This window comes from Triticum aestivum, chromosome 7D, assembly GCF_018294505.1.
Source record: "Triticum aestivum cultivar Chinese Spring chromosome 7D, IWGSC CS RefSeq v2.1, whole genome shotgun sequence".
In the NCBI taxonomy this organism is placed as follows: Eukaryota; Viridiplantae; Streptophyta; class Magnoliopsida; order Poales; family Poaceae; genus Triticum; species Triticum aestivum.
In genome coordinates, this window is record NC_057814.1 from 615,299,274 (window position 1) to 615,443,452 (window position 144,179).

Consider the following 144,179-nt stretch of genomic DNA (forward strand, 5'->3'; position numbering starts at 1 on the left):
TCTGCAGTCCTTTATCTTTATATGCACGGGATCAGCTTTCCGGTGTGTTCACCTTCTGAACTTGAGAGTTGCTTTCGGTCCCCTGTTTTCTCAGCTACTGCAATCTATCTGATGGATGGTAAGAGTTCCGTCACAAGTTTCAGTCATATTGTTTGCTGGCATTTCATATATGTCTACGAAATCAAACATGTGGATGTACGCAAATAAAAGCATCAATGGTGTGCATGCCTCTCTCCTCGCGACCGCGTCGCCCCCGCGGGCAACCGGCCGGGCCCCCGGTGCCTCCTCCTCGAGCCCTCCCCCTTCCCTCCCTCCTTGCCGCCGTCGTTGGCGTCCGACGTGGGGCTTGGCCCGGCCGGCGCTGGCGCTGACGCAAGGCGGTGCGGCCTCCTAGGCGGCGGCGGTCCGGTGTGGCGGAGGGGCTCTCAGGCGTGCTGGGCGGCGGGGTGACGCGGCGGCGCCCGCTTGGCCCAGATCTAGGCCCTTTGGGCCCCATCTGGGTCTGGGCGGGCCAGCAGCTGGGAGGGTCATCAGCGTGGCTTCCGGGAGGCGGGGGGGGGGGGGGGGGTGGGCGGTGATGGGCGGGTGGATGCTGGAGGCGCTGGTACTGCCCTGGTATAACGTGGCCAGGGGGCCCGATTTCGGTTTGGCCGGGCCAGGGGTGGCCTGGTATGCCCTGCTGCCGCGTCCGGATGGCGACCACAACGGTGCTGGAGGCACGAGCCTCCCGCACGAGTGGTGGAGGTAGTTCCCTCCCGCGCAGCTCCGGTGTTGCTACTCCTGTCGCCTACTTCATCTCTCTACTTCCTCTTGGCCTCATGGTGGTGATCTCAGTGAGGTGGTGTGGGTGGTGTCAAGACCGTGGTGGCGCATGCTAGTCGGGGTCGAGGTGGTTGGTTGGCTCCGGCTCGATTGGGCAGTGGGGTTTGGAGTGCGGGAAAAAATCCCTTGCCGGCTCTTCTGGCTCCAATGCGGTGACACCTACGGGTGCCGCCATCCCTTCTTGGAGGGTGTCAGAGGTATCTATCCCCCACTATCTTCCGTGTGCTGGGGGAAACTCTAGGACACGTCCGAGCAGCAGCGTCGGCGGCGTCGCATCCCTTCTTGGAGGTGCTGCTTGGTACGCGGCAGATCAGAGCCTTGGTCTGTGGTGGGTTGATCCCGGAGGGCACAACTGTGGCGGGTGATGTCTACTACGCAACTTTATTCTTGTAGACTCGTGTTGGCCTTCAAGCGCAGAGTTTTGTAGGACAGTAGCAATTTTCCCTCAAGTGGATGACCTAAGGCTTATCAATTCGTGGGAGGCGTAGGATGAAGATGGTCTCTCTCAAGCAACCATGCAACCAAATACAAGAAATATCTTGTGTCCCCAACACACCCATACAATGGCAAATTGTATAGGTGCACTAGTTTGGCGAAGAGATTGTAATAAAAGTGTAATATGGATGGTAGAAATATATTTTTATAATCTGAAAATAAAAAAACAGCAAAGTAGCAATTGGTAAAACGGAGCACAAACGGTATTGCAATGCTTGAAAACAAGGCCTAGTGTCCATACTTTCGCTAGTGCAATCTCTCAACAATGATAATATAATTGGATCAAATAACCATCCTCAACGTGCGATGAAGAATCACTCCAAAGTTCCTATCTAGCGGAGAACATAATAAGAAATTGTTGGTAGGGTACGAAACCACCTCGAAACTATTCTTTTCGATCGATCTATCCAAGAGTTTGTACTAAAATAACATCAAGTTATCCTTTCCGATCGCTCTATCCAGAGTTCGTACTAAAATAACACCAAGTTATCCTTTCCGATCGATCTATCCAGAGTTCGTACTAAAATAACACCAAGCTATCCTTTCCGATCGATCGATGAAGAGTTCGTACTAAGATAACACCAAATAATTTCAGATTCATAATACTCAATCCAACACAAAGAACCTCAAAGAGTGCCACAAGATTTCTACCGGAGAAACAAAGACAAGAACGTGCATCAACCCCTATGCATAGATTACCCCAATGTCACCTCAGGATTCGTGAGTTGAGTGCCAAAACATATAATGAAGTGAATCAATATGATACCCCATTGTCACCACGTGTAGTCATAGCAAGATATACATAAAGTGTTCTCAAATCCATAAAAGTATTCAATCAGATAAGAACGAAATCTCAAAGGGAAAACTCAGTTCAAAACAAGATAGAGAGGGGAAAACACAATATGATCCAACTATATTAACAAAGCCCACGGTACATCAAGATCATGACATCTCAAGAACACGAGAGACAAAGAGAGATTAAACACATAGCTGCTGCTGCAAACCCTCAACCCCGAGGATGGAGTACTCCCTCCTCATCATGGTGGGCACCGGGGTGATGAAGATGGCCACCAGTGATGATTTCCCCCTCCGGCAGGGTGCCGGAACAGGTTCTAGATTGGTTTTTCATGGCTACAAAGGCTTGCGGTGGCGGAACTTCCGATCTAGGGTTATTTATGGGGGTTTCTGTATTTATAGGATTTTTTGGCGTTGGTTTCACGTGAAGATGGGCCTCGAGGTGAGCACGATACACCTGCACACGGGTTGGGCCCCCGACGTGCTCTGGTGGGATAGTGCCTCTTTTGTTCCAAAAAAACGTCAAAAAGTTTCAGCTCATTCGGGGAACTTCCGTTTCTGCACAAAAAACACCACCACGATAGTTCTGCTGGAAAAAAAGCGTCAGTCCGGGTTACTTCCATGCAAATCATACCAAAACCATATAAAATTGTTGTAAACATGGCATAAATACTTCATAAATTATAGATACTTTGGAGATGTATCAGCATCCCCAAGCTTAATTCCTACTCGTCCTCGAGTAGGTAAATGATAAAAGAAATAATTTATGTTGTATGGATGCTAGCATAGTGCATAAGTTTGATCAATGATAATTTCAATCACTTTTCCTAGCATCATAACAACAACTTTTTCTCATAAAACTCATCATGATCAAGTAGCAATTGAAAGCGGAATTTTTGTTGTGGAATTCTACCTATCATATCCATCATATACTCTTTCTTTTGTAGCATGGACATTTGGACTTGAATGATTCAAAGCAATAGTCTATAATTTGACATGAAGACATCAATACTCAAGCATACTAACAAGCAACGATGTCTTTCAAAATATCAACGATAAAGAAAGCTATCCCTAGCCCATTATGCTCAATCATTGATCCATTCATGAAACACACTTGAATATTAGCTACATCCAATGCACAGGTATGATCATAGTGCTCCCTAGTTGGTGCTTTATAAGAGAAGATGGAGACTCAAATAAAAAATGCATAAAGTAAATAGATAGGCCCTTTGAAGAGGGAAGCGCAGATTTGTAGAGGTGCCAGAGCTCAAAGCTTGAATTGAGAGATAAAATATTTTGAGAGGCATGCTTTTGCCGTCAAAGAAAACGACCGAGTAGTTCCCAATACTTTCCATGCTAGATACATCATAGGCGGTTCCCAAACATAAAATAAAGTTTATTCCTTTTTCCACCATTATTTCACAATCCATGGCTAGCCGTATCCACGGGTGCCTTCCATACCAACACTTTCCAAGGAATTTATTATTTGACAAAATATTTTTTTTGCATTTCGGGACTGGGCATCCCTATTACTGATACGTCTCCAACGTATCTATAATTTTTAATTGTTCCATGCTGTTATATTATCAATCTTGGATGTTTTATAATCATTTTATATCATTTTTTGGTACTAACCTATTGACATAGTGCCAAGTGCTAGTTCCTGTTTTTTCGTGTTTTTTACATCGCAGAAAATCCATATCAGACGGAGTCCAAATGCCACGAAACTTTACGGAGATTTTTTATGGACTAGAAGGAACATGTTGGGCCCTGGTTGCACCTGGGGGGAGTCCCGAGGAGGGGACACCCACCAGGGCGCGCTAGGAGGCCCAGGCGCGCCCTGGTGGGTTGTGCCCACCTCGGGTGCCCCCCGGACCGCCTCTTTGCTCTATAAATACCCCAAAAATACCATAACCCTAGAAGCGTCGACGAAATATTCATCCAGCCGCCGCAGAGTCCAGAACCACCAGATCCAATCTACACACCATCTCGGATGGGGTTCACCACCTCCATTGGTGCCTCTCCTGAAGGAAATATGCCCTAGAGGCAATAATAAAGTTATTATTTATTTCCTTATATCATGATAAATGTTTATTATTCATGCTAGAATTGTATTAACTGGAAACTTGATACATGTGTGAATACATAGACAAACAGAGTGTCACTAGTATGCCTCTACTTGACTAGCTCGTTGATCAAAGATGGTTATGTTTCCTAGCCATAGACATGAGTTGTCATTTGATTAACGGGATCACATCATTAGGAGAATGATGTGATTGACTTGACCCATTCCGTTAGCTTAGCACTCGATCGTTTAGTATGTTGCTATTGCTTTCTTCATGACTTATACATGTTCCTATGACTATGAGATTATGCAACTCCCGTTTACCGGAGGAACACTTTGTGTGCTACCAAACGTCACAACGTAACTGGGTGATTATAAAGGTGCTCTATAGGTTCTTCCAAAGGTACTTGTTGGGTTGGCGTATTTCGAGATTAGGATTTGTCACTCCGATTGTCGGAGAGGTATCTCTGGGCCCACTCAGTAATACACATCACTATAAGCCTTGCAAGCATTGTAACTAATGAGTTAGTTGCGGGATGATGTATTACGGAACGAGTAAAGAGACTTGCCGGTAACGAGATTGAACTAGGTATCGAGATACCGACGATCGAATCTCGGGCAAGTAACATACCGATGACAAAGGGAACAATGTATGTTGTTATGCGGTCTGACCGATAAAGATCTTCGTAGAATATGTGGGAGCCAATATGAGCATCCAGGTTCCGCTATTGGTTATTGACCGGAGAGGTGTCTCAGTCATGTCTACATAGTTCTCGAACCCGTAGGGTCCGCACGCTTAACGTTACGATGACGGTTATATTATGAGTTTATGTGTGTTGATGTACCGAAGGAGTTCGGAGTCCCGGATGAGATCAGGGACATGACGAGGAGTCTCGAAATGGCCGAGACGTAAAGATCGATATATTGGACGACTATATTCGGACTTCGGAAAGGTTCCGAGTGATTCGGGTATTTTTCGGAGTACCGGAGAGTTACGGGAATTCGTATTGGGCCTTAATGGGCCATACGGGAAAGGAGAGAAAGGCCCCAAAGGGTGGCCGCACCCCTCCCCATGGACTAGTCCGAATTGGACTAGGGAGGGGGGGGGGCGCCCCCTTCCTTCTTTCTCCTTCTCCCTTCCCTTCTCCTATTCCAACAAGGAAAGGAGGAGTCCTACTCCCGGTGGGAGTAGGACTCCCCCCCTTGGCGCGCCCTCCTCCTTGGCCGGCGGCCTCCCCCTTGCTCCTTTATATACGGGGGCAAGGGGGCACCCCAAAGACACACAATTGATCATTGATCTCTTAGCCGTGTGCGGTGCCCCCCTCCACCATATTACACCTCGATAATATCGTAGCGGTGCTTAGGCGAAGCCCTGCGTCGGTAGAACATCATCATTGTCACCATGCCGTCGTGCTGACGAAACTCTCCCTCAACACTCGGCTGGATCGGAGTTCAAGGGACGTCATCGAGCTGAACGTGTGCTGAACTCGGAGGTGTCGTGCGTTCGGTACTTGATCGGTCGGATCGTGAAGACGTACGACTACATCAACCGTGTTGTGTTAACGCTTCCGCTTTCGGTCTACGAGGGTACGTGGACAACACTCTCCCCTCTCGTTGCTATGCATCACCATGATCTTGCGTGTGTGTAGGAAATTTTTGAAATTACTACGTTCCCCAACATCTCCGAGGATGCGTGAGTAGTTCTTTGTAGACCTTCGGGTCCGTAGTTAGTAGCTAGATGGCTTTCTCTCTCTCTCGCTGAATTATCAATACAATGGTCTCCTGCAGATCCATATGATGTAACTCTTTTTGCTGTGTGTTTGTTGGGATCTGATGAACTTTGAGTTTATGATCAGTCATACTCCCTCCTTCCATCTATATAGGGCCTAATGCGTTTTTCGAGGCTAACTTTGACCAAATATTAGAGCAATAATATATGACATGCAACTTACACAAAGCACACCGTTAAATTCGTGTGTGATAGGAGCTTTCAATGATATAATTTTCACATTGTGCATGTCATGTACTATTAATCTTGTCAATAGTCAAAGGTGGTCTTAAAAAACGCATTAGGCCCTATATAGATGGAAGGAGGGAGTACCTTTTTATATCCATGAAAGTTATTTGAGTTTCTTTGATCTCTTATATGCATGATCTCTTATAGCCTCGTATTTCTTCTCCGATATTTGGGTTTTTTTGGCCAACTTGATCTATTTATCTTGCAATGGGAAGAGGTGCCCGGTAGTGGGTTCGATCTTACGGTGCTTGATCCCAGTGACAGAAAGCGAACTGACGCGTATGTATCGTTGCTACTAAGGATAAAAAGATGGGATCTATATCTAACGCAATAGATATACAGATCTTGTCTACATCATGTCATCGTTCTTATTGCATTACTCCGTTTCTCCATGAACTTAATACACTAGATGCATGCTGGATAGCGGTCGATGTGTGGAGTAATAGTAGTAGATGCAAGCAGGAGTCGGTCTACTAATCTTGGACGTGATGCCTATGTAATGATCATTGCCTGGATATCGTCATAATTATTTGATATTTTATCAATTGCCCAACAGTAATTTGTTCACCCACCGTTTGCTATCTTTCTCGAGCGAAGCCACTAGTGAAAACTACAACCCCCGGGTCTTCTTTCTCATATATTTGCTTGCGATCTACTTTTCCTTTGCATTTTTATTCAGATCTATTAAACCAAAAATACAAAAAATACTTTGCTGCACTTTATTTTATTTGCGATCTATTATTTTAATCTATTACCAATTTCTGGCATCGTTACCCGAAAGGGATTGACAATCCCTTTAACATGTCGGGTTGCGAGGTGTTATTATTTGTGTGCAGGTGCTGTTTACGTTGTGTTGCTTGGTTCTCCTACTGGTTCGATAACCTTGGTTTCTTCACTGAGGGAAATACCTACCGTCGTTGTGCTGCATCATCCCTTCCTCTTTGGGGGAAATGCCGACGTAGTCCTAGCAGACAGGAGCTTTTCTGGCGCTATAGCCAGAGAGCGATCAGTTACCTTTGCCACACTCTCGTGCAATGACAAGTGAATACACACTCATCTGGAGAATAACGCATCTAGCATGGAAAATATTGGCCACCCCCTGCCGCTTCATGAGCGGTAGAGGCACACAAAAAGGAATTTTATTTTGAAAATTAGAGTTGGCACATACAACTTTACTTGGAACAACACGGAAACACCGCATATATGTAGGTATGGTGGACTCATATGGCAAAACTGGGTTTAACGATTTTGGATGCACAAGTAGTATTTCTACTTAGTACACGGAAAGGCTAGCAAATAGATTGAGAAGCAACCAACCAAGAAACAAAAATTCACATAAACGAGCATTAAGCATAACTAACACCAAAATAATGCACCACAAGTAGGATGTAATTTGATTGCACAACTATTGACTTTCGTGCTTGCATAGGGAATCACAAACCTTAACACCAATATTTCCTACTAAAGCACAATTACTCACCAACATGACTCACATATTACTATCTCCATATCGCAAAACTTTTGCAAGGAATCAAACTTATCATATCCAACGATCTATATGAAAGTTTTTATTATATCGTCCTTCTTGGATATTCATCATATTAGGAAAGTCGTAATTTTCCCTCAAGTGGATGACCTAAGGTTTATCATCCGTGGGAGGTGTAGGATGAAGATGGTCTCTCTCAAGCAACCCTGCAACCAAATACAAGAAATCTCTTATGTCCCCAACACACCCAATACAATGGCAAATTGTATAGGTGCACTAGTTCGCTGAAGAGATGGTGATAAAAGAGTAATATGGATGGTAGAAATATATTTTTATAATCTAGAAATAAAAAACAACAAGGTAGCAATTGGTAAAACGGAGCACAAACGGTATTGCAATGCTTGAAAACAAGGCCTAGGGTCCATACTTCCGCTAGTGCAATCTCCCAACAATGCTAATATAATTGGATCATATAACCATCCCTCAATGTGCGATGAAGAATCACTCCAAAGTTTCTATCTAGCGGAGAACATGAGAAGAAATTGTTGGTAGGGTACGAAACCACCTCGAAGCTATTCTTTCCGATCGATCTATCCAAGTGTTCGTACTAACATAACACCAAGTTATCCTTTTCGATCGATCTATCCAGAGTTCGTACTAAAATTACACCAAGTTATCCTTTCTGATCGATCTATCCAGAGTTCGTACTAAAATAACACCAAGTTATCCTCTCCGATCAATTTATCAAGAGTTCGTACTAAGATAACACCAAATGATTTCAGATTCATAATACTCAATGCAACACAAAGAACCTCAAAGAGTGCCACAAGATTTCCACCGGAGAAACAAAGACAAGAACGTGCATAAACCCCTATGCATAGATTACCCCAATGTCACCTCGGGAATCCGCGAGTTGAGTGCCAAAACATATATCACGTGAATCAATATGATACCCCATTGTCACCACGGGTATTCATAGCAAGACATACATTAAGTGTTCTCAAATCCTTAAAAGTATTCAATCCGATAAGAACAAAATCTCAAAGGGAAAACTCAATTCACAACAAGACAGAGAGGGGAAAACACCATATGATCCAACTATATTAACAAAGCCCGTGATACATCAAGATCATGACATCTCAAGAACGCGCGCGCGCGCGAGAGAGAGAGAGAGAGAGAGAGAGAGAGAGAGAGAGAGAGAGATTAAACACATAGCTACTGGTACAAACCCTCGGCCCCGAGGGTGGACTACTCCCGCCTCATCATGGTGGCCGCCGGGATGATGAAGATGGCCACCGGTGATGATTTCCCCCTTCGGCAGGGTGCAGGAACAAGGTCTAGATTGGGTTTTCATGGCTACAAAGGCTTGCGGTGGCGAAACTTGCGATCTAGGGTTATTTCTGGGGGTTTTTGTATTTATAGGATTTTTTGACGCCGGTTTCACGCGAAGATGGGCCTCGAGGTGAGCACGATACACCTACACACAGGTTGGGCTCCCGGCGCGCCCTGGTGGGTTGTGCTCACCTCCTTCAGCTTCTGCCCCCCCCCCATGAAGCTTCTAGTGCCTCTTTTGTTCCAAAAAAATTGTCAAAAAGTTTCAGCTCATTTGGAGAACTTTCATTTCTGCACAAAAAACAACACCACGGTAGTTCTGCTGAAAACAACCTCAGCCCGGGTTAGTTCCATGCAAATTATACCAAAACCATATAAAATTGTTGTTAACATGGCATTAATACTTCATAAATTATAGATACGTTGGAGACGTATCAGCGGGTCATCCGTGCTTTGTCGAGTTGTTGCCAGTTGTTTCTTCTTCTTTGTTCTTTCTCTTTTCTTTTAGGCTTGTTATGCTACTCGCTCCAGTAATTTATATGTGATCGGTGTTGGTTGTTTTGTAATACAAAGTGGGGAAAACCCTTTTTCGATAATGGTGTGCATGATCCTACTTATGTTGATCTGAGGCGTATACTCCTTCTCTGATCTGATAAAAAATTGACTAGTTGTACCCAAAACGACAACGATCACCACCTCTCCGTGGTTCCTTGCTGCTCCAGCCCTAAGTCTTCCTCAACCTAAGCACCCGCTGGGTTTGGGTGCTGGTAAACCGGTAATGGTCGTCCAAACCCGTAGCCATCCCAATATTTTTTGTCCAAACTCGGACACCTACCCGCACCTCAGATTTTAAACTGTTACCCATATCTGGCCGGGTGCGGAAAATACCCATGGGTAAAAATACTTATCTCGGTCACCTTATCCAATTCACACATCATAATGTATTTTTTAGCATTTCCGTATATATACACTGCATTTTAGCATATATACATCAACATTTTAGATGGAATAAGAAAATGGTAGGAGTATTAATTTTCCAAAGTGGATAGCAATAATCATGAACTAGATGACACTAAACAATGTCCAGTTAAATTCATGGATGAGTAGTGTGTAACTGAAGTAAACATTCACATCAGTTCTTTCTTATTTTCCCCAATTACAAGACAAAGCAGAGGGCACGATTTTCTCTATTTTTCTTATTGAAGATACTTCTGCAGCCCCTACTTCGAAATGATAGAGGGTGTGTTTTGATATCCTTCGCGAAGCTATGGTCGATCCTAGTGGAAAAATCCGGAGCGAGGAAGGCCCAGCTCCACGGATTGGAAAAGTTGGAGTTCACCCTATTTACAACATCCTGCCACCGCTAAAGATACAGGTTCGTTGAGTACGCTTGAGAAATAGAACCTATCGCTATAGGAGCGATCTCCCTCGCCTCGCTGTGCACCTATAGGCCCTAATTGGGCTGCCTCCAGCTGGCCCAGTCTGCACCGTACAAGGCCACAACTCTCCTAGCCGGGCCGCAGCACCGGAGAAGCTGCTGATGCAGCCGAACACATCTGAGATCGCTGCCTGGAGTTAGAAGTCGCGAAGAGAAGTTGGATATGTGAAGTTTTGTGAAGCTAGAGGACATCCGAACACGCCCGAAGTAGACTATATAGTAAGATCAACAAAATTAGGGACAAAATCATGGGTTCAAAAAATAAAAGCAACACATTTAAACAAGATAATGCACATGGGTAAGGGGAGGGGATTTTGGGCTGCCTAGGGTAAAACGGCTAGTTTTCTTTCCTTTAATGAATGACACATGGGACCTACCTCTTGGAAGGAACTAGTATATGGTATGCGGGTACGCGGGTATGTGTCACACACAGTGTTTTGTACCACATCACTATAATAATAAAAGCTCAAGAAATTGGACCCAAAAAAACTTCTGTGTTGATTGGATCTTTGATTTGATTTGAATTTGTTGTTGTTTGACTGTGCTCATCATTCATATGAATCCGCCTACTCTCATACATCCACCCCTTGAGATGAAGTTCTTCCTAATCATCATGACATGTATATAGGTCATAAAATGTCACAAAGTATTTCTTTAATTTAGGTTTTCCAAAACCCCTGAAATAAGCCTTGAACTACATGTACTTAATTTACGCTCACGAAAAAATTCAACAATTATATTTGAATTCCATTAGTTATAATATTTCCCAAAACCAGGAAATAGTATTTTAAAACTATTGTAGTATTTTATTTAAAGGCTTTTTTGTTAAGGCCAGAAATGGTCTTTAATAGGTTAAAAATATTTTTCTGTTTCAAAACTGTTTGAGAGACTTTAAGGAAGCTCATAGGATATATGTTGTCCATACATGTGAGATTCACCACATGGTCATGTTCATTATATTGAGCAAATCATCCAAAAACAATATCTGTCCGAACCTAGGGTTTGAATATTTTCTATATGCAAACTCTTCAGAAAATTCCACAAAATGCCTATAGCTTCATTTCCCCTCCCTCTTCATGCATGTGAAATTTCTCTAAGGAGAGATTAGTTCAAATAGGTCTACAACCGTTCCTACAACATTCTTAACATCACTGTTTTGAACTCAAAAACAATTCCGTCTTGCCCAAATTTTTACCACAGCTTCCTCACCTATCTAGTTTACTCTAGTAATTTTTCCCAGCTCTAGCTCAATGATTGCAAGGGATAAAACCCTCCAATTTTCTCCCTGTTCAGCAATGGCAAGCCTCCCTTTCTCTTTCATTTTCATTTTCTGCAAGGCTCCCATAGCTCCTCTACCTCATAGACATTGTTCAAACCTTTTGTGATCAAGTACAGATAGGCTTCCATCCTTTTAAAAATCCCTATGTCGGCCATTTGCATGGTACTGTAGCAGGACCCATTCCGAGCTCCCGACCACCTCGACCCTCTCCCGCGCACCCGCCGATGCCTCTCGATGTCTGGAACATGCCAGATGGTCGGTCCCCTCCCCCTGCCTCCTTAGGTTTGTCACAATGGGAGTATCATACTCCTTGTATCCATCTATGTAGAGTTTAATGCATTTTTCGAGGCTAACTTTGGTACTAACATATGACTGAAAGGATCGAGATGGACCTAGAGGGGGGTGAATAGGTACAATTACAAATTTTAATTATTACTTAGCAATTTTAGGCAATAGTGCGGAATATGAAAGTGAGCCTAACAATTGCAAGTGATGCAAAGAGCTAAGCAAGATAACCAAGTAACACAAATATGTAAGTAAGCAAGCACAATATGATATAAGTCGTGCTAAGAGACACGTAACCACAAGTAGAGAGTTAGGGTTAGGAATAACTGCAACTCCGGGAGACGAGGATATATGCTGATGTTCACTTCCTTGGAGGGAAGCTACATCACCGTTAGAGAGGTGGATGTTACCACGAAGGCACACCAACGCCACGAAGGCTCACCCTATTCTCCCTTTGAGACAACACCACGAAGGCGTTTCTCAACCACTAGTGGTAGACCTTGGGGTGGTCTCCAAACCCTCACAAACTTTTCGAGGGGTAATCACAATGGTCGATTCCTCTCCGAAAGACTCCTACCGCCTAGGAGTCTCCAACCTCCAAGAGTAACAAGAATCGATGGGGAAAAGCTCAAGACTTGCTCAAATCACAATTCCTTTGGTGCAAAGAAGGGGAAGGAGTGGATCTATCACTTGATTGGAGAACTTCTCTCAAATGTTCCCAAATCCTTGGGATCTAGGATTTGGTGTAGGAAGAGAGAGAGGAGTGAAATGTGTTCTTAGCAAGCTCAAAGTGAATGGTCAACCTTATCCCGTGGGGGGAGAAGGCTATATATAGTGGAGTGGAAAAGTAACCGTTTGAGCAACTCAAGTGCATAGGAGACGTCGGACGTCCGGACAGGACCGGACGTCCGGTGGCACAGATAGGTCCGGACGTCCGACAGACATCGGTCATCCGGACGCTGGAGATCACAAGCCACGAATCAGCACACAGCCAACGGACGTCCGGACGTTTCGGTCGTCCGGTGACCGGACGTCCGTAGATGACCGGAAATCCGTAAAACAATGTTCTGTTGAGAAAGTGTCGGACCTCCGGAGGAAAACGGACATCCGGCGACCGGACGTCCGGAGAAGCTCGGACATCCGTGAATATCGTTCTGTGAAGAAACACTGGACGACCGTGGAGAGCCGGACGTCCGGACAGCTGAGAGGGATCGGACGTCCGTAGAGTACCGGACGTCCGATGAAAAATGGAGTTGGTGGGTTTTGAGCAAATCTTTCACTAGATCCAACGATCCCCTCTTAATAGTGCGGGATCCCTATACTCAAGAACAAACCGTAAACAAAGTCAACGCTATTGTCTTGTATCTCCGATCTTGAGTTATATGCATTTGTCCCTAGTCATGATCCACACATGGCCTTTGAGACATAATCCTGAGATATACTTGATAAACATGATTAGTCCCATATATGCATGTTGTCATCAACATCAAAATAAGATTAAGGGCATGATTGCACTTTCAGTCTCCCCCTTTTTGGTAGTTGATGACAACATACATGCACTTCTCAAATATATAAAAAAAACTTTGAATATCGAAAAGGATTTGTTGCGGAGCTCCCCCTAACTATGTGCACTATTACAAGTAGGCATGAGAGGATCTCCCCCTCAGTATGATACCAAAACACCCAAATCTCAAGTAACACATGATACCATAATACCATAAATAGGTGCATCACTCACATCATAGAATCATAAAGCAACAATAGCCATAACAAGGTTCATAGTACGATACATAACATAGTTCGATACAAGCTAATATCACATATTACAGTACTAAGAGGATAAGTGCTTACTCCCCCTTGGCATCAAGTACCCAAAAGGGTGCCAAGAGGAGCAACCAGAACCGCATCATCATCATCAGAGCCCAGCATCATCATGGTCATCATGTGCACCACTACCACCGGCCTCGTCAAAGAAATCAGACCACTCAGGACCCGAAGGAAATCCAAAGTCAGAAGAGGGAGCATCAAGAAGATGGTCATCATCACTCACATCGTAAGCCCCGGAGTCTCTCAGACGATCCTTCAGAGCATTCTTGGAGGTGATCAGGCGAGTGACAACATCGTGATTTTGGGAGCAGTTAAAGGTAACAGCCTTCATCAAGGCAGAGTGAGCCTTCCCAAGAAAGCGAGCAATGCGACCAAATGGTGCAGATCTGGAGGGAGCAGCAGGAGCAGAACGAGGAATGCTAGCAGTAGTGCGGCATGGATGAGCAGAAGAGGAAGAGTCCTTGGGAACATAATCATCTGCCATGTGAATAGGAATGACCCATCGCTCATGCAGATGAGTGCGGGCAATAGGAAATGGAGCCACAATCTCGATGAATGCCTGAAGAAAGTGAGCATGAGGAAAGGCTCGCTTGTGCTGGAGAGAAGTGAGGCGAATTTCATGCCACAGAAAATGAGGGACATTGATCTTCCCTTTCGGAGCCGCATAAAGGTGATGCATGAGATCAATGCAGTAGCTATTGCAAGAGCCCTTGTCACCCATCTTAGGATAAATGGTGCGAATGACACATTGATAGATAATGAAGAAAGGAGAGCGCCAAATGGAGAGTTGGTTAAAGCCCTTATGTTTCTCCTCATCAGTCAGTTCTGCTATGGGTTTGATAACATCAGCACATGCATCAGTGCCCTTGGGTCTATGTTCGGGGTCATCATTGTGAATTTTGAACCCGGTGTCAGGAAAACCAAGGGCAGCAACAAATTGAGAATAGGAAGCCGAGAGTTTTGTGTCGGAGGTCATCCAAGTAACAGTGTTATTTGGACCGAAGAAACATGTGGCATGGAATTGATGAATGGCGGCTTGGTTAAAGTCATGTTGAAATGCAAATGGAGCAGCAAGATTGGACGACTCAATGAGCTCAATAGCCCCGGAATATTTCTCCGGATGAGTACGAATATGCTCTAAATCAATGCACAAATGCAGAGAAAGACCCTTAGGAATGATGACAGTGGTAAAAATGTCAGCTTGGACATTAGTGCGAAAATGATTGTCCCGAGAGTCACGAGCAACCGTAAATTGATCAATATCACGATGCAACTTAAGATAGGAAGCAATGGGAACCTCGTTGAACCGCTTAGCGTGGCGGCCGAGTGATAAAGGAGGTTCAAGAGAGATATGACGAGCATCACCGTGAGGTTGCACCGGAGGAGGAGGAGGCTTGAAGGTGGGACGGCGAGTACCCGGCTTGGGTGCGGAGGTGCGAACAGCGACAAACTCGGGCTGCTCCAAATCATCCAACTCATCCTCATAGTCGGAGTCCTCCGAAGAGGAGTTGCTAGTAGAGCTATGAGGGCGGGCGGCACGCTTCCGAGGACGAGCCCGCTCCTGTGAGTCATCGGAGCCACCACGACGAGACATACGAGATGGCCCACCGGTGACCTGCTTGCGCGCAAAGTGCTTGGTCTTGGGCATCTCGACCTAGAGGAGGAGGAAGACCCAAATCAGCAACCCCCACCATAGATCGAAAAATCGATGGACGAGGGGAGAAGAGATGGGTGCTACCTCGGAGTGAAGAACGCGGAGGAAGACGGCGACCGGAGCGAATCAGGCAAGGGGCCGCCCAGGGGACTGGGGCGACCTGAGCGATGTGGCATCGGCGAGGGGCACGAGCGGCGAGTGGCCACAGCGAGGAGCCGGGAGACAGGGGCGGCGGCGGTGGGGAGCGAAAGTATTAGGGTAAAATGACCCGAACCGCACCCCACGCTATATATATGTGCCCGAGAAAGTCCCAGACGATCGGAGTCCTACGGACGTCCGGTGCCTGAGCCAGGGGAAGAACTAACGGACGACCGGATAGACCGGACGTCTGGACTGAGTGTAACAGAAAGCTTTTTACGGACGACCGAAGTTCTACGGACGTCCGTTTCCTGGGCCAGGGGAAAAATTATCGGAAGACCGGATAGGCCGGACGACCGGCCTGAGGGCACCAGAAGGCTTTTGACGGACGTCCGGACAGTACCGGACGACCGGCACACATAAATTTTTCTGTAAAAGACAATGGAGATGATGACAAGGGTAGGAGATGATGATGACAATGATGAATTAGTATAATGTCAAGTAGTGAGTATCCTATGTCAATACAACAACAGCACCAAACATAGATCACACCGATCTAACCCATGTTTGAGTATATGTGACATGGCACCGCAAGAATTTGAACTTTGGGTGCATAATCACTGCTCCATCATTGTAAAGCACCGTAGTTAGAATAACATGGTAGCTTTGAGAGTGTTTGTTCTATTTATGCATTGTATAGGGTGAGAGTACCCATGAGTTGAGTGTCTCCCCCTAAATATATGCCTACATCAACACACGACATTAAGTTCATGCATGAATGGGTACTAGATTTCACATAATATTGTCAAGCTCCAAGATACCAAGTTCACGCCTAAGTTGACAAAAGCTTGCTTCGTACAATGGCTTGGTGAAAATATCTGCAAGTTGCATATCTGTGCCAACATGAGAAATGTCAATATCACCCTTCTCCACATGATCTCTCAAGAAGTGATACCTAATATCAATATGCTTGGTGCGGGTATGATCTTTGGGGTTCTCGGCAATATTGAATGCACTTTCATTATCACATAGAAGAGGCACATGTCTATAGGTGATACTGTAATCCTTCAAAGTTTGCCTCATCCATAGTAATTGAGTGGCACAACTGGCGGTTGCAATGTATTCAGCTTCTGCGGTGGAGAGGGCAACACAATTTTGTTTCTTCGAGGACCAACTTACCAAGGAGCGTCCAAGAAACTGACATGCGCCGGAGGTGGACTTACGATCCACTTTGTCTCCAGCCCAATCCGCATCCGTGTACCCAATGAGATCAAACTTAGCATCCTTGGGGTACCATAGACCCAACTTTGGGGTGTGAACAAGGTATCTAAGAATATGCTTAACCGCCTTATGATGACTTTCCCTAGGGGAAGCTTGAAATCTAGCACACATGCATACACTAAACATGATGTCTGGTCTAGATGCACAAAGATAAAGCAATGAACCAATCATAGAGCGGTAAATAGATGGGTCGAAAGGAATACCATTTGTGTCTTCAGTGAGTACAATTTTGGTTGGCATGGGTGTCTTACATGGACTAGCATCAGACATGCCAAACTTCTCTAGATATCCTTGAGGTATTTTGCTTGAGACAAGAAAATTCCTTCTTGAAATTGTTGAATTTGAAATCCGAGGAAGAACTTCAAATCCGCATTGAGTGACATTTCAAAATTCTTGGTCATGGAAGCCGCAAACTTCTTGCACAAATGAATGTTAGGAGAACCAAAAATGATATCATCTACATAGATTTGGCATAAGATCAAATCACCCTTGTCCCTCTTAGTAAAAAGAGTGGGATCGATCACCCCTCTCACAAAACCATCATCGAGTAAAAACTTCTTAAGATGATCATACCAAGCACGAGGTGCTTGTTTGAGGCCATACAAAGCCTTATGAAGTTTATACACATAGTCTTTGTGATCGGGATCAACGAACCCAGGTGGTTGTGATACATATACTTCTTCTTGTAGAGGACCGTTAAGGAAAGCACTCTTCACATCCATTTGATGTAATGTAAAACCATTGAAAGCAGCATAAGCAAGTAAGATGCGAATGGATTCAAGACGGGCAACGGGGGCAAAGGTCTCACCAAAGTCCAAACCTTCAACTTGTGAGTACCCTTGTGCCACTAACCTTGCCTTGTTACGGATGATTACACCATTCTCATCTTGCTTGTTCTTGAAAATCCACTTTGTTCCAATGACGTTGTGCTCGGTAGTTGGCCTCTTGACTAATGACCACACTTGGTTGCGTTCAAAACTGTTCAACTCTTCTTGCATAGCAACGAGCCAATCGTTGTCCATCAATGCATCTTGTAACTTGAGAGGCTTAACACTAGACACAAACGAGAAGTGAGCACAAAATTTTGTCAAATGTTTACGAGTGACTCTACCTTCCGATATGCCAGTGAGAATTTTGTCAACATCAACACGACCGGCCACTCGAGGCATGATGGAGGTAAGAGTTTCACGAGGTTCAACTTCATGTCCATCATCCACGTCCTCAACATATGGATCATTAATGTGTGGTGGAAGATATTCTTCTTCATATTGCATTTGTTGAGGTTCATCATCAATGATTGCACTTTCTTGTTCTTGCCCTTGAGGATGATCTTGTTCTTGATGATTATCATGAAGAGGAACTTGATCATCATCTTGTACTTGGTCTACGGGCATTGGTTGAGCAATAGGAGCTTGTGGTGGTATGGGTGTTGAAGTAGTTTGATGATGCGTGAAGCTTCCATCTTCTTCTTCATCATCATGAGGTTCTTGTTCCATTGGAAGAAGTGCACCAACACCCATGGTCAAATATCTTGAGAGGAATCTTCTTCACCTACATCACTTAGATCAACTTGCTCCCCATGGGAGCCATTAAATTCATCAAACACCACGTCACAAGTTTCTACAACACATCCATTGGATTTGTTGTAGACTCTATAGGCGTGAGAGTTTGATCCATAGCCAACAAATATGCCCTCAATGGTTTTGGATTGAAATTTTCCTAACCGTTCTGTTTTGCTGAGGATGAAACATTTGCACCCAAATACACGAAAGTACTTGACATTTGGCTTGTTCCCAGTTAGGAGCTCATATGGAGTCTTTTCCAATATAGTGCGGAGGAAGAGCCGGTTTGATGCATGGCATGCGGTGTTGACAGCCTCGGCCCAAAAACTATGTGGCGACTTGTATTCATCCAACATGGACCTTGCCATCTCCACAAGTGTGCGGTTCTTCCTTTCTGCTACACCATTTTGTTGGGGAGTGTATGGAGCTGAATATTGATGCTCAATCCCTTCATCACTAAGAAACTATTCCAAGGTGTAGTTCTTGAACTCAGATCCATTATCACTTCTTATTGCCAAGATTTCTTTGTCAAACTTGCGTTGTGCTTGCTTGGCAAAATCAATGAAGGTGATCTTCATCTCGTCCTTGGATTTGAGGAAGAAGACCCATGTATATCTTGAGTAATCATCAACAATGACAAGCCCATACTTTTTCCCACCAAGACTATCCCATGAAGGAGGCCCAAAAAGATCCACATGAAGGAGCTCCAAAGGCCTTGAAGTAGACACTATATTATTGGGTGGGTGCTTTGATTGATGTTGCTTCCCTGCTATGCATGCACTACACACACGATCTTTCTCAAAAGAGACATTGTTAGTCCAAGGATGTGGTTACCCTTTAAGAGATCTTGAAGATTTCTCATGCCGACATGGGCTAGCCGGCGATGCCATAGCCACCCCTTGTCGGCCTTGGCCATTAGACAAGTTGCATGGAATGTGCTCTCTTTCGAGAAATCAACCGTGTAAAGGTTGCCATCCAACTCTCCAACAAAGGCCACTTCGAGAGTATCTCTCTTAAAGACTTTCACATCCGTTAGTCCAAAGAGTGTATCATAACCAACAGAAGCCAATTGGCGAACAGAAAGCAAATGGTATTTAAGGGATTGGACAAGCATGACATTTGCAAGAGACATGTCATTTGTGATAGCCACCTTGCCCAACCCGAGTACCTGTCCTTTTGATCCTCCACCAAACATAATGCTCATAAATGGTTGAATAGCTTCCATGAAATCGTAGAGCAATTTGCTATCTCCGGTCATATGATTGGTACATCCACTATCAATCACCCATTTTACTCCACCGGAGAAGGCAACCTACACACAATTATGACTTGGTTAGAGGCACCCATTTTGCAATGGGACCTCTCAAGTTAGTCACAAGGGTCTTAGGGACCCAAATAGCATAAAACGGAATGCATTTCGAGGACCAACAAACTTTGCATAAACTTCTCCATCCTTAGTCTTACGAAGTACATAGGATGGAGGCATGAACTCTTTTGGCTTGTTGAGAGTGGGCATGCCCCTTGTGGCCTTCCCACTAACAACCTTACCTTTCTCCTTGTGCCCTTCTCGTACAAAAGTTTCTTTTAGAGGGGTGGTGCACTTTTGAGAGGACGTCTTCTTCTTGCTTGTGCTTGGGTCAAACCCGAGTCCCTCTTTGGCAAACACCTCATTGTGTTGGCTCAATACCTCATTAAGGTTCTTTTGCCCTTGAGCACATGTCATGAGACCTTTCTCGATTTGAGCCTTGAGAAAGCGATTCTCCTCAAGAATAGATGCTAGATCACTACTAGAGTTAGTAGTACAAGCATCAACATTGATAATAGGAGAAGAGTAAGCCTTGGCTAGAGTTTCAAGATAAGTAAGCTTGAGTGTCTCAAAACTCTTTGTAAGAAGGGTGAGCTCTTCTTCCTTAGTCTTGAGGGACACGGATAGGAGCTCACAATCCTTAGAGAGAGAAGCATTAGACTTCACAAGCTTACTTTTATCATTCATCAACTCTTCGCAAGAGTCAATAGCCTTTTTCAAGGAGGCAAGATCTTTAGTATGAACATCAATGTTTGCACCAATTTTCAAGCATAGTTCATCATTTCGTGCTTCCTCATATTGGACTTTCCGCTCAAGGATTTCATATTTTTCCTTTTCCTCGGTGACGAGGGTTTCGAGTTCCTTAATGGTGATGGTGTGCTTACTCACCATCTCCATAAGCATACGAAACATAGTGAGCTTCTTTCCTTTGAGGGAGCACATGAACTTATTTAGTTTAGCAAGCATAGGATCATCTATATCATCATCCTCATAACTATCCTCCGCATCAAGATACTCATCACTAGGAGTAGGAGGAGTGAAAAGAGGAGGATTTGATTGTGGAGTTACCTTGACCTTGTCAAGAGAGCTTTGGTCCTTTCCATCTTCTACCACGGCCTTTGCCATTACGCACTTGTGAGTGTTGCCCTTGTAGTCCTTCATATAGTTGTAGGTGACAACATCACCACTCTTGTTGACTAGCCTCAACGTGTTTTGAGAATCTTGAGCAACTCCGGCAACACCACTAACATCATCCGGATCAGATTCTTCTTGAGCAACCATTGCTTTCCCATCTCTCTTCTTGAGCTTGGAGTTCAAAGGATTTGCCAACTTCTTCTTGGGAAAGGTCTTGGGAAACCTTGGTTTATCTTCTCTCTTCTCATAAGGACACTCGTTGGAGAAGTGATTGGTTTCTTCACAGTTATAGCATTTTCTCACTTTCTTCTTCTGGAATCTCTTCCTTCGAATTTTCCTGCGCTAAACTTCTTGACAAAGAGAGCCATGTCTTCATATGAAGGGCCCTCATCAGATTCAATCTCATCACCATCATCATCATCTTCTTCTTCTTCACTTTGCTCTTCTTCACATACATGCTTTGCCTTCAATGCAAGATTGATTTTTGATGTTGAGGTACCATGCATGGCAAGATGTTTTGTAGCATTTTCCTTTGACTCTTCAAATAGTTGGAAGGTGGATATGATGTCATCCGGAGTCATTTCCTTGAATCCATGGTGTTGTCTTATGTCCCACACCATTTGATGATGATACAGAGCAAGAGCGTAAAGCAACTTATCCACAAGAAATCTCTTAGTCAAGTTGAATCCATCTTGTGTCTTGTCACATTCACATGACTCGATGTCGGCGGTGAGAGTCATGAGATGCTCAAGAAGTTGCTTGGGAGTTTCACCTTTCTCCATACAAAAGTTTTGCAATTGCCCCTTGGAAATTTCATATTGAGCAAGCCGGAGAGTGGAAGTACCGGTCTTGGTTCTCACAATGGTATCCCATAATTCCTTGGCACTTGTGATATGTATGTATGGTCTCCTTTGCTTGTCGGTCATACCTCTTCTTATGCACATGGTTGCTGTGTCGTTGCAATTCTTGTCATACACCTCTCTTGGTGTAAGATTCTTCGGGTCAACAGCTTGGTATCCATACTCCAAGATCTCCAACATCTCATCATTTCCATATCGAAGATGGTCCTGCATAGCAACTCTCCACAAAGCAAAATCGGTAGTTTCATCAAGTAAAGGAGGTTTGCCTTGAGGATTATACTTAGGTTTCTCTATTTGAGGTCTTGCATAAAGCCAAGGAACACTGGAGTGTTCATTGCTAGGAGGTTGTTGGCCAAGTGAAGGAATAGGCACAGCTGGCCTCGAGGCCGCATCACCAGAGGATGGTGCAAGCGTCGAGGTTAGTGAGGCTATCCTCATTTGGACCAAGGCCTCAAGAGAGGCATCATGCTCCTCCTTTTGCTTAGCAAGATCTCGTTCCAGATCCTCTGAAGTGAAGGTCTTGACTTCCGTGGAAGCCGCACCCGCATTCTTCAGATCTGCAACAAGGGGGTCCCATCGGGGTTCATCTCGCTCTAGGGCGGTTAAGCCACAAGAATAGAGCACAAGGCTCTGATACCAATTGAAAGGATCGAGATGGACCTAGAGGGGGGTGAATAGGTACAATTACAAATTTTAATTATTACTTAGCAATTTTAGGCAATAGTGCGGAATATGAAAGTGAGCCTAACAATTGCAAGTGATGCTAAGAGCTAAGCAAGATAACCAAGTAACACAAGTATGTAAGTAAGCAAGCACAATATGATATAAGTAAGTGCTAAGAGACAAGTAACCACAAGTAGAGAGTTAGGGTTAGGAATAACCGCAACTCCGGGAGACGAGGATATATGCCGATGTTCACTTCCTTGGAGGGAAGCTACGTCACCGTTAGAGAGGTGGATGTTACCACGAAGGCTCATCCTATTCTCCCTTTGAGACAACACCACGAAGGCGTTTCTCAACCACTAGTGGTAGACCTTGGGGTGGTCTCCGAACCCTCACAAACTTTCCGGGGGTAATCACAATGGTTGATTCCTCTCCGAATGACTCCTACCGCCTAGGAGTCTCCAACCTCCAAGAGTAACAAGAACGATGGAGAAAAGCTCAAGATTTGCTCAAATCACAAATTCCTTTGGTGCAAAGAGGGGAAGGAGTGGATCTATCACCTGATTGGAGAACTTCTCTCAAATGTTCCCAAATCCCTTGAGGATCTAGGATTTGGTGTAGGGAGGCAAGAGAGGGAGTGAGATGTGTTCTTAGAAAGCTTCAAAGTGAATGGTCAACCTTATCCCGTGGAAGGAAGAAGGCTATATATAGTGGAAGTGGAAAAGTAACCATTTGAGCCACTTCAGTGCACTATAGAGATCGGACGTCCGGACAGGACCGGATGTCCGGTGGCACAAATATGTCTGGACGTCCGACAACCATCGGTCGTCCGGTCGCTGGGAATCCACATGCCACGACACAGTACACAGCCATCGGACGTCCGAGACATGCCGGTCGTCCGGAGACCGGACGTCCGGAGAAACCGGAAATCTGTAAATCATGTTCTGTTGAGAAGGTGTATATTTCCGGAGAAAAACAGACATCCGGCAACCGGACGTCCAGAGAGGCCTGGATATCCGTAAATATCGTTCTGTGAAGAAACACCGGACGACCGTGGAGAACCGGACGTCCGGTCAGCTGTGAGGGACCGGACGTCCGTAGAGTATCGGACGTCCGGTGAAAATAGAGTTTGTGGGTTTTGAGCAAATCTTTCACTAGATCCAACGATCCCCTCTTAATAGTGCGGGATCCCTATACTCAAGAAACAAAGCTGTAAACGAGAGCTATTTTCTTGTATCTTCGATATTTGAATGATATGCATTTGACCCTAGTTGTGATCCACACACGCCCTTGAGACTTAATCCTGAGATATACTTGAGAAACATGATTAGTCCCATATATGTATGTTGTCATCAACATCAAAACAAGATTAAGGGCATGATTGCACTTTCAGATTACACATCTCATATACTATTAATCTTATTAATAGTTAAAGTCACTCTCAAAATTCATACTAAAGGAGCTTCCATTGACCAGCCTTAGCCCACACCACCCGTGCTCTCCCGCCGGCCACGCTGGCTAATGGCTGCGCCCAGTGCCCACTCCCCCTAGCCTATCTTGGTTACCCAGCACGCGTGTGAAGCAAAGAAGACTTCTCGCTCCCTCTCTTCCTTCTCTTCACTACTAGGGAAAAGCCTGGCAGTAGCGCGGGTCTGAGGGCTATCAGTAGTGCGGGGTACCGCGCTACTGATACGGCGCTACACCTAACACTTAGTAGTAGCGCGTTCCTACCCTCGCTACTGTTATAGCTACTTAGCAGTAGCACTTTCCATACAAGCGCTACTGTTAATCTAACTAGTAGTAGCGTTTTTCGTGCCCCGCACTACCACTATTCTGTTTTTCTTTTTTTTTCCTTTTTAGTGTATTTATTCGCCGTTATACAAATTTTGATACAGTACCAATTAAGAGGTAGTTATATCATTATATCCATGATGAATTAATATATCATTGTGAGGAAGAAACATGGATTAGATTCATTTGGATGAATCAAAAGTTGAATTAGGATGACAATCCTACTAATTCAACTTTTGGTCACTTTTGATCCATCCACATGAATCTAATCCGTGTTCCTTCCAACTATGATATAATAACTAATCATGATCATCATAACAAATCATCATGATAATCATGATCAACATCAACATCATGTTAATATAAAAACTCTTGCATCATATCATCACCAACAACACTAGCTAATAATCATCATACTCATTACCACCAACACTATTTAATCATGATAGTCATAGTGTAGCTATCTAATCACCGCCAACACTAGGTAATAATAATCATCATAGTCATTACCACCAACTAGCTATTTAATCATCATAATCATAGTGTAGCACATTATCATCTTCAAACTCATTCTAGCTAGCTAATCACTCATGCTGCTCTCTCTCAGGTAAAATAGCATAGAACATGTGTAGCACTCCTGCTTCATCATATTGCAGCATGCAGATGAACCTGTCTCCTAATTGTGGGTTGTGCTTCTGATTGCCGCCCCTAGTACTTCTCTGCGATCCTTCACAATTTTGCTCCAGTCTTTGACTATTAAGACTTGCTCGCTTTGAGAAATCCTGAATGCACTCATGTGCAATGTAGGATGTCTTGGCCATAAGCTAACCATTTTCATGTGACCTTTAGCCTTGCTACCTCTTGAGCATGCGTTGGTTTTTCCCTTGAAGAGGAAAGGGTGATGCAGGAAAGTAGCGTAAGTATTTCCCTCCGTTTTTGAGAACCAGGGTATCAATCCAGTAGGAGGCCACACGCAAGTCCCTCCTACCTACACAAACAAATAAGAACCTTGCAACCAACGCGATAAAGGGGTTGTCAATCCCTTCACGGCCACTTGCAAAAGTGAGATCTGATAGAGATGATAATATTTTTGGTATTTTGATGATAAAGATTGAAAGTAAAGATTGCAAAGTAAAAATAGATTGGAAACTTATATGATGGAAAATAGACCCGGGGTTATAGGTTTCACTAGTGGCTTCTCTCAAGATAGCATAAGTATTACGGTGGGCGAACAAATACTGTCGAGCAATTGATAGAAAAGTGCATAATTATGAGAATATCTAGGCATGATCATGTATATAGGCATCACGTCCGCAACAAGTAGACCGACTCCTGCCTGCATCTACTACTATTACTCCACACATCGACCGCTATCCAGCATGCATCTAGAGTATTAAGTTCATAAGAACAGAGTAACGCATTAGGCAAGATGACATGATGTAGAGGGATAAACTCAAGCAATATGATATAAACCCCATCTTTTTATCCTCGATGGCAACAATACAATACGTGTCGTTTCCCTTTCTGTCACTGGGATCGAGCAACACAAGATTGAACCCAAAGCTAAGCACTTCTCCCATGGCAAGAAAGATCAATCTAGTAGGCCAAACCAAACTAATAATTCTAAGAGACTTACAAATATAACCAATCATACATAAACGAATTCAGAAAAGATTCAAATATTGTTCATAGATAATCTTGATCATAAACCCACAATTCTCGGATCTCGATAAACACACCGCAAAAAGAGTTACATCGAATAGATCTCCAAGAAGATCGAGGAGAACTTTGTATTGAGATCCAAAGAGAGAGAAGAAGCCATCTAGCTAATAACTATGGACCCGAAGGTCTGTGGTAAACTACTCACACATCATCGGAGAGGCTATGGTGTAGATGAAGAAGCCCTCCGTGATCGATTCCCCCTCCGGCGGAGCGCCAGAAAAGGCCCCAAGATGGGATCTCACGAGTACAGAAGGTTGCGGCGGTGGAAATAGGGTTTCATGGTGCTCCTGGTTGGTTTCGGGGTACATGGGTATATATAGGAGGAAGAAGTAGGTCGGTGGAGCCACGAGGGGGCCACGAGGGTGCGGGGCGCGCCCAGGGGGGCAGGCGCGCTTCCCTACCTCGTGGCCTCCTCGGTTGTTTCTTGACGTCCACTCCAAGTCCTTTGGATCACGTTTGTTCCAAATATCACGTTCCCGAAGGTTTCATTCGGTTTGGACTCCGTTTGATATTCCTTTTTTGCGAAACGCTGAAACAGGCAAAAAAACAGCAATTTGCACTGGGCCTTGGGTTAGTTGGTTAGTCCCAAAAATAATATAAAAGTTTATAGTAAAGCCCATTAAACATCCAAAACGGGTAATATAATATCATGGAACAATCAAAAATTATAGATACGTTGGAGACGTATCAAGCATCCCCAAGCTTAATTCCTGCTCGTCCTCAAGTAGGTAAATGATAAAAACAGAATTTTTGATGTGGAATGCTACCTAGCATATTTCTCAATGTAATTTTCTTTATTGTGGCATGAATGTTCAGATCTGAAAGTTTCAAGATAAAAGTTTAATATTGACATAAAAATAATAATACTTCAAGCATACTAATCAAGCAATTATGTCTTCTCAAAATAACATAGCCAAAGCAAGCTCATCCCTACAAAATCATATAGTTTGGCCATGCTTCATTTTCGTCACACAAGATGCTCTCATTTTGCACAGCCCCGATGACAAGCCAAGCAATTGTTTCATACTTTAGTAATCTCAAACTTTTTTCAACTTTCACGCAATACATGAGCGTGAGCCATGGATATAGAACTATGGGTGGAATAGAATAATGATGATGGGGGTTGTGTGGAGAAGACAAAAAAGGAGAAAGTCTCACATTGACATGTCTAATCAACGGGCTAGGGAGATGCCCATTAATTGATGTCAATGCAAGGAGTAGGGATTGCCATGCAACGGATGCACTAGAGCTATATATAAATGTATGAAAGCTCAACAAAAGAAACTAAGTGGGTGTGCATCCAACTTGCTTGCTCACGAAGACCTAGGGCATTTGAGGAAGCCCATTGTTGGGATATACAAGCCAAGTTCTATAATGAAAATTTTCCACTACTGTATGAAAGTGACAAAACAAGAGGCTCTCCATCATAAAGATCATGGTGCTACTTTGAAGCACAAGTGTGGAAAAAGGATAGTAGCATTGTCCCTTTTTATTTCTTTTTTTTCTTTTTTTGGCCTTTTTTGCCTTTCTCTTTTTTTGGGCCTTTCCTTTTTTATGTGGCCTTTCTCTTTTTTGGGACAATGCTCTATTCATGATGATCATCACACTTCTATTTATTTACAACTCGATACTAGAACAAAATATGACTCTATATGAATGCCTCCAGCGGTGTACCGGGATGGGCAATGAATCAAGAGTGACATGTATGAAATAATATACATGGTGGCTTTGCCACAAATACGATGTCAACTACATGATCATGCAAGGCAATATGACAATGATGAAGTGTGTCATAATAAATGGAACGGTGGAAAGTTGCATGGCAATATATCTCGGAATGGCTATGGAAATGCCATAATAGGTAGGTATGGTGGCTGTTTTGAGGAAGATATAAGGAGGTTTATGTGTGATAGAGCGTATCGTATCACGGGGTTTGGATGCACCGGCAAAGTTTGCACCAACTCTCAAGGTGAGAAAGGGCAATGCACGGTACCGAAGAGGCTAGAAATGATGGAAGATTGAGAGTGCGTATAATCCATGGACTCAACATTAGTCATAAAGAACTCACATACTTATTGCAAAAATCTACAAGTCATCAAAAACCAAGCACTACGCGCATGCTCCTAGGGGGATAGATTGGTAGGAAAAGACCATCGCTCGCCCCCGACCACCACTCATAAGGATAACAATCAAAGAACACCTCATGTTTCAAATTTGTTACACAACGTTTACCATACGTGCATGCTACGGGACTTGCAAACTTCAACACAAGTATTTCTCAAATTCACAACTACTCAACTAGCACAACTTTAATATCACTATATCCATATCTCAAAACAATCATCAAGTATCAAACTTCTCCTAGTATTCAATGCACTTATATGGAAGTTTTTATTATATCCATCTTGGATGCCTATCATATTGGGACTAATTTTATAGCCAAAGCAAATTACCATGTTGTTCTAAAGGACTCTCAAAATAATATTAGTGAAGCATGAGAGATCAATAATTTCTGTAAAATAAAACCACCACCGTGCTCTAAAAGATATAAGTGAAGCACTAGAGCAAAATTATTTAGCCCAAAAGATAGAAGTGAAGCACATAGAGTATTCTAATAAATTCCGATTAATGTGCGTCTCTCCCAAAAGGTGTGTACAGAAAGGATGATTGTGGTGAACTAAAAAGCAAAGACTCAAATCATACAAGACGCTCCAAGCAAAACACATATCATGTGGTGAATAAAAATATAGCTCCAAGTAAAGTTACCGATGGACGAAGACAAAAGAGGGGATGCCTTCCGGGGCATCCCCAAGCTTAGGCTTTTTGGTTGTCCTTGGATTTTACCTTGGGGTGCCTTGGGCATCCCCAAGCTTAGGATCTTTCCACTCCTTGTTCCATAATCCATCAAATCTTTACCCAAAACTTGAAAACTTCACAACACAAAACTTAACAGAAAATCTCGTGAGCTCCGTTAGCGAAAGAAAACAAAACATCACTTCAAGGTACTGTAATGAACTCATTCTTTATTTATATTGGTGTTAAACCTACTGTATTCCAACTTCTCTAAAGTTCATAACCTCCGATACTAGCCATAGATTCATCAAAATAAGCAAACAACACACAAAAAACAGAATATGTCAAAAACAGAACAGTCTGTAGTAATCTGTATCAAACGCGTACTTATGGAACTCAAAAAATTCTAAAATAAATTTCTGGACGTGAGGAATGTATCTATTAATCATCTGCAAAAATAATCAACTAAATATCACTCTCCAGTAAAAAGTTGTACCTAATCTCGTGAGCGCTAAAGTTTCTGTTTTTTACAGCAAGATCAAAAAGACTTCACCCAAGTCTTCCCAAAGGTTCTACTTGGCACTAACACTAATTAAAACATAAAACCACATCTAAACAGAATCTAGATGTATTATTTATTCCTAAACAGGACCAAAAAGAAAGAAACAAAAATAAAATTGGGTTGCCTCCCAACAAGCGCTATCGTTTAACGCCCCTAGCTAGGCATAAAGGCAAGGATAGATCTAGGTATTGCCATCTTTGGTGTTGGGAAAGAAAAGATAAAATTTCTTATCTATAGCATTTATCTTTCTATTTTGAGAAAGCACATGCCCATTAATGGTAGAGGAAAGATTAAGCACGCTACAGAAATTTGCATCTAAGCCAGCCTTCATCTCTTTGATAATTTCGTTTTGGTAAAAGCACAAAAGAGAGGTGGATTCAACTTTCTCACTCATGGGGTGCCCAAATATAGTTTTCATATTTTCATAGGTATCTATGGGATCCCCTTCAAGAAAACCCTCTTCAAAAATAGAATCTAAAACTTGCTTGAACAAAGCGGGCAACCCAACATAAAAGCTTTTTAAGTATATCTCAATTTGATATTGGGGCACATAGCTAGCTCGGATCCTTAAAAGCCTATCCCAAGCATCTTTTAAATTTTCTCCTTGTCTTTGTTTGAAGTGAAGAACTTCAAACTCGGGAGACAAGGGAGCAGATAAGGGACTGGCCATGACGGCACACAGGACACAAGAGGCAAGTGAAAAAGAGGCGAACGAAAAGAGAGGGCGAATAAAACGGCAAGGGTGAAGTGGGAGAGAGGCAAATGAGAGGCAAATGACAAATAATGTAACGCGAGGGATAAGAGTTTGTGATGGGTACTTGGTATGTCTTGACTTGTGCGTAGACTCCTTGGCAACGGCACCAGAAATCCTTATTGCTACCTCTTGAGCATGCGTTGGTTTTTCCCTTGAAGAAGAAAGGGTGATGCAACAAAGTAGCGTAAGTATTTCCCTCAGTTTTTGAGAACCAAGGTATCAATCCAGTAGGAGGCCACACGCAAGTCCCTCGTACCTACACAAACAAATAAGAACCTTGCAACCAACGCGATAAAGGGTTTGTCAATCATTTCACGGCCACTTGCAAAAGTGAGATCTGATAGAGATGATAATATTTTTGGTATTTTGATGATAAAGATTGAAAGTAAAGATTGCAAAGTAAAAATAGATTGGAAACTTATATGATGGAAAATAGACCCAGGGGCCATAGGTTTCACTAGTGGCTTCTCTCAAGATAGCATAAGTATTACGGTGGGTGAACAAATTACTGTCGAGCAATTGATAGAAAAGTGCATAATTATGAGAATATCTAGGCATGATCATGTATATAGGCATCATGTCCGCAACAAGTAGACCGACTCCTGCCTGCATCTACTACTATTACTCCACACATCGACCGCTATCCAACATGCATCTAGAGTATTAAGTTGATAAGAACATAGTAACGCATTAGGCAAGATGACATGATGTAGAGGGATAAACTCAAGCAATATGATATAAACCCCATCTTTTTATCCTCAATGGCAACAATACAATACGTGTCGTTTCCCTTTCTGTCACTGGGATCGAGCAACGCAAGATTGAACCCAAAGCTAAGCACGTCTCCCAAGGCAAGAAAGATCAATCTAGTAGGCCAAACCAAACTGATAATTCGAAGAGACTTGCAAAGATAACCAATCATACATAAAAGAATTCAGAGAAGATTCAAATATTGTTCATAGATAATCTTGATCATAAACCCACAATTCATCGGATCTCGACAAACACACCGCAAAAAGAGTTACATCGGATAGATCTCCAAGAAGATCGAGGAGAATTTTGTATTGAGATCCAAAGAGAGAGAAGAAGTCATCTGGCTAATAACTATGGACCCGAAGGTTTGTGGTAAACTACTCACACATCATCGGAGAGGCTATGGTGTTGATGTAGAAGCCCTCCGTGATCGATTCCCCCTCCGGCGGAGCGCCGGAAAAGGCCCCAAGATGGGATCTCACGGGTACAGAAGGTTGCGGCGGTGGAAATAGGGTTTCGTGGTGCTCCTGGTTGGTTTCGGGGTACATGGGTATATATAGGAGGAAGAAGTAGGTTGGTGGAGCCACGAGGGGCCCACGAGGGTGGGGGCGCGTCCAGGGGGCAGGTGCGCCTCCCTGCCTCGTGGCCTCCTCGGTTGTTTCTTGACGTCCACTCCAAGTCCTCTGGATCACGTTTGTTCCAATTATCACGCTCCCGAAGGTTACATTCCGTTTGGACTCCGTTTGATATTCCTTTTCTACGAAACACTGAAATAGGCAAAAAAAACAGCCATTTGCACTGGGCCTTGGGTTAGTAGGTTAGTCCCAAAAATAATATAGAAGTGTATAGTAAAGCCCATTAAACATCCAAAACGGATAATATAATAGCATGGAACAATCAAAAATTATAGATACGTTGGAGACGTATCAAGGCTTGATCCAATGAGGCACAACTATCACCAGGAGTCCCTGTTGAAGAACATCATAGTAACATACTTAGCAATGAAGTTTAGCTTAAAAAATAATGTATGCAAAAGATGCACAGAGGACAAATAGTAAAAATCTTACCATCTTTCCTAAATAGATGTGGCCGTAGTTCAATACGCACGCTAGTGGTCGCACGTTTTGAGTACTAATATTTTGAAGTCCAGGAAAATAACATGTCTTGACAGTATCAAGATCCTCAAGCCATGAAACATAATGACTTATCTCCTCGCAGTTTAGTTCAGCCCCGGGACAGTAGTAGATCATGTCTACCAAACGCCAGACATGTTTCTTGAATGGAAATAAGCTGTCAATAGAAAATAGTTGTCAACTATTTTTAAATAAACAATATAAATTACTTAATAAATATGGTTGAGAAACTCACATAATGGTAGAACTGGAGGCGTCTGCACATCGACCCAGATGTTAATATTACCTTCAATATCATATTTCGGACGAATATCAAAGGTGATAAGCATATCAGGCTCAAATGCATAAGCCTTGCATAGTGCTCTCCAATTTTTGCATTCAAAATAGGTGTAGGTGTCTGCATTGTATAATTTGGCGGCAAAAGTATAACCATGCTCGGTCCTCAAGTGAACTCTCTTTACCTCCATAGTTTCCATAGGACCGAAACCAATCTTATCCAAGACATAAATTCTTGCATGGCAGGGGATACGCTAGTAAATAGTAAAAAATTAAAATTATAAGTTGAAGCAAAAGAAGTAGAAGTCATGCTTAATTACGAAAAAAGACTCATCGTTGTGACTTATTGTATCCACTTTGAAGGTCTCATCTAGCTTGATGCTGAAGCGCCTACCACCAACTAGGTGAGGCCCGTCGCACAGGCCGCGCTCGTCTTCGTAGTATTCGCACATACCGAAATCCTTTTCGTCGTCAGACATTTCCTATGTTCATAGTTGAAACATTAATCAAAAATCGATTGAAAGCAACTACCAAGAAACTCAACACACAGATCACTATTACTCAATATGCAACGGGTTGACTTTAGGTCTGTCGAGTCTTCCTTCCTAAACTCTCATCTCACGTATATGGTGGGCACTCCCTCTCTGATATTGTGCCCGTCGGTGATGGTCTCTACTCCTCCTTTCCCTAGTGCATTACAAATATTTAGCACAAGGAAAGGAAGGAGAAGCGACCCCCACGAAAACAGTCGGCATTCCTCCTCTCTCAAATATATATATGGTGGACACTCTCCCTCACTGAAAGACACACAAGGAGCCGAAACATACCTAAAGTCAACCCGTTCCATATATCGAGCAATGACATAGAAAAAATGCCCTATGTTTTGCCGAAATATCATTGAATTCCCGTTCTGGCAAATCACAAGCACTCAATATGCCCTACATTGTAGCACAAGTCATGCTAAAATTCATGAAAAAATTCGGCATGACCTTGCTAAAGACAGGACATATCGAGCGCCTGAAATTTGCCGGGACGGAAACGAATCAACATTCCGGCAAAAAATAGGCCACTCGGAGGCACATTGCAAACAAGAACACCAAGACATCCTCTATGTACAGAATGCATCATCATCGACATCAATGACATGGCAACTATATAGCACTAGCATTTTCATCATCGACATTTACAAGACATTATCATTTGGCTATTCTCACCTAGAGGTCTTAAGGGGTCGACGATGGGGACGACTGCGGGGATGAGGCAGGGGCAAACATGATTTCTGCCTAAACAAAATATAAAAAAAATAACCACTTAGTATAAATAAACTAATTCTATTTAGCACTTACTATAAATAAACTAATTCTATTAAGCACTTACTATAAATAAAGGGCCATTTGCATTTATTGTCATATTGCTTTGCATGATCGTAAGATAGCTAGCATGATGTTTTCATGGCTTGTCCGTTTTTTATGTCATTGCTACGCTAGATCATTGCACATCTCGGTACACCACCGCAGGCATTCATATAGAGTCATATCTTTGTTCTAGATATCGAGTTGTAATATTGAGTTGTAAGTAAATAAAAGTGTGATGATCATCATTATTAGAGCATTGTCCCATGTGAGGTTATCAAAATAAAAGAGGCCAAAGAAGCCCAAATAAAAAAAGAGGCCAAAGAAGCCCACCAAAAGAAAGAGAAAATAAAAAAATGAGAGAAAAAGAGAGAAGGGGCAATGTTACTATCCTTTTACCACACTTGTGCTTCAGAGTAGCACCATGTTCTTCATATAGAGAGTCTCTTGAGTTATCACTTTAATATTCTAGTGGGAATTTTCATTATAGAACTTGGCTTGTATATTCCAATGATGGGCTTCCTCAAATGCCCGAGGTCTTCATGAGCAAGCAATTTGGATGCACACCCACTTAGTTTCAGTTTGAGCTTTCATATACATATAGCTCTTAGTGCATCCGTTGCATGGCAATCCCTACTCCTTGCATTGACATCAATTGATGGGCATCCCCATAGCCCATTGATTAGCCGCGTTGATGTGAGACTTTCTCCTTTTTGTCTTCTCCACACAACCTCCACCATCATATTCTATTCCACCTATAGTGCTATATCCATGGCTCACGCTCATGTATTGCATGAAAGTTGAAAAGGTTTGAGAACGTCAAAAGTATGAAAAAATTGCTTGGCTTGTCATCGGGGTTGTGCATGATGTGAATATTTTGTGTGGTGAAGATAGAGCATAGCCAGACCATATGATTTTGTAGGGATAACTTTCTTTGGCCATGTTATTTTGAAAAGACATGATTGCTTTATTAGTAGGCGGGAAGTATTGTTATTTTTATGTCAAATGATAGACTATTACCTTGAATCACTCATATCTTAATATTCATGCCATGATTAGATTACATGATGAAGATTATGCTAGGTAGCATTCCACATCAAAAATTATCTTTTTTATCATTTACCTACTCGAGGACGAGCAGGAATTAAGCTTGGGGATGTTGATACATCTCCGTCATATCTATAATTTTTGATTGTTCCATGTCAATATTATTCCACTTTCATATACTTTTGGCAACTTTTTATAATATTTTTGGGACTAACATATTGATCCAGTGCCAGTTCCTGTTTGTTGCATGTTTTATGTTTCGCAGAAGCCCCATATCAAATGGAGTCCAAACGAGATAAAAACGGACGGAGAATATTTTTTGAATATTTGGAGAATATGGGAAGAAGAATCAACGCGAGACGGTGCCCGAGGTGGCCACGAGGCAGGGAGGTGCGCCTGCCCCTCCTGGGCGCGCCCCTGACCCTCGTGGGCCACCCGTAAGGCGGTTGCTGCTCTTCTTCGGCCGCAAGAAAGCTAATTTTCGGAGAAAAATCTGGGCGAAGGTTTCAATCCAATCGGAGTTACGGATCTCCATATATATACGAAATGGTGAATGGGCAGAAGACCGAGAGCGCAGAAACAGAGAGAAACAGAGAAACAGATCCAATCTCGGAGGGGCTCTTGCCCCTCCCATGCCATGGAGGCCAAGGACCAAAGGGGAAACCCTTCTCCCATCTAGGGAGGAGGTCAAGGGAAGAAGAAGAAGAAGGGGGCCCCTCTCCCCCTCTCTTCCGGTGGCGCCAGAACGCTATCGTGGCCACCATCATGATCACCGCGATCTTCACCGACACCTCCGCCATCTTCACCAACATCCCCATCACCTTCCCCCCTCTATCTACAGCGGTCCACTCTCCCGCAACCCGCTGTACCCTCTACTTGAACTTGGTGCTTTATGCTTCATATTATTATCCAATGATGTGTTGCCATCCTATGATGTCTGAGTAGATTTTCGTTGTCCTATCGGTGGTTGATGAATTGCTATGATTGATTTAATTTGCTTGTGGTTATGTTGATGTCCTTTGGTGCCCATCATATGAGCGCGCACGTGGATCACACTATAGGGTTAGTTGTATGTTGACAGGACTATGTATTGGAGGGCAAGAGTGACAGAAGCTTCCACCTAGCATAGAAATTGATGCATACGGGATTGAAGGGGGACCAATATAACTTAATGCTATGGTTGGGTTTTACCTTAATGAACGTTAGTAGTTGCGGATGCTTGCTAATAGTTCCAATCATAAGTGCATAGAATTCCAAGTCAGGGATGACATGCTAGCAGTGGCCTCTCCCACATAAAACTTGCTATCGGTCTAGTAAAGTAGTCAATTGCTTAGGGACAATTTCGCAACTCCTATCACCACTTTTCCACGCTCGCTATATTTACTTTATTGCGTCTTTATCTAAACAGCCCCTACTTTTTATGTACGTGTTCTTTATATTCTTGCAAACCTATCCAAAAACACCTACAAAATACTTCTAGTTTCATACTTGTTCTAGGTAAAGTGAACGTCAAGCGTGCGTAGAGTTGTATCGGTGGTCGATAGAACTTGAGGGAATATTTGTTCTACCTTTAGCTCCATGTTGGGTTCGACACTCTTACTTATCGAAAGAGGCTACAATTGATCCCCTATACTTGTGGGTTATCAAGACCTTTTTCTGGCGCCGTTGCCGGGGAGTTATAGCGTGGGGTGAATATTCTCGTGTGTGCTTGTTTGCTTTATCACTAAGTAATTTTTATTTGTTGTTCTTAGTTGTTTTCTATCTTTAGTTAAGGGTAGGAAATGCAAAATACCAAAAAAATTATTTGTACCTACTGAACCAATGGTTGAAGAGCCACTCAAAATCTATCACGCTCCTGAAGCTTATTACTTGGATCATCTTCGATCCCTATGTGCTCGTGCTGAAACCCCAACTAGCTTAGTTGAGGGCAAATCTTTAGATGAGCATGCTTGTTATGTGCGACACCGCATATGTGAAAAAGGGAAACGTTTACTGGATCAAATTCATCGTTTGCAATGCTATGCTTGGAATTTATGTGAAATCTATGATATTACTTGTTGTTCTGAAGACCCTAAGAAACTCATTCCCTACCAATGTTTGTTTAGTGATAATGGAATCGTATCTTCTTATGCTAAGGGTGTTTATAATTACTATGATGTTCAACAAATTGAAGAATTTGTTGCTTTTAAGGGTGCTTATGAAATTGCTTCTTTGATTGAAAAGTATGATGCTACTCTTTACAAATCTGAAAATTTTGCCATACTTGAATATTTTTATGAGAATTATGCTTCTAATGCCTATGTTAAACCATATGTCGAGGTCTCCTCCGCTGTCCAAGAAGAGACTAATATTTTGCTGCAGTCTATGGAAGAAGAAATTGATGAAACTATGAGCTCATTGGATGAAAAAGATGATGAGGAGAGCGAAGAACAAAAGGAGGAAGAGCGGATTAGCTACCTGTGCCCACCTTCTAATGAGAGTAACTCTTCAACTCATACATTGTTTAATTTCCCTTCGTGCTTACCGAAGGATGATTGCTATGATGATTGTTATGATCCCGTTGATTCTCTTGAAATATCCCTTTTTAATGATGGTTGCTATGCTTGTGGCCAAGATGCCAATATTAATTATTCTTATGGAGATGAAATTGCTATAGTTCCTTATGTTAAACATGAAATTGTTGCTATTGCACCCACACATGATAGTCCTATTATCTTTTTGAATTCTCCAAACTACACTATATCGGAGAAGTTTGTGCTTATTAAGGATTATATCGATGGGTTGCCTTTTACTACTACACATGATGATTTTGATGAGTATAATATGCATGTGCTTGCTTCTCCTACTTGCAATTATTATGAGAGAGGAACTATATCTCCACCTCTCTATGTTTCCAACATGATAAAATTGCAAGAAATTGTTTATACTATGCATTGGCCTTTACTATGTGTTCATGAATTGTTCTTTTATGACATGCCGATGCATAGGAAGAGAGTTAGACTTCGTCATTACTTGATATATGTTGCTTTGTGCTCACTACTAAATGCCAAATCATTGCTAATTCAAATTGGCTTTGATATACCTTGGGATCCGGGTGGATCCATTACTTGAGCACTTTATGCCTAGCTTAATGGCTTTAAAGAAAGCGCTGCCAGGGAGATAACCCGGAAGTTTTAGAGAGTCATTTATTTATGTTGAGTGCTTTTATATAGTTTAAAAACAAAAATAAAGAGGGGAACCCAAAAACTTTTCAAAAAGAAAAGTGAAAGTGAGATAGACGAGCATTGTGAAAGTGGGGGACGTCCTTGAACTTTGTTCATGCCCATGGAAACTTTGTGAATCTTAATTACAGAAACTTTTAAAAAAAATTATCCCCTTGTACAATTCCATTGTATTATAAAAATAATGTGCCAAGGTTTGCCTTTAGGATGTTTACAATGCTTGTTGGTTTTGCGGTGCAGGACAGAAACTTTGGCTGTAGTGCGCGATTTTTAATTTTTTACTGGAACGTCAAATGGTTCTGATTCTTTTTGCACTATCTTTCTATACAAATATTTTATTTTTTGTAATTTTAGCAGAATTTTTGGAGTACCAGAGGTATGGTGAATGTTCAGATTATTACAGACTGTTCTGTTTTAGACAGATTCTATTTTTGATGCATAGTTTGCTTGTTTTGATGGAACTATCAATTTCTATCAGTGGATTAAGCCATGGAAAATTTATATTACAGTAGCTATAATGCAAAAACAAAATATGAATTGGTTTGCAACAGTACTTAGAGTAGTGATTTGCTTTATTATACTAACGGATCTTACTGAGTTTTCTATTGAAGTTTTGTGTGGATGAAGTGTTCGATGATCGAGAAGGTCTCGATGTGAGGAGAAGAAGGAGAGGCAAGAGCTCAAGCTTGGGGATGCCCAAGGCACCCCAAGTAAATATTCAAGGACACTCAAGCGTCTAAGCTTGGGGATGCCCCGGAAGGCATCCCATCTTTCTTCAACAAGTATCGGTATGTTTTCGGATTCGCTTCGTTCATGCGATATGTGCAATCTTGGAGCGTCTTTTGCATTTAGTTTTCATTTTTCTTTTATGCACCATGCTGGTATGAGATAGTCCTTGGTTGATTTATAGAATGCTCATTGCACTTCAGTTATATCTTTTGAGTATGGCTTTATAGAATGCCTCATGTGCTTCACTTATATCATTTGAAGTTTGGATTGCCTGTTTCTCTTCACATAGAAAACCGCCATTTGTAGAATGCTCTTTTTCTTCACTTATATTTGTTAGAGCGTGGGCATATCTTTTGTAGAAAGAATTAAAATCTCTTGCTTCACTTATATCTATTTAGAGAGATGACAGGAATTGGTCATTCACATGGTTAGTCATAAAATCCTACGTAAAACTTGTAGATCACTGAATATGATATGTTTGATTCCTTGCAATATTTTTGCGATATAAAGATGGTGATATTAGAGTCATGCTAGTGGGTAGTTGTGGATTGTAGAAATACTTGTGTTGAAGTTTGTGATTCCCGTAGCATGCACGTATGGTGAACCGTTATGTGATGAAGTCAGAGCATGATTTATTTATTGATTGTCTTCCTTATGAGTGGCGGTCGGGGACTAGCGATGGTCTTTTCCTACCAATCTATCCCCCTAGGAGCATGCGCGTAGTACTTTGTTTCGATGACTAATAGATTTTTGCAATAAGTATGTGAGTTCTTTATGACTAATGTTGAGTCCATGGATTATACGCACTCTCACCCTTCCATCATTGCTAGCCTCTTCGGTACCGTGCATTGCCCTTTCTCACCTCGAGAGTTGGTGCAAACTTCGCCGGTGCATCCAAACCCTGTGACATGATACGCTCTGTCACACATAAGCCTCCTTATATCTTCATATATATACAAAATGGTGAAAGGGCAGAAGACCGAGAGCGCAGAAACAGAGAGAGAGAGAGAGAGAGAGAGAGAGAGAGAGAGAGACAGAAACAGATCCAATCTCGGAGGGGCTCTTGCCCCTCCCATGCCATGGAGGCCAAGGACCAGAGGGGAAACCCTTCTCCCATCTAGGGAGGAGGTCAAGGGAAGAAGAAGAAGGGGCCCCTCTCCCCCTCTCTTCCGGTGACGCCGGAACACTGCCGTGGCCACCATCATCATCACCGCGATCTTCACCAACACCTCCGCCATCTTCACCAACATCTCCATCACCTTCCCCCCCTCTATCTACAGCGGTCCACTCTCCCGCAACCCGCTGTACCCTCTACTTGAACATGGTGCTTTATGCTTCATATTATTATCCAATGATGTGTTGCCATCCTATGATGTCTGAGTAGATTTTCGTTGTCCTATCGGTGGTTGATGAATTGCCATGATTGATTTAATTTGCTTGTGGTTATGTTGCTGTCCTTTGGTGCCCATCATATGAGCGCGCGCGTGGATCACACTATAGGGTTAGTTGTATGTTGACAGGACTATGTATTGGAGGGCAAGAGTGACAGAAGCTTCTACCTAGCATAGAAATTGATGCATACGGGATTGAAGGGGGACCAATATAACTTAATGCTATGGTTGGGTTTTACCTTAATGAACGTTAGTAGTTGCGGATGCTTGCTAATAGTTCCAATCATAAGTGCATAGAATTCCAAGTCAGGGATGACATGCTAGCAGTGGCCTCTCCCACATAAAACTTGCTATCGGTCTAGTAAAGTAGTCAATTGCTTAGGGACAATTTCGCAACTCCTATCACCACTTTTCCACGCTCGCTATATTTACTTTATTGCGTCTTTATCTAAACAGCCCCTACTTTTTATGTACGTGTTCTTTATATTCTTGCAAACCTATCCAAAAACACCTACAAAATACTTCTAGTTTCATACTTGTTCTAGGTAAAGTGAACGTCAAGCGTGCGTAGAGTTGTATCGGTGGTCGATAGAACTTGAGGGAATATTTGTTCTACCTTTAGCTCCTCGTTGGGTTCGACACTCTTACTTATCGAAATAGGCTACAATTGATCCCCTATACTTGTGGGTTATCACCCTTCCGTTCCGTTTCCGTCCGGTCAAAGGGGTTTGACCGTCTATGAGGCGTTTGTTGGACATTTCTACCCCTGGAAAAAAACAAATCAGAGATTAAAGAGAAGAAAGAGAGTGCTTACCTTTTGGCCCAAGTGCAATGTGCACTTCGGCCCATGTGGATAGCGCCAGGCCCACCCATCTCCCCCAGTCATTGTCTTCCCAGCTCATCGACTGCACGCGCCGGCGCGCACCACCGTCGCCCGCTGTTCGACAGCTGCCGCCGTAGTAGCTCGAGTAGGGCTACTTAGCGACGCTTGCAGGCCCCTGGACAACCCTAGCTAACTTTCCCTCCCTTCCCTCGCTCGCTCTCATCCCCTCAACCGCACCCCAGGACGGCCGTCGCCGTGACCTTCACCGTTTCCGCGGCCATCGTCCTCACAGACGGCTGAAAAGCTATCCAGGAGACGCGCACGCCTCGACTTTGTCTACTCCTAGGAGCAGCTCTGGCAGGACCTCGCAAACATGACCGGATCGACCGTCTTCCTCGTCTGTGGCCGCCGGGGCGCCATCGTCAATTCGCCGCCCCTATGCTGCTAAACCACAAATCAATGTCTCAGTCGTGTTCGTGGTGCCCCTAAGATGTCGCCCAGCCCCCTAAACCGCTGGATCCATGGCTGCCTACTCGAGTCCGTCGAGCACCGCCATCGGCCACCGCCTAGCTCGTCGCTCCGGTCGATTCCGACCACCCCTGCATGAGCTGTTGGTACCACTGGACGCGACTCAGCGCACTCGTCCGAACTGTACTCTCCACCAACAAGTTGGTCGCCGGAGTTGCGATTTCGTCCATCGTCGCCGTGGATTTGGTCACTGGAGCATGCTGCCAGTCCGGGGCATAGTCTAGGGAGAGGGAGGGAGAGGAAGGGAGGGAGGGAGGGAGAGGATAGAATGGGGGGAGGGCTACGGCGCATGGGGAGCTGGTGCCGACGGCGCACAGTCTAGGCTGTCGGCGCTCGCCGGAGGTGAGACAGAGAGGTGGGATGGATTTTTTTTATTTCTCTATTTTCTTTGGGGCCCACATGTAAGTGTGTGAGAAAGAGGGTGAGAGAGAGAGAGTTTTTTTTCTGACTAGGTCCCACATGTAAGTGGCACATGGAGGCAGGGGCAAAATGTCCTACTAACATCCAGAAAACGGTCAAAGCCCTTTGACCTAACGGAAACGGCACGGAAGGGCATTTCTGTAAGGGCACATAACGACGGAGGGGCAAATTTGAGCAGGCTTCGAAATTAGGGGCAAATCTAAGTAGTGGGTTCGAGTTAGGGACACGGATGTAAAAGACCCATAAATAAACTAGTTCTATTTAGCACTTGCTATAAATAAACTAGTTCTATTAAGCACTTACTATAAATAACCTAGTTAGTTAACCTAGCTAGTTAACCTAGATAATTAACCTAATTAAACTAGTTAACCTAGCTACTTTGAATTTTTACTAATTTACTAAAAAAATCTACTCTATGCAAGAACAGAGTGAGGAGAGATGAGGGAGGGAGGAGGGAGCAGGGGGTGGGGGAAGGAGGAGGAGAGGAGGAGGGAGGAGAGAGGAGGAGGGGGATGAGGGAGGGAGGAGGAGGAGGAAGGAGAGAGGAGGAGGGGAGGAAGGCGGTGGGAGAAGGGGGCGGCCGGAGGAGGAGGGAGGAGAGAGGAGGAGGAGGAGGGGCGGCCGGAGGAGGAGGAAGGAGGGCGTGGTGGGAGGAGGAGGGAGAGGAGGGAGGAGGGCTTACCGAGGAAGGAGGAGGGAGGACAGCGGCGACAATGCGGTGGCGACGGCAATGGGGCGGTGGCGAAGGAATGAGGCAGCGGGGAGTGAGGGGAGGAAGAAGATGGTCGGGGCGGGGGGGGAGGGGGGGTTTGGGGTAAGTCACCCATAGCAGTAGCGCGGTCCCAAGAAGAGCTTTGGAGCTACCAAATTATTTTTTCAGCGCTTTTATATTTCTCTCGATGAAGAGGACATCAGTACACCGGAGATAGAGAATCTTATGGTTGCCGAATTTTCTGCTTTGGAGCTACATCTCAAAACAAATGGACATGTGTTTGGAGCCTTCGCGTTTCATCTCCTAGGGATGAATCGGATTTGTAGTGCTATTCAGAGGCTTAAGGTTGTCCTACAGAGATCAGAGGTAATACTCTGCTCTGATGACATATACCCCAATAATGCATTGTGTATTAACCAGTATAATTTTTCTTTTTAGGTGGAAGAAAGATGCTCACCACATTGTCCATGTGAGTCCACGGGTTGGAGATCCCAAACTATCTCCTTGGCTGCTTGCTCTAGAAGAAGTGGAGATCGACAGCTTTGGAGGAGACGATCATGAGATTGATTTCTTGAAACTGATATTCAGATGTGCTCCATTGCTTAAAAGAGTGACTGTGAAGCTGTTAGATGGGGCCTCATCAACCGACAATGGATGCACAAATATATACAACATCTTCAAGGCTTATTCTTCCATGGAACTCTTATGTTTATCTTAGCTCTGGTGAGTATGTTCTTCATGACTGATTAACATGCTTTAGATGCAACAAAGACATAACTACTAATCCTCGTGAGTTTCATCAAAATCTGAAGTCAGGTCATTAGTTTTCTCATGTCGTGCAGAATCTCTAGTGTGGTTCAAATGTGGCATGGATAGGCCAATTATCTGATGTATATGTATCCTGGTTATTAGCTAAATATGCTTACTAGTGAATTTGTGTGGGCAAACCCCCATATCTTTATCAAATAGAAGCTTAATGGAGTAGCGGGCAATAAATGGGTTAAATGTTTTTATGCGGGCTTCCTTACCTATTGCTGTAACAAATTGCTGATTATGCCCTTGTAGTTTGCATCTGTATTCAGTAGCAAGAATATAGTTTCTAGGTTACATAAAGTTAGTTGTCCCATCTGAAGTTCACTGTCCATAAAGATGGTTTCTAGGTTAAATTCTGTTTAGCAGTACTTTGGTTTTTTTTTTCTCCACCTTTACTATGTATTGCGTTTTATCTGACAACGGCAGCAAATTTGCTCATACAATGACTCTACGTTTGGAGCACATTACAATCCTAACCAGAGCTTATTTCAATTTGCCTCCTCTGAAGGAGTAATGCTCGGCTGGCAAAATTGCTCCTCAGGATGATTTCCATGGTTACATCTGGATCCATGGCGCGCATCGACAAGATCATCCTTTCCAACGATGACCAACTCTGTTACCTGATCTTAGGATTTAACTTTGTTGCTTCAACCGATTATCTTATCTTAGGTGTTGTTTTGTCAGTGTACTGAAGCTTAATGTATGACTGTAAGTGGTGCACCCGATTATCTTAGTTAATTCCTGAATGGTCCTGTGCCATGCCATTCAGCTATCGAGGTTAATGTACTCAACCTGGTGACCAGTTAAGCCTATGGTTTCAATTGCTTGTCAGCTGTCGCGCTGTTTCATTTTGACGATGCACTGTGTTTTCACCAGATGTAGATTGTGCAACAGTAGATGTTCACTCTACAGTTCTTTAAATTTGTATGAACCAAATTAACTTTATGTGTGCTCTCGTCTCTAGATTGTGCAGCAGGAGAGTGTATACTCTGCTGATCAAGAATTGACCAGAGGGGACCGACTCCAGGAATCAACCATTAATAAGATTTAGTATTTATAGTCTGAGGGCAATCTTCAGCTGAATCTTTGAGTTGCAGCCTTTGCAACCCTGATAGCATGTTGTCTTTTCTTTTCTTTGTTTTCCCTTTCTTTTGGTCTTGTGAATATTTACCTTCTTTTTTGCAATAGAACTAGTATAAAGTAGGGCATTACATTACGAGTGAGGGCTTTTGGTGGGCGACCTCCATGGAAGTGGATATTTTAAAAAATTCAATAATTACATTTTGAAGTTTCAAAAAATTCTACACATTCGTATGGATGTATTCTACATGTGTATAAAATATCACAACGAAATACATTACGGTGAGAGCTACACAAACAAGAGAAAATCGTGCATTTCTAACAGCAAACAGTGATTTGTCTTTTTTGTGTAGCACTCATCATAATGTATTCCATCTTCAAAATTTACACACATGTAAAATACATCCATGTTAACATGTATGATTTTTTTCAGAATTTTTTAAAACTCTAAAATATGTTTTTCGTTTTTTTTCAAAAACCCACCTCTATGGAGGTCGACCGCCGTTGGCATTTTGCGATTGCATTACTGTTTTCTAGGTCAACAAATAAATAATCTTGAGCCGAAAAGAACGTCTCTAAAAGCTGCTGGGGTGGCTATTTATCATGGTGTGCGGTGTCTCTCCACCGACAACGACCGCCTCCTGCTCTCACCTCACAGAACAAGGTAATCCCTATTAAGACACCGATACGACTTTGTTCTGCGGCACGGACCATGACCGCCTCCTGCTCTCACCTTGCAGAACAAGGTAATCCCTATTAAGACACCGACATGACTTTGTTCTGCGGCACCGACAACGACCGCCTCCTGCTCTCACCTCGCAGAACAAGGTAATCCCTATTAAGACACCGACACGACTTTGTTCTGCGGCACCGACAACGATCGCCTCCTGCTCTCACCTCGCAGAACAAGGTAATCCCTATTAAGACACCGACACGACTCTGCAAGCACCCGTTATAGCTGTTTCCGCAAACCGGCGCCTGCAGCGGAATTAGATGGGCTCGGCCCAACTACCAGTTTTGATACTAAAAAAAGGGCGGCAAGGGAATGTGTGGGTACAAAGAAATCGAACCGTCGATCTCTATGTTGCTATATGTCTCAACATAACAATGCGCCACCTACGCTACTCGCGAATACAAACCTCCTTTGATCATTCTTATACATACAGGAAATGCCCACTATGTTCTCCATGTTTTTTCCCTTTCTTTTTTTGTTTCTTGTTTCCCTTTTTTCTTAAATGTGTGAAATGTTTCGAAATAGACGATATTTTTTTTCTAATTCGTGAAATTTTTCTTTAAAACGATGAACTTTTTAAATTTCAATGATTTTTTTTCAAGTTTGGCGATTTTTTTTTCAATTTCAATGAACTTTTTTTCAAACTCGATTAACTTTCTTTTCAAAATGAATGAACTTTTTAACGTTTTGATGAACTTATTTTAAATATCGATCAACTTTTCTAAATCCGATGAACTTTTTTTTTCAAATCCAATGTACTATTTTCAATTCGACGAACTTTTTTTAATTCGATGAACTTTTTTCAAATCCGATGAACTTTTCAAAATTGATGAACTTTTTTTTCGAAATCCATGAACTTTTTTGAAAATCGATGAATTTTTTTCAATTGAATGAACTTTTTTTTAAAAATCCATGCATTTTTTTTTAAATTTGATGAACTTTTTTGAATTCGATGAACTTTTCTTCGAAAACAGTGAACTTTTTTTCAAAGTGGATGAAGTTTTTTTCGAAATTGATGATCTTTTTCCATTTTTCACAAACCGTTTTTCATATTCATGGTTTTTTTGTGAATTTCTTTTTCAAATAATTAACTCTGGGTATATAATATATCTATAGAGGAACGGTCAAATGTACCTCGTTTCTAGTACTCCCTCCGTTTCAAAATAAATGACTCAACTTTGTACTAAAATTAATACAAAGTTGAGTCATCTATTTTCAAACGGAGAAAGTAGTTGACAAGCAGCTCCTTGGTCTGCTGGTTTGGACGTTACGATTGATATACCTTAGGTGATGGGTTCGAGTCCTAGGTTTTGCATCGTAGTTTTTTTACTGTTTTTTCTCCTCGATTGAGCCGGCCCGCTGCGAGTGTTGTTTTTTTAACATCAATACAGACACAAGCGCTTATATACACGCGCATACATTCATCCCTATGAATTTTCTCCTCGATTGAGCCGGCCTGCTGCGAGCGTTGTTTTTTTTAACATCAGTACAGACACAAACACTTATATACACGCGCATACACTCATCCCTATGAACGCACACACGCACACCCTACCCCTATGAGCACCTCCGAAAGACTGAGTCGGCATATCATCTTGAGATTTACGAAGTCGCCGTAGGCGCCTCGTCGTCAACGGAAACGTCTCCTCCCACTGAATGCGCATCGCCGGAAATCCTGAAATAAATCCAGGAATAATGCGAGCACCAGGATTTGAACCCTGATGGGCTGGGAATACCACAGTCCCTCTAACCATCCAACCACAGATTGGTTCGCCGTTGGGAGCGCTGATAGCACTAACCGGCGCTGCAAGCGCCAACTAGGAGCTCCCACGGAACAAACCCCATCGCCCACCGTCGCCGCGAGGAGAGAGATCCATTTTCACTCCATTGGTAACTAATTTGGTGGGAGGGTGGGGTTTTCCGGAGCTTCGATGGAGGGACCTCGCCGGCGTTCCACCCGGCTGCTAGCCTCCGGCGGCGGACCCGATCTCATCAGCGAGCTCCCCGACGACGTGCTCCTCCTCGTCCTCGCCTGCCTCCCCCGTGCACGGACAATGCCACCCCCGTGCTCCGCGCCGCCGCGCGGCTTGAGCGGGGTTTGTCTTTGAGCTCGCCCGTTGCCTAATGAACCCTTCCCTCGTCGTCGAACTGCCTTGCTTCCACCGCGCCACCTCCATCGTGCTGGCCCTTCGCTCCCACATCGTGGCTCGGTTCCCAGCCGGCCTCGATTTCACCGCGCTCGAGACGCTGACCCTCTCGCACTACACTGTCTACATCCACCACTTGCTGCCTTAACGAACGACGTTGATTTCCAGACGACAACTGTAATTTTCTGCTCTGACTGTTAGAAGGGAGAGAGAGGATTGGTGGAATAGTTCATTGTATTGCTTGAGCCTCGTGGGCATATATATAGGAGTACATGATCTACTTGGAGTACAAGGCAAGCCAGAATATTTTCTAGTCTAACCTATGTTTCCTAATATAATCACGTTACTCAACATCCCTCCGCAGTCACAACGGTAGCAACGCAGACGGTGAGACTGGAGAAGAATCCGAAGGCAAGCCGACGGACACCCCCCCCTCCATAGTCGTAACTGTCGACGCATCGCGGAGTCGTGGCTGGAGTGGAAACCGACGAGGTTGCTCAAGCAGGCGGTAGCCCTTTGTGTCGTTTGTCGATGTAGCCGAGAGCGTGGGTGGTGGAGCCGTGGTCGAGGTAGCCGTGCGAAGAATGCCATGGTCGATGTCGAGTCGGGGTGGCCGGTGTCGAGGAAGTCGCCGTGGAGCCGCGGGCGCAAGGGGGCGCCGAGTTAGCATGGGCGCAGTGGTGTTGAAGTAGGGGTGCGCCGGGAAGAAAATGTTGTTGACGACGCGTCGCGGCGGGTTTGCCAAGCCCGGGGACACATCATGGACGAAGGCACGCACCGGTATTGCCAGCACCGGGCATGCGTAGACGGACGAAGACGAAGTTGACGAAGCGCCGACCAGGCTTGCTAGGCCCGCGGACACGTCGTGGATGAAGGCACGCATCGGTGTTGCCAGCACGAGGCATGCGTAGACGAGGGACCTGCACGACCTGTACGTCATGTCGGAGAAGTCGGAGGGGCCAGCAAAGAAGAACTCGACGACGATTGCGGCGTCCATCGGCGCGGGGCCGATGTCACCAACGGTGGTCGGAGTAGACGAAGTGGTCGGGGTAGATGACGGCGACGCTGGCGAAGGGCTGGTGCTTGGACAAAGACGAAGGGGGTGGACGGGCGGCGGCGGCTACGAAGGTAACGGCGGCGGCGGCCAAAGAACAGCGGCGGCGGCGGCCTGACGGCGGCGGCTGCGGCTGCAGCTAGGTTAGGAGTGCGGCGGCGGTGCACGAAGTAGGCGAAGAACCGTGACAGCGTGACGAAGACCGGCGTAGACGGTGGCGTTCCCGCGCCAAGGAAGATGGCGCGGCGCATACCAACGGGAGGTCGACGAAGACCGGAGCGGACCGCGGGCCGCGGCGCTACAACCCGAAGGGGCGACGCAGCGGCGGCAGGCGGGTCGGGGCGACGGCGGGAAGACCTCTGGGCGGCGGCGGGGACCGCGGGCCGCGACACTGCGGCCCGAAGGGGCGACACAACGGCGGTTCGCGAGTCGGTGCAACCGCGGGGACGGCCTCGGGGCGGCAGCGGGGACCGCGTATCGCGACACTACGGCCCAAAGAGGCGACGCACGAGTCGATGCAGCCGCGGGGAGAACCAAGGGGCGGCGGCGCTACGGCCCGACGGGGCGACGCAGCGGCAGCCCGATGCTCGATCGATGGAGAGGCGCGCTTAACTCGGGGACGATCTTCACGGGACCTGCGGAGGCGCGCGTAACCGACGACAGGCCAGGTTGGTCGCGCGACGTAGATGAGGCGGGTCGCGGCGGCGAGCGGGTGATCAAGCCGATCGCGCGCGAGGTCGGGGACGCCGCTCGGTGGAGGCTCGGTGGAGGCGTGGTGGCGGCGGAGTCCGAGATGAAGCCGGCGACGACGGACGGCATGAGACGTCGTGCGGACGAGCTTGTCAGCGCCAGCAACCGGGCTGCCAAAGCAACGCCGGCGCCCGGGCAGCGAGGCCCGAGCGACCAACAGAGCAGCGACGCCCGAGTTGAGGCAGCCGACGAGCCTACGCAGCCGTCCCGACGCAGCCGAGGACGAGGCCGGCGAGGTAGACCGCCGGGCCGCCGTGCAGACGCGGCGGAGGCGGGTGATGTGGATCGATGGGCGGGCCGGCGCGCGAGCAACGGCTATGATTGGCCGTCGCATGGCGCGAGGCCGCCGGGTCGGGGCGATGCAGGTGTCCCGGTCGGAGCAGGGCGGTGACGGCCGGTGCAGGGTGACGGCCGGCGCAGGGCGACGGGCGGACCGATGCGCGGACGGCGGCTTGCCCTGACGGGCCACCTCGGCGCGCGTGACCGCCGTGTCGGAGGAGAGGCCCGCTGGTCGCGCAGGGGTCGGAGTAGAGGCGCTCGGGACGGCGGCGGTAGGCAACGCAAACCGATCAAGAATAGATCGGAAAACCAAAAAGAAACCGCGCGATCAAGATGACCGGCGGGAGAGAGAAAACCCCGAAAGACTCTCTAGGGCAGCCGGTCAACACGACCGGCGAACGAACCCTAGGTACGGGCGGCGCGGCCCCAGGCGGCGGTCATGGAGGCCGACCACCCCGGGGGCGGCGCGCGGGTGCGGAAGCGGCGGCGGCTAGGGTTTAGGATCGACTTGCGACAGATACCATGTTAGAAGGGAGAGAGAGGATTGGTGGAATAGTTCATTGTATTGCTTGAGCCTCGTGGGTATATATATAGGAGTACATGATCTATTTGGAGTACAAGGCAAGCCAGAATATTTCCTAGTCTAACCTATGTTTCCTAATATAATCACGTTACTCAACACTGACTACATACCTCAGTAATTCATTCTGTAGTAAGCAATTCACATATTGTTTTTTTTTTTGGCTTTTAGGTGAAATCCCAGACCGTCTCTTTGACTGCCCTCGAAGAAGTGTGGATCAACTTCTTTGGAGGAGACGACCATGAGATTGATTTCTTGAAAATGATATCCAGACGTGCGCCAATGCTTAAAAAAATGACTGTGTATGAGGCCTCATCAATAAACGATGCATGCAAGAAAATATACAACATCTTCGAGGCTTATTCTTCTGTGGAACTCTATGTGACTATGTGAGTAATCTTCGTAGCATAGCTCTGGTGAGTATTTCCTGCATGCCTGATTTGCATTCTTGTAGATGCAAAAAGGACATTACTGCTAATCCTCATAATTTCATCAAAACCTAAAGTCAAGTCGTTAGTTTTTTCATGTCGTGCAAAATCTCTAGTGTGGTTCAAATGTGGCGTGGGTATGCTTACCAGTGAATTTGTGTGGGCAAACCCTCATATCTTTATCAAATACGGAGTAGAAGCTTAATGGTATAGTGGGCGATATACGGTTTGAATGTTTTTATGCAAGCTTCCTTACCTTAGTTACCCTTTTTATGCAATCTTCTGTCTCAATTTCTGATTATGCCATTGTATTTTGCATCTCAAGATAGTTTCTAAGTTAGATAAAGTTAGTTGTCCCATCTGAATTTCATTGTCCATAAAGATAGTTTCTAGGTTAAATTCTGTTCGAGTACTTTCGTATTTATTTTTCTCTTCCCTTACTATGTATTGCGTTTTATCTGGCAATGGCAGCAAATTTACTCATACAATGACCGTACATTTGCAGCTCATTACGACGCTAACCAGAGCTTATTTCAATTTGCCTCCTCTGCAGGATATTTAATGCTTGGCAGCCACAATTGCCCATCAGCATGATTTCCATGGTTACATCTGGATCCATGGTTGGCATCGACAAGATCATCCTTTCCAACGATGACCAACTCTGGTAGCTGATCTTAGGATTTTGCTTTGTTGCTTCAACTGATTATCTTAGGTGTTGTTTTGTCAGTGTACTGAAGCTTAATTTATGATTGTAAGAGTGGTGCACCCGATTATCTTAGTTAATTCCTGAATGGTCCTGTGACATTCAGCTATCGAAGTTAATGTACTCAACCTGGTGACCAGTTAAGCCTATGGTTTCAATTGCTTGCCGCGCTGTTTCACTTTGACGTTGCACTATGTTTTCAGCAGAAGTAGATTGTGCACTCTACAGTTATTTATATTTGTATGAACCAAATGAACTTTATGTGTGCTTTCTTCTCTTTTCTCAACTGCTATCTACTAATGTGACCTTATATACGAAAGAGCTAGGTCCACTTTGTAAAGCTGGTGGTAAGAGTTCCGTCATAGGATTCAGTCATAATTGTCTTGGCTGGTATCCATTTGGATCTATGTGTGTGATCCTGCTTATGTTTATCGGAGAGTGCATACTCCTTTGCTGATCAAGACTTGACCAGACAAGATTTATTTATAGCCAGTTAATTGAGGGCAATCTTGAGCTGAATCTTTGAGTTGCAACCCTGATAGCATGTTCTCTTTTCTTTTCTTTGTGTTTCCCTTTCTTTTGGTCTTGTGAATATTGACCTTCCTTTTTGCAATAGAACTATAAAGTAGGGCATTGCGCTACTGTTTTCTGGGTCAAAAAATAAATAATCTTGAGCCGAAAGAACACCTCTAAAAGCTGCTGGGGTGGCTAGCATGGTGTGCGGTGTCTCTCCACCGACACGACTTTGTTCTGCGGCACCGACAACGATCGCCTCCTCTCTAGGGTTCGTCGCCATGCCAGCCCTGAATCTACCTGCCTCTCAGCCATCACCCCCATGGCATACTCTCTGATCATCGCGGCAGCCGCTAGTTCTGGCGTGGAAACCGTCGACTGTCCTGGATTCAGTGGCCAGCAACTTGTCCCTAGATACCTGCTCTCGCCAGCCCTCACCAAATTTAGCCCTTCCATACCTAAAGAGACGGGACCAAGATATATAAGTCATTCAGCATATGTTTTTTTAGCGGAGGCAAAAGATTTGCCCCATCGATATCAATTTAGAAGATAATTGCCCACTTAATTCAGCGTATCTTCGTTTCACTTTGAAACAACAATATTGTATATGTACTCCCTCCGTTCCATAATATAAGTCTTTCTAGAGGTTCCAACAAGTGACTACATACGGAGCAAAATGAGTGAATCTACACTCTAAAATATGTCTACATGCATCCTTATGTTGTAGTCAATTTAAAATGTCTAAAAAGACTTATATTTAGGAACGGAGTGAGTAGTATACACATGCATGCCTGGTACCACGCGCTTGCCTTGCCTGCCGGTGGGTATGAAATCGTTCCTGAAATGCTGTTTCATTTAAACAGAAGCTTCCATCTACTACTCTCTGTGAGCAACAATACGTGTTGCATGCCTTCACAGTGGCGGCAATTATGGTGTTGATGATTTCACAGGAAGCATAACTTCATGGTCTCTTGTCTGGAGAAAATAACAACACGGTTGAGAATCATGGAAATTGGTAGACAAAATAGAAAAAATAGTAAGTCCTTTTTAGCTAGTCCCACTAGGACACATGTCACTTGATCATTGGCCCTGCATATTAATCCGTGCGGTGATGCCTGAACCTGAGCATGATCCAGCTTCCATGCTCCAGAGCAGCTTCTCTCTGATGCAAGAGATTGCGCATGAATGTGAAGTGATCCCACTTGGAAGCGGTTTGTTGTACTAACTCGTTTATTAACTTGTCGCATGCATGAATATGAACACCTTCTTCAGTCCTGAATTGTATAACTAGGTAAGTATTTGAGTACTGCAATTTTTTGTATGGATTTGCTAATTCCTATCTACTCCCTCCGTTCCCAAATATAAGTTTTTTTAGAGATTTCACTATGAATTATATACGAAGCAAAATGAGTGAAACTATACTTTAAAACACGTCTATATACATCAGAATGTGGTCTCTATAGTGGAACCTCTAAAAGGACTTATATTTAGGAACGAAGGGAGTAGATGAGAAAGAATTGACAAATCCGTCTAATTTGTGGGCGCGGTGGAGTCTGAACGGCGCGGCGGTGTTGGGCTCTATGGCGGTGGCTCCAGTTAGCGGCGATCTCATCTTCTCATCCTCCTCGCGGTGGAGGCACGTCGACGTGCTGCTTTGGCGGTGGATCAGGGCGTCGTGCCCCGATCCGATGGGTGTGGGCCATGAGCGGGATGCGGCAGCGCTGGCTGTTCGGAGCCGTGCGAGCGGCTGCTCTAGTCGACTCTCGGCTGCGAGGAGATTGGAGTTGCTACTCCCGACCTACATGGGCGGCCAGGCGGCACTGCTCGATCGGGCCGGTGCTTTGGTGAGGTTGCGGTGGTGTGCTCTGGCCGGCATGGTGCCGATTTGGGCTGCTGGACTTCCCTCTTAGAGCTGGTTTGCATGGTGGGTGTGGGAAGCGTTGGTGGCTTGACGGAGCCCTTGCTGCAATGGTGGCTTGTCGGAGCCCACGCTCTGCCTGGCTGAGCGTTAGGGTGGGTTCTAGACCCATGCAACACGAAAATCCTTCATAAAAGCGCCGACGGAGGGTGAATGCTTGTCATGCTCCTTATATAAGTGACCAACGTCCCACACACCGCACACCAATCGAAGAGCCTATTATACCTAACTAGGAAGATTTTTCCTTTTACCACCCCTTATGATCCACACCGCATTTTTTGTAGGTTTGCTCACATGAATTTTCCGTCAAGCACAGAAGAAATTGCCCAAGAAATCAAATGAGCTACCATTCTCAGCAACAAACTCGCCCACCTTGGATGTAAGAGATGGCACGCGATGACCATACCTGCCTGCAAGATCATGTATCTGAATCCACAACTTCAGGCAGTTAAGTTGAATACTACATGGTTTGGAGAATTCATCGTCACGAGCCATGAGCACACAGTTGTCGTGGAAAGTCCATGGTCCACCCTTCATTACCTTTTCCCAATCACCCAAGCAAGAAAACTACATGCTTGGTTTTTTTCCTGTTTTTTGTTTGCCCATTTAGGCCGGGTTTAGTCATTTTTTTCATTCTTTTCTTTTTCTTTTTTATTTCAGTTTTCTTCTTTCATTTCAATTTTAGTGATGTTTTTTTTTTCAAATTCGTGAACTTATTTTCTTGAATTCATGAACTTTTATCAATTTCAATTCCTTTTCAAATTCATGATTTTTTTCTTAAATCCGTGAAGTTTTTCTTCAAATTCATGATCCTTTTACAAAATTTTGAATTTTTTCTCAGCGTATTTTTTTCAAATTTATAAACTTTTTAAAAATTTCAAGAAATCCAAGAACTTTTTCCAATCCATGATCATTTTTTAAAATCGTGAACTTTTCTCAAATTCATGATTTTCTTCAAATTTATGATTTTATTTAATTTTTGCGAAATACATTATAATTTTTTAAATCCATGAACTTGTTGCAAGCTCATGAGTTTTTCTCAAATTCGTGATTGTTTTTTAAAATTTATGATTTTTTTCAATTATCCACAAACTTTTTCAAAGCCATGAACATTTTATATACCGTATAGTTTTTTCAAACAGGTGATCTTTTCTCAAATCCATAAACTGTCTTCAAATTCGTAATTTTTTAGATCCACGAGCTTTTTCAAATGGTTGAGCAGTGAGAGCGAAATGAGGTGGAAACGGAAGAAGCGAGCAACCAGCTCGCTGGATGGGCCGGCCCACGCGAGATGGCTGTGAGCTTAGCGAACTCCTTTCCTCTAGAGGCCCATCAAGGGCCCACGCGCGGCCGCTCCAAAACCCACGTCTTCCTCTCCCCTCGCAGAACGAACAAACCCCATCGCCATGGCCGCCGCCACCGCCGCCGCCGCGAGGTCGCGCGCCGCCACCGCCGCCGCGTGGGCTCGCCTGCTCTCCCACCGCAACGTCGCCGCCGCAGCCGCGCCCGGCTCGCTGCCCCACCTCGCAGGCCCGCGGATCGCGCCCCAGCGCCGCCACCTCGCCTTCTCCTCCGCCTCCCCCGGCGCCGGCGGCGCGGGGAGGGACAAGGAGCCGCCGTTCAACGAGCAGACCGTCTACGACCTGCTGGCCCAGCTGGAGCGGGAGCGGCAGAAGGAACGCGAGGATCGGCGCAGGGCCGGGGCCGGCGGCGGCGAGGGGAAGGGGGACGAGGAGGAGGAGGAGGAGGAGGACTTCCTGGGCGTGAAGCCGCTGATCGAGAAGCTGGAGCGGCGGAACGCCAAGGAGGCCAACCTCCCCGACGAGTCCTTCCTGGAGCCCAGCGACTCCGAGTCCGACGAGGACGACGAGCGCTTCTCCTCCGACTCCATCCGCCGCCGCGTCGACGAGTTCGACCGCAAGTGCAAGCGCCAATCCGAGCTCCTCCGCTCCTTCGCCGAGGCCGGTATGCATAGCTTCCCCTCCCCCCTCCATTCCTCTCCATTTCCACCACATCTCGCCGTCATGAGTCATGTGAATCCCTGGCTGTCCTCTTATACAATGCATCAAGCACACGGCATGCCACACGTATAGGTAGGAAAATATATGCAAAGCCTGCTCTAACCTCAGGGTACCTGGTGTTTTGATATAACTTCATACCACGTCTGTAAAGCCTCACATATATATTACCATGACCTGGCTGAGGTATTTGATTTGTTTATGTAGCAGTGAGCAAATGTACTATGACTGTCGAAGCGATCTCTGTAAGCACAAATAGCTTAATGGCCCCAATATCTTAATTAGTAAATTGTAAAGGAATCCATCTATGTTTTGCTCTGCTTGACCACAGGCAATTTTGCGCTGACAGCCATCACAGTCACAGCTACTGCTAGTGATGCATTTCCATTTCCTGAATGTTGCTTTGTTCCTGAATGTCGCTGACAGCCATCAGTCACAGATACTAGTCATGTATTTCCATTTCTTGAATGCTGCCATGTTCCTGAATGAATCTCCTTCTGCGTTGATGTTGATGTTGCCGAACAGAGACCCTCGATGACGCTCACAAGATCATGACGAAGATCGACAAGTTCGAGCAGCGCCATCTGAGCCTGCCGCTGGAGTACAGGGTCATCGGGGACATGATGAACCGCCTCAAGGACTCCACGGGGAAAGAGCGCTTCATCCTCCTGCAGAAGCTGAACCGGGCCGTCAGGCTCATGGAGTGCAAGGAGGCGTACGACCCCAGCAACCCCGCAAACTTCGGGCTTATCCAGCACCAGCAGGTCGACTCTCCGGACGATGTGATTGATAACGCTGGCTTCGACAAGGAGAAGCAGATGATCCAAGGAGAGAGCCTCGATGATGAGGATGAGGAGTTCAATGAAGACAAGGAGAAGGATGATATGCTCATCGAGAAACTAAATGCTATTGAGAAGAAGATCGAGGAGAAGTTGGCGGACCTGGATCATACGTTTGGTAAGAAGGGCAGGGTTTTGGAAGAGGAAATAAAGGATCTGGTGGAGGAGAGGAACTCCCTGACGGACAAAAAGAGGAGGCCTATGTACAGAAAAGTAAGTGATGCTTTATCACTGGAGTTTATTGAATTGTTATAGCAGGCACCTTATGGCTGGGCGTGCCCTTCGTTGATGTTCTGAATTTTACATTTGTAACTCCATTGTGCCAACCCCATTGTTGCCTATACTAACACATTTGGTATGCATTTGACAGGGTTTTGATGTGAAGGTCATTGATGTTAATCGGACATGCAAAGTTACAAAGGTGAATGCTCTTTTTCTGGATGTTCATAAATACTACTTATAGAATATCCCTATGATTAATTCTGCATTTCTCTTCTCAGGGAGGCCAAATAGCAAAATACACAGCATTGTTGGCAACTGGAAACTACCATGGTGTTGTAGGTTTTGCAAAAGCTAAAGGTCCAACAGCAAAGATTGCAATACAGAGGGTATGGATGTCCCCTGTTCCAAACAATATATTGAACTTATATTTGAGCTATTGAATCATTTCCTTCCTCTCCATCTATATCATCCATTACACTATTGGCTCATTTTCTTTTCTCTTTTGTGGTTTACGTGGTATGTACATGCGAGTCTCAAGCGATGGTGACCGAGCTGTGCATATGTGTGTACAGTACAGGGTTAGCATGCAGATTAATAATATTGATAGTGAAACATGGGTTATATATCTTATTCATTTCAGAGCTGGGAATTCAAATTGCTGAATATGTCCAGCTTTATATTTTTGTTGATGCAAGATGCTAAATCTGGTAGATTCATATGACATTTGCTTCCACTGGAAACAAAATTTGCTGGTCCAGTACGGCCCGTAAGTTTGTTATATATCTAGTGAAATTTCTCTAAAATATAGTCATACTGAATTGTCAATGCTGGGTATATCCATCTGAGCAATACTTTTCTGGTATATGCAGATATTCTAAATACTTTTCTGAATCTTAGATATGGTAAATACTGAGTTACTACTACTTTTAGGCTTCAATTGTAATTCAATACCTCAACTGAAAATCCTGGCTCTTACATGACATTTGCTTCCTCTCAAAACAAAAGTTTTTGGTCCAGTATGGCCCATAGGATAGTATGTATAGTGAAGTTCCTTAAAAATAGTCATACTGAATTGTTAGTTGCTTAATATGTTCATCTGGATAATGCTTATTTAGTATGCAGATATGCAAAATAGTAAATTCTGAGTTATTACCTTTTGGGCTTCAGTTGGATATGGATACCTCAACTAAAAAGTTCAGCTCTTACATGAAGCTCCTTGTTCTGTTTCCACTTTCCAGGCCTATGAGAAATGCTTCCAGAACCTACATTACATGGAGCGTTATGAGGAGCACACAATTGCTCATGCGATTCAGGCCAAATACGAGAAAACAAAGGTAAAATATACACATCTGGGCATCAAATCGGCTTCTTGATCAGCTGCTGTATGGCCTCTTTTCTGGATATTATATCTCCCTGTGTTGCATCTTAAGATCTACCTCTGGCCTGGACAAATGAGGAGCGGGATGTGCGCCGCTGGCAGGACTGTCGAAACTGTGATGTATCTAGCCGGGTTTAGCAACGTCAAGTCAAAGGTGTGCTTCTGCTGTACTAGACACTAGACAGGACCACTTGTCACTCTGAATTTGCGAAGTGGTAACCTTATCTCTTTATTATCATCTTGCAGATTATCGGATCAAGGAGCCCGCTCAACGTTATCAAAGCTCTCTTCATAGCACTAAATGCCGTGCGTGCTCTATTACTCAGGATATTTACTTAGAGTGCTTTTGTGTCCTCTCCCGCTTTCCTCAGCGATCTGCTATCTGTAATATTTGTTTGTTTTGCAGATTGAAACGCCCAAGGACGTGGAGCAGAAGTTTGGACGGACTGTTGTGGAGTCGTACTTGTTGTAGCGAGGTAGTCATCTGTTTCTGTTTGTGGAGATCACCTCACGTCGGGCCTGCTGGAGTGGCAAGGGAGGGCCCAAAGGAGGAGCCGGTGGCAGATCCGACCGTGAGACCTCTGTTTGCATCCGTGATTCCAACTATTTGTTTGTCCTGCGACCGGTCCCCTGTTAACAGGGTACTGTAATATTTTGAACTGATCAATGCATAGTGTAACCAGATAGCAGGTGGTCATATTTACTTGGCAAAGAGAACGAAGGCCACGTGTTTGGTCGCTTTTTTTTTTTGTCTTGTTAGCAGATATTATGCAATTCTGTCGTGGCGGCCTGCCTGGTTGCTCGGGAGGTTAGATCTTAGATGGATCCAAACTTGGTAGAATGAATAAAAACCCTTGGTCTCTTGTTCTTCTGCTCCGCTTCCCCTTGGTTTGCTCGTTTCATCATTCATATATACTGTATGTTCAAGTCTATGGAGAAGCAATCAAATTTGCTGGAGTTCACACTGACTATCCTGGATTGGTTAATTGGTTTGAATGTGTTTCAGACATAGATGGATGTTCACTAGTCATTTATTGTTATTCACCTGGAGTCCTGGACTGATTTGTATAATTTAGGGCAAGTTAATTACTCAAATGTAAATGTGTGCTCGATTGTAGACAGAGTAGTTGCATTCATCAGGCTGCATTTTGCTTCTCCCCTGCCTACTTGGTTGGAGTATTATATCAGGCTGCATTTTGCTTCTCCCCTGCATTCATCACTGTTCATCCACTAGAGTTTTGGTACTGGATATCAAAAGAGGCATCCGTTCCAAGATCAAAGGAGGCATCATCCATTACATCTTGCCACAAACACCATAGTCAGATGAGCCTACACTTGCAACCAGCGATTTCTTTTCCAGAGAACCAGACGGTTAGCCTCCAACAAGGTGGGCGTCGAGCTCAGCAAGATCGCCATCATCATCTTGTAGGCGAATGGCGTCCAGCTTCTGCCTCAGGATCGTGATAGCATTCATGATCAACTCATAGGCTGTGATGGCGCCGGTCGTTTCCACGGTGAACACAAAGCTGTCCTCCTTGGCGTTGATCTCCACCAGTCCTGGCTTCCCCATGGCCTCGGCTTTCTTGATCACCTCATCGTCGTATGTGTATGCCTCCAGATCCACAATCGTCACCTGACAGTGACACAAAAGTAGGCATGCTTAAAATCAATGGTTTGTTATATGCAATAAATAAGACAAATGGCCGCATATATTTAAGTTTGGGCCAAACTGCCACATAACAGTGACCTAAAACGTCTTTATATTTACAAACAGACAGCTCCATGAAAATAAAATACAACCCCATCTATCATAATAATTTGGCAAAAAAACTATTTTATACAGATAGGCATTTGCTAGAAGAAGCACATGCTAGAAGAAGGCATGCATGAAATGTAAACTTTGGCTACTAGAGATCTCAGAGTTTAGGAATGTCTTTTAACAATCATTAGCATGGTTTGCAAATGTTGTTGTGGTTGCTGACTTGCCCTAATTTTGTTCTGTCGCACTTTGGAGAAGCAATTGAGTTTCAACAGACAAACTTTTTGGGGTTTCTTCTCGTTGACTCATGAGAAGTTCCTACCCCAAGAGTTCAGTAAACAGAACAGCGCAATTTGCGGTATCTTCATCATGAATGGAAACATAATTTTGGTAACAGGAAACACAGTTTTACAGTCACATGTTACTAGTAAATATATCGACACAACAATTATTGCTCTGAGTAGTCCATTTTAATAGATTTCTGTAACATTGAGAAGAATTTGTCTTCAAAATAACTACTATGAAGTATCAGTGATATGCTATTGATATGTCAAGTTCTCAGCCAGACAAAAAACAAACTCAGGACTTTGACAGTAATTTAATTCTAATAGCCAGAAAAATAGACAGCAGATATAAGTACACAAGCACTGAATATAAACACATGCACCCCTTACGACAGCAGGTGCTGGGTTACAATTAAGTGGCTACAACTTTGTAGTGACAGATTGCAGCATCAACAAATATTGATGGCTTATCTGAAGTAATGCATGGAGACTGTATAACATCATACTTGTGGTGTTGAATGATTTGACTAATACTGCATGTAAGATGAGACTGGCTTTTCTACCATGCACGGGAGGTACCGTGCATAGCTGAGCACTTATGCTTTGGGTGGGATTCATGCCATTTTTTCCACTAAGATGTTTGATATATTTTTTATCTCTACATTCTCATATTCATTGAGCGTTGTGTCAGAAATGCTCCAGATTTTCTAAAAAAAATGTTACAGATATGTGTGCACTATTCAACCACGTACTCTCTCCTTCCACAAACACGTGCATTACAATATAAAGGTACTCAAATATTCAAATGTTTATCATAATGTTTTATTATGTTTCAAAAGGAAAAACAATCCTACTATTTTACCGTGGTTTATCTGTTCGAGATCGTATCATAATGTTTCATTCAGTGTCAATTCACTGAAAACTTATCAGGTTTTTCATGTTCTAGATTGCATTATTATGTTTCATAGAGTTTCATCATGTTCTGAAATATGAACTTTAAAACCTCTCAAAATATATTCAACAGCGGTTTTGTTTCAAAGTCCTAATCGCAAGGAACTCAAATATGTAAACAGATTGTAAATTGGAACTGTGATTCAAAAAATAAAATAGATTGAAGCCTTGAAATTATATGAAAAAATATGAATGGGTGAGGTATTATTGTGTGTCAGGAATATAGAAGAGAGGTTGCTAGTGATCAAGTATGGCATAATTTGTGACTGATTGATGTGACTTGAGTGGGGACCAACATGCATGCATTCTAATCTCCAATAGAATGTACGGGATCTCCCGTGAATGGTAGAATCTCTTTTCTCCATGTAAGATGTCTGATGAATCTAGGAATAGTTCGCCCACAGACCCGTGTGCGGAACCCCATGCACGCACGCACGCACACACACGAACACACTGTGAATCTAGCAATAGTTTAGCACGTACAACATATGAAAAAACCCTAAAACTCCGGATTCGTTGATGATGTTGTTGAAACAAGTGATGGAGAAGCACTAGTAGAGAACAAGCTGACCTGTTGGGTGACAGGATCAATGTCAAATACTTTTGTAGGGCTGCTCTCCACCCAGCTTTGTTTTTCCTCAAGTGTAAGTGTCTCCATAAGCTCTTCATTAATACATATATCAGGCTCATACATGAAGGTCACAGTAGCAGCTGGAGACCATTTGGCATGGTCCTTTCCAATTCCCTTCCTAGCAATTGCTCGGAGACGTAGCTCTTGCCCACAACGCAGCTTTACAATTAATATGCCCCTGAAATAAGATATCATTATTTAAAGCTCAATACCAATAAGCATTAGTTAAGCAAGAGAAAATTTAAGGGCAATTTTCAGACATTTATTTTCAAGAAGACCAAGATATGCACAGAAGATGCCTCTGAGCACTCAACCAAAAGTTAACACATATACTCATAAGGTAGCTTAATTTTTATTGTGACAGCAGCAGAACATATCAATAGTGCATGCTCTGTGCATGTAGGAGAAGATTTATAGTATTATTAATCCTTTGGACCTAGTTAATGTACATATCCACCTAACACTAAATATAGTAAAATACTAATTAGGCTAACATAGTTAAAAAGCAGAGTTCGCTTGCATTTAGAAGCACATAAAATGAAAGATCAGTGTCAGATAGATAGACAGCCAAAATTTCATAATAAAATAGTTAAATGTGCATCCAACCTAGAAGTTATTCAATCAAACCCTTAAGGGATAAAAAGTCTTATCCCCTCCTAAAGATGCCACTGACGGTAAGTCTGGTATACACAGATAACTGTGGCCTCACCATTTGTACTGCTGTCTCCACATAACATTAGTGTGTACAATTAACATGTAAGATTAACTAATAACCAAATGCTCAGTTTTACTTCCATTCATTGCACCCCCTTATGCTGGAATGACAGAAAAGGAGAAAGGAGATTGTACAAAAAAAATGCCTCTTTTTATTTATTTATAACTAACTGCTTACAAAGGAAAATGATTTGGTTAACTTATGAAGAGAAGGAAAGATACATGTGACATACACAGTAGTATTCCCAACATAAGTATTACAATCCGCACACTTAAATGGGACATGGAAAATTGAGTCATTTTCAGTGTGTCCCCCCATAAGATTAATGTGTACAATTGACATGTAAGATCAACTAATAACCAAATGCTCAGTACTTCCATTCATGATGTCCCATTATGATGGAATGAAAGAGGAGGGAAAATAAGATTGTACAAAAAAAGGCTATGTTTCTTTTCTTTAACTAACTGCTTACAAAGGAAAATGAATTGGGTAACTTATTGTAGAAGAGAAGAAAAGATACATGTGACATATAGAGTGGTACTCCCAACATAAGCATTACAATCTGTACCCTTTGAATGAAAATGGAAAACTGAGCAAATCATAGGCAGATAAACTTAGGGTATATGGATGAACCCCATGGAACAATGAGGTGATGAGCAGTAGGGTAAGAGTTATAATATAACACTATGGCAGAAGGCACATACAACTTAAAATGCTGCTAGACTGCAAGTAACAGAATGCTGATTTAAAAGACTAGAATGAGGGCATGGGCAATGTCGTGAAAGTGTAATTGTGACCTTTCGATACAAATTAACCATCGAACTAAATCATCTAGAGATACGATGCCGAGCATGAGGTACTTAATTCAAGTGGTGCAGACGTGCAGTCACAGGATTACATTTTTATACATGTACCTTCCAAGGAAATAAAAAAAAATACATTTAGAGGCAAGACAAAGAGTTAGGGACACATAAACCAGTTAGTACAAAGCACAATTATTATATCACTAATCATACAGATAAGCTACTAGTAGAACGACTACCTAGCTAGGGTTAGTTGGGTTCTGTAGATCAGGCAGAGGTCATCATTTCATCACATCAATACTTGGGGGTTTAACAAGTAAAGAACACAACAATGGGCCGTAAATCGTAATGGAGAGCGCGATCGACTTGCCTGTGGTCACCGGCAGCATCGGCCTGGTCGACAGGGCAGACCTTGGGGTCGGTAGAGCGGAGGTCCATGGCGGTGACCTCGAGCGTCTGGCCGGAGTCAGTGGCGCGGGCGGCCAGGTGGAACTCGACGGAGCAGTACTCGCAGGAGCCGTCCCCGTCGCAGGCGTCGCAGTCGCGGGAGAGGCGCATGGCCATGGCGGCGGAGGAGGTGAGCGGGATGAGGCCGAGGCGGTGCGCGATGAACTCGTCGGTGAGGACGGAGGAGTTGGCCTCGATCTCGACGAGGTCGATGGCGACGGTGGGGACCTCGGCGATCATGACGCGGCGGAGGGCGTTGGCCACGCTCGCGTCGGTGTCCCGGAGCTCGAACTTGGCGTACTCGTCCCTCAGCTCGCGGATCCGCACGCGCGGGAACCGCTGGTAGGAGGCGCCCGCCGCCGGGCGCTCCATGCCGCCGGAGGTGGAGGTGGAGGTGGAGTGGGGCGTCGCTGCTGAGGGTTTTTGGTCGGGCGCGGCGGATTTGGGGGAAGCGGAACAGGCGGAGGAGAAGGCTGGAGGACGGGGTTTTTGTCTGTCTTTTGCCCTTCTTTTTTTCTTTTAAAAAAATTGTCTCTCTTTTGCCCTTTCGCTTGATGCGTCTCGTTAAGATTCGTGCCGGATCAAATGCGTGGCTTCGTGGCATCTAACGCTCCATTTTGTTGCGGCTGGTTGCGGAATGTGTCTTTTGCGGGCGAAGCGTTTTCTGCTGTGAGGCGACCTATCAGGCGACTAGATTTTCTCCTGGTCCAACCCGGCCGCCTCCTTGGCGGCGGCGCGGTGGCCGGCGCCTTTGCTGTGTCAGGTCGGCGCTTTGAGCGTGCTGGTCTCTCTCTCCGTAAGACGATCTAGATGGCCAATGAGGTCAACATGGTGTAAGTCGTTTCAGTACCCATACATCGCTGGTAACAGTTAAGAAGTCACTCGGATCCCAAGGAAGCAGCATGACCAAGAAAAGCCGGTTCACGAGTGCACTGGTGATCTTCGAGAGGAAACCACCGCTGCATTGATCGCCAAGCCCATCATGATATGCAGAAACAAAGCACTGGGTACTAAGGACAGTAGATGCCAAACCACCAACATTCCATGTCATATGCGCCCCATGCTTCCCACCATTTTCCTGCCCAAGAATGCACCACAAGAGTTCAGGGTGTAAGGTGCCCATCCAAGAAAACCAAGCGATCTCCCACTGGAGCAGTGCACTGTCATATTGTATCGTACTGTTGCTCCCATGGCTTGAATAGGCAGAACCGAGACAAAGCACACTACAGGATAGAGTGTTGTTGTCAACTAGTACGGTTGTCAAATAGCCCCTGAAATCCACATCAAACTTGAGACCCACTGAAGCCTGAAAAATAAAGCACTCGTGGTATACATATTCCAAGAAAACCTCCATGTTGCTGATGGTGTCACTACCCAGTTGCAAGTGCAAGCCATATATGAAGCTGACACATAGATTAATCATAGTGTAAATTGGGTTCTGCACTGCCACCACTCTACTGATTAGCAACGGAGACCGTGGAAGCTTGGGCTGCAATAAGAACACTTCCTCACATACTTCATTGGTTAGCTGTCGACATGGACCAACCCTTACTTGCAACACCCTTGATGATGTAGTAACAGGGAATATTTCTGCGAATTCTTCCCGAGGGTACCAATTGAAGAGGGTCATGCTCCCAGAACTTGACATTCCAATTACAAAGTCTAGTTGTGTACATGTATCTCACTTATTAGCTAATATGATATATAACTACTGAGTTTGTGTGAGCACACCCTAACATCTTTACCAATACGTATGAAAGCTGAAGTGTAGAGTTAGGATTATTATTTTTGTAATTTTTTATCCAAGCTTTCTTAACTTAGTTGCCTTTTTGTCATATGCAATCTCCTCTATGTATTATGCCCTTCTTTTTTGCATATTTATTCAGGAGCCAAAATGCGTTTGTAAATTAGTTGGTGCTTGTTTTCTCATCTGAATTTTATCACCCTTCGGGTTTTGTATTAAATTCCAGTTAATCACATTCAACACTTTGTTTCCTTGCTCGTATTTTCCATTGGCAACAATATTTGCTTATGTTATGGCTATACATTTGCATGTTTCTACACCGATTAGGGCTTGTTTTCATTTGTCTCATTTTGCAGAGTCGATGCATAAAATCAAGATTGCCCGTGGACATGATTCTCATCCTCCAGTTTTTGGATTGGTGATGCACATTGGGAAGAGCATCCTTTCCCATGACAATCAACTCCTTATAGGAGGAGTTCGCCCAACGGCGCCGAGTTCAGGTCTCTGTTCTTCGATGCCTATTCGGGAGAGCCCGTTGAGAGGTCAATATATATCTTCAGTTACTAGACCAGTCAGCTCCTATCTTCTTTGGGTTGGGGTTCCTCTCCTTCTTGGGACGAGCGGTGTCGTGGTTTTGTCACGGCATATGTCCTAGAGAAAGGACTTAGTCGTGGAGCCATCGCTACGGGTTAGCTCGAAGGGGTTACAGCGGACAAGGGACGCAAGAGAGTTTTATACTAGTTCGGCCCCTTCGATGAAGGTAAAAGCCTACGTCTAGTTGTGATGGAATTGATGGGGTTTCGATGACCAGGGAGCGAATACGCTTTGGCTGAGTCTCGAGTTGTTGTCTGTTGTCCTTGAACCACCGCCGGGTCGTCCCCTTATATACATGGGTTGACGCCCGTCGGTTTACAGACTCCGAGGCCGGCTCATAATCGTGTCCGGCTCGGTCTCTGCTACGCATATCTTACAACACAAGTTTACATCTCAATGCCGGTTTGTGTCTACATGCCTTAAACCGGCTTTGGGCCCTGGGCCTTCATGAAGCGTCACCGTCTGTCTTCATGGGCTTCAGATACAGATGAACTACTTATGAAGTTAACCCGGCCTCTCCTGGCCGGTTTACGCCCAGTGGTAATATCCCCAACATTAGGCCCCAGATTGATTTGAACTGGTTCATGTCAATCCTCAATACTTGAGAAAATTTCTTCTTCAACATCTTCACACAATCTTGTAAACCGCCATTACATCATCTTCTAGGATCTTGGTAAACCGCCGTGACATCACCTGTCATTAACGAGCCTCCGACAATCGAGGCGACAACATTACCTTATATCCAAAAATCCGGCTCCTCGATTTTCGCATCTGTCGTTTATCTCCTTATAAATAGGGCCAGAGGGTCTTTCCAGTTTCCCCCTCATGCCTCTTCGCTTCATCTTCATCCTCGCGACGCCCGAACCTTCGACCTCGGCCGCCGCCGTCCACCTTCGACTGCTGCACCAACCTTGGCCACTGCATCGACCTGAACGTACTAGAGCTCCTCCGCGCGCCGCCGCTGCTCAACAGCATCCGTAAGTCTCCCCTTTCTCTTACCACAGATCTGCGCTTAGGGTTTCTGGCGTTCATCGGTGTTCGTCGCCGCCCTTCTTTTCCCTTGTTTATATTCGTGGGTTAGATCCAAAAACCACATAGGTCTCGTGCGGTAGTAGTTTAAACCACATAGATCTCGTACTTTAGCAGTTTCAGCACCTGTTTGATATCCAACTCATCTCGTCTTGGTGAACCTTCAGTACACTGGAATTTAGGTCAGAATATACTTTGTTTTTCCTATGCGCGGTAGATCTGAAATTACCATAGCAAGATGTGAAACTTGTTTCTTCCTTCTCTTACACCCTTTGAATACCAGATTGGCCGGTTTAACCTCACAGAAAAAATGATGACCCGGTAGATACCATTAGTCCCCTGTTGAACCGCCAATGCATTACACTGTTCCATTGCCAGACTCCGGTTTACCAATATGCTAGTATCCTCATACCGTTGTATAGTTGTCCACTGTAAATCTTAAAAGTCCCCTGTTGAACCGCCAATGCATTACACTGTTCCATTGCCAGACTCCGGTTTACCAATATGCTAGTATCCTCATACCGTTGTATAGTTGTCCACTATAAATCTTAAACCGGTAATACTCATATTTCAGATTTTCCTTGTCATGGCTAAACAAGTCTATGAGTGCAATTGGGCTCCCTCTCGAATAACCGAGGAGCAATTAAACAACCTTGTTAAAACGGGCGCTTTAGCCAAGAAAGATGTCATCCACTGGAGGGTCCCTGGCCTGGAGAATCCTCCTACACCCAAGGATGGAGAAGTAGTCGTGTTTGCTGATCATCTCGGACGAGGTTTTTGAAGGAAATATGCCCTAGAGGCAATAATAAAGTTATTATTTATTTCCTTATATCATGATAAATGTTTATTATTCATGCTAGAATTGTATTAACCGGAAACATAATACATGTGTGAATACATAGACAAACAGAGTGTCACTAGTATGCCTCTACTTGACTAGCTCGTTGATCAAAGATGGTTATGTTTCCTAGCCATAGACATGAGTTGTCATTTGATTAACGGGATCACATCATTAGGAGAATGATGTGATTGACTTGACCCATTCCGTTAGCTTAGCACTCGATCGTTTAGTATGTTGCTATTGCTTTCTTCATGACTTATACATGTTCCTATGACTATGAGATTATGCAACTCCCGTTTACCGGAGGAACACTTTGTGTGCTACCAAACGTCACAACGTAACTGGGTGATTATAAAGGTGCTCTACAGGTGTCTCCAAAGGTACTTGTTGGGTTGGCGTATTTCGAGATTAGGATTTGTCACTCCGATTGTCGGAGAGGTATCTCTGGGCCCACTCAGTAATACACATCACTATAAGCCTTGCAAGCATTGTGACTAATGAGTTAGTTGCGGGATGATGTATTACGGAACGAGTAAAGAGACTTGACGGTAACGAGATTGAACTAGGTATCGAGATACCGACGATCGAATCTCGGGCAAGTAACATACCGATGACAAAGGGAACAACGTATGTTGTTATGCGGTCTGACCGATAAAGATCTTCGTAGAATATGTGGGAACCAATATGAGCATCCAGGTTCCGCTATTGGTTATTGACCGGAGAGGTGTCTCGGTCATGTCTACATAGTTCTCGAACCCGTAGGGTCCGCACGCTTAACGTTACGATGATAGTTATATTATGAGTTTATATGTTTTGATGTACCGAAGGTTGTTCGGAGTCCCGGATGTGATCACGGACATGACGAGGAGTCTCGAAATGGTCGAGACATAAAGATTGATATATTGGAAGCCTATGTTTGGACATCGGAAGTGTTCCGGGTGAAATCGGGATTTTTCCGGAGTACCGGGAGGTTACTGGAACCCCCCGGTAACTTAATGGGCCTTAGTGGGCCTAGGTGGAAGAGAGGAGAGGAGGCCAGGACAGGGCCGCACGCCCCTCCCCCCAATCCGAATAGGACAAGGAGAGGGGGCGGCCCCCCCTTTCCTTCCTCCCCTCCACCTCTTCCCCCTCTCTCTCCTAGTCCAACATGGAAAAGGGGGGAGTCGACTCCTCCTGGCGCGCCTCTCCCCTTGGCCGGCCGAACCCTCCCTTGCTCCTTTATATACGGGGGCAGGGGGGCACCTCTAGACACACAATTGATCATTGATCTCTTAGCCGTGTGCGGTGCCCCCCTCCACCATATTACACCTCGATAATATCATAGCGGTGCTTAGGCGAAGCCCTGCATCGGTAGAACATCATCATTGTCACCACGCCGTCGTGCTGACAAAACTCTCCCTCAACACTCGGCTGGATCGGAGTTCGAGGGACGTCATCGAGCTGAACGTGTGCTGAACTCGGAGGTGTCGTGCGTTCGGTACTTGATCGGTCGGATCGTGAAGACGTACGACTACATCAACCGCGTTGTGTTAACGCTTCCGCTTTTGGTCTACGAGGGTACGTGGACAACACTCTCTCCTCTCGTTGCTATGCATCACCATGATCTTGCGTGTGCGTAGAATTTTTTTGAAATTACTACGTTCCCCAACAGTGGCATCCGAGCCTGGTTTTATGCGTTGATGTTATATGCACGAGTAGAACACAAGTGAGTTGTGGGCGATATAAGTCATACTGCTTACCAGCATGTCATATTTTGGTTACGCGAGACTGGTTTCACCGTTGCGAGCACTCATTGCTTAAAGGTGACTGGCGGGTGTCTGTCTCTCTCACTTTAGTTGAACCGAGTGTGGCTACGCCCGGTCCTTGCGAAGGTTAAAACAGCACCAACTTGACAAACTATCGTTGTGGTTTTGATGCGTAGGTAAGAACGGTTCTTGCTAAACCCGTAGCAGCCACGTAAAACTTGCAACAACAAAGTAGAGGACGTCTAACTTGTTTTTGCAGGGCATGTTGTGATGTGATATGGTCAAGACATGATGCTATATTTTATTGTATGAGATGATCATGTTTTGTAACCGAGTTATCGGCAACTGGCAGGAGCCATATGGTTGTCGCTTTATTGTATGCAATGCAATCGCCATGTAATTGTTTTACTTTATCACTAAGCGGTAGCGATAGTCGTAAAAGCAATAGTTGGCGAGACGACAACGATGCTACGATGGAGATCAAGGTGTCGCGCCGGTGACGATGGTGATCATGACGGTGCTTCGGAGATGGAGATCACAAGCACAAGATGATGATGGCCATATCATATCACTTATATTGATTGCATGTGATGTTTATCTTTTATGCATCTTATCTTGCTTTGATTGACGGTAGCATTATAAGATGATCTCTCACTAAAATTTCAAGATAAAAGTGTTCTCCCTGAGTATGCACCGTTGCGAAAGTTCTTCGTGCTGAGACACCACGTGATGATCGGGTGTGATAGGCTCTACGTTCAAATACAACGGGTGCAAAACCAGTTTGCACACGCGGAATACTCAGGTTAAACTTGACGAGCCTAGCATATGCAGATATGGCCTCGGAACACTGAGACCGAAAGGTCGAGCGTGAATCATATAGTAGATATGATCAACATAGTGATGTTCACCATTGAAAACTACTCCATTTCACGTGATGATCGGTTATGGTTTAGTTGATTTGGATCACGTAATCACTTAGATGATTAGAGGGATGTCTATCTAAGTGGGAGTTCTTAAGTAATATGATTAATAGAACTTAAATTTATCATGAACTTAGTACCTGATAGTATCTTGCTTGTCTATGTTAATTGTAGATAGATGGCCCGTGCTGTTGTTCCGTTAAATTTTAATGCGTTCCTTGAGAAAGCAAAGTTGAAAGATGATGGTAGCAATTACACGGACTGGGTCCGTAACTTGAGGATTATCCTCATTGCTGCACAGAAGAATTACGTCCTGGAAGCACCGCTGGGTGCCAGGCCTACTGCAAGAGCAACACCAGAAGTTATGAACGTCTGGCAGAGCAAAGCTGATGATTACTCGATAGTTCAGTGTGCCATGCTTTACGACTTAGAACCGGGTCTTCAACGACGTTTTGAACGTCATGGAGCATATGAGATGTTCCAGGAGTTGAAGTTAATATTTCAAGCAAATGCCCGGATTGAGAGATATGAAGTCTCCAATAAGTTCTACAGCTGCAAGATGGAAGAGAATAGTTCTGTCAGTGAGCATATACTCAAAATGTCTGGGTATAATAATCACTTGATTCAACTGGGAGTTAATCTTCCGGATGATAGCGTCATTGACAGAATTCTTCAATCACTGCCACCAAGCTACAAGAGCTTCGTGATGAACTATAACATGCAAGGGATGAATAAGACAATTCCCGAGCTCTTCGCAATGCTAAAGGCAGCGGAGGTAGAAATCAAAAAGGAGCATCAAGTGTTGATGGTCAATAAGACCACTAGTTTCAAGAAAAAGGGCAAAGGGAAGAAGAAGGGGAACTTCAAGAAGATTAGCAAGCAAGTTGTTGTTCAGGAGAAGAAACCCAAGTCTGGACCTAAGCCTGAGACTGAGTGCTTCTACTGCAAGCAGACTGGTCACTGGAAGCGGAACTGCCCCAAGTATTTGGCGGATAAGAAGGATGGCAAGGTGAACAAAGGTATATGTGATATACATGTTATTGATGTGTACCTTACTAATGCTCGCAGTAGCACCTGGGTATTTGATACTGGTTCTGTTGCTAATATTTGCAACTCGAAACAGGGGCTACGGATTAAGCGAAGATTGGCTAAGGACGAGGTGACGATGCGCGTGGGAAATGGTTCCAAAGTCGATGTGATCGCGGTCGGCACGCTACCTCTACATCTACCTTCGGGATTAGTATTAGACCTAAATAATTGTTATTTGGTGCCAGCGTTAAGCATGAACATTATATCTGGATCTTGTTTGATGCGAGACGGTTATTCATTTAAATCAGAGAATAATGGTTGTTCTATTTATATGAGTAATATCTTTTATGGTCATGCACCCTTGAAGAGTGGTCTATTTTTGTTGAATCTCGATAGTAGTGATACACATATTCATAATATTGAAGCCAAAAGATGCAGAGTTGATAATGATAGTGCAACTTATTTGTGGCACTGCCGTTTAGGTCATATCGGTGTAAAGCGCATGAAGAAACTCCATACTGATGGACTTTTGGAACCACTTGATTATGAATCACTTGGTACTTGCGAACCGTGCCTCATGGGCAAGATGACTAAAACACCGTTCTCCAGAACTATGGAGAGAGCAACAGATTTGTTGGAAATCATACATACAGATGTATGTGGTCCAATGAATATTGAGGCTCGTGGCGGATATCGTTATTTTCTCACCTTCACAGATGATTTGAGCAGATATGGGTATATCTACTTAATGAAACATAAATCTGAAACATTTGAAAAGTTCAAAGAAGTTCAGAGTGAAGTTGAAAATCATCGTAACAAGAAAATAAAATATCTACGATCTGATCGTGGAGGAGAATATTTGAGTTATGAGTTTGGTCTTCATTTGAAACAATGCGGAATAGTTTCGCAACTCACGCCACCCGGAACACCACAGCGTAATGGTGTGTCCGAACGTCGTAATCGTACTTTACTAGATATGGTGCGATCTATGATGTCTCTTACTGATTTACCGCTATCATTTTGGGGTTATGCTTTAGAGACGGCTGCATTCACGTTAAATAGGGCACCATCAAAATCCATTGAGACGACGCCTTATGAACTGTGGTTTGGCAAGAAACCAAAGTTGTCGTTTCTTAAAGTTTGGGGCTGTGATGCTTATGTGAAAAAACTTCAACCTGATAAGCTCGAACCCAAATCGGAGAAATGTGTCTTCATAGGATACCCAAAGGAAACTGTTGGGTACACCTTCTATCACAAATCCGAAGGCAAAACTTTTGTTGCTAAATTCGGAATTTTTCTGGAGAAGAAGTTTCTCTCAAAAGAAGTGAGTGGGAGGAAAGTAGAACTTGATGAGGTAAATGTACCTGCTCCCTTATTGGAAAGTAGATCATCACAGAAACCGGTTTCTGCGACGCCTACACCAATTAGTGAGGAAGTTAATGATAATGATCATGAAACTTCAGATCAAGTTATTACTGAACCTCGTAGGTCAACCAGATTAAGATCCGCACCAGAGTGGTACGGTAATCCTGTTCTGGAGGTTATGTTACTAGACCATGACGAACCTACGAACTATGAAGAAGCGATGGTGAGCCCAGATTCCGCAAAATGGCTTGAGGCCATGAAATCCGAGATGGGATCCATGTATGAGAACAAAGTATGGACTTTGGTTACCTTGCCCGATGATCGGCAAGCTATTGAAAATAAATGGATCTTCAAGAAGAAGACTGACGCTGACGGTAATGTTACTGTCTATAAAGCTCGACTTGTTGCGAAAGGTTTTCGACAAGTTCAAGGGATTGACTACGATGAGACCTTCTCACCCGTAGCGATGCTTAAGTCTGTCCAAATCATGTTAGCAATTGCCGCATTTTATGATTATGAAATTTGGCAAATGGATGTCAAAACTGCATTCCTGAATGGATTTCTGGAAGAAGAGTTGTATATGATGCAACCGGAAGGTTTTGTCGATCCAAAGGGAGCTAACAAAGTGTGCAAGCTCCGGCGATCCATTTATGGACTGGTGCAAGCCTCTCGGAGTTGGAATAAACGCTTTGATAGTGTGATCAAAGCATTTGGTTTTATACAGACTTTTGGAGAAGCCTGTATTTACAAGAAAGTGAGTGGGAGCTCAGTAGCATTTCTGATATTATATGTGGATGACATATTGCTGATTGGAAATGATATAGAATTTCTGGATAGCATAAGGGATACTTGAATAAGAGTTTTTCAATGAAAGACCTCGGTGAAGCTGCATATATATTAGGCATCAAGATCTATAGAGATAGATCAAGACGCTTAATTGGACTTTCACAAAGCACATACCTTGACAAAGTTTTGAAGAAGTTCAAAATGGATCAAGCAAAGAAAGGGTTCTTGCCTGTACTACAAGGTGTGAGATTGAGTAAGACTCAATGCCCGACCACTGCAGAAGATAGAGAGAAGATGAAAGATGTTCCCTATGCTTCAGCCATAGGCTCTATCATGTATGCAATGCTGTGTACCAGACCTGATGTGTGCCTTGCTATAAGTTTAGCAGGGAGGTACCAAAGTAATCCAGGAGTGGATCACTGGACAGCGGTCAAGAACATTCTGAAATACCTGAAAAGGACTAAGGATATGTTTCTCGTTTATGGAGGTGAAAAAGAGCTCATCGTAAATGGTTACGTTGATGCAAGCTTTGATACTGATCCGGACGATTCTAAATCGCAAACCGGATACGTGTTTACATTGAATGGTGGAGTTGTCAGTTGGTGCAGTTCTAAGCAAAGTGTCGTGGCGGGATCTACGTGTGAAGCGGAGTACATAGCTGCTTCGGAAGCAGCAAATGAAGGAGTCTGGATGAAGGAGTTCATATCCGATCTAGGTGTCATACCTAGTGCATCGGGACCAATGAAAATCTTTTGTGACAATACTCGTGCAATTGCCTTAGCAAAGGAATCCAAATTTCACAAGAGAACCAAGCACATCAAAAGACGCTTCAATTCCATCCGGGATTTAGTCCAGGTGGGAGACATAGAAATTTGCAAGATACATACGGATCTGAATGTTGCAGACCCGTTGACTAAGCCTCTTCCACGAGCAAAACATGATCAGCACCAAGACTCCATGGGTGTAAGAATCATTACTATGTAATCTTGATTATTGACTCTAGTGCAAGTGGGAGACTGAAGGAAATATGCCCTAGAGGCAATAATAAAGTTATTATTTATTTCCTTATATCATGATAAATGTTTATTATTCATGCTAGAATTGTATTAACCGGAAACATAATACATGTGTGAATACATAGACAAACAGAGTGTCACTAGTATGCCTCTACTTGACTAGCTCGTTGATCAAAGATGGTTATGTTTCCTAGCCATAGACATGAGTTGTCATTTGATTAACGGGATCACATCATTAGGAGAATGATGTGATTGACTTGACCCATTCCGTTAGCTTAGCACTCGATCGTTTAGTATGTTGCTATTGCTTTCTTCATGAACTTATACATGTTCCTATGGACTATGAGATTATGCAACTCCCCGTTTACCGGAGGAACACTTGTGTGCTACCAAACGTCACAACGTAACTGGGTGATTATAAAGTGCTCTACAGGTGTCTCCAAAGGTACTTGTTGGGTTGGCGTATTTCGAGATTAGGATTTGTCACTCCGATTGTTGGAGAGGTATCTCTGGGCCCCACTCAGTAATACACATCACTATAAGCCTTGCAAGCATTGTGACTAATGAGTTAGTTGCGGGATGATGTATTACGGAACGAGTAAAGAGACTTGACGTAACGAGATTGAACTAGGTATCGAGATACCGACGATCGAATCTCGGGCAAGTAACATACCGATGACAAAGGGAACAACGTATGTTGTTATGCGGTCTGACCGATAAAGATCTTCGTAGAATATGTGGGAACCAATATGAGCATACAGGTTCCGCTATGGTTATTGACCGGAGAGGTGTCTCGGTCATGCCTACATAGTTCTCGAACCCGTAGGTCCGCACGCTTAACGTTACGATGATAGTTATATTATGAGTTTATATGTTTTGATGTACCGAAGGTTGTTCGGAGTCCCGGATGTGATCACGGACATGACGAGGAGTCTCGAAATGGTCGAGACATAAAGTGATATATTGGAAGCCTATGTTTGGACATCGAAGTGTTCCGGGTGAAATCGGGATTTTTCCGGAGTACCGGGAGGTTACCGGAACCCCCGGTAACTTAATGGCCTTAGTGGGCCTAGGGGAAAGAGGAGAGGAGGCCAGGACAGGGCCGCACGCCCTCCCCCCCCCCCCCAATCCGAATAGGACAAGGAGAGGGGCGGCGCCCCCCCTTTCCTGCCTCCCCTCCACCTCTTCCCCCTCTCTCTCCTAGTCCAACATGGAAAAGGGGGGAGTCCTACTCCCGGTAGTCCTACTCCCGGTAGGAGTAGGACTCCTCCTGGCGCGCCTCTCCCCTTGGTTGGCCGAACCCCCCCTTGCTCCTATATATACGGGGGCAGGGGGCACCTCTAGACACACAATTGATCATTGATCTCTTAGCCGTGTGCGGTGCCCCCCTCCACCATATTACACCTCGATAATATCGTAGCGGTGCTTAGGCGAAGCCCTGCGTCGGTAGAACATCATCATTGTCACCACGCCGTCGTGCTGACGAAACTCTCCCTCAATACTCGGCTGGATCGGAGTTCGAGGGACGTCGTCGAGCTGAACGTGTGCTGAACTCGGAGGTGCCGTGCGTTCGGTACTTGATCGGTCGGATCGTGAAGACGTACGACTACATCAACCGCGTTGTGTTAACGCTTCCGCTTTCGGTCTACGAGGGTACGTGGACAACACTCTCTCCTCTCGTAGCTATGCATCACCATGATCTTGCGTGTGCGTAGAATTTTTTTGAAATTACTACGTTCCCCAACAGTTTTAGCCCTCCCGGTTCAAAAAATTTCCGAGATGTGCTAGCCAATTTTCAGCTGCGCCCTCAAGACATCGGTCCCAACTCTGTTACCAATATTTGCCACTTCCAAGTATTCTGTGAAGCTTATCTGCAAGAGGAACCTACAGTCGAACTGTTTAGGGATTTCTTTCATTTAAACCGTCGCACCGAGTTCTCAGATGGACCCAATACAGAATTGGGCGGAATGGCGGTTCAGAAGAGGAAAGAAGTCACCTTCCCCCATCCCAAACTCCACAGTCACCCCAAAGAGTGGAACCAAACTTGGTTTTACTGCATGGATACCTCTCCATCTGATGAAACCCCCTGCTAGGTTACCGCCCTGAACGCCTGAGCAACACACACCCGTTTCCTCAGAGGCTGACAGCAAGAGAACGGGCCAACTATGCTCCCCAACTATCAAAGCTTAGAGCCTTCATGGCGAACGGTTTGACAGGAGTTGATCTTGCTCGTTGCTGGATAAGCTGGAGCATTCTTCCCTTAAGACGGCGCCCCGGTTTGATGTGTGAGTACACGGGGAGTTTGAAGTATGCTCAGCGGCACATTGACATTCAGCTTACAGATGACGAAGTCACTGAGGCTGTAAAGAAAATACTGAACGAACCGGAGGCCGTCTGTGCCCAAACCGGGCTACTCCCTTTCTGCACCTTCAATAAACCACCAGCTGTAAGAATCATATAATCCTTTGTATCTGAATTTGCTTCTGTCCAAATATTCTCTGAAAGTGTGATTATTTTTCTGACAGGGTGATGATCCGTTCTAGAACAAGAAACCATCACAAGATAAACCGGCAAACCGCAAGACAAACCGGTCAAGCCAGTTCGTCCAAAGACCAAGGTTGTTAAAAAACCTGCCAAAGAAGGACCACTGCATCCTCCGATCTACCAGTTGATGACAATGTGCGTAATCCGGAATCAGAGGTAGAACTTGACTCTCTTGGTTCATTTTTCGTACATCTCATTGACATTGGTTATTATTAGGACGACGCTGAAGGCAGTCACGCTGAGGACGTAGAGGTAACTATTCTTTCCTCCGATTCAGATCCTCTGCCAACATAAAAAATCTGTCAAGCAAACCGGAAAGTAAAATTTTCTCACCCTCTTGCTTATTTGGATCCAAACTTTCTTTTGAAGACGCAGCAGCACGAAGCTCGCCGTACAACCCGGCACAGCGGCCAGGTAGTTACCTCCGCCAGTTTACCGAACAGTCCGGTTCGGAAACGCCGATCAGAGGTCTCTTATCCCATTGATACTTCATGCCCAAAAGCAGGTTGTTTTCGCCAGCCTCTTAACCTGGGCACTTCTCACTCATCCTCTGGCGAGTCTTCGGCCACATAGCTTCCACCTCTCAAAACAGTTCCTGGGTGAGTTATGCACATGTCTTTATTCTTGATATGTTATCTTTTCATACTGTACTGATCCTTATGTCTTATCTTTTCGCAGCGCCAAGCCAAGACCCAGCAAGAAAGCTCGGTTGAACAACGGCTAACGATAATGTAGCTGCTGAACCGGAAACAACTCCAGATCTGGAAGAAACCGATGTTGACGCCATGCTTCACGATCCGCCGCTTCAAGACCATGATTTCCTTGCTGAACAAGTGCAAGTTGATACTACAAGTCATGCAGACCGGCCAACCAGCCCTGTTCGAACTGGTGACAAACCGGCCAGTCCAACGAAGGACACTGATAAGCCGCCAACTCCGGCAAGAGCTGCGGATGAACAAGATGATGATGTTATGATTACTGGCACTGGCCACTCCACTCCAGGCAACCCTATAGCTTTGTCAAAGCATACTGCCAAGGATGATCTCTCTACTATCGGCAAAGGCAAATGGAATGCCGATTTATCAAGCTTCGCCAACCTCAATGTTCAAGCTATTCACTCTGGCTTCTTGAACCGTCTGTATACCAGTCGTGACTATGAAGCTAGTTTGGTAAACTTGATGAAGGAGCGATATGAGGTAACTACTATTTTTATCCTTTGTCCAATTGCAGTTCATCGACTCGTAGTAGCTCCCAAGTGACGGTTTATGATACCAATCTAAACCGGGACTTTTGTCATAACTTAACCTTGCCTATTTAGCCTCCAGGAACCGGATTACCTTGTTAAGATGAACCGGTTCCTTATAATTTGCCATAATTCTCTTTCGCCGGTATAGTCCCCAAGGGCCGGTTTAACTTTATAAAGATGAACCGGGACTGTAGAAGAATTCCTATATCAACAGCTTTTTGAGCAAACACACATTAGCCCCCAAGTGCCAAGCTTAATACTTGTATTGTGTTTGGGACTTGTAAAAATTTCTGAGTAAACGCAAATATGCATTAGCCCCCAAGTACTAAGGGCATAACTTGTTATGTGCTTGGTACTTCAAATATGTACTGTCAACTCATTATGTATCTGTCTCTTTACAGGCGGAGCTGAGCAAGAAGGAACGCCAAACCACTGATCTGCAGGAGAACATCAAAACCCAGCAATCTGAAGCCTCCAAAGCGGAGGAAGAGTTGACCCGCGCTCTAGGCGCTATGGAGAAACTGAAAGAGGGCTTCAACAAAGAGCGGGCGGATTGGGAGACTGAAAAAGCCGCTTTGATAAAAAGGGCTGAAAACGCAGAAGCCGCTCTTAAACCGGTGGTTGATGAGCTGACTGGTGTAAAGCGGCAAGTGCATGCTATGACCTCTGCTGTGTTTGGTAAGCATCCTTCCTTTATGCTTTCAACATATCCTCTCATGCGTTGCCGGTTTACTGATGTTTGTAATGATACAGGAACCCGCATTAGCCATCTGGGCTCAGATGTGTAGAAGAAGTTGAAAGCTGCCTACACGCTGATAGAGCAACTTTATATCGGCGCACAACGGATTATCTGCACCGCTTCGCACAATAAGCCACCCCCGAAGTTGATCAAGGATACCTTAGACAGGCTATCTATGCTGCCTGCCCGGATAGAAGAGCTGAAGAGGTCTGCTGCAAGGGCTGGCGCTCTGACCGCGCTAAACCGGGCAAAAGCATGGGTGCCTGATCTTGATCCGACGGACGTGGCTAAAGGCTACCCAAGCTTGAAAGAGAACGGATCAGAATTTTGCACGGAAGATCTCCGCGCCATAAACCGGGAAGTACGTCCACTGGCTTGTCAACTTGCTGAAGAAGCTGATCTTTCACATTATCAGGCGAGTTATGATATCAATAACAAGCGGGTTGCTGCACCAGCTCTTGAAACTCAAAGCCTGATCCCTCCAATCCGTAAGCACACTTATGCCCCTGATATTGAACCGTCCACCCTTATAAGCGACGAAGCTGTGTTCCAAGCTTTAAATGGGATCGACTGGACAACTGTTGACTTCCAGCCGCTGGGTAGGGACGAAGAAGAAGAACCGGTGCAGGATGACCCGCAGCCGTCAGGTCAAGCTGCTCAGTGATCATAACCCGGTGGCCGGTTTAACCTTCCATACTGCAATGTTTATTGAGAAACAATTATTCATTTGAGTACTGAAACGCCTTGTAATAGGCTAGTTAAAACACTTGGTCTGTTATGCCTTCGTGCATATTTATCTGCAACTGATGCGTGTTAATCCGCCATGCTTTGAGATATGATGTTCATAATCCATAGCTATTTATTCCAATTGTTCCTGCAGATAAAAAGCTTAAAATGCCCTGGCGGTTTACCACCGGGCGGGTCAGGATACCCAACTATATATATGACCAAGTTTTATAACCAAGGTTGTAAAAGATAACCAAGCATGGAAATATATGATACCTGCGACCTTTAGGCATAGTGTTAGCTGACCAACCTTGTAATGAAGGTCATAACCTTAATCCGGAGTAAAAGTATCTCATGTTATATAATGCCGGTTTACAACAAAACCGTTCCGGGTTGTAATAAACACCGGCTTATTCCATACTGGTGACTATGAGTCAAAACCAGACCAGGCTGATAGTCTCCGGATTATAACTTGGTCATGTACTGACAACTTGTAGTTGACAGCCCAACTGGGTTGATAAACACTGGTTTGAAAACATCACAAATCTTAGCAAAAGAAAAAGAAACTTAGCAAAAGGCAAATAAAACCGTTGTAGTCGAGGCTTTTCATGGGCTGCCAGGCCCCAAATTTGATCAAGAGGTGTTGCTATGGTTCGGGTTCGACCAAGCCCCCAAGTGATGCTGTGGCATTACGCCGATCAAAAGGCATTGCTATGGTTCGGGTTCGACCAAGCCCTCAAGTGATTCTGTGGCTTTACGCCGATCAAGAGGCGTAGTCATGGTTCGGGTTCGACCATGCTCCCAAGTGATGCTGTGGCATTACGCCGATCAAGAGGCGTGGCTATGGTTCGGATACGACCAAGCCCCCAAGTGATTCTGTGGCTTTACGCTGATCAAGAGGCGTAGTCATGGTTCGGGTTCGACCATGCTCCCAAGTGATGTTGTGGCATTGCGCCGATCAAGAGGTGTAGCTATGGTTCGGATACGACCAAGCCCCCAAGTGATCTGATATCAAGCTTTAAGAAGCTAAATCACGGGGTAAACCGGACGCCGCTTTGTAAGCTCCATGTAACCACACGTGATGTAAGAAAACAACAGATACCCCGCGTTAGCTGAGGTTCCAGTTTATTATATTGATCATAATATATACAATGTCATAATATGTACATAAGCAGAGCCTGTAGCTCAAGTATAGTAGGGCCGAAGATAAGCAATATTCCATGGCCGGTTGGTCTCCTCCTCCGATTTACGTGAGTCTTTGCACTCTCGAACATCGATTAGGTAGTACGACCCATTGTGCAAATCCTTGCTGACCACAAAAGGCCCTTCCCAACGGGGGGATAGCTTGTGCATATCCGTCTGATCCTCGATGAGTCGAAGCACCAAATCTCCTTCTTGAAAGGTTCTGGTTCTAACCCGGCGGCTATGATAACGACACAGATCTTGCTGATAAATCGCCGAACGGGCTGCCGCCATGTCACGCTCCTCATCTAACAGATCAAGAGCTTCCTGCCGTGCCTTCTCGTTATCCGCTTCAACATATGCCGCTACATGAGGCGAGTCATGACGGATGTCACTAGGAAGAACCGCTTCCGCTCCATAAACCATGAAGAAAGGCGTGTAGCCTGTCGATCTGTTGGGTGTGGTATTGATGCTCCATAACACTAAAGGTAACTCCTCAACCCAACAACCCGGCGTCCGTTGCAAAGGAACCATAAGCCGGGGTTTGATGCCTCTCAAGATCTCTTGATTGGCCCTCTCCGCTTGACCATTGGACTGGGGGTGAGCCACTGATGACACGTCAAGCCAGATGTGCTCACATTGAAAGAACTCCTTCATGGCACCCTTTGACAGATTGGTACCATTGTCTGTTATAATGTTGTGTGGAAAGCCAAACCGGAAGATCACCTTTTTGATGAATTGAACTGTCGTGGCTGCATCACACTTACTAACTGGCTCTGCCTCCACCCATTTTGTGAACTTATCAACCGCCACCAAAAGGTGGGTCTTCTTGTCCTTGGACCTCTTGAAAGGCCCAACCATATCCAGCCCCCAAGTTGCAAATGGCCAGGTGATTGGAATCATCCTCAATTCTTGAGCTGGTACATGAGCATGCCGTGAGAATTTCTGACAGCCATCACATCTTTTAACCAAGTCCTCAGCATCAGCATGAGCTATCAACCAATAAAAATCGTGACGAAACGCCTTTCCCACCAAAGATTTTGAACCGGCGTGGTGCCCACAATCTCCTTCGTTGATCTCACGCAAAATTTCACGGCCTTCCTCAGGAGATACATGTTGGGGAACGTAGCAGAAATTCAAAATTTTCTACGCATCGCCAAGATCAATCTAAGGAGTTTACTAGCAACGAGAGGGAAGGAGTGCATCTACATACCCTTGTAGATCGCGAGCGGAAGCGTTCAAGTGAACGGGGTTGATGGAGTCGTACTCGTCGTGATCCAAATCACCGATGACCGAGCGCCGAACGGACGGCACCTCCGCGTTCAACACACGTACGGAGCAGCGACGTCTCCTCCTTCTTGATCCAGCAAGGGGGAAGGAGAGGTTGATGGAGATCCAGCAGCACGAAGGCTTGGTGGTGGAAGTAGCGGGATTCCAACAGGGCTTCGCCAAGCGCTGCGGGAGGAGGGAGATGTGTCACGGGAGGGAGAGGGAGGCGCCAGGGCTTGGGTATTGCTGCCCTCCCTTCCCCCCACTATATATAGGGCCAAGGGAGAGGGGGGGCGCAGCCTTGGCCCTTCCTCCAAGGAAGGGTGCGACCAGGGAGGAGTCCATCCTCCCCAAGGCACCTCGGAGGTGCCTTCCCCCTTTAGGACTCTCCCTTTCCCTTATCTCTTGGCGCATGGGCCTCTTGGGGCTGGTGCCCTTGGCCCATATAGGCCAAGGCGCACACCCCTACAGCCCATGTGGCCCCCCGGGGCTGGTGGACCCCCGAACCCCTTTCGGCACTCCCGGTACAATACCAATAATGCGCGAAACTTTTCCGGCGACCAAAATAAGACTTCCCATATATAAATCTTTACCTCCGGACCATTCCGGAACTCCTCGTGACGTCCGGGATCTCATCTAGGACTCCGAACAACTTTCGGGTTACCGCATACTAATATCTCTATAACCCTAGCGTCACTGAACCTTAAGTGTGTAGACCCTACGGGTTCGGGAACCATGCAGACATGACCAAGACGTTCTCCGGCCAATAACCAACAGCGGGATCTGGATACCCATGTTGGCTCCCACATGTTCCACGATGATCTCATCGGATGAACCACGATGTCGGGGATTCAATCAATCCCGTATACAATTCCCTTTGTCTATCGGTATGTTACTTGCCCGAGATTCGATCGTCGGTATCCCGATACCTTGTTCAATCTCGTTACCGGCAAGTCTCTTTACTCGTTCCGTAACACATCATCCCGTGATCAACTCCTTGGTCACATTGTGCACATTATGATGATGTCCTACCGAGTGGGCCCAGAGATACCTCTCCGTTTACACGGAGTGACAAATCCCAGTCTCGATTCGTGCCAACCCAACAGACACTTTCGGATATACCTGTAGTGCACCTTCATAGCCACCCGGTTACGTTGTGACGTTTGGTACACCCAAAGCATTCCTACGGTATCCGGGAGTTGCACAATCTCATGGTCTAAGGAAATGATACTTGACATTAGAAAAGCTCTTAGCAAACGAACTACATGATCTTGTGCTAGGCTTAGGATTGGGTCTTGTCCATCACATCATTCTCCTAATGATGTGATCCCGTTATCAACGACATCCAATGTCCATGGTCAGGAAACCGTAACCATCTATTGATCAACGAGCTAGTCAACTAGAGGCTTACTAGGGACATGGTGTTGTCTATGTATCCACACATGTATCTGAGTTTCCTATCAATACAATTCTAGCATGGATAATAAACGATTATCATGAACAAGGAAATATAATAATAACCAATTTATTATTGCCTCTAGGGCATATTTCCAACAATACACAGCGTTGAAACACCCCTGTCACACTGTAATGATGTAACTCTCCATTGATAATAGTCATGGACTTGGACCGCCAGGTTATCTGTCTGGCCAAAGTTTCATCCTCTGGTAACTCGCCCTGGTATACGCCAGATACGGAACCGTCCAATCCGGGATAACATGTAGAGCTGCCACCAACTGAGCCTCCGGATCAGCAACAGCCAAATCCTCTTCACCAGGGAGCTTGACGGACGGATTATGCAAAACGTCCAGGAAAACATTAGGTGGAACCGGTTTACGTTGGGAACCCACGCGGCTTAAAACGTCTGCCGCTTCATTCTTCCGCCGGTCCACATGATCCACCTGATAACCTTTGAAGTGACCTGCAACAATATCCACCTCATGACGATATGCTGCCATTAGTGGGTCCTTGGAATCCCAAGTGACAGACACTTGTTGAGCCACCAGATCCGAGTCACCGAAGCATTTAACTCGGCTGAGATTCATCTCCTTAGCCATCCGTAGACCATGGAGTAAGGCCTCATATTCAGCTGCATTATTAGTGCAAGGGAACATTAAACGGAGAACATAACAAAACTTATCACCTCGTGGGGAAGTTAACACGACTCCAGCCCCCGAGCCCTCCTATTGCCTGGACCCATCAAAATGAATAGTCCAATAAGTGTGATCCGGCTTCTCTTCTGGCGTTTGTAATTCTGTCCAATCATTGATGAAATCCACAAGTGCCTGAGATTTGATCGCCGTTCGGGGTATGTATTTCAACCCGTGAGGCCCGAGCTCGATAGCCCACTTAGCAATTCGACCAGTTGCCTCCCTATTCTGGATTATATCCCCCAAAGGAGCAGAGCTGACCACCGTGATGGGATGACCTTGGAAATACTGCTTAAGCTTTCGGCTTGCCATGAAAACCCCATACACCAATTTTTGCCAATGCGGGTACCTCTGCTTGGATTCAATGAGTACCTCACTAATATAGTAAACCGGCCGCTGAACCGGATATTCCTTTCCTGCCTCCTTGCGCTCCACCACAATAGCCACACTAACGGCCCGAGCGTTAGCTGCCACATATAGCAGCAACGGTTCTTTATCAACCGGAGCAGCGAGAATCGGCAGATTAGCTAGCTGCCGCTTTAAGTCCTCAAATGCTTCATTAGCGGCATCACTCCAGACGAAGTTATCCGTTTTCTTCAGCATCTAATACAAAGGAATGGCCTTCTCACCAAGACGAGTGACAAACCGGCTCAACGCGGCAATCCGGCCTGCTAGGCGTTGAACATCATTGATACACTTTGGTTTAGCCAAGGAGGTGATGGCCTTGATCTTTTCCGGATTAGCTTCAATGCCCCTGTTAGACACCAAAAAACCCAAGAGCTTGCCTGCAGGTACACCAAAAACGCACTTGGCTGGATTAAGCATCATTTTATAAACCCACAGGTTATCAAAGGTTTCCTTCAAGTCATCAACCAATGTCTCCTTTTTCCTTGATTTCACCACAATATCATCCACATAGGCGTGAACATTGCGGCCGATCTGTTTATGAAGACAATTCTGCACACACCGTTGATAAGTTGCGTGTGCACTCTTGAGCCCAAAGGGCATGGACACATAGCAGAAGGCTCCAAAGGGAGTTATGAAGGCCGTCTTCTCCTGGTCCTTAACTGCCATTTTGATCTGATGATAACCAGAATATGCATCCAAAAAACTTAACCGCTCACACCCGCTGTAGCATCAATAATCTGATCAATACGGGGGAGGGCAAAAGGATCTACTGGACAAGCTTTGTTGAGATCTGTGTAGTCCACACACATATGCCAAGTGCCATTCTTCTTGAGGACCAGCACCGGATTAGCCAACCACTCAGGATGGAATACTTCAACGATAAATCCAGCCGCCAAGAGCCTGGCTACTTCTTCTCCAATAGCTTTGCGTCTTTTCTTCATTGAACCGGCGGAAAAACTGCTTGACCGGTTTATACTTAGGATCAACATTGAGGGTGTGCTCAGCGAGTTCTCTCGGTACACCAGGCATGTCAGAAGGCTTCCATGCAAAGATGTCCCGATTCTCATGGATGAACTCGATGAGCGCGCTTTCCTATTTCGGATCCAAGTTAGCGCTGATGCTAAACTGCTTGGACGAATCGCCAGGCACGAAGTCAACAAGTTTAGTCTCATCAGCCGATTTAAACTTCAGGGTCGGATCATGTTCCGTAGTTGGTTTCTTCAACGAAGTCATATCTGCCGGATCAACATTGTCTTTGTAAAACTTCAACTCCTCTGTTGCACAAACCGACTCAGCATAAGCCGCATCACCTTCCTCACACTCCAGAGCAATCTTGCAGCTTCCATGCACGGTTATAGTTCCCTTGTGACCCGGCATCTTGAGCTGTAGATAAACATAACAAGGCTGTGCCATAAACTTGGCATAAGCTGGCCGTCCAAATAGGGCATGATACGGGCTTCTGATTTTCACCACTTCAAAGGTCAAGGTTTCTGATCTCGAGTCATGCTCATCTCCAAAAGCCACCTCCAGGGCTATCTTACCAACAGGATATGCCGACTTACCAGGCACCACACCATGGAACACCGTATTGGACGGTTTAAGATTTTTATCTGTTAGCCCCATGCGACGGAAAGTTTCATAATAAAGGATATTGATACTACTCCCTCCATCCATGAGTACCTTAGTGAACTTATAACCTCCCACCTGAGGTGCCACCACCAGAGCCAGATGACCCGGATTGTCAACCCGGGGTGGATGATCGTCTCTACTCCACACAATAGGCTGCTCGGACCAGCGCAAATAACGGGGCACCGCCGGTTCAACGGCATTCACCATCCATTTATGAAGCTTCTGATCACGCTTGTCCAAGCTAGTGGTGAAGACATGATACTGTCCGCTATTCACCTGCTTCGGGTTGCTCTGGTAACCCGACTGCTGCTGCTGCTGATTGCCCTGATGATTATAGCCACCTTGGTTACCTTGATTACTTTGATTGTTATGTCCGCCCTGATTGCCATGGAATCCAGAACCGGAATTTCCTCCGCCATAAACTGGCCCATGAGAGCCAAAGCCCGACCCGCCTCCTGATCCATGATCATACCAGAAAGAGTCAGAATTTTTGAACTCTTGCATGATATAACAATCTTTCCAGAGGTGTGTAGATGGTTCCTCCTTCGTCTCATGCTTTGGACAGGGCTGGTTCAACAGATACGACAAACGGTCCGGATTAGGATTCGGCATTCCATTCCGCCGGGGCGGTTTACCCTTACGCCGTTGGCCCTTGTCGTGAGTATTAGTGTTAGCCACAAAGTCTAAACCATGGTCCGCTTTACGCTTGCCGCCATTTCCATGACCCGCCGGGTTGTGGTGCTGCCCCTTGGCGTTGCCGCCCTTCTTTCCCTTCCCTATTTTGTCATCGTCAGACTCGGGATCCTTGGTACTATCAGAGTCGTGGTTTTGTCACGGCAGATGTCCTAGAGAAAGGACTTAGTCGTGGAGCCATCGCTACAGGTTAGCTCGAAGGGGTTAAAGCGGACAAGGGACGCAAGAGAGTTTTATACTAGTTCGGCCCCTTCGATGAAGGTAAAAGCCTACGTCTAGTTGTGATGGAATTGATGGGGTTTCGATGACCAGGGAGCGAATACGCTTTGCCTGAGTCTCGAGTTGTTGTCTGTTGTCCCTGAACCACCGTCGGGTCGTCCCCTTATATACATGGGTTGACGCCCGTCGGTTTACAGACTCCGAGGCCGGCTCATAATCGTGTCCGGCCCGGTCTCTGCTACGCATATCTTACAACACAAGTTTACATCTCAATGCCGGTTTGTGTCTACATGCCTTAAACCGGCTTTGGGCCCTGGGCCTTCATGAAGCGTCACCGTCTGTCTTCATGGGCTTCAGATACAGATGAACTACTTATGAAGTTAACCCGGCCTCTCCTTCCTCCTGGACACAGGCAGCTAAGTCCACAATTGACATGGGCTGCTTGCACGTATCCTTGAAATTCTGAACAAACCGGGCTCTCAACTCAGCCCATGACCTGATAGAATTAGCCGGTAAACTCTTTAGCCAAGTGCGGGCCGTTCCTTCTAGCATCATGGTGAAGTACTTCGCACATGCCGCATCATCCACGTCCAGCATCTCCATGGCCATCTCGTAGCTTTCAACCCATGTTTCAGGGGATAAATTAGCGGTGTAATTCGGCACCTTGCGCGGGCCCTTGAAATCCTTGGGCAGGCGCACATTGCGCAACGCTGGGACAAGACATGGCACTCCCAAGGAACTAGAGGTAACTCCTGGTTCCACCGATGTGGTTGGATGAACCGGAGTAAGCTGACGGGCCTCGTGCTGCGCCGCTAACTCGGCCTCTCTGCGTGCCCGAGCCCAGTCCACCACATCCTGAGCATCACCGGCACCACCCGCCGGGTTATGGCCACGGGGCAGATCACGGTTCCGCGCATTGCTTGACACTACCGGTTAATCCATATGCCTGCTGTAACTCCGGCTTGGACGGGGAGTCGAATGAATCCGATCGCGACTACATGAATAAGCCTCCTGTTGAATCAAGGCTGTCTGAAGAAGCTCCTTAACCCGACGCGTCTCGACCGCTGCTGGAGAATCGCCTTCGATCGGGATGGCCGCCAGCTGTGAAGCGGCAGCGACAATGTTGTCCATTGGGTTAGAGTAATGACCCAGTGGTGTGGGGACATGAGGTACCACAACGTTGTTCTGACGAGGCGGATCCGCCAAACGTGGCTGAACCGGCGCCCCTGCTCCGGGTGCTTCTGCCCGGTTTACCACCGGCGGATTGCTGGTTCCTGCTCCTGGGGTGTTAAAGAGATTTCTAGCTTCATAAACCGGTGGCAGGTGAGATCGGTGCCTCCTCTTCAGGACTTCGTTCGACGCACTCTGATCCAGCATAATCCGGTAAGCTTGTGCATCCAAAGCGGCCCGCTCCGCGGCTATCCTGGTATCCTCAGCTGCTAAGTCGGCTTTTGCCTGGGTGATCTGATCTTTCACTTTCGTGATTTCCACATTGTGTGTATCCTGATCCGCCGGGTTAACCTCCGCCATTAGCGTTGCCAACATATCAAACAAATCAGATAGAACCTGAGCCGGCGGTCGCACAGGGCCTCCTGCCCCAGCCGCTGCCGCCGCTGCTGATCCGAAAATCATCGCCGCTGCGGTTGAAGAGTGGAGCGCTGGTTGCGTGCCGGCCATGAAGATCGCCACCCGGTTTGGCAGATCAAAGGGGTCCGGAATACTGTCACCATCGGAACAGCCCCCAATCCGGCCATCTTGTAACTGATATAACGACTCGGTCTCTCCAGTCGATGACTCGTCACCGGAATAAACGACGGTCTCGCCACCTGATTCCGATCTATCCTCAGATTCACCTCCATGGATAACTCCCACGAAGGCACGCTTCATGATAGGCTTGACCCGGGCAGATCTCGCACGCTGAGTCGTTTCGACGAGGTCGGTGCAGATGTCCGGCTCAGGGCCCGGTTCACCGATCTTGCCAATGAAAACGTGTATGCCGCCAAAGGAGACCCGGTACCCGTACTCGATCGAGCCGGCCTCGGGGCCCCAGCCTGCATCGTCGATGTAGAGCTTGCCGCGACGACTCTTGGTCATCCGGCCCACAGCGTAACCCTTGAGTCCTTCGAAGCTGCCCTTCAAGAACTTGAAACCATCGTGCGATAGCCCCACGGTGGGCGCCAACTGTCGTGGTTTTGTCACGGCAGATGTCCTAGAGAAAGGACTTAGTCGTGGAGCCATCGCTACCGATTAGCTCGAAGGGGTTAAAGCGAACAAGGGACGCAAGAGAGTTTTATACTAGTTCGGCCCCTTCGATGAAGGTAAAAGCCTACGTCTAGTTGTGATGGAATTGATGGGGTTTCGATGACCAGGGAGCGAATACGCTTTGCCTGAGTCTCGAGTTGTTGTCTGTTGTCCCTGAACCACCGCCGGGTCGTCCCCTTATATACATGGGTTGACGCCCGTCGGTTTACAGACTCCGAGGCCGGCTCATAATCATGTCCGGCTCGGTCTCTGCTACGCATATCTTACAACACAAGTTTACATCTCAATGCCGGTTTGTGTCTACATGCCTTAAACCGGCTTTGGGCCCTGGGCCTTCATGAAGCGTCACCGTCTGTCTTCATGGGCTTCAGATACAGATGAACTACTTATGAAGTTAACCCGGCCTCTCTTGGCCGGTTTACGCCCAGTGGTAATATCCCCAACAAGCGGGTCGTCCTTGGCTTCACCTGAAGTGCTTGAGCAAGTTGTTCCCATGACACGTTATTGCATACAAGACAGGACTTGGACTACAGGAGATGTGGGTTACGCGTGCAAGTTTGCTAGTCATTTCTAACAATGTGCTTCCTTGTTTGGCCCCGGAAAAAGAAATCGTCCCTATTTGCGCACACCTAATTTTCATCTAACATTCTTAGTAGCCAAAATTGACAAAAGGTGTCATATTACCAATAGAATTTAGCCCATGTGTAAAATAGGGAAGATACCATCATTAGTTGCCAAAATTGGCCGAAGTGTGAAATTAGGGATAAAATTTATGTCGTTTGCCAAATAGGAAATATTTATTTCTGGTCCAAATGGGGAAACACATTATTAGAGAAGGTATGTATAAAGGAATCCTCTCATCGTTGGCTCGAATGGAAGGGGAACATCGGAGTTTCTGCGGACATCTGATGGAGTTGAGATGGGAGCATCGTCGCCGGCGTTCCTCCCAACCACTGCTCGATACCTTAGGAAGTGAAGCGGACCACATTAGTGCTCTCCCTACCGACCTACTCCTCCTCATCCTTGCCCGACTCAGATGCATTGCCGCCGCCGCGCGCACCAGCGCCCTCTCCCGCCGGTGGCGTGGCCTCTGGGCCCACCTCCAACAGATCGTCTTCCTCAACATCACCTTCCCCAAGATCGAAGCGGCGATGGGCCACATTCCTCGGCCCCCGAGCATGATTTCCCTCCTCGAGATCCATGTTGCCAAGGAGGGCTGGCACATCCCCAAGAAACAAAGGCGCCTCCATGGGCTTCGCAAGCCCGATGTAACCTCGCTGCTCCATGCTGCAGCGCGACTTGAGCCGAAGGAGGTCATCTTTGGCCTCCCCTTGGAAATAATCAATCCCTATATCGTGGATCTGCCTTGCTTCCACCGTGCCACCTCGATCACGATGGAACTTCCCGTCGTCATCTGTCGTGTGCCAAACGGTGTCGAGTTCACCGCACTCAAGACGTTGACTCTATCATCCTGCTACATCAACATCGTTGCCATGCTCTCATGTTGCCCACGCTTGCGCACGCTCCACCTCAAGCGTGTTGGCATACATGAGCACGACCTGACAATCCACTCTCCGTCACTTCAGGAGATTGTAGTGGATGGGAATTCATGGATAGACCATGTAGACATCGTTGCCCCCATGCTTAAGAAATTTACCATGTCCTTTGCCACAATGGAGGAGTCCAAAATTTTCTTCTAATTTGTCATCTAATTTCCATGATGAGTTGGCCAACTTTACACAAGAGATAGAGAAGCATATGGTTGTTGCCTTCTCTGTTGTAGAGCTACATCTCACAACAAAGAGGCATGTTTTTGGAGCGCTTGTGTTTCATCTTCTTGGGATTAATCTAATGGGCACTGCTATGCAAAAGCTTAAGGTTTTTTTATGGAGAACAACGGTAATTATTAGCTCTGATTACATATCTCAAAAATGCATTATGTGATTCATGAAAAAATTACATTATGTGGTAATTTACATCTATTTTTTTGTTTCAGGTGCAAGAAGGATGCAAACCAGAGTGTCCATGTGCGCCCACAAATTGGAGAACCCAAAACATCTCACTGACTACTCTCGAAGAAGTGGAGATCAATGGCTTTGAAGGAGTAGATCATGAGTTTGATTTCTTAAAACTCATACTCAAATGTTCGCCAAAGCTTAAAGGAATGACTTTGAATCTGTCACATGAAGTCTGGTCAAGGAAAGGTGGATGCGAAATAGCACAAAACATCTTCCGTGCATATCCTTCTGTGAAGTGCCATGTTTATCTAATGTCTGGTAAGTTTGGCCGAAGCCTAAAGGTTAAGCTGACATTGCTTTTCGTGATATGAAAAATCTCTAGGGTGCTTCAAATGTGGAATTGACATTCCAATTACGAAGTCTAGTTGTGTACATGTATCTCACTTATTAGCTAATATGATATATAACTACTGAGTTTGTGTGAGCACACCCTAACATCTTTACCAATGCATACGAAAGCTGAAGTGTAGAGTTAGGATTATTATTTTTGGATTTTTATGCAAGCTTTCTTAACTTAATTAGTTGCCCTTTTGTCATATGCAATCTCCTCTATGTATTATGCCCTTCTTGTTTGCATATTTATTTAGGAGCCAAAATGAGTTTGTAAATTAGCCGGTGCTTGTTTTCTCATCTGAATTTTATTACCCTTCGGGTTTTGTATTAAATTCCAGTTAATCACATTCAACACTTAGTTTGCTTGCTCGTATTTTCCATTGGCAACAATATTTGCTTATGTTATGGCTATACATTTGCATGTGTCTACACCGATTAGGGCTTGTTTTCATTTGTCTCATTTTGCAGAGTCGATGCATAAAATCAAGATTGCCCGTTGACATGATTCTCATCCTCCAGTTTTTGGATTGGTGGTGCGCATTGGGAAGAGCATCCTTTCCCATGACAATCAACTCCTTATAGTATTATTTGGTTTTAGGATTTTGCCTAGTTTGGTAGAAGCCTGCAACCATTCAAGTGAAGCTTTGTTTTGGTAGCGCACCGCTACTATTGGCTTTAGGAGCGTTGTGCTCTTGGCTATGCTCAATCCACAAAGTGACATATTTTGATCAACATGTGTCAGTCATGCACTCCAAGTTATCTATGTTTTGATGATTGCACGAACCAAATGAGCTCTATGTGATCAGCTGAATTCTCATAACACGAGAGCAACATTTTGTTTTCTCTCTTTTCTAAATCACTACACATGCATGATGAACAATGATGCTCTGTATTCATTGTAGCTATTGATGTTTTGGGGAATATGGTCTCTTTGTAAAGTCACGGTGGCTGTCCCCGACAAACTCAAGCCTTCTCGGTTTGCACGCATTTGCCTTCTTTATTTTTTTGAAAGATTGTCGACGAAATTGCAGGGAATATCCAACAGCATAGCTGAGTGTGAGTTTGACTTGGAAGCAACTCAAACACGGTTCCTCAATTTTCAGTCATTTTTACAAGTCTCACAAATAATTCCACTCAAGTTTGAATGTATTTGCCTAAAACATTCAATCACATTTCGATTATCTTTAGATACATTCTACTATGCATTTCAAACATTTCATGCAGATTGAACAAATGTATCAGATAATTCACTCAACTTCCATAATAGCTAAGCACACGCAACAAACATCCCAGACAATTCTTTAAACCCGCCATTTGTCCATTCCCATTTCAGAAAAAAGATTTTTAAATTTTTGAACCAGGTTTCGCTAGAAAAATCAGACCATTCGTACTTCAATTAATTTTGGATACATTTAGCGGGCATTTCAAGCAAGTTTCAACCAATCCAGCCATATTTTGACGAATATCAGAATCACTCAACATGCACTACGAACAAATCTAGTTGATTTTCATATGCCCCGGCCGGCATACCTCACGAAAATACATATAACATAAATTTCAAAGGCATTCCAAGCACATTGGAGTGTAATTTTCAAAACCTTTTCATAGAGATTCTAGAGTCATCAACAGGAATTAACCTATTCAGACATGTTGTAAAACCAAGCCAGGTTTCTCCTAAATTATGAAAAAATAGAAAGAAAAGAAAAGAAGTACATCATGTGAGATCAGAACTACTATATAATTAACACGTGTTCAAGGAAAAACAAATTTTTTCCTCCGATAACTCTAGGCGACTAGACAAACTCTTCCCTCCAAGCTTCACCGGCGAGCCCTTCGCTTGGGTCAACCGTGAAAAATAACACCAAAATCTCATTATTAGGGGAAAAAGCACCGACTGCCCAAGGGCGGGCAAGCAAATGGCCTGCGCCTTTCTCTTATTCTTTTTCTTCTTCTCTCTCTAAAAAAAAAAAAAAAAGAAAACGCCTGCGTCTCCATCCACGGATCCCCCTCCCACCCCCACCCCCGCGCGCCGCCGCTCGCCGGAGCCCGCCTCGCCCCCCTGTCAAGCCCGCCCCCAATCGTCAACTGCGGTAAGCGCCTCTCCACCCGCTCCCTCCCCCTTTCAGCAATATTCCGATCTGCTCATGTGCTCCGGTCGTCGCGGGGCTGCGCGCCGGCGATACGGTCCGGGTCCCCCTGCACTCCTACCCTCTCTTACCAATCCCGCGTCTCGGGTTAGATCTCCCGGGGCAGGGGTTAACGCTCGTTGATTGCCGGCTGTGGATCGAACAGCCGCCTGCTACACGTCGGTGAATCTGGCCTTCGCCCTTTTCTTGTTTCCATTTCGTGTGGAGGTCATCGTACCTACCGCCAGCCCTGGCCCTGGGGCCAGTGTCTGCTCTGCTCTGAATATATGCCCAAGTAACCGCCCCGGATTTTGATTCGAGAACTGAACCGGGCTTGACGTTGTGAAGATAACATTTTGCAGCGAATCCGTCCGTGTGGTTGTTGGGCTTGATTGTGCCTTGATTTCCTTTCAGTCCTCTTTGGTATGATGCCTTGGATGATGTAAATGCAGTCACAATCATTCAGTTTATTACCTGCAAGTTTGCATCTGTTACTTGCTGCTGCCTTTTGTTATTACCATACACAGTCCAAGTTTTTCTATAACGCAGCTTGTATCTTCGATGCAGAGCCTGAATTGCTGCCGGCCGACAGGGGGCATTAGCCAGCTTCTGAGGAAACTATTCAGAGCCAGTCAGTCTTCTTTTGTAAGTGCTTTCTTGAAACTCCTGCTTTCCTATGCAGTCCGTTGAAATGCAAGTCCAGTATGCAGTTGCCTTATTATCTGTTTTGTTTAGGTTCCATTGCTGTACTAGGGCGAACTTCCTTCCTCGGCAACCGGCCTCAATCCCATCCTTCCTCGTTTCCAGATAGACGTCACTCAGGAGATCTACGCAGGCGGTGATCCTTGTTTGTCAGCGGTGCACCGTACCTGGCGCTCGTTCATAGACATGGTGAGTTACTTGCCATCTTCTTCTTCCATACCTTGTTAATTTGTTATTCCTTGGATGCTATTGTCACCGAATTTGGGCAGCCAACGGGTCTGATTATGCCAAATTGAAAGCGGAGTTCCGTTTTGAGTGTTAAGTTGGCACATAAAGATTGGTCCCATTTTTTACGTGCTTTGTTTTTCATTACCGGAGCCGGTACTGCTACACTAACGTATGCAATGCACCTCATTACAAAATTCCTGTTTATATTTTCTGGTTACTTAACAGAGCATGTTTGGGAAGGTCCTGGAAGCTGATGTTAAAGTAGAGCCCAGACAATTCTAGTTTGACACCATCACAGTTTGCGATCCATAATACATAACTAGAGGGGGGAGGCGAGCTCCGCCCCACCAACCTCAACTGTTATTTGTTTGCCCATCCTCTGATGAAGCTATATGACACTTCCATTTGCAAGTTAAACTTAAAAGCCATATAGTTGTATGATGTCTTCTGCTAATACCAGTCAAGGTAGTCCAAACAGGAGAAATGTAATAAGGTGACATCAATCTTGTTGGTCAAAGTACTTCAGTTAGAGTTACTCCTTTAGAAACACCTTTCATGGGTTTAAGCATTTGACAAAGGTAATATCGATGGTAGCAAATAGCTATCAAATGTGCTCACCGCTTGCTTTAGTTTCCCATGCTAATTTTGTTGGTTCTAGTTTGGTCATGGTTAACATTAACTATGCAATATCTGAGCACCATATGCATTTCTCCCTCATGGACAGGTTTATCACTCTAGTTTCATTGACGATGATGAGATCACAAAAGCCTGTGGGTGTCCTTTGCTTCCACTAAAAACTCATATAAAGGGCCCAGCCCCAGCCGCGGATTCAGGTGCTGTACAACATCATACACATTTATAATGATGTACTTCCATTCCTGTATGACAATGTCGAACTGCTTATTAACATTGATGCTATTACAGATAAGGCGGATATAGTTGATGAAGCGATAACTTTCTTCCGAGCAAATGTTTTCTTCAAAAACTTCCATGTCAAAAGCCCAGCAGACAAATTGCTCATCTATCTGACATCTTACATCAATATTGCCTTGAAAAGACTAGAAACCTGCCGGACGCTGGCTGTCGGAACTAAGGCAATCATTAACCTGGGGTTGGAAAAAGTTCCTGTGCCTGGGGAACCAGGGTTTCCTTTTCCTGGACTTTTCACTCTCCCCCAATCTGGGGAGGAAGCAGGTATATAAAGCTCCATCAACTTCAATTGCATATTTGCACGTGCATATGCTTTTAGTGAAAGTAACTAAGCTAAACTGTTCTCTGCAAAAGTAATAAGTTGTTTGCTTGGTATTTTTTCACGTAATTTACTTCTTGAGAGAGAATCAAACAGTAGTACTTTATTTAAGCCGTAGGCTAGATCAGCTATAAATTGGTAGACACCGACCAAATCTAACAGCAGAATATTCTAACTCCCATGGATTGTGATCCTCTCCAATGCAGAACTGCTGAGGAACTATCTGAAGCAGATAAGGGAGGAAACGAGCGGGAGGCTGCTCAACTGCGCATACAGAGCTAATGGCACTCCAAACAAATGGTGGCTGGCTTTTGCAAAGAGGAAGTTCATGAACGTTGTCATCCTTTAGAGCGTAAGCATATCATCAGTGACAGCTTAAGAGGCGTTTGTGTAAATCCTGATTGCGCTTGCACATTTATTCCTACGATGATGTAAAGCACAGTTTCTTGCAATGCACCTGCTGAACACAGTTTCTTGCAATGCACCTTCACTGAATGAAACTCTCATTGATATTTAATAATGTGCGCCGCTGAGGCATTCCCATAAAAGATCCTGAATGATCATGGAGCATTGTCCTGAATGATCTCCGAAGAATGCGGTATGTGACAGAGGGTAATTCTTAAAGAGAACAGATGATGTTTGCGTGCGTGTGCAGACACTTTGAGGTCTCATACTTCGATGAAATTTTATTCCCTGGACAGGCGCCACCGCCACCACCAAAGAGGTGCCATCCCCTACTAAAAGCCTTAAGCACTGCATCTGTCATTTTTATACACACGATGCAAAACCCAATTTGTATCCACGAAACTTCTCCCCCCCCCCCCCCCCCCCCCCCCCCTTTTTGGAAAAATTGGTGCATATGTGCGATGAAGAACGGACTATATAACCAAATAAACAAAGTTTGGCGACGGAGGGGGCGGTTCTTCAGAACTCCTCTTACAGCGGACCCCGAGCTTGTGGAGCTAATGGCAAGCTCCGACAACTTAAGATGTTCAAAAACATGGCAAACTTACAGATGTTCAAAAACATGGCAAACTTGCCATGGCGACTTAAAATGTTCGGAACCATTTGCAAACTTGCTATGGCAAACTAAGGATGTGCAAAAACATGGCAATTTTTTAAAGTTAAGTTGCACAAAAACATGGTAAACTTCTTTAACTAAGATGTTCAAAAACATGGCAAACTTGCCATGGCAACTCAAGATGTTAAAAAAAATGGCAACCTAATATACTCAAAAACATGGCAAACCTGCCATGGCAACTAAAATCAGTGTTTGTTTATAGCTGTGTTTTTTTTCCACGGCAACTAAATGCATTTTTTTTGCCATGGTTCGTTGTGTCTTTATGCCATGTCCATCCGAAGAGTGTTTGGCATGGTCTTTACAAATTAGTTTGAGAACACGGCAAGTCTGTTCTTTCAAATTTGTTTTGCCATGGCAAAAAGTTTCGATCCTTTGAAATTTGTTTTGCCATGCCGATTACATGTATGCTATCATTACAACTTAAGATGTTTTCTCCATTTTTTTTTTCAAAATTTTCTATATGTCTAGAGAGAACATTTTTCACCGCATTGTTGCCATGATGGCAAATTTCGTATTGTAAACTTCTTTTTTTTGCCACCTAGTATCCATGTTGTATCTATATGTATGTAAACTTCATGGCAACTTTTTCGTAGTGTAGGGGCTGTTTGGTTTGTGACTAACTTAGCCAAAGATTACCACAACTAAGGTTAGGCAAGTTTGACCAACTTAGGTGAGTGTTTGATTCAAGCCACACCTTAGGCAAGCCACACTTGGGCCCCACATGTCATACAAACAAAAAGTGTGGCAAGATTCCCTTAGGCTTGCCAAGTTGTGGCTCTCATTTTGATAAACTATAGACAAGCTTGGCAAAAATGTGTGGCAATGCTAGTCCTAAAACCAAACAGCCCCGTAAACTTCGTAGTGATGGAAACTTCTTGTAGTGTAAAGACGCAGATTGCCATGGCTTTCTTCCTTTTTTGCGCCATTTTTTAAAACATAAACTTGAACATGGCAAGTTTTTCCATAGAATGGCGAAAGATCATGGCAATTTTGTCGTGCAAAAGACCAATGTTTATTAGTCACATATAAAAACTGGGCTTTTACTAGTCATAACTTAATCTGGGCTTTATTTTTTGTTTTCTTTTTCATAGGAAGAAGGCATGTAGGACCCGGTGGGTGGGGCGTTCTATCTATGTCGGGCCCCACCAACCCACTGGAGCACTTATTGGTATCTCAATTGCAGCAAACACCCGAAATCACTAGTTGAGGAGTACTCGTTGCAAAGATCACTCCTACTTCCCTGGTTGTGACAAGTGGCGCACATGCAGCACACCACTTGTCGCAACCTGGGAGTTTTCCCTTTTTTCGTAGATTCATTTATTCAAAACATTTTATCTCTCAAATCGCATCCAAATCTCGAACCGCTTTCACCGTTAGATTCCTCGCGTCGACATCTTCAAAACTAGATCTCATGTTGATAGGTTTTGACGAACTTTTGTTCACAAAAAAATTGGACGAAAAAACCGAACCGGGAGCATGGATTTTTCCCTTTCCGAAAGAGGCACACTCGTGTCTCTCACGAAATCACAACCGTGCCTCTCGCGGAAGCAAAACCGTGACTCGCGGAAAAAAAAGCGAAAACGCGTTTTTTCCGTTTCCGAGGAGGCACGGCCGTGACTCTCGTGAAAGCACAACCGTGCCTCTCGCGGAAGCAAAACCGTGACTCTCGCGAAAGAAAAAAAAAACAAAAAACACGTTTTTTTCGTTTCCAAGAGGCACGGCCGTGACTCTCGCGAAAGCACAACCGTGCCTCTCGCGGAAGCAAAACCGTGACTCTCGCGAAGGAAAAAAAATAGAAAACATGTTTTTTCCGTTTTCGAGAGGCACGGCCATGACTCTCGCTAAAGCGCAACCGTGCCTCTCGCAGAAGCAAAACTGTGACTCTCACGAAAGAAAGAAAAAAAGCGCATTTTTTTTCGTTTCCGAGAGGCCCGGCCGTGACTCTCGCGAAAGTACACCGTGCCTCTCGCGGAAGCAAAACCGTGACTCTTGCGAAAGGGAAAAAACCCAGAAAACACGTTTTTTTCGTTTCCGAGAGGCACGGTCGTGACTCTCGCGAAAGCACAACCGTGCCTCTCGCGGAAGGAAAAAACGTGTTTTTTCGTGCAAAATTTTTTGTTTCAATTTTTTTTATCGAAAAGCTAAGACCGGTGAAAAATCAGAACGTAAAAAAAAACGTTTAAAAAGCCGAAAACACGTGCGGAGAAATAAAAAGAAAAACAAAATCCAGAGAGAGCGCCCAGAGCGCGATACATGGCGAATGGCTGAGAGCGCGTCAAATGACGCTGATCGTTGCGAGGCTCCCGAAGGAGCGCTCGTTAACTAGTTGCTCCCGCAAACACCTGACGGTACACTCGGATTCGCTGCAAGAGCTTATCGTGGACACTGAGAAATCATGGACACACTCTGTCGACATCGTTGCCCCCTCGCTTAAGCAATTCACCATGTGCTTAACGGTGGAGTCCGAGGTCAGCATCTCGGTTTTGGCACCAATGTTGGAGGAGGTCTCGTGGAACTGCCGCTATATCGAGCCGAGCGGTCTATTGCCTTTGGTCTTTGGCGGCTCGAGCACCTGAGGCTGCAAACGGCAGAGACACAAGGGCAACTCCAATCGCTGCACATTCATGCATGTACCGTGCGTCCCCTCTTCTGCTCAATTTACTGCAAGCTATAAACTGTATTTTTTTTTGCGAGGTAGCTATAAACTGTATTTTGTGAATGATAATACTATATACTACCAAGTTGCTTTTGCAGAGCCCCTGTATTTTCTACGGTGAAGCGGGCAACTTTATGCAGGAGATTGAGAGGCATATGGTTATTGCCTTCTCTGTTTTGGAGTTGGAGCTAAAACACGGGGGCATATTTTTGGAGCATTTGTGTTTCATCTCCTTGGGATGGATCGAATTCGTTGTGCTACGCAGAGGCTTAAGATCGTCCTACAGAAATCAATGGTAGTTCTTGGCTCTGATTATTTATCTCAATAATACAATGCAGTAAGCAATTCACATATAATTTGTGGCTTTAGGTGGAACAAAGGTGCCCACCAGATTGTCCATGTGAGCCCACAAAGTGGAGATCCCAAACTATCTCCTTGACTGCTCTTGAAGAAGTGGAGATCAACGTATTCGAAGGACGCGAACATCAGATTGATTTCTTGAAACTGGTATTCAAATGTGCCCCAATGCTTAAAAGAATGATTGTGAAGCTGTCACATGAGGCATCTCCAAGTAATGCTGGATGCACAGAAATATACAACATCTCCGGGGCCTACTCTTCTGTGGAATTCTGTGTTTTTATCTTAGACCTGGTGAGTATACACTATGCATGCATGATTAGTATGCTTCTAGATGAAACAAAGATGTAATTGTTAGTCCCTGCAAGTTTTTTGAAACCTAAAGTCAAGGCGTCAATTATATAGCCTGGCTGAGCATATGTGTGTACATATATATAAATGCTAAACAGAAGGTAACCTTAGTTTCCTTTTCATTTGCGCAATCTTCTTTGGTAATTGTGCCCTTCTGTTTAGCATTTGCATTCAACAACAAAAGGAGACTCTATAAATTACCTGAAATTAGTTGTGTCATCTGAAATTTATTGACACATCGGTTTGGCATGAGTTATTTAGTTCACATGCTATTTCCTAGAGACAACAATGTTCACACATATGACAAAAACATGAGCATGTTCATATTGATGGTAAGTGGTTTCAATTGTTCATGCACATGATTCTTACGGAGCATTTATCTCACTGTGTTATCATTTGCACGGTGGAAAGTTTGATATTGGATTTTATTGAGAGAATGAATGTGGAACCGGTCTTCAAATTAATCAATCTACAAAATAATGCGAGATACGAACATAACAGGCAAATCAAAATTACCATGTCACATGGGTGTGGCGGTGGGGCTTGTCTCCGCAACGCGTTTCCAGTGTTGGCTTGTGGGTTTGTGGGTCTGATGGGTGGTGGATAAAGGTGATAGGGGAAAGAATTATGGTAGAGAAAATTACACTTGTGAGGCTAGTGGGGGTTCCAAAGATGATGCCTTGCAATTTTGGTTTTCTATTTTTGTTAAAGCATACCTTTTGTTCATATCACATGTAATAGGAAACTAGCACAATATCCCACCGAATATTGTAGTCTGATTCGGTTGAGGATTTGCTTTGATTTACCTTGATTACCAAGGCATGTACTCCTATATATTGTGAATACAAGGCAGCCCCATGTGTGGCGTACAAAACACAAAACACTTGTTTTCTTGGTATCAGACAACTCGATCCTGCCTCCTCCAACCCCATCGCTCATCACCACCGATTCAATCTCGCATCCAGCTCATGTCGACCATCTCAGGCACCGCATCGGCTACTAGCCCCAGCCTCTCCTCCACCTTGCTCGCAGCCATGAACTCCACCTCCGGCACCCTCGTCACCGCTGCTATGCCCGCCTCCGCCTCCCCGGCAGTGCATATTGCTAGCGTGCGCACTCATGTGCCCGTCACGCTCGACCTCCATGCCTCGAACTTCACCAAGTGGCGGATGATCGTCCGCGTCCTCCTCGGCAAGTACGACTTGCTCCCTCACGTCAACGTCGTCACCGCCGCGGCGGACCGCACGCCGGACTGGACTCGCGATGACTACGTCGTTCGGTCCTGGCTCTACGGGTCCATCTCCGACGAAATCCTGGACATAATCATGGCGGAGGATCAAACTGCCCAGGAAGCATGGATGCTCATCACCAACCTGTTTCTAGACAATCAGATGACTCGGGCTGTTTACCTTGAGGCGGAGTTCCGAGGTCTCGTCCAAGGTGACCTCTCCATCACAGCCTACTGTCATCGCCTCAAGGCCCTTTCGGATGCTCTCAGCGACGTCGGCACCCCCGTCTCCGACCAAACTCTTGTCCTCAACTGCCTCCGTGGACTCAATCCGCACTTCTCCGACATCACGACGATCGTCACCATGCAGAATCCTCTTCCGTCGTTCAACCAGACGAGGTCCTTGCTGACCCTCCGCGAGACCCAGCTCGCGAACTCCGCCACGCTCGGGACCCAGACGGCTCTCTATGGTGGTGCGCCTCCCCACGGCGCCAGCGGCTCCACCCCCTCTAGTCCTCACCGGGGCGACGGTGCTCGGCATGGCTACAACTCCGGGGGTGGCTCCTCCGGTGGAAACCGCAATGGAGGCAACTGGCGGAAGAAGAAGGGCGCCGGCGGCGGGAACGGCGGCCGCTCCAACTCCCACGATGGGAATCTCCAGCGCGGGGCCTCCTCCTCTGTCGGTCCCTGGGTCTGCTTCAATCCCTATACGGGGCAAGCCCAGCACCTTCAGACGCCCCCAGCAGCACGGCCCAGTGCCGGGGCCGGCCTCCTCGGGCCACGGCCTCCAGTTCTCCCGCCAGCCCAGGCGTTCACCTCCCTGGCCCCGTTGCACGGCCAGGCCTTCGGCAGCAATCCGCCGCCAACTCCTGCATACGGCGGCACCCCGGCGTGGGACTGCTCCGCCCTCCTCGCTGCCCTGAACAACGCCGCGACTCCATCGACAGTCGGTGAGTGGGTGATGGACTCGGGAGCCACGGCACACATGGCCTCCGACCCCGGTATGCTTCAACATCTCACACCTTCTCCCTCCTCCTCCGTTGTCACCGTGGGCAATCGTTCCACCTTGCCCATCTCACACACTGGACACACATCTATACCTTCCTCCACTCGTTCTCTTTTCCTTCGCAACATCTTGCTTGTCCCTCATATTGTCAAGAATTTACTTTCAGTTCGTCGCTTCACAATTGACAATCTTTGTTCTATAGAGTTTGACCCCTTCGGCTTTTCTGTGAAGGATCTTCGCACCAAGGCCGTTATTCTTCGCTGCAATAGTCTCGGAGACCTCTACATCTTCCCATCATCGGTCGTCAACCACTACGCCCATGGACTCCTCGCCACCACCTCCACCGAGCTTTCGCACCGTCGCTTAGGTCTTCCGGGACGCGACGCCATGTCCCACCTTCATAAGAACGCTTTTATTTCATGTAATAAAGCAGCCACGCATATTTGCCATGCTTGTCAGCTCGGCAAACACGTGCGCTTGCCTTTCGCTAGGTCTACTTCAATAAGCGCCGAACCATTTAAGTTGATTCATTGTGATCTTTGGACTTCTCCACTTTTGAGTAATTCCGGTTTCAAGTACTACCTTGTTATCGTTGATGATTTTTCTCATTTCATGTGGACCTTTTCCTCTCCGGAAAAAGTCCGATACCGTGGCGATTCTTCTTAATTTTGTTGCTTACATTCGCACCCAATTCTCACGTCCTCTTGTTGCCATGCAAGTTGACAATGGGACTGAGTTTATCAACTCCACGGTCACCTCATTTTTCTCGACTCACGGCATTCACCTCCGTTTTTCGTGCCCCTACACGTCCGCCCAAAACGGCAAGGCCGAACGTGCCATCCGCACGCTCAACGATGTCACTCGCACCCTCCTATTCCAATCCTCCATGCCTCCATCCTACTGGGCCGAGGCTCTCGCCACGGCAACATATCTTGTCAACATCCGCCCCTCACAATCCATTGGCTTTCAAATTCCCTACGTTCGTCTCTACGACGCCAAGCCAAAGTATGCCGCTCTTCGTGTTTTTGGTTGCTTATGTTACCCCAACCAGTCCGCTACGGCCCAACATAAACTCGCCCCTCGGTCAACTGCTTGCGTCTTCTTAGGATATCCGTCTAACCACAAGGGTTTCCGTTGTCTAGATATATCTACCCGGCGAGTCATCATATCTCGCCATGTTCTATTCGACGAGACGATTTTTCCTTTCTCCTATTCTGCCCAACGCCCTACGAACCCCCTGGCCGAGCTTGATTTCCTTGTTGACTTGGCCGCTTCACAACACACACCAGCCAGCCCTGTCCTACCCAATGTGCATGTGCATGCCAACCCCTCCACACCGGTGCGAACCACACCAGCGAGTACCCCGCCAACCCACTCCCCATTAGCCCGCACCTCGCCTGGCCCTTCCATGCGCTCACCTCCCAGCCATCCGCCTGGCTTTCCCGCTCGCCCGCAACCCGCCATGCCTGCCAACCCGCAACCCGCCATGCATGCTGATCCACAAGCCGCCATGCATGGCGGCTCCCCATCCACTCCCACGATGGACCGGCCCAGTTATCTTCCTGGTCCGCCCTTCCACTCTTCCACTCGCACGACGACGCCCGCGGTCGCTCCTAGCCCGACGCCCTCTGACTCGTCGGCGTCCACTAGTCCATCTCCGCCGGTCGTGGTGCACCGGCCCCCTTCCCCGTCCAACACTCACACCATGGTAACTCGTGCTAAATGTGGCCTCTTCCAGCCCGTTGACCGTCTTAATCTCTCCGCGACTCACTCCACTCCCTCTCCTATTCCGAAAACATACCGGGGTGCACTCCATGACCCGCACTGGCGTCGTGCTATGACCGAGGAATTTGATGCTCTTGTCACTAACGGGACGTGGTCTCTTGTGCCACGTCCCCCTCGTGCTCATGTTGTTTCAGGGAAGTGGATCTTCAAACATAAATTCCACTCGGACGGCAGCCTTGCCCGGTACAAGGCCCGATGGGTGGTACGAGGTTATTCTCAACAACAGGGCATTGATTTTGATGAGACATTCAGCCCCGTTGTTAAGCCTGCGACGATCCGCATCGTTCTCAGCCTTGCGGTCTCTCGGTCGTGGCCGATTCACCAGCTCGACGTCAAGAATGCTTTTCTCCATGGCACTCTTGACGAGGAGGTCTACTGCCAGCAACCTCCCGGCTTTGTTGACGCTCGCTGCCCGGACTACGTGTGTCGACTGCACAAGTCTCTTTACGGTCTTAAGCAGGCCCCACGCGCTTGGTACCAGCGATTTGCCCTCTTTGCACATCGTCTTGGCTTTGTCGCTTCCAAGTCGGATGTGTCTCTCTTCATCTACAGGCGCGGCACTGATCTCGCTTACCTCTTATTGTATGTGGACGACATTGTTCTCACCGCATCGACGGATCAGCTCCTCCGACACCTAACACAGCAGCTCCACACAGAGTTCGCCATGACAGACCTCGGTCCTCTGTCATTCTTCCTTGGCATCTCTGTCACACGGACATCATCGGGCATGGTCCTCTCTCAGAGACAGTATGCCTTGGAGTTACTTCACCGCGCCGGCATGGTTGACTGTAACACCTCCGCTACTCCCATCGACACCAAGTGCAAGCTCTCAGCTCAGGATGGCCCTCTTCTCTCCGATCCCACTGAGTATCGGAGCTACGCCGGTGCTTTGCAGTATTTGACACTCACGCGACCGGACATCGCGCACGCAGTTCAGCAGGCCTGCTTATACATGCATGCACCGCGAGAGCCTCATATGCACTTGGTTAAGCGCATTCTCCGGTACATAAAGGGCACCCTCGACCTCAGCTTACACCTCTCGAGCTCCTCCTCCACAATGCTTACAGCCTACTCTGACGCTGATTGGGCTGGGTGCCCTGATACTCGACGCTCTACGTCTGGCTACTGCGTCTATCTCGGAGATAACCTTGTCTCTTGGTCGTCTAAACGACAGACCACCGTATCTCGCTCCAGTGCCGAGGCGGAATATCGCGCGGTTGCTCATGTTGTTGCTGAGTGTTGTTGGATCCGTCAGCTTCTTGGTGAGCTTCATCGCCCTCTGACGTCTGCCACGGTTGTCTTCTGTGACAACGTTAGTACTGTCTACATGGCCTCTAATCCGGTCCAGCATCGTCGCACCAAGCACATTGAGATTGACATCCACTTCGTTCGGGAGAAGGTGTCGCTTGGTGAGGTCCGGGTTCTTCATGTGCCATCCTCGCATCAGTACGCTGACATCATGACAAAAGGATTGCCCTCACAACTCTTCTCTGAGTTTCGCTCCAGCTTATGCTTGCTTCCGTACGACGCACAAGCTGAGGGGGGATGTTAAAGCATACCTTTTGTTCATATCACATGTAATAGGAAACTAGCACAATATCCCACCGAATATTGTAGTCTGATTCGGTTGAGGATTTGCTTTGATTTACCTTGATTACCAAGGCATGTACTCCTATATATTGTGAATACAAGGCAGCCCCATGTGTGGCGTACAAAACACAAAACACTTGTTTTCTATTTTATAAGACGATTTATCTCGTCTAAATGTTTGAAATCTTTTGTTAAAAATTATACTTGTGTGTAGAGGCTTGAAGCCTTGGCTTTACTTTTGAAAAAAAAATTCCAGCCATTCTCTTAGCATTTTACCAAGTTACCACCGTAAAATAGATCATGAGCACGCAGTTGCATGAGAAAAGATGCAACTTCTGTTGTTCATCTGATATAGCTGTTCCACTCTAAAGATTTAAACTGTATCCATAGTACCCAATGTGCAATAGACATACACCAATTTGCAGTTTTTGATGGTGAGACCAACATACACTGAAGTTCTTCATCTTCCAAATGGTTTATTATTTGGTAGGATTCAGTTTAATCCTCGACAAACTGAAGTAGTATCCTGAATTGATATCTTGCCCACCCTAGCCGTAGGTTCGTCCAAACTATGCTCATGGTTTTCTATCAGCACTAGTTTTCTTTGGATTCTATAATCTAATGTCTCCTGATCTTGTTCCCTACACCTAATACTTGGTTTATCCTCGCCTCCGACATTTCTCCTTGTTTTACTGTCATCTCACAAACAGCTCTGTGTCATCCGGGGGCACCACTGTGCTAGTTTTCTAGTCCCTTTCTAAAATGATGAGCTCTCAAAACTTAAAATGGAACATATGCCCGTGTTCTACTTAAAAACAGTATGAGAAGGCCTCAGAAATATATTGCAATTTATTTTCAAAGGGCGAATAACTGAGAAAACGTTAAAAATATGGATATGTCTAGCATATGCTACTGAACGACGACTATATATTCTTGGGAAGATTCTCTTTTAGCTAACGGTGCTGTGCCAATCTGCATGTACATGCGCCGTTCTAGCTTGGATATGGAAAGGCTGCATCGACCTGGTTGTGTCATGTTAAAGCCAAATCACTTTCGAAATATTCTTTGTTTGTCAGCTCGATTTGAGCCTAAATTTGTTCATAAACGTGTTACGTAGTTGGATGGCATTTAATTGGATGGTTTGTACACGGCATAGTCTTGATTTGGTTCAAGATAACATAGAAGATATACAAACTCGATCTGCGACTGAATTGAAGTCGGTCTGTTTTTCAATAAAGAGGATTTTATTGGCTCAAATGACTGATCAAGGCGATATAACCACGATTTGTACAAACTTGACCTCTACATAGCTAGTTGTAGTCCATACATGTATGTACCTTACGTGAGGGTAAAGATAAATCGGCTCACTTTAGTTACAAGGACAGAACCAACATTTTTTTTAGGTCAGGAGCAACATTTTCATCATCTTATTGATTGTGAACAAAATCTAATTAGGTTTGCAGTAAATTCATCATGTTTCAAAGGTTTTTTTGCATAACTTTCACGAGAGCCGTAGTTTTCTAACTGTGTCATAGCATATTTTTTTGGAAACATGTATTGTCTTATCATGCATTTATATGCGCGTCTCAACAAATTCTCAAGCTAACATCAACCCAAGCAATGCTCGGTACAAATAGAAAAGAAAAAAAGATGAGCGTACGACGCTCATGCCGTACGTCACGTGCATGCAGCGGCAAGTTGAGGTCATTGTACCTAGAAAAAGATGGAAATGCTCGTGATCATGTCGCATTCCGTGGACCATGGTCCATGGCATCCTGCTGGTGGAGCGATAGAAAGGTTGTGCGAGATTGATCCTCTGCCTAGCTTGTGGCGGCAGCACATTCTCCTCCTGATCCTTGATTGATTCCTCTCTGCAAGCTTTCTCTCTCACGTGAATGGACAGAGATTTCTCAAAAAAGAAGGAATCGTGAAAATCCAAGTCCGAAACAGGAATGATCATCCGATCTAATCTCATCTCAGAATAAAGCAGTAATATTATTTTCTTTTCCTTTGGCATTTCGTTTAGGCGAACCTTTATTTCCCCCTCCTTTTGGCCCCGATCCATGGCATCGGTTGCAAACGCGACGAAAGGAGCATGTTCTCGATGGATATGCCGTTTTCAGTAGCGCATAAATACGCTGCAACGTCGGTTCTCATCCTCTCACCAACCAACGCCAACTACAACATCAACAATAGCTAGAATAGGAAGGAGCCCACGGCTCTGGCCAGTGAGATAGGTGTATGTGAGTGTGAAGGTGCATTGCAGGGCAACTGCTCCATTGGCAGAGGGATGGATGTGGATTACCCCTCCTACCTTGATGTTTTGTCTGTCTGCCAAAGGAGATTTGCCCCGCGATTCACCACCACTTGTTCGTGCCTCGCTGCATATTGTTGAAAAGGTTAGCGAAGAGCTATGCCTCGCTTCAATGCTATGACCTCACTAGTAGGAAAAGGGGCTTTTACCCCGGTTCATAAGGGCCTTTAGTCCCGGTTCTAGAACCGGGACTAAAGGGTCGTTACTAATGCCCTAGCCCTTTAGTCCCGGTTCTTACACGAACCGGGACTAAAGGCCGTCCACGTGGCCGGTGCGGGGAGCCCAGGCAGGAGGGCCTTTGGTCCCGGTTGGTGCCACCAACCGGGACCAATAGGCATCCACGCGTCAGCACCTGGCAGGAGCTGAGGTTTTTGTTTTTTTTTTTGAAAGGGGGTGGTTTAGGGGTTTTGGGGGGTTAATTTAGGTGTTTCATATATTGTGTTAGCTAGCTAATTAATAGAGAGAAGTGTCCTCTCTTATCTCCGTGCTTTGTCGACGCTACGTACTATATACGTATGGAGAGGAGTAGACACGCTAGCTAGTAATCAAATGAAGGAAACAGAAGATCGTCATGAACATATATATATATATATATATATGCATACAGAGAGAAGTGATATCGACCACCTCTCCTTTTCCGAGAGATTGGTCGAACAACAAGTTCTCGTATATCTATCCGACACTACCGGCTACATATATACAATAATTATCTCTTACAATACAATCTCCTAATTATATTGTAGGAACACAGGGTCCACATAGTATTCTCCGTTTTCAGCGATCACGTGGTCAAGGAAGAATGCCGCCAATTCCTCTTGAATTCCTCGCATACGATCTGGTGCTAGGAGTTCATCCCGCTTCCGAAACATCTAATTTGAAGAAGGGGGTTAATACATATATATATGAATAAATGAAACTCAACACAAATGATGGTAATAAAATAAAATTGTGAATATTATTGCTTACGCACTTCATATTGTTCTTCAGAGTAGCCCCGCTCACAGGTCGTGTAGCGGATGGACTCGCAAACGTAGTATCCACAGTAATTATTCCCGGGTTCCTGCCACAACCACTTTACAAGAAATAGAGGTCAATCAAACTGATAAGCAAGCATGCTAAATGGTATTGATGAAACTAGCGTTTGAATCACTAGGAGATGGGCGGAACATGCTACTATAGTACTTACTTTCGGGTGTTTAAATTGCAGCTTCTTCGGCAGTCCCGGAGCTTTTGTGGTGAATTTTCTCCAAACCCTGCCAGACAAAGAAAACAATTACTTGATATCAGGAAATGAACAAAGTTGCTGATATGGTGGATAATGATCGATTTAACTTACTTCTGGAGCATTTGAGTCATGTTCGCATAGTCCTGGGGATCTTTTCGTCTCGAGTCTAAGACGGTTACTACTCCCGGCTCAAGCTTAATCTCTAGGAGAATATAGTGGAAGTTGCGCATGCATGCATAAGTCATCAATTACATTACCATAACCTGGACTAATAAAGGGAAACCGAATATGCAGAAGACAGTAACACTCGCTTGAAGTTGTAAGGAAAGAGTATTATATCTTTGTTTTGATTTATTACCAACGATTGTAGCAAGTTGGCCTCGGCTTCTTTGGCATGAAATTTAACCTGATAATCATCTATGAGATTTGTGTTAATGAACCCAATATCACCGATTTGTCTTTTCTTCAATTCGGCGATCTTCAATCTGCATAATATAGTGAGGATAAGTATAAATACATGCAATGAAAGAGCTGACCTATATAGAGAGACTTAATGACAGAAGTAGTACTACTTACAGACAGTAGCAAGTGATCGTTGTTTTATCGAGGGACATTAGATTGTAAAACTGGAAGAAATCCTCAAATGGAACATTCAGCAGTTCAATTCCAACGAGGTCATGCTCCGGTTTAACTCTCAGCGTTAAAGTACTCATCCCATCAGACTCTCTGCAGGTTTTCATGTACCAATCATGTAGTCTTCGCATCATCGTGCTTAGAGATTTGACATCTTTGACGAGAGGCTTCCCGTAATGGTATTTGTGTTCGTCCACCTCCATGATTTCATAATGTACATCGTCGGGCAGGTAATCTTCAAGATCGGTATAACCGGGCACCATACCCGGATCATTAGCGACGATGTCTTTTGACACCTTGAGCGGGGGGCACGATTGGTTCTCTTGTTCGCCGAGCTGGGCAATTTTTTTCCCAGCTCGTCGTTCTTTCATCCTTTTATCACTGACAGTACTTCCCGACTGCTCCGCTTCGGCATATGCCTTTGCAAGAACGCGCTCATAGTTGCCTTTTGGCGGAGACTTTGGTGGTTTTGTCAGGGCAGCCAGAGTGCGCTTTGCTTTCACCGGATCTACCTTCTCCTCCGGAGGTGGATGTTTCTTTGCTTTGACCCCTTCAAAGAAGTTCTTCACTTCGGCTCGCACGATCTTCGCGTTCTCCTCCTCGGTCCTCTCATATGGTAACTTCTCTGGAGTCTTCAGAGAAGGACCGAATCTGTATTGCCTCCCGCCTCTGGCAGCTGTACCGCTAGACGCCGGCAGAGCAGACGGAGCGGCTGCGGCTGTCTTCTTTCCTTGCTTACGAGGCGGAGGAGAAGGACTACGACGCGCCGGAGCAGCCGCAGCAGCGGCGGGTCTCTTCCGCCCTTGCTGACGAGGCGGAGAAGGAGGAGGCTGGCTGCTCTGGCGCGCTGGCACTGGCGGAGAAGGAGGCGGAGTGCCGCCACGCGCCGGAGAAGGAGGCTGAGTGCCCTGATCACTCGCCGGAGGAGGAGGCGGAGGAGGAGGCGGAGTGCCCTTACTCACCGGAGCCGTCCAGTTCGGAAGCTTGATGAGCTCCTTCCGCCATAGGCATGGAGTCTTCAGAGCTAAACCCAGCCGAGTCTCCCCTTCACCGGTAGGGTGGTCAAGATGGAGGTCCTCAAATCCCTCCGTTATTTCATCCACCATCACCCTAGCATATCCTTCAGGAATCAGCCGGCAGTGGTAGGTTGCGCCGGGTTCAGTAGGTAAAACAGAGCCAACAGCCGCCTTGACTTTCAAGTTCTGCCATTCCGCCATAAGGTGGCAATGTTGAGACTCCGTGATAGCATCCACAGGGTAGCTAGGAGTAGCCGCATGCTCCAGCTGAGGCAGCTCGGTGGAAGCCACGCTGCTTCTACGCTGAGATGGCGGTCTAGCTTCGGGGGCAGTTTCGGCATCTCTATTGCTGTCTCGTTCCTCTAGCACTTGAACCCTTTCGTGCAGACGCTGAATTTGGATCTGCTCCACTTTTTTCCTCCTCTCCTGGGTTTTGTAACCGCCCGCGTCCGGAAAACCAGCCTTCCACGGAACGGAGCCTGGCGTCCCTCGTGTCCGTCCAGGGTGCTCAGGATTCCCGAGGGCCATTGTGAGCTCGTCGTTCTCTTTGTCTGGAACGAACGTCCCTTCCTGCGCTGCATCGATATAGTGCTGAATCTTCTTGACGGGTATTGCAAGTTGCTCGTCCGTCCAACGACACCTCCCTGATACAGGGTCCAAGGTTCCGCCAGCCCCGAAGAACCAAGTCCGGCAACGGTCTGGCCAGTTCATTGTCTGTGGTTCGATCCCTTTATCAAGCAGATCCCTCTCAGACTTGGCCCACTTAGGCTGGGCTTTGAGGTAGCCACCTGACCCCGTGCGATGGTGAAGCTTCTTCTTCGCAGCATTCATCTTGTTTGTCGCTGACATCTTCTTACTCTTTTCCGATGTCTTGTGGGCCACAAATGCGGGCCAGTGATCTCTGATCTTCTCATATCGGCCAATGAATTCAGGTGTCTCTTCTTTGTCGACAAACGTTTTCAGCTCATTCTTCCACCTCCTGAATAGGTCTGCCATCTTCTTAAGAGCATGAGACTTGATTAATTGCTCTTTAACTGGCTTCTCCGGATCCTCCTCTGGCGGTAGGGTGAAATTTGCCTTTGTTGGAAATATGCCCTAGAGGCAATAATAAATGGTTATTATTATATTTCTGTGTTCATGATAATAGTCTATTATTCATGCTATAATTGTATTGTCCGGAAATCGTAATACATGTGTGAATACATAGACCACAACCTGTCCCTAGTAAGCCTCTAGTTGACTAGCTCGTTGATCAACAGATAGTCATGGTTTCCTGACTATGGACATAGGATGTCATTGATAACGGGATCACATCATTAGGAGAATGATGTGATGGACAAGACCCAACTTAAGCATAGCATAAAAGATCGTGTAGTTTCGTTTGCTAGAGCTTTTCCAATGTCAAGTATCTTTTCCTTAGACCATGAGATCGTGCAACTCCCGGATACCGTAGGAGTGCTTTGGGTGTGCCAAACGTCACAACGTAACTGGGTGACTATAAAGGTGCATTACGGGTATCTCCGAAAGTGTCTGTTGGGTTGGCACGGATCGAGACTGGGATTTGTCACTCCGTGTAAACGGAGAGGTATCTCTGGGCCCACTCGGTAATGCATCATCATAATGAGCTCAATGTGACTAAGGCGTTAGTCACGGGATCATGCATTGCGGTACGAGTAAAGAGACTTGCCGGTAACGAGATTGAACAAGGTATTGGGATACCGACGATCGAATCTCGGGCAAGTAACATACCGATTGACAAAGGGAATTGCATACGGATTGATTGAATCCTCGACACCGTGGTTCACCCGATGATATCATCGTGGAACATGTGGGAGCCAACATGGGTATCCAGATCCCGCTGTTGGTTATTGACCGGAGAGGCGTCTCGGTCATGTCTGCATGTCTCCCGAACCCGTAGGGTCTACACACTTAAGGTCCGGTGACGCTAGGGTTGTAGAGATATATGTATGCGGAAACCCGAAAGTTGTTCGGAGTCCCGGATGAGATCCCGGACGTCACGAGAGGTTCCGGAATGGTCCGGAGGTGAAGAATTATATATAGGAAGTCCAGTTTTGGCCACCGGGAAAGTTTCGGGGGTTATCGGTATTGTACCGGGACCACCGGAAGGGTCCCGGGGGTCCACCGGGTGGGGCCACCTGTCCCGGAGGGCCCCGTGGGCTGAAAGTGGAGGGGAACCAGCCCCTAATGGGCTGGGGCGCCACTTTGGGCCTCCCCCCCATGCGCCTAGGGTTGGGAACCCTAGGGGGGGAGTTTCCCCTTGCCTTGGGGGGCAAGGCAACCCCTTCCCCCTTGGCCGCCGCCCCCCCTTGGAGATCCCATCTCCAAGGGCTGCGCACCCCCCCTTGGGGGCCTATATAAAGGGGGGGGAGGGAGGGCAGCACACTACAGCCTTTGGCGCCTCCCTCCTCCCCTGCAACACCTCTCTCTCTCGCGCAGAAGCTCGGCGAAGCCTTGCCGGAGAGCCGCTACATCCACCACCACGCCGTCGTGCTGTTGGATCTCCATCAACCTCTCCTCCCCCCTTGCTGGATCAAGAAAGGAGGAGACGTCGCTGCACCGTACGTGTGTTGAACGCGGAGGTGCCGTCCGTTCGGCACTCGGTCATCGGTGATTTGGATCACGGCGAGTACGACTCCGTCATCCACGTTCATTGGAACGCTTCCGCTCGCGATCTACAAGGGTATGTAGATCCACTCCTTTCCCCTCGTTGCTAGTAGACTCCATAGATGCATCTTGGTGAGCGTAGGAAAATTTTAAATTATGCTACGATTCCCAACAGCCTTCAGCTCAGTCCAAAGATCATCTTTCTGCATATCATTGACATAAGACACCTCAGGGTCTTCCTTCTTAGGCTTATACCATTGGTGGATGCTGATCGGGATCTTGTCCCTAACTAGAACCCCGCACTGAGCAGCAAAAGCATCCTTTGTCCGGAGGGGTTCAATCGGTTGGCCGTCGCGCGCGATTGCTGTGATCTCAAACCTTTCATCCGAGCGCAACTTTCTCTTCGGGCCTCGTCTCTTTACCGCAGTTGTGCTCGATCCGGAGGGCTAGAAAAAAGAAGAAAGACGAGTGTTAATTAATATGTGTACATACCAAAACAATGAATGCATCAATTAGCTAGTCAGCACAGGCTTAACTAATATATTTACCTGGCCGGACTCTGTTCGGTCACCGGAGCCGTCACCACGGGCTCCTTCTTGCACCAGCATTGGGTCACTGGAGCCATCATAATCATGTCTTTCCTCCTCCACTCTTCGATCACCGCAGCCTGCTTCTTCACCCTGTTCTTCCAGACCATCATTGTCGTTAAGATACGACAAGATATCACCTCCGGCTAAGATTATGTCCCCCAACACCTCTTCTGCTTGCTCATCTCGTCCGTGGTCCATTGTTTCTGCAAATATTACAACATGGCAATTATTACACAAACATGACAGCAGGTGGATATATTAGTGCAAACGTAGACCTAGCTTATTCCGGGTTTGGGGTGGCCTAGGCAACGCTTCAAGGGTAGGGGCGCGGCGGGAGGGGGTAGGAGACCGACATTGTTTTTTTCTAGGGTTTGGGTGTCCTCGAGAGTTTTGGTCGAGCGAGGGGGCCGGGGGGTGCTCCCGTGGTATAAGTTATCACGGTCGAGAGGGGGTATACATATCGACCGTCCATCATGTCGAAGTTATCTGGGAGGGAGTTATATATATCGACAACGACGACATACATACACGGGAAAATAATGTTATCGGGGAGGGGGTATATATCGACCCCCCCCCCCCACGTGTTGAAGTTATCGGGAGGGGGTTTTATATCGACAACGACGACATACATACACGGGAAAATAATGTTATCGAGGAGGGGGTATATCGACCCCCCCCCTCGTGTTGAAGTTATCCCCCCTCGTGTTGAAGTTATCGGGAGGGGGTAATATCGACAACGACAACATACATACACGGGAAAATAATGTTATCGGGGAGGGGGTATATCGACCCCCCCCCCACGTGTTGAAGTTATCAGGAGGGGGTTATATCGACAACGACGACATATATACACGGGAAAATAATGTTATCGGGGAGGGGGTATATCGAACCCCCCTCGTGTTGAAGTTATCCCCCCTCGTGTTGAAGTTATCGGGAGGGGTATATATCAACGACGACAGACCCGATAAAACATAAGAAAACGAAGAAGAAATAAAAAGAGGAGAGAAGAAGAAAGGAATAGAGGAGAGGATTGAAGAAAAAAAAAGAAGAAAAAAAAGAGGAGAAGAAGAAAAAATAGAATATTTTCTATTTTTTCTTCTTCTCCTCTATTCCTTTCTTCTTCTCCTCTTCTTTTTCTTCTTTTTTCCTCTTCTTATTTATATCTCCTCTTCTTCCTCTCCTCTTCTTCTTTCTTTCCTCTTCTTATTTTCTTCTTTCCTATCCTTCTTTTTCTTCTTCTTCCCTTCCTAGCTAGATATATAAAACTTTTCTAAAATTGTAACTTTTGCATATATAAAACTTTTCCATGTGGATCATCATTCCTCATATATATCGAATATATATCCATTGTCATATATAAAAACTTTCTATATATGAACAAAAAACTTTCTATGAACAAAAAAACATTTTTGACATATATATTCATACATTTTGAACATCTACATACATACAATTTTTTTTGTTCACATACACATTATAGCCACATACACATATACATCACATATGAACAAAAAAAATTAAACTAATAAAAATAAAAAAACAGAGCCGGGGCGGCGGCTCTCACAGCGGGGGCGGCTAGGACGATGGCGACGGCGGGGTCGGGGGCGGCGAGGGCGCCGGCGCACGGGGCCGGGACGGGGCGGGGGCGGCGAGGGCGCCGGCGAGCACGCGCGGGCCGGGCAGGGGGCTCGGGGCGGCGAGGCGGCGCGCGCGAGCAGGGGAGCACGAGGCGGGGCGGCGCGTGGGGGCAGGGCGACGGCGACGAGCACCGGGCGGCGACCCATCGAGGCAAGGGCGCGGGGCGACGGCGATGAGGAGCGGGCGGCGACGGCGAGCACGGGCAGCCTGGCGGCGTCGGGGGCAACTGGCGAGGTATGTCGAAAATTTCCTAAGTGTGGACTTATATAGCAAATCCTTTAGTCCCGGTTCGTGGCAACAACCGGGACCAAAGATGGGCATTAGTCCCGGTTGGTGCCACCAACCGGGACCAAAGGCCGGCCTTTGGTCCCGGTTGGTGCCACCAACCGGGACCAAAGGCCGGCCTTTGGTCCCGGTTGGTGGCACCAACCGGGACTAAAGGGGGGCATTGGTCCCGGTTGGTGCCACCAACCGGGACCAAAGGCCTCTTGCTGCCCGCGTCGCAGCCAAAAGTTTAGTCCCACCTCGCTAGTTGAGAGGGGCTCGGAGTGGTTTATAAGCCCCGCTGCAGCTGCCCTCTCGAGCTCCTCTCAAATGCAGGCTTACGGGCCTAATCTCACACTATGCTGTGTGTTGGCCTATTGGGCCTTCTGCGGGCCTGAATCCTGGCCCAGGTTGGGTTTCTAGTCGTATTCAGGCCGTGGTGGCCCAATAGGTGGCAGTTTTTTAAATTTTTTGCATTAGTTATTTTCTTTTGTTTTTTGCTTTATTTTTTAATTCTTTTTGCTTTTAGGTCAGCAAAATTATAAACGGTCTGTTAGTGCCATTAGTTTTAGAAAACATATAAACTTTCTATTAGTGCCATTAGTTCTTTATGAAAATTCTTTTTGCTGTATTTAGTTTTTTATTTTCTTTTTTGCTATATTTATTTTGTTTTATTTCTACTTACAACAAAAAACTTATTTATTTTATTTTATTTTGTTTCTAATTACTTATTTATTTTACTTTCTATTAGTGCCATTAGTTCTTTATGAAAATTCTTTTTGCTGTATTTAGTTTTTTTATTTTCTTTTTTGCTATATTTATTTTGTTTTATTTCTACTTACAACAAAAAACTTATTTATTTTATTTTATTTTGTTTCTAATTACTTATTTATTTTACTTTATGATAATTCTTTCTGCTATTAAAGTTTCTATCAAAAAAAGTTCTTTATGAAAATTCTTTTTGCTTTTAATGATTAAAAATAAAAAAGAGGCGCAATGCGCGTTGATTTGCTTCAAGCCTTTCGGAATAGTGTAGACTGCACTGCACATAGCTCGATGCAGTCTACCTTATTCCTCAAGGCTTGAAGCTACGCAACGTGAGCATTGCGCCTCTTCTTCATCGTCTCTGCACTCAGGGCTTATAAACCGCTCCTAGTGCCTCTCAGCTAGCGAGGTGGGACTAAAAAACTACTTAGCTAGTAAGAAACTCTAGTACCGGTTCGTGCCACGAACAGGTACTAAAGGTGCTCGTGGGGCCACAGCCTCATTAGTACCGGTTCGTGGCACCAACAGGGACCAAAGGGTGGAATTGGTCCCGGTTCGTGCCACCAACTGGGACCAATGGCCTTGCACAGCGGCGTGGTGGTGAGTTTAGTCCCACCTCGCTAGCTAAGAGAGAGCCGCACCTGTTTATAAGGTGCGGTGCGCCTGAGCTGTCGAGCTCCTCTCTAAAGCAGGCTTACGGGCCTAACCTCTCTGCACTCAGGGCTTATAAAGCATTTCAAATGAACTCTGAAAAGGTTGAAAGTTGGCATGGTATCATCATTTCATCCACATAGCATGTGCAAGAAAGTTGAGAGGGTTACGGCAAAAACTAGATGCACTTCTTGTACAAAACGGACAATGGTATCATACTCGTCTATTACAAAGTTGGCATGCTATCATCATAATAGTTGCGGGAGAAAGTCTTCACTTTTTCTTCGCTTGTGTCATCTGCTTATTGCGCCGTAACCATGGATAATCTTCATCGTTTATCAGGATGCTTGGGTCAGCCTTGACTTTGAAGGGAGGAATTTCATGAAACTTTTCATAATCTTCAGACATGTCTGTCTTGCCCTCCACTCCCACAATGTTCCTTTTTCCTGAAAGAACTATGTGCCGCTTTGGCTCATCGTATGATGTATTCGCTTCCTTATCTTTTCTTTTCCTCGGTCTGGTAGACATGTCCTTCACATAGATAAACTGTGCCACATCATTGGCTAGGACGAACGGTTCGTCAGTGTACCCAAGATTGTTCAGATCCACTGTTGTCATTCCGTACTGTGGGTCTACCTGTACCCCGCCTCCTGACAGATTGACCCATTTGCACTTAAACAAAGGGACCTTAAAATCATGTCCGTAGTCAAGTTCCCATATGTCCATTATGTAACCATAATATGTGTCCTTTCCCCTCTCGGTTGCTGCATCAAAGCGGACACCGCTGTTTTGGTTGGTGCTCTTTTGATCTTGGGCGATCATGTAAAATGTATTCCCATTTATCTCGTATCCTTTGTAAGTCAATACAGTCGAAGATGGTCCCCTGGACAACGAGTACAACTCATCACAAACAGTGGTGTCACCTCTGAGACGTGTTTCCAACCAACTGCTGAAAGTCCTGATGTGTTCACATGTAATCCAGTCGTCACACTGCTCCGGGTGTTTGGAGCGCAGACTGTTCTTGTGTTCATCGACATACGGGGTCACCAAGGTAGAGTTCTGTAGAACTGTGTAGTGTGCTTCAGACCAAGAATATCCGTCCCTGCATATTATTGAGTTCCCCCCTCCAAGCGTGCCTTTTCCAGTCAGTCTCCCCTCATACCGCGATTTAGGGAGACCTATCTTCTCAAGGCCAGGAATGAAGTCAACACAAAACCCAATGACATCCTCTGTTTGATGGCCCATGGAGATGCTTCCTTCTGGCCTAGCGCGGTTACGGACATATTTCTTTAGGACTCCCATGAACCTCTCAAAGGGGAACATATTGTGTAGAAATACGGGCCCCAGAATGACAATCTCGTCGACTAGATGAACTAGGACGTGCGTCATGATATTGAAGAAGGATGGTGGGAACACCAGCTCGAAACTGACAAGACATTGCGCCACATCACTCCTTAGCCTTGGTATGATTTCTGGATCGATCACCTTCTGAGAGATTGCATTGAGGAATGCACATAGCTTCACAATGGCTAATCGGACGTTTTCCGGTAGAAGCCCCCTCAATGCAACCGGAAGCAGTTGCGTCATAATCACGTGGCAGTCATGAGACTTTAGGTTCTGGAACTTTTTCTCTGGCATATTTATTATTCCCTTTATATTCGACGAGAAGCCAGTCGGGACCTTCATACTGAGCAGGCATTCAAAGAAGATTTCTTTCTCTTCTTTCGTAAGAGCGTAGCTGGCAGGACCTTCATACTGCTTCGGAGGCATGCCGTCTTTTTCGTGCAAACGTTGCAGGTCCTCCCGTGCCTCAGGTGTATCTTTTGTCTTCCCATACACGCCCAAGAAGCCTAGCAGGTTCACGCAAAGGTTCTTCGTCACGTGCATCACGTCGATTGAAGAGCGGACCTCTAGCTCTTTCCAGTAGGGTAGGTCCCAAAATATAGATTTCTTCTTCCACATGGGTGCGTGTCCCTCAACGTCATTCGGAACAGCTAGTCCGCCGGGACCCTTTCCAAAGATTACGTGTAAATCATTGACCATAGCAAGTACGTGATCACCGGTACGCATGGCGGGCTTCTTCCGGTGATCTGCCTCGCCTTTGAAATGCTTGCCTTTCTTTCGACATTGATGGTTGGTCGGAAGAAATCGACGATGGCCCAGGTACACATTCTTCCTGCTTTTGTCCAGGTATATACTTTCAGTGTCATCTAAACAGTGCGTGCATGCGTGGTATCCCTTGTTTGTCTGTCCTGAAAGGTTACTGAGAGCGGGCCAATCGTTGATGGTTACAAACAGCAACGCGTGCAGGTTAAATTCCTCCTGTTTGTGCTCATCCCACGTACGTACACCGTTTCCAGTCCACAGCTGTAAAAGTTCTTCAACTAATGGCCTTAGGTACACATCAATGTCGTTGCCGGGTTGCTTAGGGCCTTGGATGAGAACTGGCATCATAATGAACTTCCGCTTCATGCACATCCAAGGAGGAAGGTTATACATACATAGAGTCACGGGCCAGGTGCTGTGATTGCTGCTCTGCTCCCCGAAAGGATTAATGCCATCCGCGCTTAAACCAAACCATACGTTCCTTGGGTCAGCTGCAAACTCAGCCCAGTACTTTCTCTCGATTTTTCTCCACTGCGACCCGTCAGCGGGTGCTCTCAACTTCCCGTCTTTCTTACGGTCCTCACTGTGCCATCGCATCAACTTGGCATGCTCTTCGTTTCTGAACAGACGTTTCAACCGTGGTATTATAGGAGCATACCACATCACCTTCGCAGGAACCCTCTTCCTGGGGGGCTCGCCGTCAACATCACCAGGGTCATCTCGTCTGATCTTATACCGCAATGCACCGCATACCGGGCATGCGTTCAGATCCTTGTACGCACCGCGGTAGAGGATGCAGTCATTAGGGCATGCATGTATCTTCTGCACCTCCAATCCTAGAGGGCATACGACCTTCTTTGCTGCGTATGTACTGTCGGGCAATTCGTTATCCTTTGGAAGCTTCTTCTTCAATATTTTCAATAGCTTCTCAAATCCTTTGTCAGGCACAGCATTCTCTGCCTTCCACTGCAGCAATTCCAGTACGGTACCGAGCTTTGTGTTGCCATCTTCGCAATTGGGGTACAACCCTTTTTTGTGATCCTCTAACATGCGATCGAACTTCAGCTTCTCCTTTTGACTTTCGCATTGCGTCCTTGCATCGACAATGACCCGGCGGAGATCATCATCATCGGGCACTGGTTCCTCTTCATCTTCAGCAGCTTCCCCCCTTGCAGCATCATTGGGCACATCGTCTGGTTCCTCTTGATCTTCAGCAGCTTCCCCCGTTGCAGCATCACCGTATTCAGGGGGCACATAGTTGTCATCGTCCTCTTCTTCTTCGCCGTCTTCCATCATAACCCCCATTTCTCCGTGCCTCGTCCAAACATTATAGTGTGGCATGAAACCCTTGTAAAGCAGGTGGGCATGAAGGATTTTCCGGTCAGAGTAAGACTTCGTATTCCCACATGTAGGGCATGGACAACACATAAAACCATTCTGCTTGTTTGCCTCAGCCACTTCGAGAAAATCATGCACGCCCTTAATGTACTCGGAGGTGTGTCTGTCACCGTACATCCATTGCCGGTTCATCTGCGTGCATTATATATAATTAAGTGTGTCAAAAACCATTACAGAACATCATGAATAGATAATTAAGTGACCAAATTAATAGAAGTTCATCATCACATTAGAACCAAAGTACATACATAGTTCTCATCTAACAACATATATATAGCTCTCCAGAGCATCTAATTAATTAAACCATACATTGAAACTATGTAAAACATTTCAATGCGAAAACAAATGCGATCATAATCGCAACCAAGGTAACAATTGATCCAACGGCATAATGATACCAAGCCTCGGTATGAATGGCATATTTTCTAATCTTTCTAATCTTCAAGCGCATTGCATCCATCTTGATCTTGTGATCATCGACGACATCCGCAACATGCAACTCCAATATCATCTTCTCCTCCTCAATTTTTTTTATTTTTTCCTTCAAGTAATTGTTTTCTTCTTCAACTAAATTTAACCTCTCGACAATAGGGTCGGTTAGAATTTCCGGTTCAACCACCTCCTAGATAAATAAAATCTATGTCACGCTGGTCGGTATATTTGTCATAAACAATAAATGAATCAAATAGTTATAAAAAGATAATATATACCACATCCGAATCATAGACAGGACGAGGGCCGACGGGGGCGGATACCAAAACCATCGCACTATGTAATAAGAAGGAATAAAATAGTAAGAAAATTAGACAAGTATCTATCTAAAGTAAGAATTTTTTTCTTTCAAAAAGAAGATAAGAACAAGAGGCTCACCACGGTGTTGCCGGCGACGAGATCGGCGCGGGCGGTCGACGGCGGTGAAGACGGGAATGGGACGTGACGGGCCGCTAAACCTAGACAAATCTCGAGGAAAATGGAGCTCGGAGGTCAAGTTTCGAGAGGAGAAAGATTAACTAGTGTGGCTCGGGCATTTCATCGAACACCTCATGCGCATAGGAGGTGAGCTAGAGCACCACAAAGCCCTCCCCTCGCCGGCCAGAGAAAAACAGAGCACTGTGGAGTGCTCTGCCGTGGCGATGGGGTATATATAGGCACCTCATTGGTCCCGGTTCGTGGCATGAACCGGTACTAAATCCGGGCCTTCTGTCCCGGTTCATGCCAAGAACCGGGACAAATGGTTGTGGGCCAGGAGCGAGGACCATTAGTCCTGGTTCGTGGCTCGAACCGGGACAAATGGTTCCATACGAACCGGGACCAATGCCCACGAGGCCCCGGCCGGCCCCCTGGGCTCACGAACCGGGACGAATGCCCCCATGGGTCCCGGTTCGTGACTGAACCGGGGCTAATGTGAAAACTGCCCTGTGACCTTTGCCCCGTTTTCTACTAGTGCCTACACAACATCTTCCGCCGCAACTAAGAATATTGTATTGAATTTAATGGTATGCAACATGTACGAATGTACACATGGGTTGCGTTTCGGTACACAACGTGCTTATACATGTTGACCGATGAATACTGCATGAATCTCATCGCTGTATTATGTGGCATCTGCCTATCCGGTAGAAACCCGGACCGCTAGAAAAACCACTCTCCCGTATCTCAGGGTGATGGAAACCGGCGAAAATGATACACTTACGGACGCATCTCACGGAAATAGATCCACGGGAGTACGTGTTAGCCCCTAATTCATCCCTCCCCCCTGATTTTCAGGGTGGGTCCTTTCTCTTCCCAATCAATTGATGACAACTATGCCCGTAGCATCCAACCCATGAAAAATTGCCCGTAGCTGTAGCATTGTTGTGGAAACCGGCCCAGCCGAACCAAATCCAGATGGATGTAGAATGTTTTCGCTAAAAGCTGTAATCGGGAGACGGTGGAAAAGCTACGAACCAGAGGCGGAGTAAAAAAAGCAACCCTAGCCATTCCCTCACCAAAAAAAACCCTATCCATTCCCTCACCAACAAAAAAAAAACCTAGCGCATGCATCTACGCGTAGAGAGCTAGAGAGGCCGATTTCTGTTGCTTTCGCAAGGTAGGATGGACGGGATCGAGAGGTCAGACCTAGGTAGCCGCCGCGGCCGAGTGGACCGCATCAACGCCCTCTCCGACGACCTGCTGGTCCTCCTCCTCGCAAGCCTCGGCTGCGCCGCCGCAGCGGCTCGCGCCAGCGTCCTCTCCCGCCGGTGGCGTGGCCTCTGGACCCACCTCCGCCAGATCGTCTTCCGCGGCGTCGCGCTCCCCTTTCTTGAAGCAGCGGTCGGCCGCGTGTCTCCGGCGGTTTCCCTTCTCGAAATCCACGTCCCGGTCCCGGTCCCGGTCCTGGCTGGTCGTCTTGCCTGGCTCGAACCGGCGGGGATCCGTTCGCTGCTGCGCGCCGCCGCGCGAACCAAGCCTGAGGAGTTTGTCCTCGTCTTGCCGCGGCGCTCGATACAGTGTGTAATCGACGCCGACCTACCGTGCTTTCACCGTGCCACCTCCATCGTTCTGGACTCGTTCTTCCTCCTCCGCGTGCCGGACGGAGTAGAGTTCCCCGTGCTCGAGACGCTGTCCCTCACGGGCTGCATCGTCGTCGACCTTGACGCTTTGCTCTCCCGCTGCCCCCGCCTGCGCGTGTTCCGGCTCAAATGTCGCGTTTTTACTCCGACAGCGAACACCTGACGGTCCACTCGCCGTCGCTGCAGGAGCTTGTTGTGGATACCAAGCATTCACGGATACAACATTTGGACATCCTTACCCCCTCGCTCAAGCAATTGAGCATGTGCCTAATCCCATGGAAGAAGACAGTCATCACTGTCTTGGCACCAATGGTGGGGATGGTCTCGTGGTCCTATACCCAGGGGTCTCCTGCCTATGGTCTTTGGCGACTCAAGGAGATGCGGCTTCTGGCGGCGGAGAGACAAGGACAACTCCCTTCGCTGCATATTCATGCATGCGCGGTGTGTACCCTCTCCTGGTCAATTTGTTTCAAGCTCTCTGACTTATAAAATGTTTTGTGAGCGATATATATCCTGCCAATTTTGCTTTTGTAGAGCTCGGATTACTTTTACGGTGAAGAGGACGGATTTACGCGGGACATAGAGAAGTATATGATTGCTGACTTTTCTAGTTTAGAGCTACATCTCATAACAAAGGGACATTCTTTTGAAGCACTCATGGTTCATCTCCTAGGGACCAATCGAATTTGTAGTGCTATGCAGAGGCTTAAGATCGTCTTACAGAAATCAACGGTAATTTTCCGCCCTGAATATATACATCTCAATAATACATTTTAGTCAACAATTCACATATAATTTTTAATTTTAGGTGAAAGAAACATGCCCAATACGTTGTCGATGTAAACCCCCAAACTGGCGATCCCAAACTATCTCCTTGACTGCTCTTGAAGAAGTGGAGATCAACGGATTCGAAGGAGGCGAACATGAGATTGATTTCTTGAAACTGATATTCGAATGCGCGCCAATGCTTAAAAGAATGACCGTGAATCTGTGACATGAGGCATCTGCAGGTAATGCTAGGTGCACACAAATATACAACATCTCCAAGGTCTACTATACCGTGGAATTCTGTGTTTTGCCTTGGCACTGGTGAGTACATGTTCTGCATGTATGGTTAGTATGCTTCTAGATGAAAAGAAGATATAATAATCGTTAGTCTCTGTAAGTTTTGAAACCTAAAGTCGTGCCATCAATTATAAAGCCTGGCTGAGCATATCACACTGAAGTTCTTCCCATCTTCCACATGGTTTATTATTTGGTAGGCTTCAGTTTAATCCCCGACGAACTGAGGTAGTATCCTGAACTGGTATCTTGCCTACCCTAGCTGTTGGGTCATCCAAATTATGCTCATGGTTTGCTATCAGCACCAGTTTTCATTGGATTCTATAGTATTATCATATTTCCTGATCTTGTTCTCTATTCACTTAATATTTGGTTTATACTGTCATCTCACAAACAGTGTTGTGTCGTCCCGGGGCACCACTGTGCTAGTTTTCTAAAATGATAAAATATCAAACTTAAATGGAACATATGCCCGCGCTCTACTTAAAAACAGGATAAGAAGGCTTCAGAAATTTCCTGCAATTTATTTTCAAAGGCGCAGAAATGAAAAAAAAAACATTAAAAATCTGGAGTGAGTTCCTCGGACTTACCATTTCCAAATTGGAATTCCTATTCAGGTCGGAAAAGAAAAGCTTAATTTATAGCACAGTAATCACATAATGCCTACAAATTACAAAGTAGGGTGGATTATGAATGGCAGGGCAAATCATCATTTGGCAGGGACGGACCGGCAGTCTCGCCGACCGGCTGACTGTCAGCCTACATGCAGAGGAGAACCGCACTGTGATTTTCACCCTCTACCTGATACAGCTAATTGTGTCATGTGTGTACGGCACACTATCTGTTTCTTTGATGGCAGCCAGCAGTCTATCCTCCTTGGGACACGAAATCTGGATATGCCTGGCATATTCTACCGAGCGGGAACGATATATTCTTGGGAAGCTTCTCTTTTAGCTAACGGTGCTGTGCCGCGCTGCATGTACATGTGCCATTGATTCTAGCTTGGATATGGAAAGTGCATGTGTTGCATTCACCTGGTTGTGTCGTGTAAAAGCCAAATCACTTTCCAGTATTCTTTGTCTGTTATTTTCGATTTAGGCCAAAATGTGTTCATAAAATCTCGCAAGGTTTGGATGGCATTTACAATAGACTGGAAAAATACACGGAATAGCCTTGTTTTGGTGCAAAACTTGCAGTAAACAAGATAGTGGAGGAGATACAAACTTGATCCGTTGGCCGAATTGAAGTCAAATCTGTTTTCTTCATAAAGGGGATTTTATTGACTTGAACGTCGCTTCTAGGCGATACAACCACGCAAGTTAAGGTTTGGGTCGGTGGAACCTCGATCTCCTCAAGAAAGGAAAGACTGATGATGCTTCTTCTTGCTATTCGTACGAGTGAGCAGAGCTAACCAATGTACGTAGAAAAAGATGGAAATGGTCGCGAACTCACGATCACATCACATTCCGTGGACCATGGTCCATGGCATCCTGCTAGTGGAGTGAGAGAAAGGCCTTGTTTGATTCCCTTCCGCAAGCTTTCTCTCTCGTGTGCATCAAGAGAGCTTTCTCACAGACAAGGAATCACGAAAATCCAAGTTGGAAACAGAAAGGGCATCCGATCTAATCTGAGTAGAAAATGCCTCGATCCATGGCATCGGTTGCAAATGCGATGAAAGGAGCATGTGCTCAATGGATATGCCGTTTTGGGTAGCGCATAAATACACCCCGGCCATCGGTTCTCCTCCTCTAACAACCAACACCGACAAAGCATCAACAATAGCTGCAAGAACAGGAAGGAACCCCATGTCGGTGGCGGTGATTACCTAGTGAGATAGATGTAATGATGTATGTGTGTGAGTGTGAAGGTGCATTGCAGGGCAACTGCTCCATTGGCAGAGGGATGGATGTGGATTACCCCTCCTACCTTGATGTTTTGTCTGTCTGCCAAAGGAGATTTGCCCCGCGATTCACCACCACTTGTTCGTGCCTCGCTGCATATTGTTGATCTCCCGACCTGAAGGTATGCATTGTATGCGTATGAAAAAGCATTTGGCTGGCTTGATGAATTCTCCGCTTGCGTTCCTCCCGGCAGCAGAGGGAGGAAGAACCGTACCAAGTCAGCGCCCTTTCGGACGACCTGCTGCTCCTCTTGGGCCTGCCTCCGCTATGCAGCACAGCATCCTCTCCCGCTGGTGGCGTGGCCTCTAGGACCGCCTCCGTCCACCGCCTCGGTATCACACAATTGTTTGACTATAACTTGGTTTATATTCTTTGGAATAGTTACATCTAGCATCTTCTCAAAATCAGTCAAACTAATTGAATGACGTTATTTTTTACTCGATCATCACTAAAGTTTGAAATAGCGACCTCGCTATAGCGTTTTGAGGGGCATCATGCTAAACAACACCATTTACAATTTAGCACATTCTATGGCTGCCGCTATGGAATATTTTCCATAGCTAGCTATTTAAAATTTTGGTCCTTACTGAAAAGCGAATTATTGTTGATGCTGAATTTTGTCTCTTGGTATGTGTTGCATTATAAGTATTTGCCAGCATCAACAATCTTTGCTCATGTAATGCCTCTGCATTAGCATGCATGTACCGTATCAAGCATGCCAATCAAGATTGTTTGTGGACATGATTTTCATCCTCCAGATAGTGGATTCATGTTGTACATTGACAAGATCATCATTTCTGACGATGGCCAACTCCTTATAACACCATTTGGTTCCAGTAATTTGCCCGGTTTGCTGCACCAGGAAGCTGAGCAGCACGTACTCTTAGTTATATTCAACTGTCAAAGTGATGGAAGTAAACTGAACATCCTCTACAGATTTATCTAGTTTTGTTGAAGAAACACATGGTGTCAACATTTGAAACCGTGTGCTTAGCAGAATCAGTAGGAGCACATGACTAGAGAGATAGGTCGGCCAAATACAATATATCACATCCATGATTGATTGGCATGGCAACCACTCAACAATTCATTTAAGTTCATCAGTTAAAGCAACCAAGAAAAATTACTCCTGAAACTATGCAAAATGTATGGAGTTTCTCAGCATGGGAAAGGATGATCTTGCCGATGCGAAACCAAAGAATTTGCAGAGGTATGGATGAGAATCATGTCAGTGATAATTTTGGTAGCCATGGATGAACCCTGAGGAAGAGGCAAATTGAAAGCTCTGGTCAATAACTCATATAGTGTAGAGTGGTTAGGTCAGGAAAGATTGTTGCCAACTGGCAAAGGGAAAATAGCAAACTAATTCTTAAAACAAAATTTAACAGGAAATTATAGTTTATACCAAACCCGAAGGCCCGTAAAATTCAGATGAGACAACTAGTTCGCTTCAGCTAACTTAGAAACCCATTTTGGTTACTGAATGCATATCCAAAGCAAAACAGAAGGCCGTGAGCAACAGAAGATTGCATAAAACAAAAAGAGCAACCATTGTAAGGGAGCCTGTGCTGAAGGGATCAAACAAATTACTGCCAGTTCCGTACTAATATAGATGTGAGGATGTGTGCACATAGATTAAGCAGTAAGATATCATATTGAGCTAATTACTGGGATACACATGTGCAGCCAGACTTTGTAATTGGCATGTCTATGTTCAGAACTTGAAATGCATAAGCACTAACTTAACTTGGCTTTAGGTTTCAACAAAACCTACAAGGATTAACAGAGCATGCAAAACATATACTTACCATAGGAAAGATAAACATAGCATTGCACGGATGGATACGCCTTGAAGATGTCGTTTATTATTGTGCATCCATCTTTCCTCGACCACACATCACGTGACAGCTTCAAAGTCATTTTTTTAAGTGCCGGTGAACACCCGAGCATCAATTTTAAGAAATCAAACTCATGACCCACCCCTTCAAAGCCAGTGATCTCCACTTCTTCGAGATGAGTGAAGGAGACAGTTTGCGATCTCCAGTCCAAGGGCTGACATGGACAATTTGGTAGGCATCTTTCTCTCACCTAAAACCAAAAACAAATGTGAATTACCACACAATGTACATTACTGAGATACGTAATCAGAGCTGAGAATTACCGTTGTTCTCCATAGGACGAGCTTAAGCCTCCGCACAGCTGGACGAATCCGATTCATTCCAAGGAGAAGAAACACAATTGCTCCAAAAACGTGCCCGGCTGTTTTGAGATGAAGCTCCAGAGCAGAGAAGGCAACAACCATATGCTTCGCTATCTCTTGCGTGAAGCTGATCGCTCCGCCGGGAAAATTTGACCGGAACTGAAAAGTAATTTATAAGGATACTTATATAGATAACAATTTCTGGTTACTCCATCGCAGTAAATTGAGAGCAGGAGAGGAGGCATACTATGGAGGCATGAATCTGCAGCGAAGGGAGCTGCCCTTGGCTCTCTGACGTCTCCAGCGTCACCTGCTCAAGCTCCCAAAGACCAAAGGTAATAGACCCTGCCCTGTAGCAGCAGTGCCACGAGACCTTCTCCACCATTGGAGCCAAGACGGAGATGCTGACCTCCGTGGCTATCAAGGACATGGACAATTGCTTGAGCGCGGGGGCGACGATGTCGACGCGGTGTGTCAGCCCGCTCTCGCGGTCCACGGCCAGCTCCTGCAGCGACGCCGAGTTGACCCTCAGGTCGCCTTGGTCGAACAGGAAGCCGCCGAGCCGGAGCGTGCGCAGGCGCGGGCAGTGGCGGAGCAGGGCGTCGAGGTGGGCGTGCGCGATGCCGCACGACAGGGACAGTGACTCGAGCGCCGGGAACTCGGCGCCGTCCGGCACGCGGAGGATGAGGAGGAAGATTCGCAGCGCGATGAAGGTGGCGCGGCGCAGGCAGGGCAGGTCGACGACGAGAGAGCCGTCGATCAGATCGGAGGGGAGGTCGAAGACGAGCTCCTCCGGCTCGAGGCGCGCGGCGGCGCGGAGCAGCGAGTTGGCGCGGGTGGTGCCGACGCGGAGCAGCGAGTTGCCGCGGGCGGGGCCGACGCGGAGCAGCAACTTGCCGCGGGCGGTGTCGGCGCGGCGCTCCTTGGGGACGCGGATCTCGAGGAGCGAAACCGCGGGAGACAGGCGGCCGAGCGCGGCTTCGATCCTGTGGAGGGGGACGCCGCGGAAGACGATCTCGCGGAGGCGGGCCGCGAGGCCGCGCCACCGGCGCGAGATTAGCCCCGTGCGCGCGGCGGCGCGGGCGCAGCGGAGGCGGGCGAGGACGAGGAGGAGCAGGTCGTCGGGGAGGGCGCTGATGCGGTCCGCTCCGGCGCGCAGCCGGGCGGAACGCCGGCGAAACTCCATCGACGCCCCAGATCTCAGGGGAGGAGGCGACCACCTACTCTCTTTTTTTTTGCGACTTTATTACTGTATACAGTAACTCTTTTTTTTTTCCTTTTTAAGCTGCGCTCACCGGATTTTATTCATTTAACGCTCTATAACCTCCATATCACACTAATGTGCTACATGATTAACATGTCCACTAACATAACGAAGCTCGAGTCCCTAAAAACTTAATGTCTCTTCTTAAATCTCCTGTAAAATGTGATAGCCAATTGATCTATCCACTTGACTAGCTCCCCAAAAGTTTTGGGCATTCAAACAGTTCGTCGCTATGATGATCGAGTGGTACCCCTTCTCCTTTGCAAGCAGCACGGTGTCACGACACGCCTAAAGCTCCTAGCTAAGAGGGCCACTCAGACTGGTATAGCCAACGCATCTTGCCGACAGGAAAGCCCCATCATAATTGCGAGCAACCATTCTTGTACCTCCCTTGTCATTTATCCAACATCATGTGCTTTCTGGCTTGAAGATCCTGTAGCGGCTTTCGGAGGCCATGTCAAGTTTGGATTTACACTTGGAAGTGACAATATAACCTTTACTCCCCAACCCTAGCCGCCCCTCCTCCTCCCCAACCCTAGCCGCCGCTCCTCCTCACCCCCCCCCCCCTCTTCCCTTCCTCGCTGCCGCCTGAGGCAGCCACCGGGCAAGCCCCAGGCCGCCAAGGATGGTGGCGGCGGGGCCTCGGTTGCCCTGCTTCCGCGTGGGGAACCCCGGATCTGGAGCGGCGGCTCCATTGGCAAGGCACGGCCGGCTAGCATCCGTGCGGGCGGTGGATCTGGGGTCCCGGCTGCGCGGGCGGCGGGATCCGGTGGTTGTTGGCGGCCAGCTGCGGCTTCTGCGGCGGTCGGTGCGAGCGATCTGGCGCCTCCCCTCCTCCCCTGTTCGGCGTGCGGGCCAGCCTGGTCAGACCGCGCTTCCTGTTGGTCGTCGGTTCTGTACAGGAGGCGCTGCTGGTGGCGGGGATCTAGTTCGGGCGAAAACCCGCAGACGACGACGCCTGAGGGCGCGGTTCCCCTCCTTGGAGGCGTCGGTATGGACTGATCTCCTCACTTCACCTTCCCCTAGGTCTCCCGGGCAAAAGCCCTAACTTTGTTGGGCGGCGGCGGCGCTCACAGGGCCGTTCCCTTCTTGAAGGCGCCGCCTTGGGAACCTTGGGTTGGGTGGCGCTTGCGGGTGGTGGGCGACGGCGGTGGTGCGGCCCTATCCTAGCATGCATATACGTCCGTTGCTTGAAGATGGACTCGCGTAGGTGGAGGTCATCGTCTGGCGTCGTGGTGGCGTCAATGGCGGAGGACCTGCCAAGGCTCGCGTAGGTGGAGGTCGTCGTTTGGCGTCGTGGTGGCGTCGATGGCGGAGGACCTGCCAAGGTTGTCACCTCAATCTGCTCTGAAGATGGACCAGTGGAAGATGGCGGCGACGACACATGTGAGTGCGTCGGACCGGTTTGAGCCCCGGACCCGGCAGATGGCTCGGTCGGGGGCCTCCGGCTTTAGATGTTAGGCTTAGGTGAGAGGTCTGGGTATGTGGCCCAGCTTGCACCCCTTCATCATTTGGATAGGAGTAGCGGCAGGTGTTGCCAAGACGGCGGATTCAGGTATATTGTTGTTCTACTTTGTAAGGTCCTCAAGAATAATCAATAAAATAGCCGCATGCATCTCCCAGATGCAGAGGCCGGGGGTCATTCTCCTTTTCTAAAAAAAGCTCCCTTGTCATTAGCATTATCGACAGGACCGTTGAGGTCTATCCTTAACCATCCTGTAACTGGCGTATCCCAACTGGTATTCTTCAAAATTACGTTCCTTGTTATCACATGCGAGATCTCCAATGCCCACACTATCTCAGCAACCGTAATATGGTCTGCTTTGGCTGATAATGCATTTGACCATGTTTGTGTTTGTTTATGTTATGCCAGATCACCCACATTACGAAACAGTAAAACAGAGCTAGCTATGAGCCACCATAGCAATTCAATGCTTTGAGTCGTCCGATCATATTGTTGCACCGTCCAGATCTTTCAGTTGTCCCACCGAACGCCACTGCATCATTTTCACAACACATCAAACGACCTGCCCAAAAATAAAAGGGCTGCTGCTCCAGAAAGCGACCAAGGCCGCATGTCGTTAAACGGGCCGGGAAAGAGCCCAATCGGTGTTGCTCATCTGCCCACGGGCCGTTTCCCTTGTGGCCTCGACCGAGGAAAAGAAGAACAATTCACCCTCCTTCATCGTGGTTCGTCTGCCCCCGGCGGCGACATTACGATTATAGCTGGCCAAATGGGCCTTTTTTTGGGCCGGCCCGTGAGCACACGCGGCACGGCCCGCCTTGGGCCAGGCACGGCACGGGCTAAATGGGCCGGGCCCAGCATGCGGCACGCCCTGGGCCGTGCCTTGGCCTGGAGGCTGGGCACGTGGGCCGGCACAGCACGGCCCGATTACGTTTTTTATATTTTTTATACATCTATATATGGCCCAATATGTAAAAATAGGCTAAAAAACACTCAGTGCGTCAAATAACAGGCTGAAAATATGCAGCCCACCGTGCTAAACGGGCCAGCGTGCCGGCCCGTTTACTAACTGGGCCTGGGGGCGCAGAACGCGGGCCGGCACGGCACGGCCCGTATAGTAATCGTGCCCTGGTGGGCCGTGCCGGGCCAGGCACGTTTACGGTGGGCCGGGCCGGCCTGCCGGCCCGGCCCGTTTGGCCAGGTATAATTACGATGTCCAAGCAACTGTTTTTGCCGACCACCCCTTTGTCCTTTTTTTTGCGGGAACCACCCCTTTGTCCTTCCCTTCAATCTAAATGTAATACTACTTTCCCAGCATCCATGGCTCTTGCCTTGACCCCTTCTATTTCCATTTTTTTTTGTGGGATCATTTTCCTGCTGCCTGCATTTTTTTTTGCGGGAAAAATATTTTCGTGCTTGTTTGAGGAAGTTGATGGGGGTTGAACTACTGATGCAGACAATTAGCACGAGTTTGATATCTTTGGGCAGGAGACGGACATGCCTGACCTGAAAGCACGCATATGGCATCTGGGGTGGGTGCGGGTTAGCATATTGCGTGCACCTTATCACCTCCTTTTCTCAGTTGTCTATTCAGTGCGTTGTTAATTTTCTGAGCGGTTGTTGATTACACTGTTTAAGTAGTGACCTAGAACGTCTTATAAAAATGTACAGAGGGAGTATGTGTTATAATACAGGAGTAGCACAGTCCAGCCAGCGTAACTGATGTGGAACCAGTCTCGCGTGAGGTTCAAATTACATGGTTTTTGTTCCGTGTTTTGTAGCAGCAAAAGAGAATATGCAGCATGAACTTTCTAAAGAAGTTGATTGTACTACAACTGAAGCCCATTTACAGACCACTGGCGATTGATCACTTATGTTACAAAGGTCAGAGTTGGCATGGTGGCATAACATTTTCATTAAACTGTAGGCATTTCTAAATGATCATAGGGTCATCTCCAATAGCCTAGATTCGTTGAGCTATTGCTATTGCACCAAAGGCCAAAAGGTTTCACTCCATGGAAACTATGTTCAGACTTCAGGCAAGAATTCTGCTGTGCCTATTTGGCATCCACGTGCACATACATGCACGATCAGAAACAATCAAACCAGTACCCTTAATTACTTTATTTCTGGAATATGGTTAGCTTATTATCCTTGATAGTAAATTCATAGTGGTGATTGTGTTGTGCGTGTCAAAAAGAAACCTTCTTGCATGACAAGAAAATAAATTTGAGAAAACATGCAAAAAATCAGAAGCATATTTGAGCCACGGAGTTCATCCTTTACTAAATTATGGTCGCAGTTCTACTCTTTATGTGTTGCTTTGTAGTTTGTATAAGTATTGCTTGAGACATTTCTTAAATGAATTAGTTAAAGTTTCTTATATTATATTAATATTAGTAATATTAGTATACATCTTTTTTTAACACCACCTTATATTAATTAATGAAACAAGAATTACGATCGTTCATTACATAGTTCACCACATAGGGCGGTACATCATTAACAAGCAAACCATCCATTCTATTATCAAAACTAAACTTTGCAATTAAATGGGCCACTACATTGGCCAAACGGCTAATCTTCGAAATTTGAAAATTATTAATCAACTTAGAAATACTTAGCGCCTCCTTCAAATCAAGCAACGCTGATCTGTCCGACGGATCCTGTGCAAAGTTCGCAACGACAAGCGCACAGTTAGTCTCCAAAATTATATGATTGTGCAGAGATATGCCTATATAGAGACCGGCAATACATGCCCTTAGCTCCGCTTCCTCCACACTCTGGCACTACCCAAGGAAATCCCAAGAAGATACAATGACTTTCCCATCCTCGTCTCTGGCCACCACACCTACACTTGCTGCGTTGATACTTTTCACAAAACTAGCATCAACATTAATCTTGATATACCCCTGCAGATGGTGGAACCCGAACCAGCTTAGTTTGTGGAATACTAGGAGCACTTCCATACCCACGCATCGGACCTTTTCCTTTATTCATGGGGTCCGCCGGAGAAAAAGCATGACATGCGACAAAGCATGTCCAGTAATGATCCACAAAACTAACTGAAGCTGCAATAGATTTCTTCCCTTTACCAAATATCAAATCATTTCTACGAATATAATCTGATCACACATGGTAGGGCTCAGTTGATTTAGGAGCACAAGAAACCAATCATTCCCCGTATATGACAAATCCTCCTACGCAGGTAAAACCCAAATGTCCCTTAAGGCCATATGCAAAGCAACCGCCTTCGGACACACGACAAGCGCATGAAAGGAGCTCTCCTCCTCCATTCCGCAAATAGTGCACGTACTATCAGTGGCTTGGTGATGCACCACTCTATTAGTGTGAACGGCCAGGCTATTAGAAGCAACTCGCCACGCAAAAATATGCATCTTCTAAGAAACATTGGCATTCAATAATATTCCATACTTTCCTCTCCCCCAGCGCATCAGCACTATATTGCCCCATGTCCTCTCTTTTTTCCTTTAGAGATAGTGCCAGCTTGTACGTACTTCTAACTGAGAAAATCCCTGAATTCTCAAAATATCAAGCAACAAAATCACCCTCCCTTGAAGACTGAATACGCAACCTCAGTATCTCCTCCGCATCATATGGGTAAAACAGGTGCCTAACCAAAATTTCATCCCATCTCGTCGGACCACTCAACATTAAGTCGGACACCCATTTGATCCTAGTCCTATTCTTCCTTGTAGTGATTTTAAGGCCGGATGATCTTGGGAGCCAGTTATCTCTCCAGATATTAATATTAGAGCCGTCACACACTCTCCAAATAACTCCGGCCTTAAGTAAATCCAAGCCATGCAATATACCTTGCCAAGAGAGTGAGGCTGACTGTGAAAAGGCAGTATCCAGAATATGCCTCTGGGGGTAATATTTTGCCTTGGTCACTTTGGCGCACAGAGAGTCGAGGTTAACCACCAGTCTCCAAGCCTGCTTAGCTAGGAGAGCCTGATTAAATAATCTAAGATCACGGAAACCCATACCACCCTCACCTTTAGGCCTAGTCATTTTATCCCAGGCCAGCCAATGAGTCTTCCTCCTATTCTCCTCATCACCCCACCAGAAATTTTTAATCATCTGCGACAACTCCTAGCATAGTGATGCTGGGAATTTAAAGATACGCATGGCGTACACCGGCAACGCCTGCAGAACAGATTTAATCAAAGTTTCCTTTGCCCCACATGAAGCATATGTTTCTATCCAATCCGATAAAATTTTGAGAGCTTTCTCTTTAATTAGTAGATTGGAATTTACCGGCCTTCATTCTCCCTTGTGGCACCGGAAGCCCAAGGTATTTGTCCTCAAATCCCTCCGCAGTAATGCACAAAATTATCATCACCGCCACATGAGCTTCCATACTACACTTCTTTCTAAACATAATAGAACATTTATCTGGACTCAGTAACTGACCCGTCATAAGTGGAAATAATATTCTTAATAGTCAAAGCTTGATCAATGGAATGGACCCCTTGACAAATAAATTACAGTCATCAGTGAACATAAGGTGTCATATACCCGAAGCCTGCTTGTTAACCTTGAATTCCAGAAGTGATCCTCTATTATACGCATCCTATAACAGCAAAGAAAGTGCCACTGTCACAAACAAGAATAAATATAGAGATAGTGGGTCTCCTTGCCTGATACCACAAGACAGGGAGAACGTCTCCAAGAGCTGGCCATTGCAGCGGACAGAAAGTTTAACTGGAGTGACACAAGTTCGTAGACCACGTGAGAGGATTCATTTTTGGCTACTTGATATAAAAGTATACTGCCGCCTTCTCCCGAAACAAAAGTGCATGGTCACACTGCCTGAAAGCATGGAACAAAGTTTCATCACCATGGCTACATATAGGGCAGACCGAGAGCACTTTGACATGCCTCCGCTTCAGCTCGCTTTGTAACATGGTAGCATGTCCTTGACCATCCACCTCCAGAAAAATACGGATTGTTGGTACTACCTGCCGTTTCCAAAGTGCCCTCCTAGTTTGATCGCTCCCTCGAGAGCTTCCAATACTAGATTGTTCTTGAGATAATCTTCTATCCATGGTCTCCTGGTATGCTGAGCGAACAATAAAAATACCTGATCCATCCCACACCCATTCCCATATATCTTCCCTAGAGTTTCTAGGCCTTAGCATTGCTAATATCGCCCAACATCTGGAGCAAAAACACATGTTGAATCAGGTCACTATTCCAGTTACCAGCTTCAGGAATAATGGTACCACTGACAAGCTGGATTGGACTCTCAATTAATTTTCCCATCGGTCTCATAGAGTTTGTGCCCATGATCAAATTGTCGTGCCAACTTTTTGTTCTTCTCCCATCACCAACTCGGCGTATCAATCCGGTTTTGAACAGTTCTCTGCCAATGATAATTACCCGCCATGTCTTTGACACTCCCTGTGGACACCTAGCGGTGAGAAAATCCCCATCTGGGTAATATCTCCCTTTCAATACTCTTGCACAAAGACTCTCTCTGGATTCTCAAGTAATCTCCAGGCTTATTTAGCAAGCATTGCATCATTAAAAATCTCCATATCCCTAAAACCAAGGTCACCTTTTGATTTAGGAACAACCATCTTATCCCAAGTTTGCCAATGGATTCCTCTCTTGTCCAATGATCCAACCCATCAATATTTTTACGTAGTCATGTAAATTTTTTTTGCACAATCCTGTTCAGAGTTTAAAACAACTATAGAATAGGCCAGTAATGTCAGGACCACTGCCTTCAAGAGAACTTCTTTTCCTGCACATGACGTCAACCTCTCACACCACCCTTGCACTTTTGCCTTTGACCGCTCATTCATATGCACACATTGTTGCTCAGTGATTCTGCCAGTCATCCTGGGTAAGCCAAGGTATAAAACAAACTCCACCGTAAAATATTGGCTTAACTTAATGCATGTGTATTTATAATTGAGACATTAGAATTGTATATCGAATACAATATATCGATCTTGGAACACTATATGTTGTCATTTGTGCTAATATAAATATAAACTAATAACAACTAGTAGCTTATAAAAAGTAAACCTGTTTAGTATAAAGCCAAAGTTGACATTTTTGTTGTTGACCGAGGATAGCCATCTGCTGCCCTGCGATACCTGGACATCACCAGTTTAAAAATCATGGAAAGTCGAAGCTGCCAGAAACTAAAAAAATTCCATGTGCGATTAATTGAAACCAAAAAGGTCATGAGAAACCCTAGAACAAACATGGTCCACTCGGAACAAAGATTTACTCAGCTTTTCTGTTGGCAGTGCCAACCACATGCTTCTCATGGTTGAACGTCAGGTCTGTTTTCCGCCTCCAGTAACCTCTCCTTTGACTTTTTTTTGTCGATCTCGTTGAGCTCGCTAGGATTTGTGTTGATCTCCTCATGATTTTATTTTGGACAAAACTTCAACTCCAACCAATAGGTGACTTACCTGGCAAGAGGCTGTTGATTTCGCTCCATATGAATTCTCTCGTTGCTGTGTTCAAAAGGGCCTTGCATAACACGTCATGTACCCTGGAAGTCTCAAAGGCAAAAAACATTTTATGTATAGGGCAGACAAGATTTAGGTAAATCAAAACTTTTTTTCTTTTATATCATAACTAAAATTTCATATCCATATTTTTTCAAAATCAAATAAAATATAAAGATAACACATACTTCATTGCATACGTAAACATCATTTGCAAATTAAACATTAAACATAAATAAATTAAACGCTACTATGATCATAATTAAACATCCCTTCTACACGTCGAGAAAAACTAGCTACATTGCGATTAAAAGTAGGTGTCAGAGAGGCCTCTCCTAGGTGTCAAACATTTCCCCATCCTTGTCGATGAGCTCGGTGAGCTCCTCCAACATTTCCTCACACTTGGGAGTTAAGGCAGGCAAGCTCGCGGCGCTCATGCTCCATGGAATCGAAGAACAAGCGGTTATCGGATGGCCCAAGCAGCACGAATGTGCCACGGCGACCTAGCTGAAGCTCAAAAATGGCGGCGAGGAGCTCAGAGGATGGCGGCGCCGAGGCTAAGGAAGGGAAACGAGGAGTTGTGGGATGATCGAAATCATCCAACGCAAAAGGCGGGAGAACCCCATTAGCTCCATTCAAAAAACCACATTCTGGTTTTCTATATTATAGAACATATAATCTTCAGGGAAGAGTGCACAATATTAAAAACATTTTTTCGGAAAGAAAGTCGGGTAATCATAGCTAATGTTTAGAGATGGAACAATATCATCATTAATTTCTGTGTTTTGCCACTCATTCAGCGCGTACCGCACCCGTCCCCGAGATGCCGACATACACACTCCAAGATTGTGGCATACTGACATGCCCGTCTCTGATCGCGTGCTCGTGTCCGACATGGTACATGCATCGCCCAAGAAGTTCGACGACTACACCCTCGCCTATAGAACATTTGGCCTTTGTGGATGGAGCATTTGGCTATTCTTATATACTTCACACGAGTTTGGTGTGGTGGAATATTCGGTACTCATAATTTGATATTTAATGGAGTGAGTGGTGGGACTTAAACTTGCATCTTATGTTTCTTGGGTACACGACTTCAAATTTCATATGTTTGCTCATTATAACATGGCATGTCGATATCTGTTTTTTTTAGGGCAAAGCAAAGCTGGAACTCTATTGTACCGCCCGCAGTGGCTGTTTGTGTATGTCGATATCTGTTTTCACGCAGAGAGAGAGAGAATGTGTGTGTGTGTGCACACGCGCGTGCCAATGGGTGTCGGGCCTACATGTGAAGTGGCCCGGCCAAGATAGATATTGTCGTCAACTTGTTCGGCCTGCTGCGGCATCAAAGTCCCCACCACTTCAGTGGGTGTGGCCCAGCCCTACAGTGGGTCATCAAGATTGACTCCAGTAATGCAAGTTTTTTGGAAAAGTGAAATGAAATGGTCATGTAATGCTTTCATTTTCTCAAAATCACACGAACTAGACTTAATTTGAAGAATCCAATTCGGCTGGTAGCTACTCATTCATCCATTCATTCATTCTAGTAGTTGTACTACTCTTTTACTTTCTCCATGCGCTAGTAAATCTATGATTATTTTTTGAGGTGTAAATCTATGATTATTACTCATAAGGGATGTGTGTGAAACCATGTTCATCAAATCCGCGTCCCATATATATCCTAAATAAATCTTGTGCAATCCCTTTGAGCCTAAGTCTATATCTATATCTCTACTAATAAAGCAAGGTGCGTTTCGTCAATTTTTTCATCCGTTCACCCATATTATTAATTATACTTTTGAGATTTTAACTATCTGAGGTGGTACTAATAGTTTCTGCCCGTGTGATTTTATTCCCGTCAGTTCTCATGGGCCTTAATTATTTTGTTTGTACGTCGTTCTGGGCCGCACGCAGCTGGTTCAGGGGAGAAAATGTTTTGTGGGCCGAACAAAAAATAATAGGCATAGGGTTTCGAACTCGTGACCTGACCAGCAATCATTACGGCTACTGCCACATGAGCTAGATAATACTTGTGACTTGTGTTTTATAGTTCGTTCGTCATAGAATTTATTAGTACCACAGCACTCCTATACACGAAAACCGACCAATTTAGATACATAGACAAATTGCTTGAACATTAGTGAGCCACCTGGGCAAAAGTGGATAGCCATCCCGTCATAAGGAAGGAAATAAAGAAACTAAAGAAGGAAAGGAAGGGGAAGGAAAGTGAATACAGAAGGAAGGGAGGGATTTCAGATTTTTTTAAACAATAGATTTCTCAAATGCGCACATGAAATGGGATTGTATACTCGCATGCAATGATTGATTTATGACATAAGGGCCGATGCTTCCGTCTAAAAATATATACACGTCAATCTTTCTCCCGATGCAAAATGGTTAAAGGTTTCCTTTATACTTGAATTGAGCTTTTTTTCTATATCTTCATGTCATAGGAGTCGTAGTTTTCTTCGTTTTTTAGATAGCTCACCATCCATGCTGAATGGCTAGGAGTCGTAGTTTCAGATCATCTACACACCTGATATAAGTCAAATTAACTTGAAAAAAGCAAGAAAACCTAACAACTTTTGCATGTTTGACAAAGTTTTTCCGCAAAAACAAACAAGAATCTAGATATTTGTATTTTACTTTTAGTGAAACAACTTTAATTTCACAATGTTACTAGAGGGAGAGTAATCTTATTTGTGACGTTTGTCAGAGTTGAATACAAAAGATGGCACATAGTGGTACGCGGTGCAGGTTTTATGTTTTCATTCGCCCGTCACCAAAGTACAAAGAGTCGTACTCGGATTCAAAGTTGTGTGCGACACAAACTCCATACTTTTCTCTATTATATTAGCCATGGATTAATGATTTTTGTACAACGCTCCTAATATCATTAGACACAAATAGTGCTATGCTACACAGTCCGTAAACCTAGCGAACACTGGTTCATGAATATTTGCGTTGCCTTAGTAGTGAAGCAAATACATTGTACTAAAATGAAATTAACTATTTTTGGTATAATGCGCGATTTATCGGGCATCATTGAGCAACACCAACAAAGACGTGAAGAGATACTCATATCGGGTAGAAAATGCATTGGAGGATATTAGTACTAATAATAATAATTTTAGAAACAAAGACAAGGACATGCCAGTAGTATGTGTGTTGAGTGTTAATTTGGAGGATCCAAATCGGGTAGCCACTCATTCATTCTGCTCCTTAATTTGTGCATGGCGCCTCCTAATTAGATCTTGTGCAATCCCTTCGATGCCAAGTAATAATAATTCTAGATAGCCCAAAGATAGAGATAGGATGCGCCAATATGTCATGACAATGTATACATACAAACACAAAGAAAATAAGAGCATTGACTCTACGGGCATCCGCACCTAGAAAATGCATTGAATACTTCATATCCTATACCAAACTGAAGACGCCGGGACCACTTTCCAGTCAGACATGACGGGCTGCGCCACACCACCCCCGGTCGGTGCGCCCCCAGCCCGAGCCGCCCCGCGCACTCTCGCCTATTTATGCCGTCGCCACCGGCCATCCACCACCGCATCCCACCACAACCAAACACATCATCGCCGCCTCGCCGGGCAACCAACATCAGCCCAGCCTAGCAAGATGGGTTCGCGGTACGAGGTGGAGGTGACCGTGGGCGCGGCCCGGGACCTGAAGAACGTCAACTGGCGCAACGGCGACCTCAAGCCCTACGCCGTGCTCTGGATCGACGCCGGCGCCCGCTGCTCCACCCGCGTCGACCTGGACAGCAATGAGAACCCCGCCTGGGATGAGAAGGTCGTCGTCCCGCTGCCCCCCGCCAGCCGCCTCCAGGACGCCGTGCTCTACCTCGACGTCGTCCACGCCAACGCCGCCGAGGGCGTCAAACCGCTCGTCGGCTCCGCCCGGCTCCCGCTCCGCGACGTCGTCGACGACGCCGGCGTCGGGGGCAAGGTGTCCAGGAACCTGAAGCTGAAGCGGCCGTCCGGTAGGCCCCAGGGGAAGCTTGACGTCCGCGTCGCCGTGAAGGAGCCGGCGAGGTACTACGAGTCCAACCCTGGCGCCTACCCGGCGCCCGCGGGGTACGGCTCCTCCCAGCCCTCCGGCCCCTACGGCGGTGGATCCTCCCGTGATGCCTATGGTGGTTACGGCGCTGGTGCGGGCGCGTACGGCGCCGCGGCGGCACCTGGAGGCTACGGCGCGTACGCCGTGGCGGCGCCACCGTCTGGGTACCCCGGCTATGCCTCCACCGCGCAGGCTCCCCAGGCCGCAGCACCGTACGGCTCTGCTCCACCGCCCTACGGCGCCGCACCGCCGACACAGGGAGCAGGCGCATATGGCTCCTCTGCTCCGGCTTACGGCGAAGCGCAGCCAGCTCAGGCGGCGGGGTACGGGTCTGCCGCGCCGGCGTACGGCACGACGGGGGTGCCCCTGGACCAGAGCGGCGGGAAGAAGAAGAAGGGGATGGGCATGGCTGGCGGGCTGGCGGTGGGCGCGGCTGCGGGCGTGCTTGGCGGGCTGGCGCTGGCGGGCGGGGCGAGCTACGTGGAGCACAAGATCGAGGACCGCGTGACGGAGCGCGTGGAGGAGGACATGTACGGCGGCGACTACTAGGCGCATGGATCCTTCCCGTAGCATGAATCTTTATGTTTTGGGTGCATGATGTTGAGGGTGAGGGTGATCGACCGGACCGGACCGGACCGGAGAGTTGAAAAGAAGAGAGGTTATTTTCTTGTGCTGTCTGTGCGTATCATGAAGATGAAATTAAGATTGTTGATTGCATAAATTTAGTTAATCTCCATCCATGCATGCATACATGTGGATGAGAATCGGGTTGAATGAATTTGTTCTTGTCTACAGTCGTGCAACTTGCAATAAATGGCAGCTTCCACCACAAGTTTCTGGTTTGTTCGTTTCTTCCTTGCGTTCCACTTCCATGGGAGCAAGTTGATGACGACCGAGGAGAGTGACACAACGAGGTGAGACTTTTTCTTAGGTGACCGTGCCTCCTTACGGAATTATTTTATCGAAAATGAATATATGTAGAACTAAAATACGTCTAGATATATATCCATTTCTCCGACAAATATTTCTGGACTGAGGAAATATGTCGTTAAACCAACTAGCAGAGTGGCCCGCCCGATGTGCGGGCTAGAATTTTATAATTATTTCCATCAGTAGACATTATTTGATTTGTCTATAGAAAATTGCAACCAAATGTGAGGACATTGACAAATATGAGCCTTTCACAAACATCGTTTTGGAATCATCTTTATTTATTTTCAAAAAAATCTAATAGTATAATCCCAATTAGATATTTCATACTATAAGATGTAATGAATAAACGTTGTGAAGAGCTATTGTGATTTACATGATATATAATATGATATCCTTTTTTCGAGATTTAAAATATACTAATTCCTTCTTCACATGTTTTCATTTTACAGGAACTCATACCAAAAAGCATAGGTATAAAATATAAGCGTAGAAACACATTTTTATATAAAAAGTTCCTATTGTATGACAACTATTGCAGATTCCATGGCTATCTCGAAATGTAGAATCCAAAAAATTCACGTCTTCATATTGTTGTTTCCTCTCTTTTCCCTTGGTTCCTCAAGTCTAGTGTGCACGCCTCCTCTCATTTTGTGTCACTTCTATCTCAATTGT

General features: G+C 45.8%; 5 protein-coding genes and 1 pseudogene across 6 annotated transcripts; 4 read left to right on the forward strand and 2 right to left on the reverse strand.

The window, feature by feature from the left end:
* The first annotated feature begins 15,549 nt into the window (after nt 1-15,549).
* On the forward strand, nt 15,550-58,772 carry LOC123171432 (uncharacterized). The gene is made up of 10 exons (XM_044588937.1): nt 15,550-15,745; nt 53,018-53,370; nt 54,770-55,409; nt 55,988-56,514; nt 56,672-56,722; nt 56,802-56,909; nt 57,762-57,857; nt 57,954-58,055; nt 58,148-58,207; nt 58,308-58,772. The coding sequence occupies exons 1-10, from the start codon at nt 15,550-15,552 to the stop codon at nt 58,371-58,373; spliced, it is 2,199 nt and encodes a 732-aa protein (XP_044444872.1). The 3' UTR covers nt 58,374-58,772.
* A 349-nt stretch (nt 58,773-59,121) lies between these two features.
* On the reverse strand, nt 59,122-63,933 carry LOC123170027 (DNA-directed RNA polymerases II, IV and V subunit 3-like). Its single transcript, XM_044587873.1, has 3 exons — nt 63,382-63,933; nt 61,467-61,704; nt 59,122-59,534 (listed from the first exon to the last, which is right to left on the reverse strand). Exons 1-3 carry the CDS (start codon nt 63,861-63,863, stop codon nt 59,274-59,276), a joined length of 981 nt encoding a protein of 326 aa, XP_044443808.1. The 5' UTR covers nt 63,864-63,933; the 3' UTR covers nt 59,122-59,273.
* Nucleotides 63,934-90,439: 26,506 nt separating this feature from the next.
* Nucleotides 90,440-96,800, forward strand: LOC123169157 (uncharacterized; annotated as a pseudogene). Its single transcript, XR_006484663.1, has 9 exons — nt 90,440-91,526; nt 91,624-91,903; nt 91,968-92,020; nt 92,881-92,954; nt 94,632-94,749; nt 94,858-94,995; nt 95,759-95,867; nt 95,959-96,228; nt 96,490-96,800. The product of XR_006484663.1 is annotated as an uncharacterized protein (transcript).
* Nucleotides 96,801-123,633: 26,833 nt separating this feature from the next.
* LOC123163718 (uncharacterized) lies at nt 123,634-124,810 on the forward strand. Its single transcript, XM_044581073.1, has 2 exons — nt 123,634-124,555; nt 124,649-124,810. Exon 1 carries the CDS (start codon nt 123,657-123,659, stop codon nt 124,275-124,277), a length of 621 nt encoding a protein of 206 aa, XP_044437008.1. The 5' UTR covers nt 123,634-123,656; the 3' UTR covers nt 124,278-124,555; nt 124,649-124,810.
* A 3,257-nt stretch (nt 124,811-128,067) lies between these two features.
* On the reverse strand, nt 128,068-130,523 carry LOC123168164 (uncharacterized). Its single transcript, XM_044586034.1, has 4 exons — nt 129,525-130,523; nt 129,239-129,436; nt 128,886-129,165; nt 128,068-128,337 (listed from the first exon to the last, which is right to left on the reverse strand). The coding sequence occupies exons 1-4, from the start codon at nt 130,461-130,463 to the stop codon at nt 128,306-128,308; spliced, it is 1,449 nt and encodes a 482-aa protein (XP_044441969.1). The 5' UTR covers nt 130,464-130,523; the 3' UTR covers nt 128,068-128,305.
* Nucleotides 130,524-142,036: 11,513 nt separating this feature from the next.
* LOC123167124 (circumsporozoite protein-like) lies at nt 142,037-143,348 on the forward strand. The gene has a single exon (XM_044584956.1). It carries the CDS (start codon nt 142,134-142,136, stop codon nt 143,121-143,123), a length of 990 nt encoding a protein of 329 aa, XP_044440891.1. The 5' UTR covers nt 142,037-142,133; the 3' UTR covers nt 143,124-143,348.
* The last annotated feature ends 831 nt before the right edge of the window (nt 143,349-144,179 follow it).

What these genes read in the sequence shown, in the direction of transcription:
- LOC123171432 (XM_044588937.1), top strand. Translation starts at nt 15,550, where the DNA reads ATGGACGAGGGGAGAAGAGATGGGTGCTACCTCGGAGTGAAGAACGCG. An exon ending in GGAGGCCTATGTACAGAAAA is followed by an intron (nt 56,515 to 56,671) that starts GTAAGTGATGCT and finishes TGCATTTGACAG; the next exon opens with GGTTTTGATGTGAAGGTCAT. An exon ending in CCAAATACGAGAAAACAAAG is followed by an intron (nt 57,858 to 57,953) that starts GTAAAATATACA and finishes TTGCATCTTAAG; the next exon opens with ATCTACCTCTGGCCTGGACA.
- LOC123170027 (XM_044587873.1), bottom strand. Translation starts at nt 63,863, where the DNA reads ATGGAGCGCCCGGCGGCGGGCGCCTCCTACCAGCGGTTCCCGCGCGTG. An exon ending in GCTCTCCATTACGATTTACG is followed by an intron (nt 61,705 to 63,381) that starts GCCCATTGTTGT and finishes ATCTTATTTCAG; the next exon opens with GGGCATATTAATTGTAAAGC. An exon ending in TTGATCCTGTCACCCAACAG is followed by an intron (nt 59,535 to 61,466) that starts GTCAGCTTGTTC and finishes TGTCACTGTCAG; the next exon opens with GTGACGATTGTGGATCTGGA.
- LOC123163718 (XM_044581073.1), top strand. Translation starts at nt 123,657, where the DNA reads ATGGACGGGATCGAGAGGTCAGACCTAGGTAGCCGCCGCGGCCGAGTG.
- LOC123168164 (XM_044586034.1), bottom strand. Translation starts at nt 130,463, where the DNA reads ATGGAGTTTCGCCGGCGTTCCGCCCGGCTGCGCGCCGGAGCGGACCGC. An exon ending in TGCAGATTCATGCCTCCATA is followed by an intron (nt 129,437 to 129,524) that starts GTATGCCTCCTC and finishes ATTACTTTTCAG; the next exon opens with TTCCGGTCAAATTTTCCCGG. An exon ending in TCGTCCTATGGAGAACAACG is followed by an intron (nt 129,166 to 129,238) that starts GTAATTCTCAGC and finishes TTTTGGTTTTAG; the next exon opens with GTGAGAGAAAGATGCCTACC.
- LOC123167124 (XM_044584956.1), top strand. Translation starts at nt 142,134, where the DNA reads ATGGGTTCGCGGTACGAGGTGGAGGTGACCGTGGGCGCGGCCCGGGAC.